Source organism: Pempheris klunzingeri, chromosome 18, assembly GCF_042242105.1.
Source record: "Pempheris klunzingeri isolate RE-2024b chromosome 18, fPemKlu1.hap1, whole genome shotgun sequence".
Classification (NCBI taxonomy): domain Eukaryota; kingdom Metazoa; phylum Chordata; class Actinopteri; order Acropomatiformes; family Pempheridae; genus Pempheris; species Pempheris klunzingeri.
The window spans coordinates 8537162-8646676 of NC_092029.1; the positions used below are offsets into that span (position 1 = coordinate 8537162).

A 109515-nucleotide genomic window follows, 5' to 3' on the forward strand; every position below is an offset into this window, starting at 1 on the left:
GTTAGAAACCTAACATCCACCTCAATATTCCCATCAATAGCAGTGCACACATCACAATATAAATGACAGCTAAATCACATTCCCTGAGAACAATGCATGCAATGTGATACAATGTGCATAAATTATTTATGTATTTACTTATTTTTATGTCATTTGATAGGGATGATGCAGTTCAACATAGTTCCTATACAAAGCTTGGCACTGATGGGATGCACAGAGCTATTACTAATTTTCAGTTCTTGTCCCTAGTTGGGCTTTGATGTTGATATTGTGACATCCTTTTGCCTTCTTCATCTTGTCTATTATCACGTGCAGCTAGATTTTGAGTCTTCTGTGGGACAAGCATCAAAAACGCCGGATCCTACATTTACCATAATGCAATTCTCGTACTTTTCATTCTCTGCCTGGTAAAAAAAAAAGACATGTACTCAGAAATGTGTGCATCAAAAACTGATTTTCATTTTTGAGTGCACTGTGTATATGTCACCCATCTAGCTGGTTGTATAATATGAAGAATTGGCATGTTTTGATCCAGCAGCTGACCTTTCTGCTGCTGCAAAGAGTTTAACAAACTACAAAATCAATTAGACATAATTCTGCCCACGCACACTCGAATGTGCATTTGTGTCTACGTCCGATTCAAGAAAGCCAACCATTGATCTGGTGAACAACAGCAGGCATGTGTGTGTCATCCAAGAGGTAGAGCTGAGAGTGCCTGTGTGTGTGTGTGTGTGTTTGTGTATGTTTGTGATATAAAAGCTAACGATTGATCTAGTGAAGCCCCGGCAATGGCTGGTCAGGCCACCATATTGATCCACAGCAGGTAAAACAGTCACGATGTTACAGTGACAAAAGGTTAGAGTACGGTCTATGTCCATGTTATTGGAGTATTGTTCTCTCATATAGCCCCTGTTTTCCCCTTACAGTGCACATGTGCGTGCCCTCTTTTCCAAACCAGATGACCCAGCCCACCTGTTGTTACCACCAAGAGCTGAGCCGCGCACACACACACACACACACACACACACACAACACCTGCTGCTGCCTCCTCCTCCACACCAAAGGAATGAACAGAATTAGAACGATGTGTGTGCGGACACTAACTGGTATTTGAGGGCAAATGAAAGGCAACAAAGAGACTTACAAGAGTGAGTCACTAAATAAACCCCCCTCCCCCCACCCTGACAGCTTAGCCTTATCTTACAGCTAGTGTTATTACTTTCTATTCAGATTATGTTTTTGCATTGATTGTTAAATATCAACCCAGAGGTGTCTTGCTGGGGCCCTGTGTCAGAGAGATTCCCCGTCTAGGGTTTCATTTCAATACCAGCTTTAAGGCCCAAAGAAGTCCAGTAAAATCACACAAAACATTTCATTAATATTAAATGAATGAGAATTTATTTTCATTGCAGTACTTTTTTCTTCTTTCCAATCCCATTAATCATCTCATGACCCCTTAGATTTATGCTGTGACCCTTTCTGAGGGGCCCGATAACTACAAAAAGCAAAAGAGTAGTTCAAACTAGGTCCACCATGACCAGCTACAACAGTAAAATGCTGTTCACACAGTGATGCGTCAATATAATGAAGTCATATATATCAATATATCACTCACAGGGGCCAAGTACTTATATTTTTGATAGTACATTTTGCTGATAGTGTATTTCCACTGAAGTAAGATTTTGAATGCAGGGCTTTTACTTGAGTATAAACTTGAATGTTTTTACATTGTTGTATTGCTGCTTTCTCTGGAGTATAGGATAAAAAGCCACTGATGGCACAATCAGAAGAGTAAAAGGAAAAAAGAGAGGAAAAAAAGGTAATTGATCGTTTCAACATCCAAGCTGAATTATTTTCAAATGCAGTTGTAATGAGCACCCGAGGGGGGGCGCGGGTCCAAAGACACATCTGACGGATCCCGAGATGATATTAGCGAAAAGAAAGAAATCTCATGGAATACTGAACGCTTTCAACTCTTCCTCTGAAACTCATTCACATGAAACACTATGTCTACTATGAGGCCCTAATCTGCGTTAAGGAGGCACAAGTGCTGTACACAGCGTTTAATTCTAAAGGGGCAAAAACCAAAAAGGCTGATAAATCACTGGTTTAATAGGTGTGTATGAGAATGAAGAGTCAATTGTGAGTTTCAGACATATGTCTAAGAGAGAAATGTTACTTTTTCAAAACATTTTGTGCTGAAAGTGAGTAGGAGTTACCTGCTTTTGTGACGGATCATTTAAAAAAAATGTCAGTACAGTTGTTGGAGAAGTCATATATTGGAAAAGTGCTCTATTATACCTGCAAGTGGCAATAGAGCAACAGGTTTCAGTGTGGCCTTTGGTCACAAAGGGAACATTTTTATTTTAAAGCTCAGTAAAAGCTCATTTTTACTGAGCTGCCTTTTCACAAAATCTAAAAAAAAGTCATTCAAATGTGAAGATAAAAGAATGTGACTTAGGTCAAGTGTACGGTACACTTCAAAACTGAAGGGAAGAAATTATTAAATATTTACAGAAAATAATACAGTAGCTCACACTGTAGCTTACATGCACCATTATAACAAAAATGGTAATTATTTTGGCTGCTATTTGACTACAACATTGAAATGAACTTTGACACTGGGGAAGTTTGGCGGCTACTCTTTGTAGCAGCTAACCTTTAGCAGATATTTTAAAAGACAATGAAAAAGAACAGCTATGGGGACTGTGCTTAGACCTAATTATTGTTGTTAAGTTCAGCCAGAGTGAAATGGATTTTTACACTACCTTGGACTTTTCAGTTTGCTGGATGTTCAGTGATAACCTTTAGTCCTTCAAAGGCTTGGGAAATGCAGCGTTACCATAGAAACGAGCATGTAACTCCTTCGTTAAATCCTTTTTGGCCCCAGTTGATTGTGAGAAAAGCGCGATGGAGGCAACACTCAAATCCAGTAGCAAAAAGCGTGCAGCAGTGTTGTTAAGCTGGATCACCGCAGGTCTAAAAATACACTAAAACCTTCCCCACCCGGGAAAATGGATGAAAATCCAGTGAACAATTCTTTGTTTTTCTATTGTTCTTATTAGTTTCAAATTTCTTCTTGAAGGCTAAAGTTGGTCTCCAAGAAATTCTTGAGTCAAAGTTTTTAGCTGGTTGAATGCAGGGGAGGGTGAGACAGAAAAGAGAGAGGCCGACAGAGAGGAGCAGGGAGAAAGGGTTGACCTACCGAGAGCGACCCTGCCCCCTTCTGAGGGTCCAAAATAGAGAGATAGTGGAAGTGGAGGGAGGGAGGGAGGAAGGGGGAGATTTCAGATGGAGAGGAGGAGTGGAGAGAGAGAGAGGAAGAAAACGGGGTGCACAGGAGCAAAAGTTCAAGGAGAAAGAGGAATGATGAGGGAATAAAGTGAAGAGGTCAGGGTCTAAAAGTCTCCTGTGCTATGTGTCTCGGCATCACAGAGCTTATTAATCATGTTATAATGATGGAGGCAGCCAGAGGCAGCTAACAGCTGATGTTACATCAGTGTTTCCTCCTCTGAGTGGTCAAGTACTCCCTCCCTTACCTCACCTATACTAACCTGTTCACTAAATAATCAGCAACTCCTTTAATAATAACAGCAACAGTAGTTTTAACACAACAGGCAACCAAACATATTCACTGTGTGCCCCTGACAACAACTTAAAAATGAAAGTACTTGCAGCTTTAATCTTCTAAATCTCTTAGCCATTCTTATAGTTCCTTCAGGGGAAACATATTTCCTCCTTTGTGCCCCGCCTTGTCAAACAGAGGTCAAACTGAAGGCTTAAATAAGTGCATAAATATCAGCTTGAGTCCCATTTGGGTTCTTAAACCCTATCAGAGCCAGTTTTTGAGGCCCAGTTTAAACAAGGGTGCGTGTGCCTGCGTGAGGGAGCGGTGGGAAGGAGTAACCTGACCCCCAGTCTTGCCCTGGGAGCCTGCACTGCAGAGGCTATAATTAGAGATACAGACAGCAGCTGGTGTTATCATTGGACTGGACTGCTTTATATGTAGGGCGCACCGAGGGCTGTGTGGGGGGGAGTGACACATACACACACAAACACGCAACACACACACGCAAAATTCAGGTCCAGCTGAACTTTACATCCCTGCATCTCTAAAGGATAATATTTTATTTGCGGTATTGAATTGGTACAACTTGTTTCGCCATCAATAACTCAGCTACTAAGGATGAGGAATTTCAAATGGTGATGTGCCCTCAAACCAACATTTCTAGTTATTACATGATTTGTTGATATGACAAGACAACTTCCACAAGCTGTCAAAACAAAAAAATAAAAACTTCTCATCTCATCATAGGCTAATTTTTCATCACTTGAGTGAAATTAAAAATACATTTTCCAAGCTGTACTCCTGCCTCCCTGTCTTAATCTCTTGCCACATACTGATTATATATCAAAAAATAAAAAATTATTTATTTACAAAAGCCCTCTTTCTTCTCTTCTTTTCCTGTAAAACATTTTTGGTGATTCACCTTGAACTTGAGGGTGTATTTGAACTTTTATCCAATCAGATGTGATCTGGAGCGAGTGGCTACGCTGCCCTCCATATAAAACCACACTGTCAGCTTGTGGGTTGCTGCAGCAAGCAGAGTGAAATGTAAGATGGTGGTGTGTGTTTGGGTCTTTTTACTATTGGTTTGTATTTCCAAAGGAATGTGGTTGAGGTCTCATTTCTTCCAGAGACAGGATTGTTCTCCTCTGTATTTGGTAAAGTGCATCTTTATGTTAGCACACACTAAATGCAGCTAATATATTTCACATTATCAGCCCAACTTTCTGTTTGATAGGCAAATATATTTAAACTAGAGCCCTATCTGCTGTTTCCCTCTCATAGAAAGTTCAAAAACAATAAATATCAGCCCTCTAGAAAACAAACTAACGAAGAAACATTGGCACATATTTTCCACTCTGCATCTGATATTCATTCATCCTCAGTTGAATCTACTGATTACATGACTTCATCTCAGCCACCCAATAAATGTTCACTATTGACCTAATTTTAATTTAGATTTTTATTTAGTCTGTCATTTCATTTATTTTTTGTCAGATAGCAGCTATACGCACACACAAATGCATGCACCCATGAGAGTTGCTGTGATGAAACCAGCCATCCAAAGTAATTCTGATGAAACTAACAGCAATCAACAAGAACAACGCTCGTGTCTGCACCACGGTACACTGTGTGCTGTGTGAGTGTGTGTGTCTGTCTGACAGAGAGATACATTGATTCATGCTTCTTCCCTCCGTCTGTAACTCAAGATATTGAAGAGATAACACACAGAAACATCCTGGTGGTGAGATTTTGAAAGGTTTTCTCAGTCAACCCTTCTGGGCATCACACTCAGAATTGAAGGATATTTTTGGCTTTTTGAAATTCTCAGGGGACAAAGCATGAAGAACTTTAAGTTCTGGCTGTGGCAGCACGGACAGCAGCAGGTATTCAGCTCTGCTGGTGTCAGATCAGCACCTCTGACACTGAGCAAGGACAAGCACACACCAGTGGCTGCAGGGAAACGCACATGGAACCGATCAGGACCAAGAAGTCGATCCGGCACCCCAAGGAGACACATGCAGCACCATTTCAGCCCTCATGTAGACTCAAACCGCTAAGGCTCTGCATTGTGTGACTGTGACTTCCTTCTTCCTTTATATCTCTCAGCATGGTTAAGCTTGAGGAATCTGCTGATGCACAGGCCCTTGTACATATCTTTCACTACTTCTACAGTACATCCTCGAGTCCTACCTGTAAGACTCCAATTACTGCCGTGTCCAAAGGTCTGAGTGCACTACAGGTGCAGCTCCCGCTCTTGGAATCATTCACAAGGCTGGGGTCAAATTACATTTCAGACAGGTTTTGTCAGTATTGAATATCTGAGAACTTTTAGGTCTCTCATGCAGCGTCAACACAAAACACTGAGAAGCTACATTTATGCAGCGTGTGGCTGGATCAACCTCTCGGATGATCTTAGGCACTGTCCAAATGTGACCAAGTTTAAATCTAAACTTAAAGCCCACCTGTTCACTGCCACCTGCATCTATCTACCTATATTAATCCTTTAATTGTGTCAGTTTTACTTATTTTATGCAATTCTTAAAGCCCTTTGAACTGACACTGTGTATGAAATGTGCTCTAGAAAATAACCTGCCTCTCCTTTCCTTTTCCTATATAAAGAATGAGGCTGTTGTTATTCTATAGTTTTTGTACTGTAAACAAATCCCTTGAGAAGACCAAAACCAACAATCTATTAGTCCATCTCCCAATAGTAATTCCCTACCCTGTCTGTGGAGTGCGTTGCGTCCAACTAGAGACATAAATCGTTAAAAATGGGTCACAAATGTATACTTTCATGTTATAAAAAGGCTGAATAATTTTATGAAAACAGCTAGGCATAGGCATAAGCTCGCTGTAATATTCACTGACTACATTACTCCAAGAGCAGAAAACAGCGTATTTTGTTGTGACTGAGTCAGAGTAAGCCATGGTTCATTGTAATGAAGCAACATGTCACCCAATGCAACAGTATCTCATCGATGTGGTTTTACATATATTTTTCAGACAACAATAGAGCTCTATAACACAGAAGACTAAGATACTGTGTATCAGGCGTTGGCTGCACAGATAATACTTGTTACTGAGGTCAAATCATTATTGGTTTTGGTCTTTTCATGGAATTTATTGGCAACATCACCAAACCCATCCTTTAAATAATCTATAAAAACAGAGGTAAACACATGTAGCATTGTCTATCATACCCATTACAGCATCACGTATAGCAATAATTATCTAGTGAGATTGTTTCAAAGTGGCTGTGAAAGTGGCTGCTGTTACAGTGATGAGATCTTCAGCACTCAATTTAAGAGAAATATTATACAATAAGTTGTAAAAGACTAAAAATGCATGATTCGCTGAGAAATGCTTCTGGTTCCCACAGATACTTGTTTTGGACTTGCTTACAGCTGCGGCAAGGACACTGAGTCTGTGATTGAAAACACAAGTAACATGTCAACCATTCATCTCTGTCTCTCTATAACACTCTCTGCTTTTCATCACCGTCTGACTCCTTCACCCAACACGTGGTCTGCCTTCCTGTTTTCTCTCATTTCTTCCTCTCACCTTGTACCTTCCTCTTCTCTTTCGGCACTTCTCCCTGCCTCACTAACTTTATGTTCTCCCGTCACCCTCACCTCTTGGTCGTCTCTATCTCCCTCTTTCTTTCCCTTGGTCTCCTTTTCATCTGTTTTGCCCTCCTTTCCTCCCCTTTATCCAACCTAGTTACACCAAAACCCTCCCCACCCTCTCATCCATTTCTGAAATGTCTTCAATCTTATTTTTTCTTTTCACCTCCTGTCCTTATCTATCCCCATCTCTCTCTACACTGTCCTTCGCCATCTTTGTTTCCACACACACACACACACACACACACACACACACTTCTTATTAAATTAGTAATAATGTCACCATGCTCCCTCCCAGGAGGCCAGTGTTATTGACTTCATTATGCAAATGCTAACCAGCCCAAAGCTATACTATTGATGGGATATGACACACACACACAAATACACCCCTGCACACACACACAAGCGCACAAACAGCGTTTGTAGGCTGAACGTGCTGGACAGGAAAGATTTCTTGCTGTTTCAGATAATTATGTCAACCAGAGCTGATGTGCATATTAGCATCAAATCTGCTTAAGCGAATGGACCTGGGGCTTCTTTGGAGTGACATTGAATGCATACCAGAATAGAACAGATTAGACTAAAACAGAATACAGTAGAATAAGTAGAGTAAAGTAGAAGACGAATACCCACAACACACAAATACTACTCATTAGTGATTATGTTGCTTTGGACTTTTTGGTTCATTTGGTGTGATTTCATTCACACGTTTTCAGATTTCTGGCCATGCAAAAGCCTATTTTATGTAACTCTGTTTTTGTGCTGGCTCTTCACTTTGTTTTCAGCGCCAGCTTTAACAAACATATTTGGCTGTGAGCAACTCTTCACAAGAAAGCAGACTGATGGGGATGTAGGCCAGGTGGATGTACCCAACAAATACCTGAATGGCCCGTGTGCTCCTGGAGCAATTTTGGCTTTGCGGCTCGGCCAAGTGGTGAAATTCCTCTCATCTTAGCTCTGATTCTTTCTGCCATACTGGCACTCTTTGGTCGCTGTTGTCAAGCCATGCTGTGTCTTGATACAAGTTCACAGACCTGGAAATGTACTGGAGAGTATACAGTAAACACACATGCACACACATGCACACAAACACACACACTTTCAAGCACAGTGTTGGCAGAGGCAGGCCAGACAGATGGAAAGACAGCAGAGAGCAGGGAGGAAGTGGAAATTAAAGTCACAGTGTCAGGAAGAACAATTATAGCTCAGGGATTAATGTTACATGCACACTGACTGAACAGTAACTACAGCAAATTATTATGATATCAGTTATCATTTTCACAACATAATCTAATTTTTGCTGTGTTTATTATCTTGGTTTGTTGGTTGGTCGACCAATTTGGTCCAGATTAAAATATCTCAACAGTCACTGGATGGATTTACATTAGATTTTGCCTGAAACTGTGATGTGACTGGCTCCATTCCTCCTCAATCTACACACCTCAGACTTCTTCTTCATCTCAGGTTCCTGCCACCTTCAAAAGTTTACCGATGACTCCTCCATTGTTGGATGCATCAACAAAGACAACAAGGACTGATAAAATCACAATTTGCCTCTTTGGTTTTACAGATTGTACAATATACAATTCGGGCAAGACAATCATTACCGGAAAAAATCTTTTAACAGGTGTAGGAGACGTGTGTATATTTGTATCATGCTTGTTTTGCTTGTCTCACCTATTGCATGCGGTGTGACGACACATGGGTTGGACTGGCAGTAATCACTGATTTATTTATTCACCTGTTCACCTGCTTGAGGAGAGGAGACGGGGTGAGTTTGGGTTCTCATATTTCAGCATCCATGTTCATTTTTTAAATAAATTTAATTTGTTTTTGTTTTCTTTCTGTCTTGGAAATAATCAATACAGACACATACTAGAAGTGTTGATTGTCCCCTGTCTCAGCCTCCCAGCGGCTCGGAGAGGTAACAAAAAGGCACTACAAAAGGGCAGCAGAGCAGGAATCCCCCTAATTTACTTCACAGATCAACAAAATAACAGAATATTAAAATTGCTATGACAAAATTTGTGATACATGTGAATTATGAAATATACGCCTAAAGTGGGTTCAGTAGGACACCAAACAACCCCAGGCACTGCTAAAGGGGACCTGAGCCACATGTCCTCCTCTACACCATGGAGACAACGCAAATATTACCGGCACAGACAGCTGAGTATGAAATTCATTACATAACCGTAAATAATTTGGTCAAGAGGTGAAATATATAGAGACAAGTAAAGGGCCAAGAACTGAACCCTGAGGTACTTCTACTTTGTTAAATACTGATGTATAATTATTGTTATAGGAAACACACTGAGTTTTTTCACATAAGTTGGACTGTAGCCATCTGAGAACCAGGCCAAAGATGCCAAATTGGCTTTCGAGTAGTACACAGTTTTCTATGGTATCTAATGTTGCACTGACATCAATTAACAGAGGTACTGAGGTGAACTTTGAGTCAATACTAATTAAAATGTCATTTACCACTTTTGGTAAACAGTTTCTATGGTGCAACAACAATTACCTGAAGCTCGATATCAGCAAGACCAGAGAGCTGGTGGTGGACTAACAGAGGAACAGGAGCCCCCTGTCCCAGTTCTCATCCAGAGGACGTGGACTTATACAAGTACCTTGGGGTCCAAATCAATAAAAAACACAGACTGGACACACAACACTTACCCTCACCAATCTATAGTTGTCAGCGCACTGTGCTTTGCTGGGGTGGTGGCATCAAGGCTGGTGAGACCAGCAGACTTAACAACCAGGTGAGGAAGGCTTGGTGTGGTCGGGCTTGGATGAATGAAGGACAAGATCAAAGCCATCCTACATAACCTCACTCACCCTCTCCGTGATGAGCTGTCACAAATGGGCAGGTGGACCATCCCTCTCAGATGCAAAGCAGAGCGCTTCATTTGTGCCCGCTGTCATCAGTCTGTACAGTGGGAATCACAGACTACATCACCGTGACCTTCCAGCTTCACCCCCCTCAACCACACCACTGTGGTCATGTCATTTTGTCTCTAATTGCTCTTTCATAATATCTTTTTTACATATATTCTAATTATAGTTTTACATACCTCTTATTATTTACTTTTACTTTCTCTATTACAACAAAAAATAGAAGTGGCATAGACAAAATGACCAATGAGAGATACAACTTAAAGATGAAAAAAAATTGGGAAGAATTGAGAAGCAAAATGCTTTCTTTCCGCTTTCCATCTACCATTTGTTAATAGTTACACTGAGATGAATACAGTTTATTCATTTACAATTAAATGTATTTAAATAAATGATTTAAAAGTAGCTTATTCAAAACACATTGTGAAGTCAGTTAGAGGCAAAAGCTGAGATGGCAGCTAATGCTACTCCGCTAAGCTAGGCCAGTTATGACATTCCTATCAGTCTCTGCTCTAATTGTCATATTGCTATTGGCAAGTGTTAGCATAAGACACTAAAACTAGAACGATAAACATGGTACTTTTGGTTCAGACTCAGCTAACATGGCTGTAGACCTCTGATTAAACACTGTCACAAAAAAAACTTCTCATGGACAGGAAAGTAAACGAAGGGTCATAGGTACGGGAAAAAGGGTACAGAAAGTCTGACCAAAGCTGATTAAAGTTTGTGACAGTGATTTAAATAGCAAGGCTGAATAAAGACAGAGCCAAATGAAGAAAAACAGAAGAACCAGCATACCGACTGACTCACTGAGCTGCAACCTGAAAAGGACGACAGACCAATCTGTCAGTCCAATACCTCCGTTTCGGTCTCGCTGCTATTGGGCAGACAGACGTACAGCGTCTACCGTCCAACTAATTTCTACCTCCAAATTCTCTTTCAATCCATCTAAACATATAGATTACCAGTTTGAAGTTGATGCTTGTCTATACATTAGAGTTTGCTTTTTCCTTCAGCGTATAGAGCTTGAGTTTTTGGTGTGACTAATTTATTAAGTGACTGATTGTGTTAGAGGCTGACTAACTAACTGAACCACTCGCTGTGTTTTAATTTGCTTGTCTGAGGAACCGGCCGAGTGAATCACTGACTCACTGACTCGAGAGCAAATGATATAAAAGCAGCTATCGAAAACAGTTATTCAGGGAGATGATGCTTTTGCTTCAGACTGTCTGGTCAGAAGGCATTAGAAATGAGGAGCTGCGCACCAGACACCTCATGCATTTTTAACCAGTCAATATCCTCCTTTCTACATCTCTCTCCTTCACTCAGTTTTTCTCTGCTTCTCTCCATTCTTTGCTTCCATTTCTCTCTGCTGTTATTTTCCATGTACTGCGATTGTTTCTTTTTCTTTCTTTGCCTGTTGCGTTTTCTCCTTGAACTGCTATTAACTCGTCTGGTCTCTCTCATCTCACTCGGTCTGTTCTCTCAGTCCGTCTCCAGCCACAATATCTGTCTCATCTCAGTCTGTTGTCCTTCCGTTGCTCTTCCTCTCTGTTGCTCTTTGTTTTTATTTTGCTCCATCACTGTGCTCTCTCTGTCTTCATACTCCCCGTCTCGTCTCCTTCATTACATCATTTAAGGCTAGGGTTTGAAGTGCCCTGCCCCAAATTATCTGTCCCGGTTTACTTTGTCTTGATTAGAATAAGAACATAGTCTGTCTGAATGTCACAGAAAATACCCCAGAGTGAGTGTATAGACATGTAGACGTGCACACAGCACGTGGCAGCTACTTCTACAAAGACGCTAATTCAAAAAATATGAAAGGGCGTCTTCACCAAATTACGAAAAAAAAGAAAAACCTATTTTTCACTTTCCTCCACCGCTGCTGCTCTTACAATACCAACAAGGTGAATGAGATTTTGTTTGTGCTGCTCACAAGGTTGAAAAATAACATTTAAAAAAGAAAAAAAACATGGTACACAGGTACATGGAATGAGTTTAGCTCAACTAATTTGAAAAGCATAGAAACTATTCTTTGATTAGAAACAATATCCACATATTGAGTCAGCTGTAACACAACATTGCTCGTTGTGATTGAGATGGTTTAAATAGCTATAATCAATAAACAATAGCTACAGCTAAATTAGATAAAAGGTTTAAATAAATAAATTGTTTGCTAAAAGTATTTAACTGTTGAAACAGTTTGCTAAAAGTCATGGTTAAATGATGAGGATGTCCAGCACCGGCCACTCCAAGTGCTCGTAAGCTTTAAACATCAGTCTTATGAAAACATTACTACTTTAAAATTGTGTTAAGAATAAAAAAACCTTTTGAAATCAATTCAAATGAACATGTAAGTGTGGCTCTGTCTAATTCTTGAAAATGAGTCTACTACTACTACTACTTATCCATGTCTGCTCAAACACAGAAAAATCTAGTTTCCATTATACCAATGTGTCTATGATGGGTTTCATAACAGAGGGGGCAGAATATGAGGGGCAGGATCACTGATATCAGATATGATATCAATGCATTTTATTATTAAAAGCTGCTACTATTAATAATAATATCATTTAGGGGAGAGAAGTGTGTCATGATGTGGGAAATGAATGCATCATTTCCAGGCTACTTAATTCACTAAACGGTAGTTTTCTTTTACTTGATTACATGTATCTCAAAATGCAAAGGCAGTCTTTAATGATAAAGAAGAAATGTTTACTGTGGGAACTGTCTGAACTAACAAGGTGATTACTGCATAACAGCAGCAGAGAGGGAAAGAGCACTAAGAATAGCGTCGAGTGCCCAGAATTTGAACTAATCGACATTAATAATATGAACAAAATCTGTAGTATCGATCACCCACCCCTGTAATCCACAGACCAGTTCATTGGACCTTTTACTACTACAACCAAAGAAATAGTCCCTATATGAAAACACCTGACAGCGTGCTCTGATGGTTATGATTGTGAGGAAGTATACACTGAGAGTGGGAAAAGACATGCTGCTGTTGATTTTTGTTTAAATGTGATGATTTTGAAATACAACAAACTCCATTCACCACAGCGTTTTTTCTTCAGCAACCGTAAAAACATTTACTGAGCATTGAAGCTCAGTATGCATGTTTGCATTTGCAAGCACAAACACACTTATGTGTGCACACACGAGAAGACCACAAGCATAATCCACCATAAGGCTTGGACACACACACACACTTTAAGTCAGCCTATTAAGGACATACTTGTTTTCTCAGAGGAGAAACTCCTGAAAGGAAAAACTGCCCTGTGAATCATTGAATTCAAGGTAATATCCATTTGGGGATAATTTAGTGGTTACTACGGGGGAAGTCTCTGTCTAACAAACCAAAGATGGAGGACGTTTGATAGGAGTGTTCTTAGAGGGATTTCTGCTTTGACTTTAGTGTGTAAACAGTTCAAGGAAAGGCTGTCCTTGAGAATATTTCTCCAAAAGCTGCAGAATTAATTGTATTGAATAGAAATGGACCCGGGGCTGGATTCGATAACAGGACTTAAAGCTTGTTGTGATTTACATTCTACATTTAGACCCCACTCTTGATAAAAATGACAAACGCATTGAATTATATTGAGCTCCCGTGAGCTACCGCTGCAATATCCAAGTCTAATAGCACTTACAGTTCTGCCTCCGGGCACACACACGTGACTGAGTACATGCACTCGTATGAGCCCTTGCGTGCGCAACACACACACACACACACACACGCACACACACGCACACACACAAACACACGCACACATATATACACAGACTTGAGGCCAGCCTATTAAGAGGGAAAAACGCTTCCACAGACATGAAGCACAAATAAAACTGAATTAGTGTGATTCATGGCATAAATGTCCTTATCTATACTGCCAAGAAAACACACACAAACACACACAAACTGAGGCTACCTTTGTTTTTTACTGTAACCGGTAGAAGCAGTTTACCTATGATTTTTGCTTTGTATACTTGCTGAGGACTCACTTTTGTGTTGTAAGAGGATTAAAATGGATTTCTTAAGGACACTTCTACAGTAGTTATCATTAGTGATGCTGTGTTGTGTTTTCTGTCATATTTTCATAAACTTGTTTACCTTGAAAAAAAAAAAAAGGTAACCTGAGTAAAATGTCGAGGGCCATTCTTGAAATGAATGAGCTCTTTCACTCTGTGCAATTTACAAAGTCGAAGAAATAAATAAATCGCTTTTTGGTTTCCTTTAAGAAAAAAGAAAAGGCCTCTTAGTTACTGTTGCAAAGTATAAGCACAGAAAGCAGTGTAATCACCGTATGCTACAATAATTATAAGGGAAAGTAAAGCAGCCCTGTCTCCTTGAAATACATTTAAATACAACTGATTTGCAACGGTAAACATGCTTTGAGGGAGTTTTCTATTAAGGGAGACTCATTTTCATTTTCTGGTATATACTCTTACTTTGGGTTCCTACTAAAGAGCTCTGTTTCAGCTCGTCTCCTTAAGGCCCCCCATCCCAAAAAGCCCAGTCTCTTCTGATTAGTTCGCTCCAACAAGCCTGCGAGGGCACCGCCCACCAACTCTATGAAGGGAAACGCATTAGCCGTGCAACATGCAAACACCAAGTTCAACAAGCAGAGCTGCCAAATTAACAGCAAAACAACCTAAAACAGTGTGAAACTCACAGCCTCCAAGTCTGACGTCGGGTCACGGACAGTCGATATCGATCCATCAATCCAACATTCTAGTTTAGTTCATGTATTTCCTGTTTTATTGTGGTGTTTCAGGGTCCCTTGACTTCCTGCCCTGGTGTGTTTCCCGTTCCTGTGATTGATTGTTTCCACCTCTGCTCCCTTCCCTGGTGTATATATTGTCTGCGTCTTCCACTGTCCTGTGCCGCATCGTCTTGTGCCCTTGTGTCGAGCGTTACAGCATCCTAGTCAGCGTTTATACCTTGACAGTGTTTAGTCTAGTCAGTAAATGTGTTTTGGATTGTGTCTGTTGATCCCAACAATAAACTGCATCTTTTTACCATCTGTTCGCCTTATGTTGAGAATTTGAGTCTGTTTTCTTGTGTGTGCTTCTGGTCGTAACAGAGAGGGTTTTTGCAGCCAACAGCAGAACAGTTTGAACGTTTTGTTCGTACCTTTGACATCCTACGTTTACCTAGTTAGCATTAGCAACACAACAACAATGGCGGACAGCGAGGTGGATTCAGGTTTTCAGTGGGCGGAACAGTCAATCTTGGGGCCAAATCCAAACGGAGCGTTTTCACACACATTTACTGGAAGATGGAGCAGGAGGCTCTCTAGATATAGTGGGGAAACATTAAAAAGTTAATTTTGCATATGTCCCCTTTATCATAATGAGTAAATGTTAATTAATGTACCAGGAAAATCAGAAAGCTGTTGATACTTAACGAGTCAGTAAAATGCTCACTGATGTCGTGTTTTTTGTATTTCATTTTGTACATATTTCATTTGTTCTCTGTCAAAATATAATTCCTGGAAGACAGGGTTGTGGTAAAGATACCTTGGCTGTTGGATCACTCAGTAAAATGCTTGAAGGCAAATGAAATAATTCTATAGTTGTGAAATTGATGACAATCATTACAGAGCCTGAATGCATGGCTATTATTGTAGGTTAAATTTGTTATGACACTTTAAGTGGGGTGCCAATCAGATTGCTTTTACTATTTCAAGTGTGGAAATCAAAGATGTTTTTTTTTCCCTACCCTGAAAAGGTAAAGATGTGCTGCTTACATTAAAGATAAAGAAAATTACAACACCTGATATTATATTTCAACTTTTCCGTTTAACTCAGTTGATCACAGAATTGCTTATTAGTTACCAGAAATCAATTGACAATTATCTGCTGAAATAAAGGCTATGTGTGTGAATGTGAATTTACTTTGAAGTCATTCACATCCATATTAAGCATATTTCAAGTTGCACAGACACAAAATTCATTGTAAAGAGAAAGGAAAATGTGTTTTTCTATACGTTGATGGTTCAAATGTTCCGTAGAAAAAAAGGTGAATTGAAAAAGTGAATAGAATCTTTAGCGAACACTGAATTGTTTTCAAGGGCACATATGGTCAGATGATGTATATGTGCACATAATGAATTATGTCAAACCTTTGAATTCATTACAGCTTATATTGGATTTCCTTCACATCTGCACAACTGCAGGTCTCAGTTGCAGTGGATTTCTTGTCTGACAGCATCAGTGTGTTTGTATATTCTACTGGGGAGCATGATGAACTTTAAGTTGCTCGCTGCCGTGCTGACAGTGTCACAGCGTTAGAAAGAAGGCTGTGATGTTGACACCTGAGTGTTTGTGAACCGCCTTGGAAGTGCTGTACCAAGAGCTAAAAGCTGCTCTCTTGCTGCACAGGTCAGCCTCATAATAATGCTAAAATAGAATGAGTTAAATGAGTATATTGATGTCTCCTCCCTGTACACCACAGTAGAATATTATTTGCTGTACACGTTAAATACTAATACATTATGACTTATCTGCCTTTTCTTTGAGAGTGAATTCATGTTGTCACACCTATCCAAATACTGTTGGTGTTGATTTACAAAAGTGTTTGTGTCTGAGACATCTCCACCTCCTCACCTCACATGATGACAGGTGTCTGTATCTGAAAGCTGCTTCTTCATCTCGCTGACACTGAGCTGCAAACGCTTGAGCTTTTGAAAAGCAAACAACGCTCTTTCCCAGACTCCTTAAGAGTGCTTTCACAAGCTCACAGATACACAAACTTAAAAGCAATTAAGATGAACGCCAAAATGTTGAAATATTTTCAAAAGAAATGTGGGAGCTGCTGCGACAGGTGAATTCACACAGATCTTATTCGTATCAACTGTGCCATCACCATTTTATCAGGTCAAACAACCACCACATTCAAGTCAAACACTTTTAGTCTGAATGTTGGTTACTTCCATGAGCTGATATCACATGATTGACAGTAAAGACAGGTGGCAGTCTATCTACCCATGTAAAAATGGTTTGAGAAGTTTACTGTGCCCAACCAGCTAACACAGAATGCCAAAGTAATGGATTTCTCTTTATATTAAAGGATTAATTCCACATTCGCTTCCATATGGAGAGTTAGATGAGAAGATCAATACCTTTCTCGTGTCTGCACAGTAAATCTGAAGTGACCACCAAAGTGAAAAAACAACATTTCACTGCAATTTACAGTGACTTCCCTGGAGAATTGTAATCAACCATTAAAGCATTCAGATTTACTTTTCAGACATAGGATCAGGCCTCTCATCGAACTCTATGCAGGGAATTTACCAAAATGTTGAATAATGCTTTCAAAAAAGCTAATGTTTCTTTGAATTAATTGGATGAGCTGAAATCACATAATTAAGAAATCCAAAATTCAGCTAAACAATACGTCTCTCTCTGTTTTTAATATACACGTTCTTGTCTTGCGATCTCATTACGACAGGCCATTTTTTTGTTCAAGGGTGCAAGTCATGAAACTAATGTAAATCTATCAGGAAAGGAAAGCCAGAGGCAAGCAATCATGAAAGTGTGATAAAGTGGCTCTCTCAATGTACCCCTCCAACACGCTCGAAGTTGATTTGTCCTCAAGTATTGCTCTGTTTATGAACAGAGTGGCCAGTTATGCTGTTATTCCACAATCAGGCAGTCAGAACGTTATTTCACTTAAATGCTCTGAGCTCTTTTCTTCAAAAAGGCAATCTCTCTCTGATGAAGACAAGGTTTTCCACTCCGGAGAGCATTACTGTATTGAAGTGGCCACAGTCTGGGAGCACCGTCAGCTCTTTTCGCTATGTGCGACGTTTTTTTTTTTTCTTTTTAAAGCGACACTTAATTGATGCTTAAGTTTCAAGTTAAATTGTTCCAGTTTACAACATGTGGCAATGTGGAAGTGGTTGATTTTAGTGATGAACGCACAGAAAATGATCACCCGTCTCTGCAGCTCCTCTCAGGGCTTGTGTTTAGCTTGGGTGTTTTAGCTTCTTTCAGCTCACTGTTTTGGTTTTCCTGATCATAATTTAGCTGTTCCAGTTCAGTATCCCAGGAGAAGTTAGTGGATAGCTCATTTTATCGGGAGGTGATGGGGACGGTAATAGAGCTGCAAGGAGACTCTATGCTGGATGTGTAAATAAGCAACCATATGCTAACAAGTTCCCTATATCACCTTAAAAAAGTGGTATTATGTCAGTGTTGTGCTTACAGCTTGTTTCCAGCTAAAATATTGCAGGTTTAGGGAAATTTCACATCTCACATCTATAATATGAGAACATTTAAGTCAAACAAAATCTTCTCTTTTAGTCTAATATTCATATAATCTCACACCTCCATCACCTTTTTTCATTGATGCTAAGACAATCGGTCCTTAGTCACTTAAACGTAACTCTTTTTGTCCTATAATCTGTATTTATTTCTGTTTTTACTCCAAAACCTTTCAAAATTTAGGTTACCTTTTTTTTCTCACTAGTGCATTATCCTCTTAGGGAGTTTTGTGTCTTACTTTCCACAGCCTTCTCTCTTCCCTCCATCTCTTTCTTTCTCCTGCTTCCCCTCTGTCCACGTCAAATCCTACCTAAATTCTGTCTTCCCTCGACAATTTTACGAGGAGGTAAACAGTAGATACGAGCCTTCAGTGGTTCAGTCGCTGTAACTGATATTCTGCATTCATACGGGTTATTTTCAACAACCCAGGTCTGCAGTTAGATTGTTTTCAGATAGGACAAGGTGTAGGAGGTATAGCATGTCAGAGTGGCAGAAGGTCTGTGTGTTTCCCTTGTATTGGTGTGTGTGTGTGTGTGTGTGTGTGTGTGTGTGTGTGTGTGGGCTGAGATAGGCTGGCAGCAGCAGGCATCTGGTGACATCTGGTCCAGACAGATAAAGTAATAAACACGTTCTATCACACTATCTGGAAGGAGGTGAAGCCCATCTCTCATTTTCTCCCTCTCTATCTACCTGTCACTCCCGAGCTCTTTTTGTGTCACTCTCTCTCTCCGTCAAATCAAATTCAAATAAGCTTTAATGACACGGCAGGAAAGCAGCATATGTTGGCAGAGCAGCGTCGTTTTTGGGGTGAATTAAAAAGATTAAAAAACGAGATGAGAGCCTGCATCGACGGCTAATAGCAGCGAGTAAATGGTAACCAAATGAGTATCAACAATTCTATTAACATTATAATGTGCTATCCTTTATTTCTGCCTCTTTGTCCTCACTCCTTTGCCCCTTCACACGTTTGCCACAACCTGCTTCTCCGTCTCTCCTCTCCAGCCACATTTCCACCTCCTTCAGTGTTCTTCGCTCCGCCCGTCCACTCACCTGCTCCCACTTCTCTCCTCAGCCCTTCCCCACCCTCCTCCTCACCTGCAACTCACTCCCCCATCAGCCACTCACTTCTAACACCGGCCCGGTCGTTGAAGCTGCCATGTGCCTTATTGCCTTCCTGCTTCTGTAAATCTGTAAATCTGTACTCCAGCCAGTTTCTGCCTTCCTGACCCGCCTGTTTGACCTTCTGCCTGATTATTGGACTCTGGATTCCTGCCTGCTTCTTGTCGGACATGTTCGCCTCTTATGGTCTGCCGTCCCCGTTTGGACCCCTGCCTGCTCCACGGCTCCGTAAGCCTTTGTGCATCCACTTTTTATTATTAAATCATTAAACTGCATCAGCTCTGCCTCAGCTGTCTGTGTTCAGGCCTTATCCCCTGCACCCCCGCTGCTCTGTTCGCGGCAGCTGTGACGATGTTTCCTTCTTTTTCCCCCATTTCTTACGGTCTAGTTTGCTCTTTATTTTCAGATTCTCAGTTTTAATCTGTCACTTCAAGAGCGTTCAAAATTACCACTTTTATGCTCTTTTACTTTCAAGTCGACGTGGCCAAGAAGTCTTCATTTTAATTTTCTGCAGGGACTTAACATCTCTTAACATTTTGACAAATAGTCTGCTCAGGAAGACCATGCAAGCTCCAGAACAGCTATTGAGCGAACTTTGTGGTGAATTAATCTTTTTTCCCCACACTCGTATTGTATTTTATAGTTGTTTACTGCTCTTGTCTTTTTCATTTGTGGGTTGTGTGCCTTGTATGCACCACTAGTACAGCACTTACCATCCATTAACACAAATGACTTAACTAGTCAAAAAGATTCAAAGGTGTATTTGTCACCAACCTGCGTAACAAAATGCATTATGACATACTTGTTAAAAATGATTGGAAAAATGCATAAAATAGATAAAACAAACTTTAAAATATAAAACTGTATTCTGGTCTCAAGTCAGTCATACTTTTGGTTTTATGAAACAAGTGCTGATAACAAAACTTTAATATTATTCACTTATTTCCAGGGCTGCAATTGACATTATTTACATTTGAGTATTATCTGCAGATTATTTTCTTGATTAAACACTCAATCACTGTGTCTATAAAATATCTGAAAATAATGAGAAATGCTTGTTATAAGACTTTAAAGTCCAAGGGATTTAAATGTCTTTGTCTTTTGTTGTTGTGCCTCAGAAAATCAATCGCAATGATCGATTTTCTGCCGTCCAGAACCAATTATTTGATTTGTTTCAGTATCAATAACTTCATATTGTGTTATCAGCTTTGATACCTGCTCAGACTCTCCTGCAGATTTACGCACAGATGAGGTTTGTGATGTGTGAACCCGTGAGCACCAGGGGCCTCGCCCTCAGCTGAACCGAGGCCGAGGTCCCAGCGGTCACAGGCCCAACTGGCCCGGTCAGTAACTTCTGTGAAAGAGCAGCTGATGTGTGACAAAGAGAAAGTGAGAGGCTGAATTTTTCAGCAACAAAGGCCACAGAAATGACAAAGAAGGAGACAGAAAGAAAGAGGAGCAGGGAGAGAGAGAGAGAGAGAGAGAGAGAGAGGTGTGGTGAGGGATGTTGAAGTTGGAAAAAAGGGAGAAGTTGAGTGGAAATATGGGCGACTGGGGCGATGGATGACTAAGTAGGTAAGATGATAAATAGAAGAAGGGATGGATGGATGAATGGGTGGATGCTTTGACACATGGCCCCAGGGAATCAGCCATTATACACGCCACTGTCACTCAAGATTAGCGGCATAATTAAACTCCAGTCGCACCGAGTGTGGTTGAGGCGTGTGTGTGTGTGTGTGTGTGTGTGGGCACATTCATGTGTTTGTGTGTATCTGAATGTGTGTTGTCTTCCTGGGTGTGTGTGGGAGGGGTAGACTGTGACAGAGATTGATGGTGAGGGGAAAGCAGGCCATTATGTTGTATAGCTAAAGCAGTGATAGCCTCTACACCTCTGTGTCTGTTTAAACTGCTGGCCATTTTATAGGCGTGGCACAAGTAACCCCACGACACACGCAGATCCTCCACCTTTTTAACCGGGTGGGGGCTGCTTGTTTTCAGGAGTGTTTTTCTGGGGCGGGGGGCTTATCTTTAATTTGGCTGCAGCTCTGATGCCTTCACTGAAATACAGCCACTGTGGGAACAGAACTAAATTAAATGCCATTCACAAATGAGGCAATCGCCCTCTGAAGTGACAACCCAAGGCTCCTTCTGATAATTAATGGGTAGTTGTGACCAATTTTAATATAGTACATGAAATGTCTAAACACTCCTATTTAAAAAAAAAAATAAAGTTCACACTTAATAGCAGGTTATCAGGGTTAGGGTTTCACCCTTCAGTTAAGTGAATGGGAAATGAGGATAAAATGATTATCTTGACATCTCGGACGGGACTCCCCGCAGATGGAGGCAGAGTGTCATTCAGGATAATGGTTGAAGGCCATGTTCTTGAGCAGCTGCGCGCCGACCAGAGCTGCATCTCGCTCCGTCTGTGTTTGTGTGTCTCTGTGAGTGAAAAGAGCCCCGCCGCTCCCCTGCCGAGCGGAACATCAGCCGCATCAAGCCAGCCAGAGGCAGCCGCACCGGGGACGGAAGTAAGATCCCTCCGCCTTCAAAATAACAGTACAAGAGTCCAAAGAATCAGGAGTTTACAGGGGAAGAAAACCAGTGTAAGACTGTTTAAAATAAATCTAATGATTGGATATATATATATATATATTTAAGCTGGATAAAGATGGATAAATGCAGATCAGGACAATTACAATTTTAAGGAACAAATAGAGCCACAATCTCTCAGTATGGGCCACAGCATGTCTAACACTTTCACACCAGTTTGGTCCGCTTTAAACGGACCAGAGTCCAAACCAGCGAACTCTGGCGAACCAAAGACAGGAAGTGAACCAAAAAGAGGAAGTGAACCAAAGACAGGAAGTGAACCAAAGAGAGGAAGTGCATTCAGGTACATTCCTCTCATGTACAGAGCAACATGCTGGGTAGCTCGCTGCTCATAACTAATAAAGTTTTGTAGCTGTCAGAGTTACATCACCACCCACGAGTCCAATCACAACTTCCCACAATGCCCGCGCAGTTTGAATCCAACCTCCAGGAAAAACATACAAGTTCATGTCCCAGAGACGCCGGTGAGCCGTCAGTGAAGCAAGAGGAGGCAGCTCACCTCGGCATCCGATCGCTTGTCAAAGTCCACGTCTGTTCGGTACCCAGAAGGATCCTCTTTTGCCGTCGGGATCCGCCGTGGAATTCATGTGGATTAAATATATCACTATTGGAGTTTAACGAGGAGTTACTGACGACAGTGGAGCGACTGACTGGTCCCTGGTCTGGTGAGTACCGGATGTAAATACTGTACATATGATATAGTTACATTGTTGAACCACCTGGAGAGACACTGCGTGTGATTGATTTCCTGTTTAGGTTTTGTTGTTGAACATCCGTGGTAAAACCCGGAACGGATTGTGATTTGTATTGATAAACACTGGATTGGACTGGTGGGGGAGGGGAGGGAAATCGGGACGGCCTTACACTTGACTGGATGGAACTCAATCGCAATCGCCATTCACACATTCAGCCATGCACAGTGATTCCTGTTTTTGTTAATACACGTTTAAATGCTGAATTGCGTTGTGGTCTGTCTGTTTGTTTGAGCATTGCTGTCTTCTTTTGTGAGTTTGAATTCCTTCCCTGTCTGGGCCCGTTTTGTGTGGTTTGACCATTTGACTGTTTGTTCTTCTTATTTGTCAGACTTGACTGACTGGCACCAGTCGCACTATTAATCCGGTCAACCCCGCTACAGTTTGAACACCAAAGTAAAAACAGAAACCCCAAGACTGCATACATTTGGTGTTTCTCCATTGTTTGTTTTTGTGGTGAACGAACCGGCTGAAAGGGATGAGCTGGGTTTTCTTCTTCCTCTGACTTTTTTTCTTCCTTGTCAGTGTTGTAACTGTGTGACGTTGTCCCGGCGGTTTGGGCCGTGCAGTGTGAAAGTGAACCAAACCAAATGAAAGTGTGAAATTTTTCGGCATTCCCCGCCAAATCGAACCGAGTCCTCCGGACTATCCTGGTGTGAAAGCGCCCTTAGCAGAAGGTTGATGCATAACTTAAGTGTATGTGGGCCAGAGCAGATTGGTCAGCTTTGGATTAGAGATGAAAGGGCAGCAAGCAATCAACCAATCAATCAATCTTTATTTATATAGCGCCAATTCACAACAGCGTTATCTCAAGACGCTTTACATAAAGAGCAGGTCTAGACCAAACTCTTAAATTAGAGAGAGACCCAACGATTCAGGAATTCAAAATTAAGGATTCAAGAATTCCCACATGAGCAGCATCAGATATTATATTGAGCAACAGTGACAAGGAAAAACTCCCCTTTACGGGAAGAAACCTCGAACAGACCCAGGCTCAATGTGGGCGGCTTCTGTAGGGGTCCGTGTTGGGTTGAGGTTGGAGAGAGAGACAGAGAGGGAGACAGAGAGAGAGAGACAACACAAACAGCAACCAATGTACTAGCAGTGACTATAGCACTAACAATAGGAATGTGACTAAAAGATTAGCAGTATGATATTATTGAAAAACATGACGAGGCCAACGATCCGCAGCAGCAAAGTGCTCCAAAATGTTGAACCTGATCAGAGAACCTGAATAAAGCCTGAGGTGCACCTGTCCTAGAGGGACTGTTGTGGTGTTTGTATGATCAGAACATGTTTACTTAGCTAACTGGGTAGGCTTATCAGACACACTGACGCATGCTGTAAACCAGAGACACTGTAATACAATGGGACCCTGCCTGGATCCAATTGCACTGAATTAAGTTTAGTAGACCCAGCCTAACTTAGGTCTGAGATCAGGTCTTGGCCACAAGACCTTATAAATGGGTGAAAATTGTATCCAGTTGAAAATTTTCACCATTGATGCGCCCCACTAGTACTATCAAAACATACACTAACAAAATGTACAACTCTGCTGCTTTGATTTTTGCACTAGGGTCAAAAACCATGCACTGTATATAAGAAGTGGACAAAGCCAACGTGATGTCAATGGTTGGTTTATGGACTGAGGTTTTGAAGCCTCCAGTTTTGCTTTCCAGGCATCGCCATCTTGGATTTTTGAAACCAGAGGTCACAAAGACGGCCTCTGATTGGTTTGTCACAATGTAGTCCCGCCCTGAAAAAAAGAACATAATAAAATAAAAATACCACCAAAAGGTACACTTAGAAACCTGCACCCCTGATTTTTGCACTATAAAAAAAAAAAAGCACGCACACACACGGGCGCTTTTATTCTGAAAATCCTCGCCGGAATACCTACGTGGTTGCGGTGTGTTTGACTTGACAGATGGCAGGCGGGAGACGCTCTTCTCGGCTGTCTCTCTCGGTCCGTCGGTCCGTCCCGGTTCCCATTGTCTCCCCGGTTCACTCCTTCAAGACAACCCCGACACGACCCACTGAAACTTGGCCGCTCGTCCCGCTCTCACCGCCTCTCTGCGCGCTGCGTCCGAGGAGACTCACCTCGACCTGAAATTTCACCCCGTCCCCCTCCATCCGAAATGTGGACACTGCTTCTCTGTCTGTCTCTTCTTTGCCGCACGGAGGCTGTGAATTAAGCGACCAGCGGGTGATAAAACGGCGGAGGTGCCGTGGAGCTGACGGGGAGGACTAATAATCCAGCAGAGACGCCGAAATCTGTTGACATATCACAACATCCAAGCAACAATTTTACTCACCGTCTCCTGAGTGGATAAAACACCAAATTCAGGAAGGGAGAAAGCAAGAACTGGATTACAACGGCGGGTTTTTGGAGGTGAAAACGTGTTTATTTTCGGTGTGAATGAGCCTGAAAGGATGTTGCCGCTTCATGCCCGTTACTTCCCCTGAGAGGAGAGCCGGAGAGGGGAGCGGAGGCTGTGAAAAGAGGCAAGGACCACTTGCACTTGTTTTCTCCACCCTGAAACAAATTAGGCTGTTTTGAATGAGCCGAATCCAAGTGCACGGATTACTTCACAAAAGAGCATTTAATCTGGGTGAATATATCCAGTTTATCCTGTAGTCTTTTTTGAATATTGGTAGAAGTGGCTGCTGTATTGTGCTAATTCGGCGCACAAGGATGCGACCAATCGACGTGATTGACAGCTGGACTTTGTAGTCCTGCGGGGTCCAGCAGGTGATGACTGGACAAGTGGACCCTCTGTGGACTTAACTGGAGAGTGGGGTCATCAGTGTCAAGAGATCCACATTATTAGACATCTGAATTTAGTGAGCAATTAAAAATGCACCACGCCAGCTGATTTATCAGAACACAACTACTGCCTTCAGACGCAGAGGCTTGGGGAAGGGCTTTCTTGCACAGCCAAGCTCTGTGGATGCATCAAGAGCAATTTGTGGGCTTGAATCTTCCCCCAAGGCCCACCTTCCATCTTTGATCCCTGACCCCATGAGTGTTGGAAAACCAGGGGACCACATTTCAGGCTGTTTACCTGCCAGCAACCCCTCCGTTTGAATGAAGTAGTAGCCTTTTATTCCCCTGAGCACCAGAGAGTACAGGGGCTGCACTCTGCTCTGTGAGGCCGAGCAGCGAGCGCCTCCACCTGGGCTGCCAGCCAGCCAGCCAGACGGCCCTCAGGGGGCTTTTGGATTTTGAAAGTCCAGCTGGAGATTTGGGAGTTTTACCCAGTTTTTTTTTTTTGTTGTTTTTTGTGTCTCCACGTGGATCACTGGAGAGAGGGAGGAGGACACCATGGGGTGCTGTAGTGGCAGGTGTACCCTGGCCTTCATCTGTGGCATGCAGCTGGTAAGTGTTAAGATTACTATTGATCCAGTAAGGGGGCGGCTAAACGGGCAGATCAATCAGCAGAAAGGAAAGTATTTTTTTTCCCTAAAAGCTTGTAAGAGTTCAGCTAAAAACACGTCTAGAAACTAGACATGGAGCAGTGGATGGAGGGATGGATGAATGGAGGGACAAAGAGCGATGACTAACAGGTCACATCTGAGAAGTTAATAGGTGTGTAAAAGGTGTTAATACAAGGTAGGATCTGGTTTTTAAGCGCAGATTGACTGGATGAATGACTGTTCACGAGTCCATATAGAGCTTTGATGGATATATGGAGGCTGGGAGTGATAAATGGAGGCGGTGGAGGTAAAGGAGGGATGGATGGCAGATGGATAGATGCATGGGGCAGGTAGATGTGATTTATTGGAACAAACGTATGGAGGGGGGAGGAATGGAGCTCATATAAACTCATGGAATCAACTGCTGCCATTCCCTCTATGTCTGTCTCTCTTTGTATCTCATTCTCTGGGCAAGACAAAAGAGAGCGAGGGATGAGACTGTAGGCGTGTATGTGTGCATACATGTGGGGAGCACAAGTGATTTCATAAGGCCTTTTTTTTTTTTTGTTTTTTTTAAATCCCTCACATCAAAAGGAAAATCCCCTTTAAAACTCTAACAGTGATAAAACACAGCACAGTCAGTTGGCCCTTCTCGTTACCTCAAGCAAGAAATGGCTCGGTGATCCGTCAGGTTAAGGAATTTCTGGGACAGCTGCAGGACAGTGGATTTTTATTAGCGGAGAAATTGTCATGTGAAATATTTTCCCTCAGTGTTCAGCAATCACACAGTGAGAAATCCATCATTGGAGAAGGAGGTGAAAGTTTACAGTGTTGCTTGGTTTGGCACTTAGTGGATGAAGTGGAGCTTTTTTGTTAAAACATCCAAAAATGGAAACGACGTTGGTTAGAGAGGTGACAGTAAATGAAAACGGGCCCTAAAACCAAAACAACGAGCTGAAGAACACTAAAATGCTCTGTAGAGCTTGAGGGAACTGAGTGGTGGGATGATTAAAAACCCTTTTTTACATTAAATGTAGTCCTTTTTAAAAAAAATATCAATTAGTGCAGCTTTAAGGCAAAATATAAAGGTTTACAAAACAGTTTGACTTACTTTTTTTTTTACCATTTGTAAAAAAAAAAATAAAATCCATTTTGATTGTTATGAGTATAGAACCCCTCGCTTTGGCTAAATGTATCACTGCACATAGTATCGGGATGGGAATTGATAAGATTTTCTTGATACCAATGCCATCATTGATTCTGCTTATCGGTCCGATTCTCCAGGATCCTCTGGAGTCTCCCGGGGTAATCTGTACCTCAAACAAAAGCAGAGTAGGATGTTTTAGGCAGAGTGGTGCCACTCACCACAAAATAAATCCTGCTTTTGCTTAAACAGCATAGACTTATGATATGCAACAGCGTTAGAGGATCTTATGATGGGCTTTTTCTCTCGGTATAGAAGCTGAAGGCGTACTGTGATATAGAATGGGACATTGTATGTGCATGTGCACAGATGCATAAACATGAGCACAAGTGCTCGTGCTGAAGCATTCTCAGCTCATGTAGTCATGTACAATAAATATGCGCAAACTGAAGACTTATTGTCGTGCTGAATAGGACACTGTTACAGACACGATAGGCTGTGTGTGTTTGTATTCAGTACGGAAAGAGCAGGATTTATGAAAATCCCCTAATTTACAGGCTATCAATCTGTCCCTTCGTTGTGCGAGTGTGTGCTTGTATAATGTCTTTTGTGCTGTGAAATGGGACATTACCATGCACGTTTCCATTCGAAAAAGGAACAACGGTAAGTTAACATGTGTACAGTACAATGCCAATGATTGCCACATGTGCTGTGCGTACACGAAAGGCACCATTGTGCTGTAAATGAGGATGCTGTGTATATCCGTAGGTGAAAAAGAGGGAGGGTTTGTGTGTGTGTGTGTGTGTGGTTGTGAATGAGATGCTGTCACAGTGATAGTCATTGTGTCTAATGCGGTGGAACTAATGCTATGCCATAGTCAACAACATGTTTTGCTCTGTTAACTGTTGTAATAGCTAAGCCAGCTGATGGCACCGCTAGCTGAGCTGGAGGTCTGACTCTACTGTATGTTACACTTTGGCCATGCACAGTTGGCTCTGTTGCAGCCACTTAGACAGAAGTGGTGAAATCCATTTCTTCACAAAAAACCCCCACCAACTCTCCACAGTATGTAAGGATAAATATATTAAGATAGTTTCAGTTGTAGTTAGACACAGGAAACCGCACTGCCCACAATCCTCTTTGTTCAAAGCAACCTAATTGACCACTAATTAAAAGTCTTTTTCCTCTGCTTTGCTCTCTGCTTACCCCCTGCTGGAGGTAATTGTTTTTGCTACGTGAGCTTCCACCTAATAGTTGACCTCGCATAGGAGAAAACAATGCTGGTCGGTGTGTCTTATGTAGTGGAACTGATGTCTTATGCAAGTCTTAACAGCAGTTTTTCTCCTGCTTCATTAGCCAGGTTAATTGGCAGGATAGGTGATGTCACCATAGCTGAGCAGAGATCAATGATCCACGCTGAAGATATGTCTACTTCACAGCTCGTGTCACCACGTGTCAAGTATAATCGGTCCCAGCAGGTGAAATTCTGCCCACTTTTGATCAAAATTAAGATAAATATAGTGTGTTCCTGTGTGCCAGGCTTGTTACAGTTACAGTTACCACAATATCCATCCATCCATCCATTATCTATATCCGTCAGGGTCGCGGGGGAGCTGGAGCCAATCCCAGCTGACTCGGGGCGGGAGGCAGGGTGCACCCAGGACTGGCCGCCAGCCAATCACAGGGCCACACACAGAGACAGACAACCACTCACACTCACACCCACACCTACGGGCAATTTAGAGTCACCAATTAACCTAGCTTGCAGGTCTTTGGATTGTGGGAGGAAGCCGGAGTACAACCACAATACTGCTGGTTAATTTAAAATGATGATTTAATCTGTTAATCATTCAATCTATAAAATGTGAAAAAATACTCACAAAATTCCTGCAGCCCAAGGTTGTATCTTCAAATTGGTTATTTTGTCGGATAAACACTCAAACTCTTCCAGTTTATTATCACATAAGAGACAAACAAGAAGCAAATCCTCACAGTTTAGAAGCTGGAGCCTGACCTGGTTAGCTTAGCTTAGCACAAGAGGCTCTAAATAAGAGAGAACCTCTGGGGCTTTTTGCAACGGGGGGGATTATTGTGCTGCTGGTGTATGCGAGGGTGGTATGCCGACAGTCAGGGTAAAATCAATAGGTAATTTAAAAAGTATGAAATAGAATGACACTAGACAGCATAACAAACTTGAGAACATATTTATGTTTGTTCATACATAATACCCGGCTTTTCTCTCTCTTCAAAACCTCACGGCTAAGAGCTTTTACCTTCCTCATCGACATCAGGCACCAGATATTTCCCTTCTCTGAGAAATATTTCAGCACTCATCTAAAAATGCAGTCAGGAATATTTGGCCGGCCGATTGTTCAGGTTTAGTGGAGCGGACAGCTCCGCAGAGTCTTGTAGTTGCGACTAGATGACGTTTCACAAAATTCTGAAGGAGCGACGGGCTGCTGCTGACATATATGACAGAAATACCTCTACGGCTCACTAATTTATACATAACATCTTGTTTGTTTGATCAGTTGAAAACGACAGGTTTTACTGGAGGATTAGAGTCTTGTTGTCAGTGTGAGGTTGCTAGACAACCAGCAGAGAATCCAATAAATCACTGCGCCTGGCCAGGAAATAGTCCCACACGATGAAGCAAACAAGATACGATATTTATCCTACAGACACGAGTAGTGTGGATTTTCTTGTCTACAGTAACGCTCAACAAACAAGTGAATAAGATAAAATTGAAAGTTTTTCTTTTAAAATCCATTTTTTATCAATTCCATGTTTTGTTTTTTCCAAGTCTCAGTGAGTTGGAAAATAACTGACAATTTTCTTCATCATTGAGTTACTTTCAATTCAGCGTACAGGCTCTTCAACAGCAATATTATGCTGCAAAAGATGAAACTGTAAAAGGTTTGTCATAGTGCCGTGAGCAGCACAGAGAGGAGGATTATAAAGTTGGATGGTTCAAAACAGAACAGAGCAAAAGGATCAGATCAGATGGTGTTTTTAGAGACACCTTTTTCTCTCTCACACACACGCACACACACACACACACACACACACACACACACACGCCACATATGCCACTGGTGACTCACTTTCTGTGGAGATGGTTGTGGCCCTTGTTGCTATATCAGTCCACACACACCCACCAGCTGCTGTCACAAAGATGATGACTACATCATCCAATGGCGCGATCGGTAACAGGACGGCAACCTATGGCATCGCTCCATTGGCTGATTCAGTGGAGCTGCGCAGACAGTTGGTGGGTGTTTATGTTGATGGAACGTTAATTATGTTGTTGGTGTGCAAGTTAATTGAATAGAGTAAATGGAGTAGAATTATAGCTTTGCGGTTCGGCGTAGCGCACAATTACAGTGAGATAATAAGTGATGATCCAATAGAATAGATATGTAATTGAGCTTTCAAAAATAAATCGCCAAGGAATGGGATAAACTGGCAGGACGAAAACCATATTGGTAATTTCCCTGAAATAGACTTTCAGAAACATCTTCACTCAAGCCAAATCCCAAATTGTCGAAAGTGCACTTATCTTGTACAGGATGAAGTCTGTACTGTGACAAGATTGGACATATGCAGTGGCCATAGGCTGTCTGAGACTCGGTGTTTGTTTGTCTGTGGCAGTGCAATCCTGTGACATTTCCACCACTGAGGGACATGATGAATAATTTACCACTTGGAAGCTGCGACATGAATGCAGAAATTGTATCTCTGCATGTGAGCCGTGTGTGTTACCTGATTGCAAAACAGTGACCGCGTGCAGTCATTCAAACCCAGAAGTCAATACTCATCAGAGAAGCATTTTGGCAAGAAAAAAAGTTAAGTTAAATCAATGTTGACTGTTGGATTTTACAGGAATACCCTTAATAGTTTTTTTCTTTTTACTTTGGCAATGTAGGCAAAAATCAATTTCCACACCTTTTGGAAAAAAAAATAAAAAATTCTAACCATTGACTTGGTTTGCAAATTGGAATAAATTGTCTATTTAAATTCAGACATTGGGGTTTTGCAGAAAGGTTCTCCCACTCGGTCTGATTCTAGATAAGTCCCATGTAATTTTGTCAGCGATATTCAGTCACAGTTATTTTGCAGTATGCTGGGTGTGCATCATGCTGTTGGTTTTTCAGCATTGAAGCAAATCCACTTTGAGAGCGCTTTAAGTTGGAAAGCGAACGGAGCTCCTGCACTCTGGCAACAAACATAATCTTCAGACCTCCTTCCTCATCGCCACAACTCGGCGAGATAAAAAGGCTTTGCTGTCCTTTATGTACAACTGCGCTTTCAACAAGGGCCACACACAATCTCAGCTCTCAGTCTATAGATTTTCTGTCGCTTTTTCCTTTGTGCGGTCTCTAATTTGTCAGTCTCTTTCTCCCCAGGTCTCTGTCTTTTTATATATGTCCACTCCCTCTCTGTGTCTCTTGTCTCATTTCTTCATCTCTCCTCTGTCTTTCTCTTTCTTTTTCTCTTCCTGCTTGGAGGAATACAGCCATCCCACCTTGGCCACTGACTTCACTGGCAGCTCATTCAGCGTTTCAGTAGAGTCTGAACAAAAACAGGCATTCACCCACTGGTCCTCACCAGGACCAGTAGGTGAAGTACTCTTCCTTGGTGTTAAATCAGACCTTTTAAAGCTGGAAAATTACTCCAGGCTGCATTCACATTATTCAGATTGTTCTGTCTGATTAAGAGATATTGCACTTTTCTCCATTTCAACTGTGAATGACATAAAATGTCTTAAAGTGCTGGCTTTTTGAGAAATTTATGGGGAAGGTAGGTAAGGTTGGCAGAAAAAAAAGGGAATAGGCTGTGAGTGTATTTCAGGGCGATATGCTGTGATACACGTCATCGTTGGTGAGACAAATGGATCCGCTCTGTTCAAGCTAGCAGATATTTTTAATTACTCAGCTGGAACCTCTGCCTCCTCTACTTCAGGACACCAACACAAAGTGAAAGCATGTCTTCCTTTCTGAGGTCTCAGGTCTTCTTTGCAAATTAACCTCAAATTCTTCTATTCTCAAATGCTGAATGCCTGAATTAAAACGTGTAAGTAGCAGCACAAGCCTAGGTTCACACTGCTGTTGATAGCATAACACTGTGTGTGTAATCAGGGCAGTCTGTTGTCATAGTGAACACTCATCTCTAGGGAAGTGTCTGAAAACCCAGCATGATCAAAAATGCTTGTGTGTGCATATCCGCAAGTTTCTTTGCATTAGCTGGCTCCTCCGTTCCACTCAAAAATAAATAAAACCACTGATGAAATTCTTCAAGATTAACCACAAGCCCGTCCCAGATGTTCTTCTAATCTGATTTAACTGAAGCTGTCAAAGATGAAAAGTTTTAACATCTGGAGTCTTGTGATAAATAGTGAACAAATTATGCCGTATAAGAGGAAACTCTCGCCTGGTCTACTTGCTGTTTGGCTCCATATGTGTTGTGCTGAGGAAATCAGCCAAAAAAAAGTCTGTCAAAAACCTGGCAGTGAACAGCACATTATTCTGCACTACCTGGAGTCTTCAGCTGCAGTCAATACATTAAGGTTTGGAAAAATACCAAATTTTGCAATAGAACATGAGCAGTAAAGTGTATTTTACGCTAGGATGTGTTCAGGGGCTGAGCACAACGCTGCTAGAGCCTCCCAGCCAGGGTGGTAGACGACGACTGCTGCTGCTGCTGATGATGATGACAAGGTCTTTGACAAAACATCTGGAGGTGACAGAGCTTCTCCTCTCCCCAATTGATCTCTGATGGTTCAGAGTAACAGAAGTGTGTAGCTGTGTAGGTATTTGAGCTCACTCTTAGCTCCTGGTGTCATATTTAAGTCAATGAGTTGCTGGTGCTGAAGAGAGTTGTAGGTTTTTTCTCATATCGAGATTTTCTGACAGGCTGAAACATGTTCCTGGGTTGTCTGTCCATATTCTAAGCTAAATATTTATCTAGTATTTTACTGGATAGTGCACTTTTATGACTATTTCTCATGTGAAATCTTAGTCTTTCTCTTAGAAAGTGTATGTTGTAGTGTATGTATGTGTAAGCCATGCTAGCTGCTCTGGGAGGCTGTACCGAGGCACATCAGCGCTGTGAGCTGAATACTACAACCAACATGCTAATGTGTTCACAGTAACAACGCTAACAAACCAATGTGAAGCAGGTGAAATGTTTGCTGTCTCAGTTTGATGTGTTGGCACGCTAAGATTTGTTGATTAGCACTAAACGGAGAGCGCAAAGCCGAAACTGATGTCATATGTGTGTTACTAAATACAAGCTGATCAAAGTTATTACAGTTCATCCTGAGTAGGAACATGAATGTCTGAACCAAATGTCATGGCAGCCTGTTCAGTAGTTGGGTAGGCATTGTACTTGAATGTGAACCTCATGGTGAGGGAATCACCAAAGGATTCTTCCTCTGCGGACAATGAACGTCTTTTTAAAAAAATTCTTGCAGTTTAGATATATTATTTTAGTTGAAACAAAAGTGGTGGCCTGACCGACAGACTGACGTTGCGAGGCTCAGCATCGAACCGATGTTCAGCTTTTGTCTTTGTTTCTCATAAAATGCAATTTTCCACCCCATGTTTTTATTGTAGAAACAACACGAGTTCTCCTCACAGTTGAGATTGTGGCTTGTAAAAGTGTTTGGAGGCTCACGAAAAGGGTGCAAAACCACGATACTATATCAACTCATAATGTCATCATAAAACAGTCTGTGAAACTGTGGAAGAGCAGAATCGGTAAAAACTGAAATCTTTTTGTTGGAGTTGGAAAAGCTGACTCAATCTATATTCTTCCACAGCTCAGTGGAGGCTTTAAATTGAACCCTTACACAGTCGGATTATTTGTTCTATAGTCTCAGGGAGACTGACAAGCATAACGTGTGAAATCACATCCATTGTATAGACCACCACCACTGCTGTGCCTCTAAATGTTGCACTACATCGTACTGCAGCACACGATCCTATCTGACATCAGTCGATGTTAATTATCACTGAGTCGTGCAATACTCTTAGGGTGACTTTGTCCAGATGTGCTTCCAAACCACAGCCGCTCTCATCTCTGGTCACAAAGCAAACAAGTTTGGTTGAAAACCTGAAACAATTACTATGATAGAGTTGCAGTGCCCATTTAATTATCCTCTGTGTTACAGAGGCACACAAGGCAGATAGTGTGTCAAGCTTATAGGTTAATGTTATAGCCACACGTTTAAATTCTTTTAACTTTATTTTATGACAAAGCTTGTTATTTCGGTTAGCTAAGTATGGCTTAAATACTTCAGAGTATTCTTTACCATATGTAATAAGTGTTTTTAAATTTCAAAGTCATCCCCACTGCATCCCCCAAATCCTTCAAAGGCTTTCATCTCAACCTGCTGCCGTGGAGGGCACTGACAAAGCCACTGCAGCCAGTCACGTTCGGTTGCTTGTTTCCTCAGACCAATATGGTGACCAATTTCAATCTTCCTGCATCATATTCCCGTGTCCAATTTTCAACCACCTCTTTGAAAATCGCCGCCGGTTTCATATCGACACTTGGCAGCGGAGAGTGAGGGAAAAGTGAGGCGACGACACGCGGCAAAGGTCATGTACTGGATTTGAACGAGCGATACCACGGGTGCGTGTGCCAGCTGAACTGCAAGGATGTGTATCGATGGTGTTGGAAGCTGACCTTGTGTGTGACCACCACTGATGGATGAGCTGAGAGCTGGTGTTTGGCCAAATACTGCTGCCTCAATATTTACACACAGGCAAGAAGGCAGACAGACAGTTTCACACAAAGGGCGGACATACAGTCTACTTGCTTTTCTTCCTGTTGTATTTTAATACATTTCAGCCTGTTGTGGGGCTGACTTTCTGTTGCTTGCTTCTCCTGTATTGCTATTCAAAATGGCTGCTGGCAAAACGGACACCAGAGAGCTGCTGTATTTTGGTGTTTGTGTGATCATTTGGCTGTTTCAGCTGCTGTCTGTGGGATGATTGGGAGGTTCGTGAACAACCAAAAAAAAGGAGCATGAACAACCAAAAAGATATGAGATATGACGTGCTCTTTGACTTTCTTTGTGGCAATAGTGATCCTGTGCAAACTTATTGCCATCTGTGAAAGTACTCCACCCCGTCATGGAATAAAACAACCTGGCCATACTGTACTACACACGAGAGGTGCTTCTGTCTCTTGGCAAACATGCAAATTTCCAGGGGTCCCACATTTAAAACCCGTTCAGGGAGATACAATCGTCATGAGACTGACAGAGACTGAGAAAAAGAGGCCGGAGAGGGGGGGGCCCATCAGCAGCTAAGGAGAGCGAACAGGCCTCTGCTACCATCTATGATCCTGTACAGTGCAAGATCACTGAGTAATAGTGTTGCACGGTTTACCCATACTAGACAGGTGCAGCAATATCCAGCCGCTAAAAAAACAAAGTGCCGATACTTTAAGAATAACTGTGTGTTAATAAGAGCCGTATTTCAATGACAGCAGAGCAGTGTGTGTGTGTGTGTGTGTGTGTGTGAGAGAGAGAGAGAGAGAGAGAGAGACTGTGCTCGGCACTCTGCTCCCCCTCCTTTCAGGCAGAGTGGGTGTGTCCACCTCTCTCATATGCCCGTTACAGCTTTCATGGTGACAGAATGAGAGACATGGCTGAAAGTGGTTCCATCCATAAGTAAAACAATTACAGAATGTATGATTGTTTTGGTAAAGGGTTTCATGCACCATCTGTAATAAAACATATTAAAGGAAAAATCCTGTCAGATTGGGGAATCTTGGACAAAAACATGAAACGGATCTAATTTGTGTCAGTTCGGGAGTCCTTGATGTGATAAGTTTTAGAAGCACCGTTCTAGCTGACCATCCCTGGCTTGTTGACGAAGCAGACGCATGGAACAAAATGTGGTTTTATTTTGTGTGCACAGTGGACACCCCAAAGCCTGTCTGTTAAAGATGTTTAAACCCACTCAGACCAGGGGAGCTAACACATCCAACGTAGCAAAGCAGACATGTCGACCTGTTCAAGGAATTCAAAGAGCGACAGGTTAGTGAATGTGATAACATGATTACATGCCCTCAAATAAAAGTCGACTAACTAACTTTTGTTCACTGTCGGAGTTTGACACGCCAATAAAGAGCTATGATAACCGTCAGATTTAACTTTAGCCTTTTTAGCTAACTTAATGTGAATGTGAATCCAAATCTCGTCAATACTTATTTCTAATTATTTCTATTATTTCTGCTACTAGAAAATACACTCAGTAGTGCTCAGACTTCCACCAAGGAGGTGTATTGAGTCACCAGTGTTCAGTCAATTTGAGCATTAAACTAAGTTTTAGTTTAGTTTTAGTCATTTATGTTTATTATTTTCATGCTCAATACAATCTACGTTAATGTGCCGGTATGTGTTTTCTACTAGAGTGCTGAGCTTAATTATGGAAAATAAGGTTATGTGTGTTGCAGGACCCCAAAGGAAACCCGCTGATTGAATTGATGAAGCTGATTAAATCATCATGTTGTGTTAAATAATTAAGTGATAATTGGTTGCAAGTATAAAGTTAACTATCAAAGAAATCGCATGAACCGAAGTATATGAGACATCAAATTACTGTATACCATGTAAAAGCTTTAATGACACTATGACCTTGATCTAATTCAGAAATCCAGTTATTAATGTTAATGTTCTAATTAATTGTCAAAAACATACTTGTATGCATGGAAAAAAACAAACAAGAAAACACTTTGCAGCACAAATACGAATTTATCGAGCATGAAAATAATAAACATAATTGACATTAATTGTAAGTCTGGTACTTAATGGTGATGATTCTGAAACCCAGGATCATTAGCCTGCACACTACAGTAGTGCACGAAAGTAGACTGGACACAAATGACTCAATAGACCTCCTTTGTGGAGGTTTTTGCGCTACTGAGCACATTTTCTAGTCTTTTTAGTAAATCAGTATTGAGATCTTCAGGCAGGTATCGTATCAAAGTCATAATTTTGGCACTGTGACAACACTGCTAAGGAATAAGATGAATGAAGTCTAACCGCTGTCAAAAGTCTGCTTTAAAAACTCCAAGTCCTGAAAAATGTTCCTCACTGAGAAGTGGTTAAGACCAGAAATCCACGATCCGTTGGTAGAAATCGAAGGTTTTATCCACGTCTACACATACAGAAGTGAAGTCTCGGGGAGAAGCAGAGGGGTCGTTTTTTAAGTGGTGTAGGCAGCATAAAGTTTGGAAAACTGTCTGCTATGTGGACATGAAACTTCTATCTCTCGGCCTGAGGCTGCTCTACCTGCCTAAGGAGTTTGGAAATACTCTGATATGTTCAATTTATGTTGTGTATATACAGCAACTGCAAAACCACCCCTGGCTAATACTGACCATAACACTGTCCACTTGATCTCTACATACAGAGCAGCTCTCAAGAATAGCAAGCCCCTGGTTAAATCTGTCAGTGGAGTGTATGGGCAGATGATAGCACTGAAAGGCTGGGGACAAGAACTCTGAGGAAAAAAATGTAGACGGTACTGCAGAGGTCACTGCTGACTACATTCATAAATACATTCTGCACTGATATTGTGATCCCAAAAACGACAATAAAATAGACACAAATGAGAAGGCAAGTAACGCAAGGTGAATATTTACTCCACGTTTGAAAACAGCTTTACTTTATCAAGGAGGCCAAGGACTGTACCAATAGAGAGAACATGCATTTAAGAAGAACGACCAACTGCACTCAAGAGCTTTACAAAACTAGACACTGAGGCAAAACAACAGCACAAGGTGACACTTAACTACAAACCTACAAAACATGAACACTAGGAAACCACGGGACTCACAGAGCCCAATAGGAAAAAAAACATGTTTTTAAAAATGTCATTTATCTATTAATAAGGCCTCTGGACCAGATGGCATTTCTGCATTTGTATTAAACATACGTGTAGAGGAATTAACGCCTGCCTGGTGCCCCATCTCTCAGAGGTCTGTGGACTTTACCAGCAATGTGGTACAAAGGCAGTTTCCCCAAAAACTCTGTCCTAAGGAATATAAAGATTTCAGACCGGTGGCTTTGACCCCTGTGGTGATGAAACATATGGAGACAAATGAGGGAGCTACCGTCTGAGGTAGGCCCACAGTTAGACTCATCCCAGTTTGCATACAGACACCACAGAGGCACAGTCAACACATGGCCACTAAACATCTGGAGAATCCCAGCGTCTATGTCAGGCTACTGTTTGTTGTTTCATTTCTGCTTTTAACACCTTGCAGACCCACATTTTACTCAGCACACTGAATCAGCTCAGTGTCAACCCATCTTATCTTATCTTATATTATCTTATCTCTTATCTTATCTTATATTATCTTACCCCTCAAGGTGAAACACTCCCCCATTGTTCTCTGAGAACTTATATCTTGTTGATGTATTTTTGTTGCTATTGTTGTTGATGCAGCGAATCCTGATATTCCGCCCGCACAGTCGTTTTGATCTTATCACATCAAAGGAGTGCCTGAATTATAATGGCGAGTGACTGCAAAGCAATGCCTCGAGCTTCATTACACATAATTATGAGATGGAGAACTGACTGGTGTCAGATGAACCCTCCAGAAAGAAAACCAACAGTATTTTCAGAATGACACTGATATTTTGTTGAGCCTAATGGATCGCTGTGGGGGCTGGGAAAGAGTTGCTCAGCTCAGAAAAGAGTTCAAAGTTATCAACACTTCATATTTAGCTGAAAAAGCAAGAAAATCTAGGTTTTCAGGTGGGAGCAGTGAAAATGTGAAAATTCTGCTGTTTTTCTTGCTGTTTGCTACACAAATAAATTCCTACTGATGATCTAACCTTCCTCCCATCAGCAGTGCTAACCTTCACTCTGAGAAGCATCTTCTTAGACTGTACATAAAGTTTACACTAAGTCTACAGTAACAGAAACACTGTGAGAAACTAATCTGTTCTTACAGTATGTCCAATTTTATTCCATTCACCCGCTTTCTTTGTCTTTTAGTTTCTTATTCAGTGTCGCTATATTTTTCTCTCTGTATCAGTGTTGCCCTTGTTGCTTTGTAATTTTTCTCTTTGTGTCTCTCAATCTTTCTCTCGGGCTCCCTCTCTTTTCTCTCTTTCGCAGCTCTGCACAGCCTCTCCCGGGCCATTTGAGTTGCTCAGGGAGCTGTGAAAACGATGTCTGTGTGTCTGATATTCTGCATCCTGTAGGGAGTGCCTTTTACGTGTGTGTGCGTGTGTGTGTGTGTGTGTGTGTGCGTGTGTGCGCGCACACACATGCAGGGACAGCGGAGGTGGTGGAGCGTGTTAAGTCTAGCTGTAGAAGCCCCTCAACTGGGATAAGGAGCCGAGGGAGGAAGGAGGGAGGGAAAAATGGATGGTTGGATAGATATATTCATTGAGGATAGATGAATGTCTGTGTGTGGATCGATATTGGGATGGAGGGAATAAGATTTGGATGAATGAATGAAGAGAGGGCCGCGGGAGATGAGTTGGGGATACAGGGGAGGGGCAGACGATAACAAGAGAGGACAGATCGATGATGGATAGATACGCAAGATGTATGGATGAACAGATGATTAATGGATGAATGGGTCGTTAAACACTCAAAAGTTTTCAGTAATGACCATAGATGGCAGTCAGTGGAGAGAGCCAAACGTGTTGGGTGTTGACTTTGTGAAAATGGAGCAAATAATGTGTATGTGGTGTAGTCTGACAGGAGACAGCGCCAGTTAACCTTTTGGCTGGTGTTCCCCCCCTCAAATAGCGCTTCACGTATCGTTGCCATCTGTGGTTGAGGCATAAGTAAGGCGTCATGGAGATAACTGGTTGGTTCTCGGGGTAAGACTGAGGTTAAGAATCATAGCGGACAGCTGGTTGGGGTTAGAGAAATATTTTGGCTCAGGTGAAGGCAAGAGGAAACACAAGTTGATGGAGAAATGGACCTTAAAAGAACACTTGCTGATCACTATTGGCCAACAAGTCCTCTAGGTTAAAGAGCAAAATTCACTATCTCTCTGTATCATCTAGGACGACACATGGAAGCATTTTTCTGGTCTGACGTCATTCATTTGTGGCTTCTACAAATCACAACACTACGGTTAAGGTTTGGTTAAGTTTAGGCACAAAAAGCATTACGATAGATTTACGGAAACATTGTGGTTTGGGTTAAAACAGCTACCCTGTAAAAGTTAGGGAATCATTGTAGTTTGGGTTGGCGCTTAGGTAATGTTCTTCTTGGGAGGACAGTTTCCTTTTAGCTGTGCGAGCTGTTATTACAGCGCTGTCTCATAGACCACAGTGGCCTTTATAAATCCCAGGGAGGGTTTGGCTATGTTGGCTAGTTTTATAGTTGCAGTAGATACATTTCAGTTGGAACTGATTATTGAAAATTACATTTGCTGTCTTTGGCACTCAGCTGCGTCCCCCTCATTATCTGATTTTTCTCCAGACAGTCATTCTGAACAGAGCTGATGGGAGTCTTTCAGTGATACAAGAGCTGTAATAAGTTGGAGAATTAACTTTTATTGAGGAGTTAGTTTATTTCTGTTGCTATCATCTTTTTACAATATGCGCTTCTTCGTTAATTGCACTTGTATAATCAACTGAAAAGTAGTCCACTGACTGTCACTGCTATTGACTCTGGTCTGACTCATAGGTCTCCCTTTTGATACTGAGCCTTTCTTTTGCTTTGGTGTGACTGGATCACTGTCAGAGGGAGTGGACAGTGGCCAGAAAGTGACAAAGTTTAAGAACAGGCCAAGAAAAAAAGTTATTGTCAGAAAAAGTGACCAATCAATATGGTGTGTGACCTTTTAGTGATTTATCTACTAAAGATTTTCTGTCACTTGGTCAATACGGACTCCTCCTCAGGCTCAGACGTTCGATCCACACAAAGATCTGATTTTTAACTCTTACTCTACATTCATGGCTGTTTAGAAACTGCACACAGTCTGAACTTTTCTGTCTTGGCAGCCGTGAAAAGGCAGAAATATGTAATGAAACAGATCTTTCTGTTCTTGTGCAAATTAAGTATTAACCATTTCAGGAATTTAAGAGTTTACAATGAACAAATTTCATAATATTGACTGACAATTAGACACAATAAAATCACATCTCTTTTACTTTTCCTTACGTGTGACTTCAAATGGCATGTCCTTATTTGTAAAATGAGAGGTTATTAGTTTTGTGTCTCAAACAGTTTGTCTAAACAAAGATTCCAGAAGCTGTTTTCTTTAAGAGTTTTTTGTTATTTTTGGCACTTCTTTCTACTTCAATGCAGCAACACTGACAGATGGTACACTGCGTTTTGCCTGCAATCACATTTTTTTGTAATGTTTGTACATTAATGCTGTAAGTTACATCCTGGCCGATCACGGTTTCTGTGATATTTGGCAGGATAATTGAAAGATAAAGAAAAACAGATGCACTCAGCGCTGCATTTTGCTCCAAATCTCTACCATCAAAGAACCGCCAGATTTCACACAAAAACCGAGGCACATTCAACAAAATATCTTTTATTTACATGATACAACTGGCAAAAACTGACTTAAATGACAGATAAGGTCTGTCCAGCTTGGTCCATATCTGTGTCATTCTGGGCCAGAATGTCTAAAAATAAAAAACTGTCGCTAAAGCCTCAGTACATCTGGCCGGGAGTGTGTTTAGTTGGTACAACTGAACCGGTCATAATTAGGCCAAAAAGACCCTCAAGTGGGACTGTAGAATAAATTATAAAATGCTGAGCTTTTGGTTTGTTTTGGTCTTTTGGTCCCCTGAAATATCCACAGAAAGACACTTTTCTTTGAATCATACGGAAACCTTTCATGTGAAAACAGCTCTTTTTTACTCTACAGTTTTTCCTTTATTCTTTTGTAAGGTATAAAATCCAATTCCCCCCTGCACCTCCATCACCATCCAGCCAGGACATCGTCCTCTCCTTTTTAAACGTGCCTCTCTGCACTCTGTCGTCTCTGCCGTCTACTAGACCTTCCTCTGTGCTGTCTAATAGGTTGTATGCGCATCATGCGACACAAGGTAATCAGCCATACTGCAGGTTTAGCAGTTAAAGGAGCAGTTTGATATATTTGGAAATATACTAGATTTCCTTCTTTCTGAAAGTTAGAAGAGAATATCAACAGGACTCTAAGAACAAAGCTTGTGCCAGGAGGCGCTTAAAACATAAAAACGTAAAAACAAGTTGTGGCTTTATGAGTCTCTGCTGGTTCCCCTTGCTTCCAGACTTAATGCTACGCTGAGCCGGTCACTTGGTGGCTCCAGCTTCATATTTAACAGACAGACATGACAGTCTCATTAAACTCTCAAGTGTATTTCCCAAAATGATGAACTATTCCTTTGAGGTGTGCATTCTGACTGCTAAATTAACCCATCCTCACATCTTTTATATATTGAATTAACTGTTTTAATGGCTACAGCTATTTTTTCTGTGACTGACTGATGATATTGTTTGGTCTAGAATAGTGTAAAATGCCTCAAAAGATTCTGCTTCATCCAATTTACTCTCCAAACCCTCAAAATATGTACACAGTAATACAAATCCTCAGGTTAAGAGGGCTGAAACTGCGTGAATGTTCAACATTTTTGCTTGATAAATGACATAAACAAGCGTTGTAGATTAATTATATGTTGGTTACCTAACTGATTAATCAACCAGTCAGCACAGATCAAGTCTTTTTATTCAACTAACACAGCAAATCCACATGAATGATAAGTCTTCCTTACAGTTCCTTGTGTTTCATGCGTATGTAAATAGATATCAGGGATGTGGATGGCTCCCATTTTGACAAGCATTTGTATTTTGAAAACGCAAGATTAAGCACATAATGTTACAGCCCCGGTACTTGTTAGCCTCTGCGTTTGGGTAGCATGAGAAAATAGCGATACAAAAGCGAGTTTTGACAGCAGTTTTCTCATCTGCGATGGGTCACATTTTCACTGCTGCCTGCCAAGGTCTTCTGTCGCTTCTCCAAAAGCTGCCATTATTTTGATCTATAAATATATTTACTTTCGTTTTTTGTTGTCGTACACACATGCGCACACACACACACACACACACACACACACACACACGACTTAACAGACATTGTTATGCAATGCACAAATTCCTATCCACGCACTGCCAGGCATGTACACACAGACAATGAGCTGTAGTCTTGCTGTTTTTTGCTCTGATGTGTTGCAATATGAATCCAGAGAATCCGTTTCTCCTCACATGGTCCCCGAAGGCACCATTGAAGAAGAGTTTTGTTTCAGTTTTGAATCTCTTAAAGGACTAGAGACGGTTTTGGTTGATGTGTGAGAGCAGAAAGAGCTCAGCATTACACTTTGATCTTCACCTGTAATCATTTCTCCTCCACCACTCATCCCTGTCTCATGCCCTCTCCTTCTCTCCTCTCCTCTTCCTCCCCCCCTCATCCCTCTCAGTATGAATTGATTTAGTCTTATTACCTTACACACCTGCCCTCTGGTTTGGCTCCACTCTTATCTCTGTCTCTCACACGTACACATACATATACCAACTACTCCCCCCTCTGTTTTTTCCCTCCTACCTTTGTCATACTCACACATACACAAACACGCACAGACACAGTAATCAGATCCAGCAATCTCTTGTATTTTTGAATACGGCAGCTAAAGGAAGATACGGATACAGTCTCAGCTTTCAGCCCGGTTCCGTATCAGCATATTAGCCAAGCTGTAGTCACGTCTCACTAAAAATAGAAGCACAGTACGTTTTTGAATGTCAGAGACATGGTGGTGGCAGCAGTGTTCAGTGTGTGCATGTGATATACAGTATAAAGTATGGTCCAGCACACTGTGCCACAGTAGCATGCTATCAACACTGAGAAACATTGGCATTATCCAACACTTATCGGCGCCATACATTAAACATAATGAAATAAGCCTGTGGAACTAACAGAGTTGCAAAGTGGATTTTTTTTTATTATTATTCATGCTTTCAAGGTTCTGAATGTAAGACTTTCCGCACTGACACTGTTTGGTGACTGGCAGTTGGAGTACTTCTGAAGCTTGGATGGACATGAAACACTCCTGGTTGAATCATCTTTATAAAAGATGAGCAACTGTCTTTAGAAAATATCCAATTCTGGGGCTCCACATGGCTTCAGAGTTGAGACACTGACCATGACCCACGGTGTCCCTGGTACGAGTCCAGCTGGAGACCATTTCTGTCGTATCTTTACTGGCGCTACCTACTAAAGAGGAAAATATAAAGAAAATATTCTATTCTTTGATTAAAAAGGCAAAGGTACAAGCATACATATGTGTACATAAAAATGTAAGTAGAGAAGGTAACTGTGTTCGTTTATGTTCTTTTTCTTTTTTCAAACTGAAACAGTTATTTGTCAGACATCGTTATTCAAAATAAGAGCTGCAGAGACCCTACTTGCATCTACAGTTTCAGCAGAAACTGAACTTTATTACCGTCACAGCGGTGGGATTGATTGCATGACTGTATTATTAGACTGCAGTAGTGTTAGCCAGGTGGACTTGATAAATAAATAAAAAAGTGTAGATTTCTAGCCACCAGACCCACAATCCCATTAAACCAGCCTCAAGAGCAGAATTCAAAAGGCTTTTTCTCTTCAAGATGATAGAAGAGGTTGCCCTGCATAGTCTACAGATAATTTGATGTCCAACTTTTTAAAACCAAACCAAGTCCAAATTACGTCTATTTTCCTTGGCCTGTCAGTGATACCACCCACCGTACAATTAGCACCTAAAGATGTGACCTTTTAAAATCCATTCTGTTGTGGTAGAAACTGTATAGGCAAAAGCTTTGCCTGGAAAACACTAGAACACATAACCTCAGCAAACATTAACACAAAGCAAGTCTCTCCCCTGAATCCGACATAATCACTCACCGAGTCTGATGAAAGCAAGCCAATATCATTTGGCAATCTGTGGGCCTTTTGCAGTGCGGAAGACATGATTGATCGAAATAAAAGGGGACGATGCGTAATGCCGACAGTGTCAGCTGTCCAATCCCCAGAAAGGATTTTATGATTGATGGCAGGCAGTAGCATTTAGAAGTCTCGCACCTCTGCGCTGCACTCTCAGCACTCACAGTGATTGCATCTGAGAGTGTGTGTGTGTGTGTGTGTGTAGTTAGTGTGTATGAGAGATGTAGGAACATGAGTGGAGAAGTGTTTTTTTGTGTGTGATTCTGCATGTGTGGGGTTGATTACCATGTCTGGAGCCTCCCTGCTTGCATGTATTTGACTGTGTGTGTGTGTGTGTGTGTGTGTGTGTGTGTGTGTGTGTGTGTATGTGTGTATAGAGGTGATGGTGCAGTCTGTCATTGTGATTTTGTGTGTTACTGTAGAGCCCAGTGGTGATAATGTGGCACTAAAGGAGGGAGGGAGGGAGGCAGTGAAGGATAAGGGAGGATGTAGCAGAAAGGGATAGACGTAGAGAGGAGTAAGTCAGGGATTGAGGGATGCATAGGAAGGATAAGACAAATAAACGCAGACCAGACAAGGTCAGAGGAAGAAATGGAAGGTGTGCAGGATGGATAGCTGGTTAAATAAAGCTGCAGCAGATGGGGACAGAGAGACAAGGTGGCATGAAGAGGACAAAAGGATGGATAAGAACAGAAAGATGTAGAGAAGAGGGGGATTTGAGATATAGGCAGGTGTGGGTTTAATGGAGAGAGATGGAATAATGTTTGAGTAGAGATACAGAAAGATGGGTCACAGAAAAGATGGAGGAAGGAAGGGTGCACAGAGAAGAGTGAAGGGCACATTAAGGTGTGGCAAAAGGGAATAAACGGGTGAGATGGCGGAGGGGAAATGTGCTGACAGATAGGAAGCTTAAGCAATGTGGTTACTACAAGTGGTTTCCTTCTACTGAGACTGTCCTCCTAAGAAAAAACAAGCCATGCTTACAAATGTTATTTTATTAAAACCACGGCTTACAGCACTAAGTTAGAGGTGACACTCCAGGATAACAGTTAAAATATAAAGCATTTATTTTCATTTGTCTGAAAGTCATATCCCTCAAGTAGATGCTTTAACACGTAATCTAATGGCTCAGTGTGTCCACAGATTGATTCCGTAGTAAATACACAGTAAATATTTCCTTTATTGTACTCTGAAACAGACTGACTTGCTTGGTAAGCAAGCTTGCCATAACAAAGAAAGCAAAATAACCATGCAGTTCAGCCAAAGTTGATTGTAATAACACAACACAAGTTGCTGCTCATCATTTGACTGTAACTTAGATCAAGTTTTATTGAAAGTTTGTTCACATCCTAAGACCTGTCTAATTCTTAGACTTAATTTGTGAGAAACTGTTTTGAATATCTAATACTTCAAGGTCCAAATTCTCTATTTGTAGAGTCATTACAGCCATCTCCTTGAATAATGACAATGGCAAAATACCTGGTTTGTGTTTTTACAAACACTCAAAAAGTCAAATTTCTGATTATCAGAGTATTATCAGAGCTGTTAAAGCTGCACAGTGTGACCCTCAAACATTGTGAAGAATGAATCATCCTGAGGTCTGTGTGTTAGTGTGTGTTTGTGTTTGTGTGCACACATGTGCACAAATTCATGAGCAAGGCTTCAATGGACTGAGATGCAACACCTTCAGGCCGCATTCAGTCGTTGAAGAGAAATCTGGAACATGTTGGAAATCTCTAACTGAATCCAAATATTGGATCTAGATTTTCCTGCATGATGAAGCAGGTTGAAACCAGTCCATAGCTAGCCGATGAACCGCTGTAGCCGGCGAGCTAACTGCTAGCTGCTAACTTGCCAGCTGGCTGGACTAGCACCAGTCAATCCCAAACATTCCCAGGGATTCTGTCTATTTGTTCTTTTTTTCTCTCCCTGACATTTTGTCCAGTATTGCACGCTATCTAATTTGATAAAAAGTCATTGAGGAGGTAAGATAAAGTTCTTGGATCAAACAAGCTTGCTAATGGATCAGTAAGCAAACTCTTTAGCTTGTTAACTTAGCTCAGCCACAAACATTGCTCTTTTGTGAAATGGTTGACATTCTGAGAGAGGAGGTTAAATAAAAGTGAATGGCGTAGCACAGCTAAAAAGCTATGATAGCATCCTCCATTTTGCTCTCTCCGGCTCATCGTCCCTTTAAAACTCACAGCTTGCTTTGGTCGACAGTGCACATTTTGTGGATGAAAGTTAACCAAAGTGATATTCATCATGAAAAATTTGCATAGATTTACTTTGCCCCTTTTTGAATGAATCCATTAACTGCAGCGAATCCATTGAAATGGACTGAAAACACCATTGAATCTCATCATTTTAAATGTTGATGTGACCAGGCCTTCATCCAACAACTCTTATATTCATCCTGGCTCCATTACTGGTTAAACAGGGTGTGATGTTGTTACTATGATAGCATCATGAACATAGTGATCATACTGTTTTAATAATGCTTTATATTGTATGTATTTCTGCAATAGTTTGGGGCTCTGTAAGCGGAAGTCCATCCATAATCACAGCACATCCTGTAGGTCCTTACAGTTGACCACTAGTAAGGGATGTTGTTGGAGAAACATTTTACCATCAGCTGGTTCTTTTAGTATTTACTCGAACAGCTTCAGTGTGGCAGGGATCATGCAGCTCCACTGAAATGAGTGAAGAAATTACATCTTTGAAATTACATCTTTGAAATTTTTCAAGCGCAAATGGAGAGTCCCACAATGTACCTTAAAATTAAATATCAATACCAAATTAGCTTTGCTACAGTTTCCATTGCTGCGCAGTTATCTTCCTAATATGGATCATTAGTGATTTGGGGATCATTTCAGCGCTGCACTGCAGAGTCTATCTGATGGTCTGGGACGAATATTGCACCAATATTTTACAGTTTAAGAAGACAAAATCCACCCATCATCACTGCATGTATATACATATCCCTGCAGCTGACAACTGTACTCATGAGAAGCTATCTGGATTCACATAAAGTAATCTGTGTATCCTGTGTGTGATTGGTGTACCTGAGTGATGCTCGCCTGTGATGTGCTTCTATATTGGCTGCAGCAGTTTGTGGGAAATACTAACCCAACAAACAATCTGCTGGAGAACTTATTATTACATTATTTCCTCTGATCTAATTATAGCTCTCAGATCCATGTTCCAGCCATAATCATACCATTTAGTCATAATGGTATCTCCAATTAATAAACATCCTGCTCTGTTGCTGAGTGGTATCACATTTAAGTGGTTTAACCTTATTATGATTATTAATAGAGGAAACTGAGCAGTTAGCAGGTGCAGTGATCAGTATGATGGCAAAGAGAGCAGTGAGATGTTAGCTCCAGATATGATGCCAAAATGCCCCCCAAAACTAAGGAATTTAAACTGAAACATGAGTACCATTTCTAACAATGATAATTGCATCAATTTTAAATCAGTCAAGTTCACCAGCACAGCATTCCCATAGTTCTTAGCCCAAATGGCCACTAAAACGAAGTGCTCACTACCTTTTCATGCCATTAGGTTAATGAAAAACAAGCATGTAGAGACACAAATACACACAAACAGACACACACTCATCTTTTCTCCCTTGCAGTGGAAGAAAACAGTAGAGACTGTGTAAAAGCTTTTGTTCAGTGCTGGCAGGTAGGTAATGCTGCAGCTGGGATTTTTGTTTTTAGGGGCTATAGAGAAACATCTTTAAGTAGAGTGACAGTTGGAGTGGCTGCTTGGCTTTGGAGAAGCTGGACACAGGCACAAATGCTCAAACACACACGCACACACACACACACACACACACACACACACACACACACACACACACACACACACACACACACACACACACTCATGATGGATTGGAGTGGTTGAGAAATCACATTACAGAGGAGCATGTTGTGGATCACACAAACAGTACTCAGTATTACACACAGTAACTTATTTACTGGCTTTAAGATAAAACAGAACTGAAATAATTAGTCATTTAATCAATTAGTCAATTGATAGAAAAGTACTTGCCAACAATATTGATTGATAATTGTTTATTTGTTTAAGAAATGTCTTTAAAAAAGTCATGAACTGGCTCTTTCCGCTGACTCAGGTGTACAAATCTATAAACAGTGATGTTTCACTATTTTGGAGGACTTTATTGGCCAAACAACTATTGATATAGATAAATCAATAATGAAAATAATCACTTCCCTGGTATAAAATATCAGTTTATTGATCTAAGTTCCTGTTCAGTCATTAGTGCTCTGGTTTCATCTTGCTATGACTCAGTAAGCACCTCTAGCTCTTTTTGTCCTACAAATGAGTCAGTATCTATGAAGCTATGCCAGCAACGATGCACAAAGCAAATCACAGGTAAATTAAGGATTTGTAGACATAACCCAGTTTGGAAACCAGGCCAAGTGTGCCAAGAAGTAGAGACCATGCTCAGCACATAACTGCAAATATGTTTGGCCCTATTGGAAAACGCCGTCTGTCTGGCCTGTAGTAGCAGGTAGTCTGCTGATGGAAACCTGCAGAGTCTTCCAGATTTACTGCATCATAAATGGCTTAAGTGCAATCGGCTTGTGAGCGTTTTTGTACAGTAAACACACAGACAGAGCCTGCATGTCCACATGCACTGGGAGCAAGTGGTGGCTGGATGTGCTCCACTGACAATGAATGGGTGATCAGCAGTGCCGTTTCAGTGATAGCACCCAGAGTAATATTATGGAAATATGGCCACATTTTCTGCTTCATAACAGTAAGCAGGAGGGAATAAAGCGGCCGGCGCCCATTGATGCTATGAGCGCTGTGAGGCACAATGAAGCTCATTTAAATAAGGTGACAAAGTTGGCCAGCAGTTCATTGTCAGCCGGGACACCACAGGTTCTTTTCATGTCTCCCATTCAGCCTGAGACACAAAGTTAATTTAGTCTTGGCCCTCGACCCAAACACAATAAACCACACTGATGCTATTGTCTCTTGACTTACTGGAGGAGCTGGAACATTTTGGGGAACAGCTTGTGTTCAGAAAGTCTACCTGGCTGTTTTCATGCTGTCACTTCTCACATACAATAAACTAACATGTGAATCACACCCTCTCAAGTTTCGTTTTATTTATTGTCCTCAAATTAATCGTTTTTATCAAATGTTATGCAGCGCACACACCTTTCTTGTATAAGTGTGTATAAACACGTGTAGACACCACAACCACCAATGATGTGGTTGATTTCATTCGGCTCCCATGAGGTTATTCTGAGGGAGGAAGAGGCCAACATCTACTTACTAATGCGTGTGTGTCTGTGCGTGTGTGTAATGTGTGTGTGTTTGTGTGTTTATGTGTTTGTGCAGCCTTAATGTTTCTTAGCCCGCTGGGCGTCCATCTGTGGGTTTGTCTGGTGTCATTTCCACTCTACATATCCTGCTACTCCTCACACGCAGACACACACACACACACACACACACAAGCACACACTTAAAATACCAAATACACTAAACACACACCACATGCACTACCATTACATCGTTCATGCACACGTAAAAAATCGGACAGAAACAGGCTCATACAATGAACCGCACACATTAAACATGCAGACATGAACACACACACACACACACACACACACACACACACACAAACACAAGAGCCCGTGGGTACGATAGAGGTGCCTCCTAATACATCCTATTTATCATGCAGCAGTTGAACCCCCCTCGTTCTAACCAACACACACACACACACACGCACACACTCACACACACACAGACAGACTTACACACACACATACACATGCATACACATTTTATCCTCATAAAAGCACTGCCTGCATAGATTGGCCATTAAGATATAAGAGAGTACGAACAGAAAACCACTGGTGGGCTGATAATTCATTTACAAACTGATGCTGGTGTGTGTGTGTGAGTGTGTGTGTGTGTGTGTGTGGTGAACAGTAGCACACAAACCGATAAAGAGAGTGAGGAAAGGACGGAGGCGCAGGGTGAGAGTAAAAAGAAGAGGAAGGAAAGATAATGGAAGCGGAGGCAAGAGGGAAAGAGGTGATAGAAATAGAAAAGGAAGAGGAGAGAAGGAAACGATCGAGGAGGAAGGGAGAAGCAAGACAAGACTAAAAGGAAGAAGAGTGAAAGAAGAGAAGGGTACGGAAAGACAAAAAGCAAGACAGAGGAGAGAGGTTTTTGATAAAGGAAAGAAAAAAGAATGAGAAGAGAGAAAGGGGGAGCCACTGGGAGGGTTGGAAGATAAAGAAGGAGGGAAAAGGCAATAAGCAGAGAGGGCCGGAGCCTTGAAGGAGCCAGGAGAGGAAAAAGCTAAAGAACAAAAACAGCTGCACAAATTGTATAGCTCCTGACATCTATTTGAAATAACTGCAGCTATACAATTCACCGCAAATTCTTTGAATGGAAAACCATGAGGCATAACAAGCTTTAACCCTTAACAGCTCCCACATGGAGATCTGAATAATGTATCAAAACTATAGCTTAGAACTCCTCCATCTTTTCTCTGTATCTTCTTCCTGACTGCAGCAGTGAAAAAAGACATCATCTGGGTAGTTTGGGTCCTAAATGATTCTCCTGGCTGTATTCTTGCAGCGCCTGTTGTAAATATCCTTTAGGTAGAGAAGAGCACCGCTCCATAAGGATGCTCTGGAAGGTGAAGGAGTAGAAATTCCTCAATATTTGTGTGGATACTTGGAATTTCCTCAAGCATCTGAGGTGAAACAGTCTCTGTCTTTCCTCTCTCACCTCTGAGTTAGTATTCAGCGCCCAGGTCAGGCCCTTGGGGATGTGGACACCAAGCTGTCCACTCTCTCCACCGTACCTCTTGATATTAAAGGATAGCTGTGGTATTTTTAAACCTGTACCTATTTTTACGTAGTTTGGGTTTGAAATGAGTCGAAGGTATGAATAGTTTTGGAACTGGTCCAGTAGATCGCCTCAGGTGGTAGCTGCAAAACGCCAACAATGGCTCTTCTGGGGCAGTCTTGCACGTCAAAGTGCGTCCACTAAAAGTGTTTGTTTTTGCCACGGACAGGCTTAGATTGTTATTCGAAGTGTCTGACAGTATTACAGAAAGGATCCCTGCAGAGATAGATCTGTAGAATTCTTGTTATTTAATTAGAAACAGCTGTTACATTGCTTGGTTCAAAGCCACCAGACTCCATTGACAAAAATAGTAATTTTACCTTGCATGCTGTGACTTTGGTGTTTTAAATCAATAGTTAAGATCTTAACTAATCCTTTAAAACGCCAGAGTCACACAATAACACAAAGAAACTTACAGACTGAGGCAGCAGTAGACCAGCTAGTGTTCTGCAAGGTAAAAATTAGAAAAAAACTACTTGATGTTGGTCTAATCTGTACATGGGATGTTCCTTATGTGTGTGCAGTATGAAGGGGCTGCAAAGTTGATTTTGTTGTGTGACCATGTGTTGTAAAATGACAAACAAATAAGATGAGGCAATGGTTATATATATTTGAGGTTTTGTTTGGAGCGGTGGTACGGCCTTACACATTGCTCCTTTAAAGCATGTGGGTACGACAGACCGAGTCAGACAGGTTGAATATCATTTTGAACACACGGCTGTATTTAGGCAGCACATAGTTTGAGAGTCTGTCCATGGAAACTATCCAGTTCTGCATCTTTCTGTCTATTCAAACCCTCCTGACGTCATGCTCAGGAAGGCAGATAGGTGTGAAAGGTCCACCTACCCATCTATTATCCTGCTGTTTTCGCTTGCTGGCTGCCGATGACGTCAAAGCAAGCACAAAAGTTGTTAAGCTCACCTACTAGAGACGCATCAAGCCTCCGTTGTCTTCTCCTCTCCTATGTGCTCTCGTCAAATTTGGTCCAGTTTAGATCAAAGTGGCAGAGCAGATAAAACACATCTAGACAAATCCAAGCATTTCACTCATTCTGCTTTCCTCTGATAATGTCAGCGTTTCTTTGGTCTGGCTGGATCAGACACAAAAAGGCAATCTGACAGACAGACAGAGGAAGAGAATTCTTTCAAAGGCAGCAGCGGGAAGACAACCAGATGGACAAGCTTTCCATCAAAGACATTAAATTTGGTACTACATAGTTTGATTAATAAGGCAGAAAAAGGGAGGGGGGAGGCGACCAGGCGAGGGAGACAAAGAAACAGAGAAAGAAGGAAGGGAAGAGGAAGAAAAAGACAGAGAGAGACCGGTGCATTTCTTCGGATGATGATCTGCGTCATATTAATCATAATCAGTCGGTCAATCATGGTAAATAACCATAAACAGCTTCTGCTGCAACCTGCAATTATTAATAATGACACATTCAGCTCAGTATAAGCCTAGGGCGCGCACACACACACACACACACACACACACACACACACAAACACACTCTGCACAAAAACACACACAGATGTTCTTGTTTGCGGCAGTCTAATGATATCTGATTGACAGTCTGCAGAGAGAGATTGTCCTCGAGCCTTGTGTGTGTGTGTGTGTGTGTGTGTGTGTTATCTGGCTCTTGTTCTGCGTGTATTTAATTGTGTGTATTTGAGTGCGTGTAGACTTGAACGCATGTGGGTGTATTATTGTGTGTGCACGATTCAGATGCCACTGCTATAAATAACTCTCCCTCTGTCTGTATTTTGGGATGGGGGCCATGAATTGTGCCACACAGATTGAGGTTATACTCAGATCTAATTTGATTGGGTGAAATAGGTGTTATATTCGTGGTCCTTATACTATATAGTGGGCTTTAAAGTCAAACTGAAATTGAAAGTATCAAAATGAAGTTCTATTTTTTTTACTTTTTGGCTCCGAGTGACAGTATTGGTTCAGACGGTGCTGTGATTGGTCCAAAATCTGTCTGGACAGGCACTAAAAATTGTTCGATATATTGCTTTAATTCCAACAGCCACACAGTTTATCAGCTGGTAGTAGCATGTGACACTGCAACATGTTGCGGAGGAATCAATTAATTCCAATGGAATTGCTATGACTTAGCTAGTTAATCTGGCTGCTGAGCATGCAGGACGACTCTTGGTCGTGAGTTTTGACAATCTGGTCATTTGCCATCACCACCACTGAACCCACAAAAGAGAGACAGACCTTTTTGTCTTTTTTTCTTTAATGAGTGACGAACACAGACACAGACCACTTTACAAGTGGAATACAAACTTATCATCACAGTGAGTCCTTGTTAAAGGTTGGTAAAGGACTGATACCTTGAATTGTAAATGGTGCACAATCAATGCTATGTGGGCTGAAAATGTAATCATTGTCAATCAAAAGCAACTTCTGGACAGTCTAAGAAAGAAAAGAAGACAAAAAAAAAGAAAGAAAATTAAAATGACAATTTTACAGAAACTGATTTCAAGCCAGACATTTTGTCATTGTTTACAGGCAAAGAGAGAGCGGCATCCAGCTGACAGAAAACAAAAGAGCAATGGCAGAAATAGATAGAGACAGAGGGGTGGACAGTCACAGACAGAGAGGGAAGATCTGTTGAAATACCAAACTGATTAGCTGGTGTTTCTGACATTTAAATGCCACGTTTACATAAAGAAAATTTTTCATAGGAATATTAATCACTGTATTTAATTCATGAGGAGATGTGAAATGGATCCATGGTGCTTGTGATAGGAGAAACGGACAGAGAGAATCACGTGCTATTAGTAATAATAGCACAAAAATACTCTATACTGAATTGTTAGTTTGTCTTTATTACCCATTAAAGATACAGATATCTAGATGACCTTCAAAACCCAGCAGTGTTCAACAAACCACGATAGGACGAGCAATACGTAAGAAATATCATTTATTTAATGGTTTTTATCCAAAGTACCGTGAAGTAGTAGGAATGCAAACGTTATCAGCATACAGTAGGTTTTGTCAGTGTAAAGTGAAACCACTGGCACCGTCATCCTTTAACTCAATGGTGCGAGCATGGCATAGCCCATTGAGCTAATAGGTGACCTCACGTTGTCTACCCTGAAACATCTTCATCTTCACTGCTGGGCTGAAACAACTCCTCAGCATGTGGCACCGAGGTGTTTCCAGTGAGCGAGAACCCGAATGTATTCTTGCACTGAAGCACTTTGTCAGTGACATTCCTGCCTCAGAGTAAAAACGACAGAAGGACCAGAAGAAGAGAAGCAGACACAGTATCAGCTAATTCACTCTGTGGCATTTCTGGTTAGGAGGCAGAAATAAGATTCACATTAAGTCTATCTGTCTGTCTTTCCAGTGACATTCCATTAAAGTACGTTGGACGTACGTGGGACCAAAATTGCCGTTAGAATTTGTTCAGGTGCTGGGGCTTATTATTGCAAATTAGGCGAGAAGCTGGATTTTGCCTGTGGGCCAGCAGCTGCTGATCACAGTTCTAAGTACCCTGTCTAGAGCTGTAGTATAGAGATGAGTGACCATAATGACAGCCTACGAGTGCTCCTCTACAGCACAGCTTTCATTAACACACTGCCATCTTGATCCATCTCAGTTGTTCCACATGACACATCAGGGTACTTACAGGGTGTTGCTAACTGGGTAACACTGCCTCCATCCTCTCTCTCCATCTGTTGACAGCCATGGCAGCAAGATATATAAAAAAAAAGACTGACAGGCCAACAAAAGTGCAAAACAGATGAACCAAATGCGTATAATCTGGACAGGGATCTGTGAGCCCTGACAAGTGTTGGGTTCCACTGATTTGTTGGGCCAATATTTTTCATACCAGATATTGGCCACTCACACAGTGTACTGTAATTATGACTGATCCCTGCCAGCTACGCGAAGACCGTTATCATTAATTATCATAGTTATTACATAATTTGGTGGAGAAACCGCCTAAAGTCATTGGTCTTGAATGAAAGTGCTTTTGGTTTCTACTGTTCACTCATTTTGACTGACACATAATTTATGAATATCACTGTTAAACAAACCATACAACTCTTGACTTATCGAACTAATCAGCTCTGATAATTAGTGTGTTATTTTCGTTTTTGTGAGAATTCAGAAGCTAAACTGAGAACTTTACCGAAGTAACCACAGCAAGAACTCCCCATATCACATCGCAATATACAATATGATGTCTCATTCTCTTTGTACCAGCCTTTCTTTTATGTATTTAATAGATGAAATCCAGTTCCAGTTCAAGACCACCAGAGGAGTTCATCAAAGCCTCAGTCACCAGTAGAAACATTGGTACTTTCTAATGGAAGGAAGTACAGTAGCCCAAAGAGAACCAACCACAGTGACAATTGCATCCCCATAGTGTCCTCCAGTAGTCTAATGTTGTTTCTGAAACCTTTTTGGTGGCGATTTTGACCAGCATGTGGAGCTTGATGTCTTCCTATTTGTTTCCTGTTGAACCTTTGTTGGAGATTTCTGTTTTTGTTAGAGCCTTTTTGTCTTAGCTGTCAAGTTGCAAAGCTCTTGACCAGGACCTCTTAAAGGTCTCATGTAACTCTGATCTGTTTAGACTTCCCATTAAATTCAAAATCAAGTTTAAGATTCTTGTGATCTACTGCAGCCTTGTATCACCAGTGTGTCAGGGACTGCTAAACATTGGAACTTTCTTACTTTGAACATTTTAGGAAATACCCTTATTCTGTTTCTGGTAGAAAGCTAGATGAGGAAATCAATACAAATCTCATATCTGTCCTTTAATAAAATGCTACAGCCAGCAGCCTGTTAGGTTGGCTGAGCACAAAGGCTGGAAGTACTGTTGAATCCCTGATTTTTTTTTTGTTTGTTTTGATGGATATGGAGACAGATTTTTGCTCAGGCCTAGAAACATTGGTACATCAGTTTTCAAACAAGCATATTAGTTGATCTCACTCTCACCTCATGTAAAGCTGCAGTGCCACATGATGAAACGCTAGCACCGAGCTAAATACGAGGCCATATCTCCTGGAGGATCTTGATAATCTCCTTCACCTCCCTACGAAGCCCATAAGATCAGGAAATTTGAAAGGTGAACGTTGGGGCTAATGAGGAGCTTAACACAACTCTCTGCAAAGTTCAGCTGACTCCTGCATAGGTAACACATCAGCTGTATGAGTCAAAGGTATGTTAACAGTGCCTATTCCCATGAAAGCACTATTGTAAGGTTCATCACTACAGCCTTAAGTATACCAGCCTAATGGCCATCTGCTGATGTTAACCCAAGTGGAACTCAGTTGCGTGAAGTCTTTCTATTACTGAGCGACTACGGGCATTATGGCTTTTACAGATATGACGCAAGAGTCGTGATGACGATGAGTAGGCCTGAGTGGGGAAATTGGGTATATAATGGAGAGATTTTCACCTATGATCATCGTTGTCTCTTTCCATCTCTGCCCCTCTCCTTCTCTCTCTTTCCTTCTCCATTTGCTCCCACTCCTTCGCTGTCCCTTCCTCTTTTTTTTCCCTTCTGCATCCTTTTATCTTTTCCCCTCTCACTTTGCTTGTCCCATCTTCCCCGCCGTCACTCCTCTCTCTCCGAGCCCTAAGTAGCCACAAATGGTCCCTAATAGCCTCCAATGGAGATGAATTGATCGTTGTGCGAACCGAATCGATAGGAGATTGCTTTTTGCTGTACACAGTGGGATACAGCGCAGGCAGGCAGCCTTAATTAAGTTAACAGTAAACCAAGATTGCTTCTGAGTTTTATTAGGAGAATAAAGTTTACAATGAGTACAGAGATGGAAAAAAATTATAGTTTCAGTATGAAAGCTGGGAAGATTAGAAAAAGGGGTATATATTTACTTCTCTGTGTCTTTGGTTGGCTGCTACTCAGTCGTGATTCTCTCCTAAAGTGCTGGAAATGTTCTCTCTTCCTCTGCTTGTCTTTCTATCCTCTCCATCCCTGCTACTTTCCATAATACCTCCCCTCCTCTACCAACTCTTTCTCCTGCTTCTTCTCACTCTCTATCCCATCTGACCTCATCTCCTTCCCCCATCCCTCCCCCTTTCTCTCCCCCCTCTCTCCTCCCTCCCTCTCTCTCTCTCTCTCTCTCTCTCTCTCTCGTCTATAATGGGATGAGCAGCAAAATTTGATCAGCAGTTTTTTAAAGGTCACAGAACCAAGCGAAAACTCTCAGCCAAAGCGCCCAGGGAACGAGGGAGGGAAGGATGAGATTGAGGAAGGGAGGAGGCCAGAGAGGGAGATAGCGGTCCTGCAGAGTGGAGGATGCAGGGAGGGGACGGAAGGAGAGCTGGAGAGGGAAACGCCGCATGAAGAGAAGGCGGAAGGTGGAGAAGGTAGCGCAGTAATGGAGGGAGGAGACGGAGGGAGAAGGGGGGAGGAGGCGGATGAGGTAATTTGTTGTTGTATGACACATCAGATCTGGTAACAGATGAATGCATATTAATTATGTAGGAGAGGAGAGGAGAGGAAAGAGGGCATGGAGCGATGAGGAGAACGGGAAAGAGGGAAGAGGTAGGGAGGAAATGAGAAGATGAGAGAAGATTAGCAGAGAGACGAAATAGTGGGCGGGAGAGGGAAGAAGGTAAGGATGTAGAATTGAGGAGTGGAAGATGATTTTTTTTTTTTTTTTCTCTCACCCACTGCCTCTCTCTCATCTCTTCCTCTTACTTCACTAGCTGTCGGATCTTAATCACCCCTCCATCTCTTCAGGCCCTATCATCAGATGTGTCTGTGTCCCTCACTGTCTTATTCCCTCTCCCCTCTCCCCTGACCTCTTCTGTTCTCTCTTCTCGTCTTCTCTTTAAGATTAAAGACACTTTTATCGCTCTGCAGTGTCTCATAATGGTCACACAGTGCAGCTGTCTCCCTGTCTGGAGAAATAATAATTCTTTGATATCAGTCTATCATTCATTATCAAATACACCAAAATCTGTCCCAAACTCACTGAAGACTCTCTCTCTCTCTCTGCTTTCTCCTTTCGCTACTGTCCCTTTCATCACCCTCAATCTATTCCCCAAGTATTTAAGTGTGAGTGTCTTTCTCAACCATTTCAGTGGCATGTCTGTGATCTGTGTGCATTCATGTGTGCGTGCTCATTTTCAACTTTTATTCATTCATCTCCCCCAAAAAAACACTTACAGACAGACTCCAGGTAAAACATGACCAGTTTAAGTTCATTGAATTACACCAAATATACTAGGGCTGTAAATTCTTAGGAAAATGTTGAATTGTAATTTTCTGGCCAATATTGTGATTTCGATTGTTACGCCCCACCATTGGTTGGCCCTATGGGGCAAACAAACAAATCAGTGACCCAACACTTGACTCAAACACCAGGATTTATTAAATCAACTACAAAACAGTTGAAAGATCAAAACAGTTGAAAGATAAAAACAGTTGAATAGATAAAAAGCTCATAAAGGCAGCAGGAGCTGCAAAATGGAGCCTGAAGCCGTCATCCACTTCCCTTCCTGGACCAGCTTCACCTCATTCAGGGATTCAGGACTAATCAAATGTAGAAGACCTGTGCAGAGCTGTAGAGAGGAGAGGAAAAGGGACAAACAGCACAGGGAACGCATACAGCCGTAACATGATTTAAATTTTGATTATTTTCCTGGAGGGTATCTCCAGCTCTGCTGTATTTTAAACAGTTATAATCACAAATCTATTGTGTTTCTACATGAACAGAAGATAAAATGTGAAATAATGCAGTTGCTTGTTTTTGAGATCATTCCTCGACTATAAAAAGTCAATTTCAGCTGGTATTCTACAGAAAATTGACCAATTCAGCTCACATTTATTAAGCTATTACATCAGTGGTGTAGCTACGGCTGGTTAGCTGCTTAAGCTAATATTAACGTTAGCTCTACCAACTGACAGGAGAAGCTGCTTCCAGGCCTTGAATCCTGGAGCCCCTGGTTCATTTTTAAGGTGATAGCTTAACATGACATGAGGTGGTAAAATAAAAAAAAAAAAAGTTAAACTGGAGATTTTGATAACTACGTCTGCCAGCTGTCATTTACAGCAAACAAACTTTGCAAACATTTACATTAAAATGAGAATAAGACTAAAGATCACGTTGACCAGACAACAGCCGATTCGTTCTTGTTGTTTGGCCACAGAACGTTAATTCGCGACAGCAGGGTAGATTTGCTGCCGTCAGTTGTCTTTATAGCTGGTGAAAAACTGTTGCTGACTAAACTTTTCATCACCTCCTGCAGCTTGTTAAAAAAACTTTTATTATGTAATCCACTTTTGTGAGTAAAACCACAGCTCTGTGGATAATAAAATTAGACTCTATCAAATCATGATTTTTGCACAAACGCGATTAGTCATTCAGCCCGAGTCAAAATCGATGGCATCAAGCAGATAATTGCTGTTTTGTCGTTTTACAGTCTGTTCATATTTTCTTTAAATGGAGCACAGAATTGTCGGTGCCACATTATATGGGGAGGAGACTGTATACAGTGTGAATGGACAGCATCGAGCGTCAGACTATGATAACAAGACAGTAGGTGGAATAAACATTCTTGGTCCCTGAGGGATTTTGTGCAGACTTAAGACAGATTGACAGAAGGCTGCAAATCAACTTGTTTTCTATGTTTTCTGAAGCATCCTGTGCACACACATGCTTACTGTGCTCTACAGTCAATGCATTCACAAGCACATTAAACATATTCATAGCAGACGTGCCAGTATTTATTTAGCTCTATAGATAGTTATGGGCAGCGATATCAGCTTTATCAGAGGACAAAGCTCTTCAGTCAATACTTCTCAACAACTCTAAATAACTGTCTCTGCAGAATCAACACATATTAAGACTAATGTGTTGTGTCCACAGGTGGGTTTACAGTATACACTGATATTAACCAGCTGAACGCAAACATGCCCCTGCCCTTGTGCTCGAAACAGCAGCACTGAAATGAACATCTCTGCCGGCGGCATCAAAGCCTGTCGCAGCGGATCCCAAAGGACCCGGCCATCCAGCTTGAAGCTCCACCAGTAAAGCGCTGAAGCTTTCATCAGCTGCACATATCACAAAACTGCCATATCTGCTAACATAGCTGCTGCTAGCGACTGTGCTGTCTGCAGCCCTCCATCTCACTCCTCCCCAGAGCCACAGTTGTTGAAAGGCCAGGCAACTTCACACCTTATCTGAAGTTTCTGTCGTTTGACACATGCAAAGGTTGCAGGGATTGTGGCAGTGGGGGGTATGCGCATGCTTCGTCTTTTGTCTGTCAGGAGAGCTCAGTGACTTAATTACAAAGAGTGACGCAGTGACGCAGCTGAAGTTAGTTGTTCTGCAGCTGAGCCATGTAATGAGAATTTCACATCAAAAGCCGAGTGTGGTGCAAATGAACAGATGGTCTGGTTTTGAATATCTCTCTTTATATGCCACCACATTAGCCCAAGTTAGAACACCAGTTTTTTTTCTTTGTTCACTGACCCTTAAGGATGTGTGCTTTAATAACCAAGAGAAATCAATATGGTTGTTGCCTATAGTGTAAAAATCTTATCCCTGCTATCAAATTTTCTCTCCACCACTTGTGTTTGTGTGTGATTTATTGTGTGTTTTTTGGGGAGTGTGTGCGTCCCAGCTGGAGTGAAGACTGTTTATATTATTGGTGATGAAAGAGGGGCCCCCAGGGGCCTCAGTAATGGGCTGGGAGGCCTCTGACTTCTTATAATGGCCTCTCTATGTGTGTGTGTGTGTGTGTGTTTGTAAGAGAGGCACAATTGCAGCACTATGTAATTGTCAATAGGAGGACACACTTTTACAGAATAAAATGAAGTCGATACACAAAGACACAGAGACAGAGAGATGGAGCCTGTCCTGAACATAAAGGCACGGACACAAAGAAAACACAATGTCTCTCTCTCTGTCTCACGCACACACACGCACACACACACTCACACACACACTCACATTGTGGTGCCAGCTGAGCCCACTGTGTCCAATAACAGCAGGTGCTGTCAAGTGCAAGCACAGCAGACCTGCCCTGACATGGAAACACACACACACGCACACACAAACACACACGGTTGGATGCACATATGTCAGCACACCACAAACTCATTCATACACTTTTCCTCTTCGTGTAACACTCACATCCAATAAACATTCGCATAGTTAAAACTAATGTCAGAGAAGTGTGGTTTATACAAGGTTACAGTTTATGTGTTTGTCCCTGTTTTTTTTTGTGTGTGTGTGTGTGTGTATACCTGCTATTTGGCTGTGAAAGGCTGTAGTGTTGCCATATGGTGTCACATTGGGGCACTCTAAACTCAGCCATCCAGAAGTGTGTGTGTGTGTGTGTGTGTGTGTGTGAGAGAGAGAGAGAGAGAGAGAGAGAGAATAAAGCACTTATTTGATATGTAAGCTGTTGGTGTTTAAACACTTCTAGTTGATAGTGTAGAACAGTAAATGTCTGTCTCTTTTTGGGGCTAAACGAAGTTAATAATGGAATATGTTTCTATGTCTTTTTTCCTCCTTTTTCTTTCTTATTTTCTTTCTTTTCTTTATGTTCCGTCTCCTTTGTCTCTTGCTTCCTCTTCAGCCTTATGTCTCTCCCTCTCTCTCTCCCTGTGTGTGTGTTAATATATTTAGCAGAGCCATATCGTACGCTGTGCTGACTTCATTAACTATCTCAGCATGAGGCTCCAGTGACTGAATGATAATAAACCTACACACACACACACACACGCTCAGCGCTGGGAGCCAGTATTGCATAGATAACTGATTACAGTTTACTTCATTATGATGAAAGTGCTAATTGTAAATACATCCTCTTTAACCCTGCAGACCTTTTAGCGAATCCATCATTTAGGAGTGGACTCGATCATCATTTAAATTCTAATCACAATCAAGTTTCTGAAAATCCCACACAGACTGAATATGAGGAGAATATGATACACAACATATTTGGGTCCATAACAAAACACAAAAAGAAACAAATGTTTAATCGGCTTTGATCCTGAAGTCCTGGAAACATTGAAGTACTACTAAAATTTTCATTTTGATCAACAATGGAGCCGTTGACAATTTAAAAATGACATCTTAGTCAGGCTGTAATTAACAACCTATAATTTTCATTATTGAGTAATCTCCTTGATTAATTGATGAATCATTTTTCCAAGTCAGAAAATAACAAAAGAATAAAGATTTAGTTAGAAAATCAAACATGAGAGAGAAAAGCAGCAAATCCTCACATTTAAGCAAGTAAAACCACCGAGATGTTTGGCATCTTTGCTTGAAAAATAACAGTGTGTCCGTTATCAGAGGAGTTGCCAATGAAATTTTTTGTCGATTGATTTCAGCTCTACATCATTTTAATGTTTTACATGCTGAGATGTTTTTGAATCAGACTTTCATCATCAGGGTTCGTGCAGGTTCATATCAGCTTTTACTCTTTATAACATTCACCGACTGTAAATACTTTTTTATATCACCTACTTCCTCTGAGTGTTTTCTTTCTGTGGCAGCCCACGACTGTTAAATGTTTTGTAGAACGCATGACTTGCTGTTGTTGAGTTGTTGTTTCTCGTCACTAATCTCCTCCTCTTCCTCCCGCTCCTCCTCCTCCGCCCACCTCTCAGGTCAGTGTGTTGGAGCGTCAGGTGATAGACTTCCTGGGCTACCAGTGGGCTCCCATCCTGACCAACTTCCTCCACATCATCGTCGTCATCCTGGGCCTGTTTGGAACGATCCAGTTCAGGCCGAGATATGTCACTGGGGTGGGTTTTACACACACACACACACACACACACACACACTCTCACTCAGTGGGAAAACATTTTTGCCCTAGATTTAACAACAGCCTCTCATTAGCTCACACTTAGCTCTCTTTGCATTAAACAACAAGGACTGAATAATATTGAAATGTGTTGCTTTTGTTGAATTGGAGTGACAGTTTAAATGTTTTTAAATGTTTTTTTTTTCTGTCTCGCTGGAAGTTACTTTGTAATTTGTAGGACTTCGCAGCACTATCATCCAGGAAAATTGCACCATAATCACATCTTTAACTGCAGTGTGTGTGTACGGAAGAATGCTAACTATAAACAGATCCTCTTCAAACATAGAGAATTCACAGTTAAACATCAAAGCGGTATGTATGTAACAAGAAATATGCCCCCGCCTTCATCATTATTAAAAAAAATGCCTATCAGTATATCCAGGATTAAAGGAAATGTCAATTTGATGATATATCATGAATATATTAAATAAAAGGTTAGAACAATGATGTGAAGTGGGTGTAAGGATAGATTGCCAAGTAGAATCATTTTCTTCTCTTGTTCTGTGTCTGGTAGCTGTCGATAAAATCGTTTATGTTTCAGAAAACTTTCCCACAGCGGCTGTAAGCCTCCACATGGTCCTCCCACACATCATACAAACCCCACCAACCCCTCCCAAAGACCTTTACATGCACACACACACACACACACATACACAGAAAATTAAGTGAGAAGATTCAGATAATGAAAGCTTGATCTGAGCTCATAAATTCATTCCTCCCTGCTCATAACTTCCTTTTTACACACATACACGCTCGCAGTCCTGCTATCTATTTCCTCTCACTGCCTGGTTTGATTCAGGTGATTGGTTGGTTGTTTTTGTGTCTCTGCATCTCAACAACATCAAAAGTGAAGCCTCCCTCTGTCTTTTCTCCCCATCTCACTCGTTCCAAATGCTAGACATGAACATAGTTTTTTAATTCCCCAACAAAGGCCTGTCAGGTCATGTCTTCCTCTCACTTTACTCTCCCTCATCTCTCCGTTCTCTCTGCAGTACGCCGCCTGGCTGGTTGTCTGGATGACCTGGAATGTTTTCATCATCTGTTTTTACCTGGAGGTTGGCGAACTGTCCAGAGTAAGAAAACACTTCTTTGGATTATTATTCCTGCATCTTTGTTACGTCTTCTATTGTACATGTTCAAGGTTACCAACTACTCACAAACAGTAAGGCTATAGTATTACATCATTGTTGCATGTGGGATTTTTGGATCTCTAAGGCCCCTTTTTTACGACTCCAAGTGTCCCGTGTCAAACTTAAAATGCAAGAAAAAGGCAGTGAACTTATTCCATAAAATGAGAAAAACCAAACTGAACTGATCCTACTAACAAGTATTGTCTTTTTAGCCAAATCCTAATACTGTATATCTAACTCTGTGCCATAGACGTCCACCTAAAAAACACAAAGAGCCACATTGTTCCCACGTTGCCATGAATATAGGCACTGTCATTTATTTTCGGTTTATCCCATATTAACCAATCTGCTACCATGTATAGTCTCTAGCATGGCCAATGTGTATTAATCTGTAGTTTAAAATAGTCCCCAAAAATAGACTGAATATGAGGTGAATATGTTACACAACAATGAGTAATGGCTGATTCTCCAAAACAAAACATGAGAAGAACCACATTCTTAAATGGCCATGACCCTGACGACCGATGAATCATCGAAAACAGGAAAGTAATATTACATTTTCAGTTTGACTAAGTCGTTGACAATTTAAAAATGACATCTTAGTAGGATTGCAATTAACACCGCCTGATTTATCCAACTATCTAATCAAATATGAGAAAAAAAAAGCATAAAATCTTCACATTTTAGGAAGTGAACCCATCAAATCTTTGGCATCTTTGCCTGAAAAATGACAGAACATTTTTTGCTTATTAATACTCAGTAGCATGTCCAGTGTGTATTAATGTGCAGTTGAAAATAGTCCCCCAAAATTGACTAATCATGTTTGAATAACATAAAAACTACAGTAGCTGTTTTAGCTTTTTTGAAAAAATATGTTATATATATATATTTTTTGACCCATTGTTTAAGGTTTACATCTTCAGTATGAACCAGTAGGTTTAGGGTTGGAATCTGCAGGCAGGTTAGAGAAGACTGAAAGTATAGAGCATAATAAACAGCATAATATACAACATAATGTTGATTTTGGTCTTTTAATGGGACATCTAGCCACAAATTTGGATCTTCCTTAACCAGATCACAAATTTATTGCATTCATGCTAGATGCAAATCAGGGTTTTTCCCTACTGCAGTCCGGCAGAGGGTGGTAATGTACTTGAAGTTGTTTGGCAGGTGTCAAAAAATGGCACCTAGTGTTGCTAAGAAGTCTCCATAAAATAACGAAAACCCATGGATGAGTCCCCTGACAGAACAATGAGCGAGACAAAACTTTTGTCCTTACATGCACTCACTTGTTTAAACAGATCACGGACTACACTGTTGTCTTCTTGATATGCTCTCTGCAAACACAGAATCCTGTAAGATAAAGGACTGAGGAATGAGGTCCCTTACGTTGACCGCAAGCTCCGAAATAGCTGAAACAGCTTTTTCCCCCGTCTCTTCTGACAGGACGGGGTCACATAAATTCAGTGTGTGAATTCAGCCGCCATAATCACAGGGGCAAGACCCTGTCGCTGGGTACTTCCACAGGCTGCTAACCGACACAGTTACACTTGAGAGGAGTAAAGATCAGGTATGCAGCTTGGATAGACGGATCCATTTACACCTTTTTAGCATCTAGTGAGAATGTGAAAACATCCTGAGGTGATTTATGCTATCCAATACCTGTCTGATTCACACAAGTCACATTAAGTGGCTCATTGTGAATGGGGAATAATTCTCACCAACTGATTCGTAATGACATATACGATGAAAGCATGTTTGCAGTGCTAGTGCACACATATAGATATAAGATGGAGGTTGAGGTTGTTTAAATGTTTTCACACTGTTAAAAAGTTTAGCCTTTCTGCATTAAAATTCTGTTGATTTTAAATACAGATTAGACAATTAATTAGGGCCAATCAGTGCCTCCATAAACAGAAGAAATCAGTTGATGGGAGTGCTGTTTATGGCTGATTGCACTCTGTGGTGTGGCCTTGGGAAAAAAGTAGTTTTCTCACCACAATTTGCTCTAAATTGCTCATTCTGTTGGGAAGTTATGTAACATGTCTGCTGCCAGTTCAATAAATCGCAAAAAAAAACTACATTTGTGGCAGAGCATATCATCAATCCTAATCCTCATTTCATTGGTATTTCCATCTTTTCGATCATAATTATTGTTAGTTTGGACCAAAGTGTAATTGCAGCATATTCTCCTGATAGTTTTCGCATTCCCCGTTGGTACTCACTCATTGTTCAATCACTCATCCCCAGTCAGTCTGCTCTCTCCACACACACACACACACACACACACACACACACACACAGTGAGCCTTGTTAAGTTTTGTTGCCATCCAAACTATGGCCAGAAGTTTTACAGTGAGTCAACAGTTGTATCAAATCGCTCCACCTTCTGTCTAGAAACCTGCAGCTTCATTGATCTCCTATTTTAATGATATTTACACCTCTCACTTTCCCCGCGGCCTAGTTTCTAACAGTTACACCAACCACTGCTGTTTGAGTTTTGTCTGAAAATACAAGCCTGTCTGCCATTTTAGGAGGCTAGAGAGCAGGTTAGAAACATCTGGAAAAGCTCCATAATAATGGTTCAAAGGTTAATTAAGTAGAATAAATTCATTATATCACCAAATGTATCATTTATATTCTATAATAAAATGATATGAGTCTAATATTTCTCTTCATTATATTAGAAACAAGCGCTTTATTAAAAAGCTTGCGTGCTCCTGACCGAAATCATCACATCTGGTTTCTAACGAGGGTGAGGCAGCCAGTTAATTAGGGACACCTTTATCAATTACCTTCTGACCAATCAGAGAAGCACACTCGGAACCAGACGCTGAACAGCTTGTTTTTTATGACCAGAACAGTTTGCGTGCGCTTCGCTCAAGGGCACATCAACCTTGACCTAGTTACTATGGGGGGAGGGGAGCGGCTCTCCCCCCTGCCCGGATTCACCAGCTGTTGTATGAGATACAAATCCATCACCTACCGTTCCATGGCTTGTTTACTGACCTCAGGGCTATTATTACACTGGACCACATGTAAAACAAGTATGGCTGTGATTATTGCCAATCACATCAGAACAAAGAAACTCCCCAACAGTTGATGGAACCAGGTTTATGCTGTGTTGGGAGGACTGCGTGATGTCGAACAAAAAGCCTGCTGAAACAAAATGCATCTTTTTATCATGGCTGTGTTGATTTCGTCAACAAAACCGATGAAGAAAGATATTCAACAACTTTTTTTCACACAAAAATTAGACAGAAACTAAAAAGTAAGTGACCTCTGAAAACAAGAAATATTTATTTTACATTTTTTCTCCAAACGAAATTAAACAATAATGTGAAAAACAGACCAAATAATAAATTAACCTACAACGATTTGCATTCATCCGCGGAATCGGACATCGGACAATCGATCAAGTTTCTGACTAGTTAAATAGTATAATCTGCCACCTAAATATGTCTCGTCTTCAAAGGTTGATTAGCTGCTTGATCGGTTACACTAATAGTCAGCATCTTACATCAGTCTGGTTATGTCTCTGTCTGCAATGTTGACTAATGTTAGAGGAGGTAAACATGCAGCTGAATTACATGCAACTAAGTAAATGTGTAAATAAGGCGAGAAGTGAAAACGTGAAGCTATGCATAATATGAAGCTGTGCATGTGGATGTAGAGTTGTAATATGTACTCTCAGCCAGCGAGCTTTCATGTTAACAGAGTGTTGCTAAGAGTGAGTGAATAATGTGCAACAAAATTTTCTCCAGATGTTTACTAATGTATAATATATAATATAAGATAAAAAGTTAATACTCTCCAATGTTTTAGCTACTGGTCTCAAGATAAACACAGATAGCAAACAGTATTTTAGTGAAAGGACACCAGTACCTACTCTATCTCTACACATATAAGATGGGACAAGCCTCAGAATTCTCAGTAGACACAAAAAAATACATAAAAAGAAACAAACTAGACTGAAATATCATTTGATGATTAGAACTAAATAATCAAATGAATAAAATTTGACTAAACCTAAAATACATTTTCATCGAAATCAAAATTGGTTGCCAACATCAACGCTGCATCATGGACCGCAGAGATACCTGAAGAGGTGACAGCAACAGATTTGGGTCACAAAAGATCAAAAAGACATCAATAGAATAGATAAAATGGATAGAAATCAAAGAGCAGGAATAGTAGATACCATAGTGGCGCATTTTCCTGCTCAGCCTCGCCTCTTTTTTTATGTATCCAACTCAGGGAGCAAACCGGATCGGAATAACTCGATGGTATTTGACGAGGGTAATGATGGTGCTTCAAGAATGCTGTAATGTAAACGAAAATCTCTTAATCTGCCTCTGTCGCTTTCTGATGCCTCCTCTTTCTTGGTCTCTCTTTCTCCCCCCCCCCCACCTCCTGCACCTCACTCTCTTCATCTCCACGTAATTCATCCCTCCTCTCCCTCTGCTCACCCTATAATCAAGTCTTTTTCATGTTGTTTTGCAAAGTGCCATGTGAAGCTGTCCCATGATCCTCTTCCGTCTTGCCCCTCTTCACCTTCTCGCCTCCTTTTCATTCACTCTCTTCCTCTACATTTTCAATGTCAAGACTTGAGGAAATGTCTCCCTGTCAAGGAGGCACTTCTATTTATGGTCAATAGCAATTCATAGTGCAGGGCTTTGTGTATTGGCCAGAACCGAGTGCCAATTTAATACATTACTTTATACACTCAGGCCATTACTTTGGGGTCACAGGACCAAAGTGATTGCGACAGACTCCATTTTTCTTCATTACAGAGATCTGACATCTTTCTGTTTATGAAAGAAGCAGAGAATCGGCCTTGCTTTGATTTATGATTAATTTCCAGTGGCAGCACCCTGTTTTACCCATGAATAGACCTGATATGTGCATCCCCAGCCTCAGCAGTGCACGTTTATTAGAACGCTGATGAGACTGTCATGGAGGTAAGTGAATACTTAGAGGCTGGGCTTCTAAATAAATTAAATTACATTTTCCACACAATTCGAGGGTGTATTAAAGAAAATATTGCAGACAAAGAGAAAAGATTCATTCAGTTCCTTTCGTGATGACAGACACGCTTGATGTACAATCTGTCGATTTAAATGTACAGAACACGCCTCAGAGACTTTTTGATGTTCAGCAGGTGAACTGCAAATATCCCGGGTGTTGTAGTGTGCGGAGGCCAGAAAGATTATGGCTGTGAGGTTATGAAATTTGCCGAACGCCAATGACCAATTTCTTCTTGATAAGGAAAGCAAACCCCAGGAAGTGAGCGGAAAGGTGGGAGGGACAGCGAGGAGGGGAGATGCGTCAGAGTTTGTCAGCTCAGTTTGAAATCCTGAAGTCAGGCCAGATGGACAGACACTGGGGGAACAGACAGATCGTCACGACTGAGATAATGGTAAAGTGGCTTGGATGAGACATCATTAGCGTCAAAGTCACCAGGACATGGTGAGGAGCATGTTGCATGTCAGTGATGCGTCAGTGACATTGTCCTACGCATACAGTAGGGCTGTAACTCAAAGCTGGATGTAACTTTTTTAAATCTGCACTTATTTTGAGCTTGACATTGGAAACAGCAGTTGACAAAACAACCTCAACTTAAAGTCCACTTACTCACCTGTTCTGGAGCTTTCGACCATATCGCACAGTTCTCATCAGCAGACTCAGTTTGCTCAGTTGCAATGGAAGTATGTGTTCAAACTCTGGTGTTGACCAGTAAAAGATGAACCTTGCTGCTTTGGCCAATCAAATACATGCAAGCACTCATTTCTGGTAGATTACTTTGTGAAGTAACCACTGTATTTTTGCTGTTAACCTCGTAATTGTGGCAACAAAATATAGAATAGTTAGCTTGACAGAGCATTCTTGACTTTGGTAAGAAATTAAAGGTAGATTCCAGTGAATTAATATTGCACCTGCATAAAGTTTGGAGTCCCATGAGGGACAGACTTAAGAAAGAGTAGCCCTTGCTGAGAAAACCCAGTTGACATTATCAGGGTTATTTTTTTCTAATTTTTTAAAGCTCCACCCAGAAACACAGAAGACTTTTTACAACTGTTTTCAATGGTTGAGTGGAACTTATCATGATAAGTAACCTGAACATCATGTGGGAAATCTCTGGAGTGCCCCTTTAACAAAAGCATCTGATATGTGCAATTAAGCTCATTAATGGTGGCGGCAGTGTGTCCACAATCAACAGCAATGGTGGGAGGTTGTGAATAGAATTTATTGTGGATATATTTTTAATCTTCAGGTACACACAAAGTATGCAGGCAGGTATGTGAACAACGCCACTCATGTAATAGCTGCTTGTCTTGTCAGATGGTGGAACAGCATCCTTTCACATACCCCCCATTCCCCACCTCTCCAATGTGGCTTCGTTCCACAATTTTTGTGACTTTCTGAAAACCACCGTCCACAAAAATCACACCCACTTCACACAGGAATTTGGCCAGGTGTGTGGAGGTTAGAAAGCTGACTGGATTTGAACTCCTGTCTTTGCTCTTCATTCCTAACACAACCGCTTTATTTTTTGCTGTGTACAGCTCACAGGCTTTCAGCTCCACCTTCAAGTGTGACTATTCATAGCAGCTGTCAACACTTTTGTCTTCAGATGTGTTCGGACTACAAATTGTAGTCTGTAGCTGTAAACCTGTTTGGTATTGAGAGACAAAAAAATCATTTTTGAATAAAAGAATACTGATTGTTTACTTTTCTTGCAACCAGCTGATAAATAGCTTTATCGGCAGTCTTGTTTTGACATGTTTGCTTTCTCAACTGTTTGTGTTTGATGGAACTTTCTATCAATGTGTATCTTTGCCTTCCATAAGGCCCCCGTAGAGCCCCAGAGGCAAGATAAGGTGTACAACCTGTCCTGACAGTAATTTGAGTTTAAGCCTGAGATTCATACCCTATATCAGTCTGTCACACTCCCATCCTTCCTGTCACTCGCTGCTGCACTATCTAATATAGCAGCAATGCCATAAAATTAATCTTTAAAAAGATTTCTGATGTGGCATCCCTGACAGATTTGGAGAGGAGCCTGTGGAGAGAGAACTGTCACCATGTTGCAAATGCACACACACTCTCGCATATTCAACTCTCTCTCTCTGACTCACACATACACACACTCATATAGACAGCTAACTGTCAGTAGTCCACTGTGTCATATAAAAGATGCAGCCACCCTCTGGGCGTCAGATGACACACAGATATAGACACATAGATACACACATACACCGCGCTCAGCTGTCAGTCATTTACTGAGGGTGTGCGGTGCTATGTGGGAGGGTTATCCCACATGCTTTTTTGCATGCTGTAAGTGTGAAAGCGTGTGTCTCTAAGTGTGTGTCTGTGTGTGCGTGCGTCGGTGTCCGTTTGCTCTGCCGGTAGTTGGAGAACCTGTCATTCATTATATCAGTCAGAAGAAAACATGAGGGACTCACACTCGCATACATGCACACACCGAATCCAAACAGTGTCGAAACAGTTCCATTTTGAATCCCATATCCATCCAGGCGTCTAATTTCAAACAAACGATAGAGCGGTGAGAGAGGGAGGGAGGGCGGAGTGACCGCAGGGAAAGTGGTAAGATGAGAGATAAAAGTGAAAGGTAGAGAGAAGAGAAAGGGGGGAGAAAGAGAAACTAAAGAAGACTGAAAGATTGGGGCTAGAGAAGCGAGGCATCAGGGGCGGACAGAGAGACGGAGAGGTTTAGACAGGCGAAGGTATGATGGGAGCTATAGAGGCTGACGCGTGATGGGACGAAGCCACATGTGAATCAGTGTCCCTTACATGAGAGGAAAGGGAGAAGAGAGGGGTTGACGGGACAAGGGAAAAATACGAAGCAGAAACGCAGAGAAAGTTAGAGCCACAAAAGCTCTGAGGAAAGCTACAGTAGAATCGCTTATCTAACAGAAAAAAAATCTCCCTTTTATATCAGTTTCACATCAGCATCAATAGCTGCTGTTGTCAGTGCAGGGCGCGCTTGTTAGTGCAGGATATATTGTAGAAGCAATATGACAGCAATTCAAATTGAAAACCACCCACTTCATCCCAGAAGAAAGTAAAAAAAAAAAAAAAAGAAAACCAGATTGCTGGGGCTAGTTTGAATGCTAATAGTGACTTGATTTTACTCCCCTCAGTCTCCATTCTGTATACCGCCGATTGAGACGATGAATGAGAGGATCCCACACATTTAATCATAGATGTTCTAGTTAAAACAGCCATCCTGATTCACTGAGTTAATGCTTCAACCCTGGCTGTGTTTGATCAATGGATCAATGGATGCATTTGTTGAAATCATGGCATGAAATTGCCTTTTTTTCATCAGCACGTCTCTAGTGGTACATTCCACCAGCCATTTTTATCATTTGAGCCTTGAGCTATTATTACTGGTGATTCAATTTGATTATTCATTGTTACTGTATAGTTTCATGTGCAACGACAAGAGTTTGTTTTTACTTGGTAAAATAGAAGCTGATTGAACAAAGATTGGCTCTATGCCGCAGTAGATAATGGATTTGATTGACTTGCCTGCTGCAGTCAGACTTGTTCCAGGGTTTGGATGGTGGCTAGTGTTAATTTCAAGCCTTGATTGTAATGGATTTGCCCTGGCTGTGTTAGCAGTGATGTTTGTTTTATTCTACAGGCTAGACGACACTGTTGTGGAATAAAGGAAAGGAAAATATAAGATCAACATGGCAATTATATTGTTATTACAACCAATAAGAATGAGGGCTAAAACTGCAAAAATATAGCCCCAGTTGTAATAAACTAAAGTTACAACTTTGCCTCATTAACTTGATCTTGCAACACGCTCTTTTTATCCTTCCAGTATGGAAGTCCTGTCTTTCTTTAAACCTGCATTAATACATGTTTTGGGGAGCTGAACAGTCTGTAAACATTATTCTGACATTTTTACCACCAAGTTGATATGGTGACATAAACATTCATTTGGAAATGTGTTTCTGGTCAATCCATCACTGTAAGTTCAATAATTACTGTCCTATTCCCCACCAACTCCAGAGTGAAATGTCTGGCTCTGTGATAAGTAAATGCTGCAATATGTTCACTAGCTACTCGTCTATCTTTTGATGTTGGGCAAGTAGCTCACAGTCAGAGTGTTTTGGCTGGAAACACCTGCCTGGAATGAACTAAAACAGTGACACTGCAAAACCAAAACAGCGAGCTAAAAGACACTAAAATGCTTCTTTGAACTGAGGGGAACTGCAGAGTTGGGTGATAATTCTCTATGTGTTCATCAGTGATCCATTGTTAATGTAAAAATATTCATTGCACCATCTTAAGCATGAAGCTTCTTTTTTCATATATACAGATATTCCTTTTTCATTTCTTTTTCAAAGTAAGTAATTAAAACGTAAGCTGATTTACAAGAGCTCTGACTTATTGCATAGGGTGTGGCTAGTGGGGTTTCAAAAAACCATTGAAACCTTGAATTAGCAACCCCCATCCTTCGTGCAATTGTGGATCCCACCTGGGGTATGGGTAGTAGCGCCATTATTGGCCCACTAATCTGAAAGAGCGAAGGGGTTAAAATGGTTATGTTGAGGCATTTGTTTAGAGATGGTAATGGGTTTGAAGTGGTGAAGGTCAGGGTCAGGATCTGGAACGGACCCACCACCCAGCCCTCAGCGCACACACACACACACACACACACACACAATTCCTCAACACCCCCTGCCAATCTGATAGGAGGAGTAGTGCTTCAGGCATTATGGGTTAAGGCCTCATCTAACACCCACGGGAAATCACAGCAAAACAATGTAGGGAGATGCACCGTGACGGATGATATTGGTGAGAAATAACACAGGCAGAGTGACATACAGAGACAGAGACAGCAAAGAGATAGTAAATGATAGAAAAGGGGATAGAGCCACAAATAGAGGTTCAGTTAAATCGAGTGAAAAATTGACTTTAGAGAGAATAAAGCTAATATTGTCCCCTCCCTGATTTTCTGCCCTTTAGTTTGATGAGCTGCTGATGGTTCTGGATGCCTGAATATCTGTCTGTCTGTCAGAATGACCGTTTTATTTACTGTCTGTGTGCTTCACTACACGACGGCTGGAGTTCCTATTGTTGTATGTTCAGAGTATGTGAAAAGGTGTTAGATTATGTGCGAGTCCATATGTGTTAGAAGGTGTGTGTGTGTGTGTGTGTGTGTGTGTTTGTGTCCAGGGCGCAGATGCTGAAGCACTCATGGGGAAAAACTGGCACTCCCTCCCTTATGCCCTCCATCCATCCATCCATCCATCCATCCATCCAGAGTATATGTGGGTCTGTAGCCAAAAAAAATAAATAAATCTTAGTCCTTTATAGTTGCCTTGAACATTGTTACTTACAATCTGTATTTTTTAAATTGACTTCATACGAGTGAATTAACACATTTGGTAACATCCAGTCTAGACAGTGAGTCTAGATGCTGGACTGTTAACTGAACTTGTAGATGTCCTGAAAAACAGTATAAATAGATCAGAAAAAACAAGTTCTGTTTACGTTACATCTGCTTTGATCAGAACTGGACACCATGTTGCTGAATTATTTATTATGAAATGCGCCTGCCGTGCTTTGGAGAATATTTTGTTGGAAACATAAAATTTTTTGCCACAATTTACTGAAATGGCATTACTTCTCCCTTGTTGACCATCAGACCATCATAGGAAATACCATTTTCACTGGTCGTTTCCCCCCGCCATCCCTACATCTCTTGGGAGTGGAAGACAAAGGAAAATAGAAATGTGAGATATTGAGGGAGAGGGGGGGGAGAGAGTAGAAGACAGAAAGAGAAGAGGAGAGGAAAAACAGATGTGGCTCAATGAAGCGGCACTAGCCCACAGTCAGAGACAAAGACCTGAGAGCACGAGTGCATGATCCTATACAAGCACACTGGAAATTATAGACTGTGAGTGTGTGTGTGAGAGGGAGAGAGAGGGGGTAACACGAGGGAGAGGTGAGAATCATAGAGCGAGGGGAGGAAAGATGTGGAGAGCCAAACGGTCAGAAATGGCACATAGGACGGAACTCACGCACGCAGAGTTAGGAATACAACTATTGACTATATTGTAGTCAATATTTTTTGTTTTAGGTTGCAAGCTAAACAGCTCATTCGTCACCAGACAGATTAATGTCTCAAGATTATTTGGGAGCTATGGCTTCATCATCCTGGTGGTTAAGTACTGCAATACTAAATAAATTCCACCATATAAAATCAATACATCAATGCCATCGCACAGCTGCAGTTTAATTGTTTGGCATTCCACTGGTGAGTATGGAATAATTTGGGTTTTACCTCCAAATCCTTTGTGCAGGTTGTGAGACTGTTTATATAAAAAGCACTTTCTCCAAACACTGACACTCTACTTACTTTGAGAAAATAAGCTTGATTTCAAATGTGATTTTTTTTTAATATTACATTTTTTCCATCTGTGGTGGTAGAGGCTTGTTGTGGTGGCTCACTGCTGCTTTATGAATAAAAAGGAGATAATGCAGTTATTATTATTAGTACCAGTCTGGTTCCAAGCCATATTACAGACCGCGTAACCTCAATGAACTCTTGCTTGTCAGAGATTGTCAGAGAAAATGAATGAATGGAAAAAAGAAAAGTGTACCTTTCCTCTCCACGGTGGGTCTCCTATGTTGTTATTTACAATATGTTTCATTTTGATCTGGCTAAGTGAAACCACATATGTAAAATGACACCACATTGACATAGCTTCAGGTACGATAAAATTGAAAGATTTAAAAAAGAAAAAAGACGGTTAGCTTAGCATTATGTGATATTGCGTTACTTAACACGATGAGTGCATCTGCATTTGACCAAGCTGTTATTTTGCTAGTTAGTTTAGTTAGTTCGTTTGACTAGTTAGCTATCAAGCTGTAGCCAGACGACATTAGTTAGCTTAGCTTAGATACTGGAATGGAGAAACAGCTTGCCTGTCTCCATCCAAAGACAGGTTCCACCTAATGACATTTCCTAAACTTATTAATTAACATGTTATATTTTGTTTGTTTAAGCTGTACAAACAAATTTGTGTAAACGCACAAAGTTGTTTTTTTACCTTTGGACAGAGACAGGCTAGATGTTTCCCTTTACTTCCAGTCTTTAAGCTAAGCTAGCTCAAATTTCTGGGCTACAGTTTGATAGTTACCAGACAAACATAAGAGCTTTGTTTTCCCCAGTTGAATCAAATTGTTTTACTCTTATATTTCACAAGTGGTTAGTACAACTAACTAGCCAAACTAACTAGCCACAACAACAGCTTGGCCGAGTGTGGACGCACGCACGCTTTGCGTTATGTCTCTTGTCACCGCCTTCACAAAGTGAGAGAAGACTGCAGGATTAGTAACATCCCGTGTTCGGCTTGGCCTTGATGACATTTATCCAAATTCAGCTTTTCACTGGTAATTACGTTTGTTTGTGTGTGTTTGTTCGAGAGGCTCATTAGAAAATCACTGATAGAGACCGTACTGAAATAATTATTGCCCAACCCCATTTAACAGAGAGAGGAGGAGAGAATGAATGCAGTGAAAGAAGAGCAAGAAAAAAACTAGGCGAAGGAAGCAAAGGAGAATTAAAAAAAAAAAAAAAAGGGGGAGAAAGATTTGGAGCAAGGCAGTGACAGTAAGAGACAGACAAAGGGAAAGTGATGTCAGAGGGGAGCGAGAGAGAGATTTTACTCATTAAAAAGAGCAGCACAACAAGGGGAGATGGCATTAATCAGAGCTCTGTGCTAATGAGGCATTTACTCATTACGCTGAAATAGAGAGAGGCTAAGAAAGAAAAGGAGCGGGGGAAAAGGAGGCGGGGGCAAGAAAAGGAGACCACGGTATGAATTGATAGAGAACAGGAACAAATTAAGTAAGAGAGAGAACAATAGGGCGGGAGGTGACGGAGTCAAGTATGGAAGTGGAGGGAAGATATAAGAGGCATATAAAGACAAAGTGAAGCATGCTGTGTAGAAACAGACAAAGCTGACTGATGTAAGAACTGAGTGCCTTTAGCTCTATTTAAAGATCTACCATTTGTGCTCTTAACTAGAATAAGTCACATTAAACTCTACAGGTGGAAAAGTCTTTCCTGTTGAAAATTTGCGAGCTTTCCCATCTTTATGCGTCTGTATACCTCCTCATTCAGTTATATTGTGGTTGTTAAACATTATAGTCTCAATGAAAATGTACTTCAAATGGGATTTTGCCTCACCGGGGATATTTTTCAGTAGTCCGATTCTCTATTGGTTGGAATTTTTAGATCAATACTACAGCAAGATAACCACTGACGGCACACTCTCAAGGAACAGAAAGTAAAATGGATTTTGATAGACAGCAAATAAAATCAAAGCTTTATACAGGGTATTTTGGCAAAAATGTATCAGAACAGAGAAAATTAACAAATTAAGTAAAAGTAATTTTGGCTCTCATCGTGCTTTTAGAGAGCATTAAGGCTTTTTATCGGAGTAAGTGCAAGACCAAACACGTGTGTATATAATGTGTGTGTATTGGTGTGTATCTGTGGTTTGCCTGGCTGTCTGTGGAATGATATATGTCTCCGCTCGCTAAGTGGGGTCGTTAATATGTGCATTATTTAAACCAAGACGACTATCATAACTGATTTATTGTGCATCCTTCAGGCTTTTAGAATTAAAAGGATTGAAGAGGAGTCAAAGCAGATAGTCTACATTGCAGCTGCAGGGGCTATTTCCATGTGGTCTTTCTCTGCTGCTGCGAAGTGGAACTGAAACAACGAGGGACAGAAAATGTTTATTCATTTGCTCGTTGTCAGTTGTGTTGTTCTTTGCAGATTCTGGCTGTAATTTTAGGTTATCGCTGCCAGTGATGGGACTGCTCATGCTGCTTTGGACAAGCTGAATACATACAGAGAAGAAAATGCCTCCATATCTGTAGAACAACAAGACTAAGAGTCTGCAGCAACACTACTGGCTCTGTGAGGCTTTAGTTAGACACAGCAGTGCTTTGAGCTAAATGCTAATGTCAGCATACTAACATCCTCATAATTACATTTTTAGCATGCTGTTGTCTAGCTGATGATGTTTATCACGTCCGCATCTTAGCTTAGCATGTTAGCATGCTAACATGTGCCACTGCTACCGTTGGTTTGCAAAGTACTGAATGGTTTAAGGCCAAAATACGTGTCTGATCTGCTGCTTTGCTACGAACTGTCCAGACCTCTCCGCTCGTCTGGGACAAGCCTGCAGCATTCAGTTTTTATGCACCACATATCTGGAACAAACGCCCACAAAACATGCTGGTCTGCTCCAACCTGTCGTTCTTTTAAGTCAAGGCTAAAGACCTCTCTGTTTCATTTAATCAAATACTTTATTCTTTCCTTGCACTGCGCTTTAACTTTTATTCTTGTATTTTTATACCTATCTAATTGTATTTTAGCTTGAATAGTTCAGTCTTTGATAGGCCGCATCGTCTTAGAACGAGCTAGATGAGAAGTTGGGGGATCACCAGAGAAAGCTGGATTTATTTTCAGGACTATAAATGTCTGTGCAAAATTTCACAGCAAAAGCATTTGTTATTTTATATATGCTGCTAGTGTGGCTGTAAACCCCTTGATGCCCCGTTCACATTAATGCGCCCTTCAATTTTTAATGACGTCCATAGTTGTAGGATTGTCCTGCTTAAGGAGAAATGAACGAGGAGACTGGAGAAACTGTGCTGCCTTAAACTGAAACTTTGTAGTGACTGACCCTCCCATGACTCCCACAACACAAAGCCTCTCCTCGCTCTCTTAGACTGAAAGCAACACACGAGAGCTTTTGATGCATGAAGAGACACCAAATCGAAAACAAGCGTCGCTCAACTTCTCCCTCCTTCTGCTCTCTTCCTTTCTCTCTCTGGCCTCTTAACATCAGTCTTCTCTCTCTCCCTCCCTTGTTGTCCTCATCATAACCCTGCCTGCGTATGATTCAGATCTAATCTGAGTGATCCCAGATCATTGGAATTATAAACCTCAGATCTATTTTTAGCTCCCGTCAAACCCTCTCCTCTTCTCTTTCTATCTATCTCTTAGACCTCGGTATGACAAACAGTGTGGTTTTAATTAAGCCTTGGTAAAAACCTGCCCTGACATTCAGCCTGCTGCTGCCTTGTTCCTGATCTGCCTTATGTCTGAAGATGTAATTCAACTCTCTCTCCCTCTGTCTCTCTCTCTCTGTCTCTTCGATTCTTTCTCGCCAGGACTCTGACCTTGTCCTGACGTTCAACCTGTCCATGCATCGCTCCTGGTGGATGGAGAACGGCCCGGGGTGCAGGGTGACACCCATCACCCCACCTCCCTCCTGGGCACCCGAGGACCACCGATATATATCTATATCTGGCTGTCTGATGGATTTTCAGTTCATAGAGGTGGCTCACTCCTCACTGCAGATACTCCTGGCTGTAAGTACTTGAGCTCAGAAGTACTTTCTAGTACGCACCGCAATTTCGAAATGAAGTACCTGCATGTAGGATACATACTGTTACATCTTTAAATAATCGGACCTGTTGTTCACAGTAGGTGCTACTGTAGATATGCACTTCTAATCAAACATTTATCTTCATATTCGGAATTTCAGTTTAAAAAATTGTAACATTTTGCAAAATACATACTTATGCCTCAAGTGTGTAGAAATGAGAGTCTGGATTTGTTGAGCCTAGTCAGCTTGAGGACTAGCAGCAGGGGAAACAGCTTGGATCTGTCCAATAATGGTTGGAAGGCACAGGTTTGGAGCTTCAGCAACTTTGTAGAGAGAGAAAGACACTGAATTTATTTCATAATTGTGGCACTTGGAGCATTTTACACTAGATATGAAGAAGTGGAAATTTACCATTTTCTACTGCAGTTAAAAAAAATGTTTATTTTTAAGTTTCTTGTATGAGTTGGACACACAAGATATGTGTTAATTAGTCAGTTTGTGCATGGAGGCATACTTTTTAAAACTTTGGACAGATCCAGGTTAACTGTTTCCCCCTGCCTCCAGGATTTACATTGACTGGTTTTGGCCAATTTAGAACAGTGAACCAAGCTATGAATACAACAATGAATTATCATCACCTTATAAAATTGTTATGATGAGCGAGTTAGGAAACAGCTTCCTATTATCACATTTAGTAGACAGGAAGCAGCACTAGGATTCAGTTGAGTCTGAGTCTCTGGATGTGTTATATTCACTCTCATTATCATGGTTATTTAGTTTAACTCCTGGGGGAAATATCAGCCTTTTAAGCTGCTGAATTTTCACCTGCTAGTCATCAACTTCTGGTGTTGAGCAGGTATTTATTGGGGTTTTATTGCCGACAATAGGCGACTTTTTGACGATTCGATCTAAGGAGCCTGATTCGGCTGCCAATCTCACAGTCGATTTGCGGCAGTGGCATGAAAATGTGGTCATGAAACAAGGATCATTCCAACCGGGCTGTATGGGGGTGCTGATGGGTCAGATGAATGTCTGATTTTACCTAGAATTGCTTGAGAAATGAGTACTGCTGGTCTTTGAGTATCCATGTCTGTGGCAGATGACTTCCCCAGTTCACCACAACATCAACATGAAAAAGTAATGCAGAGCAAGTGCTCTACCTATGATATTCTGCATCATAGCAACTGGAGCACCTCCGAAGCACTCTGGAGTTTTCAGCTGGGAAAAAAACACTTTGGTTGACAGGGGCGACGTGTTCTGTTTGTCTGTCCTCCTCCTTCACTCCATTCAGTTCGCACGATGCAGGCGTGACCACTCTCTCTCTCTCTTTAAAAAAAAAAAGAAAAAATCTGATATAAAATGCACCCAAAATAGGCAAACAAGTGTTTTGTGGAAGCATTTTAATTGGGTTTGTCCTCATGAGCGAGTATTTTCACATCACACATACCGATTTTATCCATAAAAAATGATGTTGATATTCTCATCTTGCTCTCAGAAAGAAAGCCAACAATCTCCCCCAAATATTGAACAATTCCTTTTAGTTTTTCTAAAATTTTAACCTTAATTAAGTTAAATCTACTATGCAAGTCTCTGTGCTCAGTGTTCAGGGAAGAAATAAATATGCAAAAGTTAAATTCTGTGCTTTTTGTGATGTGCTTTACTGACACAGTGCTTTGAAATGACTGCAATTATTCAATTGATGCTCTACACAGTTACACACAGCAATACATTAAGCTTAATGTATTCTAAAATGTATTACAACCATGCCAACGTCTTTGTCTGTTGCAGTACGTTAGGGAATTGTGGGTTATTGTGCAACTTTGTGGTATCCGTTTTAGCGAAAAATAAAGCATCTAGGCTCCATTAAGTTGATAACTTCATACCCTCATTAACATAGAATGGCCTGGATAAGCCGCTTTAGAGGATCTCAGTTTCTTATGTCTCTCTCTCTTGTCTTGTTTCATTGTTACAAAAACGATTTCCTCCTCTCTGTTTCCCTCTGCCTGTCTCTCACCCTCGCCCTCTGTATTTTTTCCTCTCCCGCACTGTCAAACCGTGATAATTAGCTGGATCAGAAGAGACAACAGAGAGGGAGAAATAAAGAGCGAGAATGAGGGAGGCCTGTCACTTTTCATCCCAGTCTCCTCTGTACTGTGGCTCTGGTTTTTTTCGTGCACACGTGAATGCAGACACAACAAACAAACTGACGCTATAATGTGGCTGCATGCATCATTACACCAACAGGAAGAGAGAGAGAGAGAGAGAGAGAGAGTTTGGGAGTTTCAGTGTGTCTACGTCTTTTCCTTTTCTGCACCTTCCTCCCTCACTTAGCATGACTGCCTCCCTCTCTCACGCGCTCTCCTCATGCACTCTCTGTCAATCGATAGTGGTACTTATAGTGTGGCTGAGTGCCAAGCCACCACACAGCTGTACCACTGTCTCGCTGTAATTGGTGTGTGGAAACACTGTCATGCTCCATGAGCACACGCTCAACAGTCTGACTGGTTCACTGGCTGACTGACTGGCTGGCTGCTTCACTGTAATTGGTGGAAACACTGTCAGGGTCCTTAATAACATACGTTCAACCAGTCGACTGGCTGACTAAGTGAGGGGTTAGGGTTTGTTCGGGTTGGACTCTAAACCCACTCTCTGCATGTTTACTGATTAGCTGGCTGGTTAACTGCTACTTGGCACTGGAAAAAAAAAGGGCTGACATCCAGAAATCAAGGCACATTTTGATTGACAGGAGAAGAAAAATCTCAAATGAGGATGCGTCAGGACAGTTTGTGGAAGTCAGAATAGCCAATGAGGTATTTCAGCTGTCAAACTCTTCAACAGACCATGTTTTTGTTTGGTATGTGATGGACTGGTTTGCCTGTCTAATTGGCTCACTGACTGTCTGATTTTGTCTTGATTTATAGTTTTGGGTTCATCCGTCATAGAAATTCACCGCACACCAAATCTTGTAAAGTTAATCCTTATTCCTATATGAGATACGAATGTGTGTCTCATGCGAAAATTACATTTCACACCCAGCGTCTTCAGGCGTTGTCCCATGTTTCACATATTTCTAATTATTTACATAATTTACTGCCTTGTAATGTTACAAGATGATTGGTTTGCTGCCAGGCTGTTACAGTGAATTACTGTTATTTTTGTTAACTGGCTGATTAGTTTTCCAAACTGCAACACACAAAGGGGTTTCAGAGCAATTTGGTGCACAGTATGATGATCAGAGCTGAAACGGAGCATAGGGCTTCTCCAGGGAGATCCAGGGAGTCCTTAGTGACATGTGGGCTAACACCATCCCCGCCAGACTGTTACACAGTGGGGGAATGCACAACTTGACTTCTGTGATTACAGAGGATTTTTGTTCACTGTTTTCTTTTCAGTTTTATTCTACCTGCTAATAGTGCAGACAAAGTGATAATTAAACGATATTTATTATTTCATAACAAAAACATCTACGATGAGGCTTCCTACTGTCTCCGTGGTCTAGAGTGCATGCCTGCAAGCAATTTCAGTGATTAGCATAACTTCAGCCAGAGTGGAGGAACTAATCAGTGGAATCACCTACTGTTGCTTTTGATTGGAAAGACAACCTGCATACGCTCAGCCCTCCGCTGCACACGCAGTGGAATAACATTCTGTCTGAAACTTTACGGGTTCATGTGATGAAAATTATCTTTAGCTATGCTGCTTGTTTGCATGTTACACTCATTAGCAACACTGAAACTGATTACTGAGAGAATGTGTACAGATTACAATCGCTTTAGACCAGGGGTGTCAAGCTCAATCAAAGAAGGGCCCAAAATTTAAAACACGGTCTAAGTCGTGGGCCAAACGGGCTCAACATTTAGTGAAGACTCTAATAGTGACTCTTTTATTATAGTATATAATATAATAATATAATATATATTTTATCCAGAAATGTGAATTTAAACAGCCAAACTTCAACAACTTTTCCTCAATAAAATAAATAGAATTTTAAATAACTTTTTTCTTTTTTGTACTTATCCTGCTGTAGTGCCGTCTTATATTTATATTCTTTAATTATGGCCACATTAGCTCCACTAACAAGACACACGGGTAAAATTCTGCCCCCCACCTGCTTTGAAAGTCTCTGTTTTCAAAGTCCACTTTTCGTTTAACCATTTATTTTGGGGGGGGGCTAGCTTAAGTGTCGCTATAACATCGCTGATCGATGCATTGATCCGCTGATTGGTGTGTCATTATACCTGCAGGAGGAGGGGCTGCTACACGGGTCCTGACTAGCGCGGCAGCTGTTCAGTGCATTGTGGGATTTGTAGTATTAGAGGTGGGAGTGCTGTTTACCGACGGGCCATTCTTAATAGTCACATGAAATTATCTTGCGGGCCGTATATAATTGTATCGCGGCCTGGATGTGGCCCGCGGGCCTTGAGTTTGACATATATGCTTTAGACTAAATACCCGCAATAACAATATCACCACCCACGGTCAAACGTGTTTCGCTCCAAATTGGCTCATATCCATGACATATTTCTGGTGTAAAATCAGAAATGTTGAGATAGCTCGGTCAAAATGGCCCATAACCAACAGGCAGCGTGAACTTTGAAGTCAGTCATGGGCCCTTATTCGGTCTCCACCCTTTCAAAGTATGTTGAAGATAATTCTGTCTGCACCAAATATATGAAATGAATATGAATACCAGGGTAATCTATGGTATTTAATGGTATGGTACTGTATTCTATGGTAATCTATGGTATTTAATGGTATGGTACTGTATTCTATGGTAATCTATGGTATTCTACAGAAATCTATGGTAGTCTATGGTAATTCTTAGTACTGTAGGGTATGCTATGGTATTGTATGGTGTTTATGCTGATCTATGTTTTTCTTTGGTCTTTATTTGTATGGTATGTTATTCTATGGTAATATGTGGTATTGGTACGGTATTCTATGGTATGGTGCGGTTTCCCATGGTAATCTATGCCATGGTCGGTAATCTATGGTATTTTAGGCGAAGCAGCTGCACCCCCACTATACAGTAAGATATAGCTAATATTCTTTAGGGTTACTTTTTTAGGGTTTAGGGTTACTTATTTATATAGTTTATTGTTGATTAGAAACTGAAATGTGCATAATGTTGAATCACAAACACAACAAAATCTTGGTTTTGAATAGAAATATGTACTGTTGAGTTAAGTAACTTTGCAATTTGTCTTGGCAAAGTATGAAATATATGCATTACATACACTCTGAGACAACATTTAATTGGTCACTCACTGCTGAAACTAGAACAGAATACAATGAAAAACCAGTGTTTTATGGTACAATATAAATTGAGCTTTATTCTGATTTATTGATTATTATTGATTATTGAAGGCTTTGTATTGTAGGAAATGGCATTTTCAGGTGTTAATCAAATCAAAATTTTCCTGCTATACCTCCCCTTGCCCATCACTAATCATTTACCCCGACTTTTAACTATAACAAGGCCCCCATGGTCACCCACCCACAGCACATGGATCACGGATGTATTAGATCAAGCCACAGAAGTTTAGATTCTCCCTGAAAGGTTCACTGAGAAACACAGACACCTTTTCTGGACTATGTAAAGACCTTAACAGTTGTTCCAGAGGATGGGGATTACTGAAGCCAATGAAGGGTCTGCATACAAACACACTTAGACATGCACACTCACACACAGACACTTCTCCTTGTTCAGGAACCCTGTTGGCTAAATTTGGGGGTTTGCATCAGATTTCATGCTTTATTTTGACAAAACTTGACGTTCATGTGTGGCCTTGTAGCTAAGTGACTGTCAAACCTGCCCTCTGTTGGGACACAGTTCTTCATGATGACCGGGGTTTGTGTCCTACAGCGGCATGAAAGACTTAATTGCTATAAAATTCAGCTTTTGCCTGATGGTTCAGGCAAATTCTGTACACATCACCTTTACACAATGGCAATTGTGTCCTTGATTATACCATACGCCATCTGTGCAACATACATGAATATGGACTATATATGTGTATTGCCGCATGCAGCTATATGGTTGTTTGTTTTGTTTTTGTGTCCTCTACTTTCCCATTGCCTGTTTTGTATTTGATGGTCTCCTATTACCATCCCACCCCCCGTCTCTGCTGCGGGGAGAGGATGCATATGTACGATTGTTTATGTTATGTTGAAAAATGTATTAAACTACATAAAACACAAAAACACAGCCCAACACATTTTAAATACATCAAAGGATAACCATGAACCAAAAACCAAAAAAGAAACATCCAATTATAAGAGTTTAGAGGAAAAAATCACAGTGACCAGGTTTCCATGTTCATTATAGGGGAAAGAAAGTGGGTCATTAGCATTTGAAGTGCTGTTTTTAGTTTAGTTTTTATTGACTGAACTGAATGTGATATTGTCAACTTGTATTCATGAAAAGCAGAACTGGGACCAGATTAGGCTTCAAAGTTGTTGTTATTCAAAGATCAGGGAAGAGAAAGGACAATGCATGAGAAGTGAATGTCAGTCATCCAAGGCAACCGCTGTGCTCTAAAGCACTAATCCCACATTTGCTGAATAAGTCAAACCTCCCCTTTTTGTTTGTTTTTTCCCCAAATTAAGACAGGTAAGAGCTCACTAAATTGAATTATGAAATAAATAATAATAAATCACAAGCATGTGCAAATTTAGATGAAAGTGCTTAGACATAATTATTGATTGTGCTATAACAGTGATTTTCCAATGCAGCTTTAACTGGCTGACAAAATATTTTCTTCACAAATAATTTACAGAGCGCATGGGGGAAAAAAAACTGGAGCAAAACATTTGTTTGAGTTTAAGCAGGCATCCTCTGCACATGACAGATTTAATCCGAGGACTGTGCCACCTTCATCACAGCACAATTTATCTGCAGTAGAACGATGCAGCTGTAATGGATTCTCTCATTAGAAATAAATACATTTTCATGATAGAGTAATGCATCCAACATAAATGAGATTACCACACAGGCAGACAGCAACTCTCCAATTAACATTCCTCATAAACAATGTGAGGATTGTGTTGAATGGTAAGATATAGGAAATGGGAAAAAAAATATTATAGAAGGTCATCAACCTGTGAGCTGATTCAGTTTTTAAAAAACCTAGAGGGAGATTGTGCAGTGGTGTCAGCACTTTGCACTGCAATTGTTTTGGCAAAATGCAACCTCACCTTCCTCCTTGGTGGAGGACAAACTGCGTCACTGGGTGACTGACCTATAACCGCCTTCCCCATGGCATCTGTCCTTGCTTTTCTAAAAGGTCTCCTCCCATGATGCCTCCCCTGAATTTTTGGTCTCCGGCTATGCAGAACGCATACTGAAGGTTTTCCCTCCTTTATCAAACACCAGCTGTTTGACATTCAGCTAATTTCTCCCTGAGCTCCTTTCAAAACCTCCAGGTGTTATCAGAATCTCTGCTCAGGGAGCATTTGGGACTTGATTATTGTAGGAGAGAATGATGATTCAGTTATCTCTTTTAGCTTAACGGCATTACCTTGCCACATGGCAAATGTAGCCCTACACTTTTATGGGATTCTTGATCATTTGGGGCCCTGATGATAAAGCATTCACTGTATTAAGTCCAGTAATGTCCATATGTTCTTAAAGTGTGTGCTACGTCAATTCTCTGGTGTGGAGAAAACTGCAGTAATTACATTGATTTATCTTCTATTAAAGTACAAATACTCATTGTACATTAGGATTTCATTTCTGTGCCTGAAGGACTCGGTTACCCACAATAAACCTTTGAATTCTCAAAGTGCAATTTCTACTTTGTTGTGTTGCTCTGGGGATGTCATTATTATGACCTGTCTGAGGTTGGTCAGTCCACCGCTTTGGTCCAGACTGAAATATCTGAACAACTATTGGACAGATTGCCATGAAATTTGTTACACACATTCATGGTCTCCAGATGATCTGTCTTAATTGCTTTGGTGATACTGTGACTTACATCATAGCACCACCGTGAGGTTGATGGTTGTGATTTTGAGGGAACTGTTTGATGCATTGCTATGAAATTTGGTGCAGACATTCATGCCCCCCTCGGGATGAATTTTCTTAACTTTTGTGATACCATAACTTCCCATGTAGAGTCATGATCAAGTCAAAAATTCAACTTGTTTAACAGTATTTTTGGTTTATGTCTAAATACATTCCCATCAGCATCACTTTGTGCTTAATGCTAATTAGCAAATGCGCTCTGAACATGAAAGGCCAGCAAAGACTGTACTCCCTATGGAGGCTTAATGTCTTTGATGTTGACCGTTAAGTAATGGTGCTATTTTAGAGATCTTTCAGTGAGTCAGTTAACCTTTTCACTAGGATCATGTTAGGCCAAACTGAATGTCCAAAACAAAACAAAAATACTGGGTAACATAGTTGAAGCTGGAATGCAGGACATTGTATATAAATGAACGCCTGTTAAATTCAAGCCTTGATTAAATGAGTTAACACAGTGCTGATTAATCTCTGTATTTTCCCGTTTCTTAATCTGGTGTCTGCTATGACACTGGCACATGGGTAGTGTGTATGGTATGGAGTATGGAGGAAAAACCCTAAAAAGTGTCCAAGAAAAGTTTCTGACACTCCAGAAAAAAACCCATGAAAGATAAATAAACGAATTAAACTCATAAAATTGGCCAGACCAGCCTCTCTTCCAGGCATTTGATCTTCTCCCTTCAGGTCGAAGGACAAAGTGCAATAGATTTCTTTGTCCCTAGTGCAATACACATGCTGAAGTTGCACAAAAGGTAATTGTTACCTTGCACCTACGCACCTTTGCTTACACTTAGCACCATAGCACTTTATCTTATCCAATAGTATAAAAATACATCTTTTTATAGATTTTATTGTTGTACTGTTATGTGTGTGCTGTAAGCCGAATCTCCCCCAGCGGAACGATAAAGAACTGAACTGAGCTGAACTGAACTGAACTGAGGATGCTAGCAGCCTAAACTGAGATAGAAAACTAAAACTGAAAGGACACTGTGAAAGTAGAGAATGTATCTGCAGTGCAGGACGCCCATTTGCAGTCATTATCATTTCAAACATTTGTTCAGAACATTGTGTTCAAGCTCTGAAGAGGAAAAATGTCAGTGATTCACTGTGGAGAGGCAAGATCATGCACCTACACCATCACTCTTCCCTGCCTTAATGCCACTAGGGTTTGTTGACTTGTTGTTTCGTAGCTAACTTCATTGTTTACCATGGCAACAAGCACCTGCTTTACTGTAAGTTTAAGGAAAAGGGAGACAGACTGTTCTCCTGCCTCCTGGGATAGCGTGTCGCTGTGCTCTGAACGAGGCATGCACCTCTGTGTGGTGCTGAAGTCATTGCTTGTCAGTCTGATCAGGGAAGGGGCCCTGTCCATGCTGAAGTAGTGCTTTTTCTATTTCCATTTCCACTCGTCACACCAAACATCCCTCAGTTTTGCTGCGGTGACGAGGTAACACTAATCCACTGGCAAAATGAGGAAGGGAGCCAGTGTCTGTCGGAGAAGTCTGGGAGCAGCTCACTTCAATTGAGTCCCTCCAAATGCAGACATAAGCTGCAAACCAGGGAAGATGTGTTTACAACAGCAAGCAAGAACAGCAGAGGAACTGAAATACTTCATTTTATGTACTGTCATATCTATATGTTTATCTTTATATCTTATACCTCTCACACGGGCAGGTAAACTGTGATCAGTCCCCATTATTAATAGGTAATTATTCATTACCTCCTCAAAAACAGTTTGTAACTTGCTTAGGACACATTTTGTTCATAAAATCTAAGTGTGAAGAAGTGGTTGCACAGCTGCAGTTGTTACATTTGAAATAGTTGAAATGCTGAAAGAAGATGAAGTGGCATTCGAACTGGTGAATCTAGTGAAAGGAGCCAAAACGGCAGTGAAAATGGAGTTGAAGAGGTTGAAGTTTAATTGTGAGCACTGAATGAAGGTGAAGGGTTTAATTTGATCCTAAGTGTTGGCGTGAGAGTGAGTTGAAGATTCCGTTTAGGAGGAGCTGAAATCATCAAAGTGTGATGCATTTTGGCTGAAGTATAATCACTGAGAGCAGATAGACTTGACATGTAAGCGCTGATGAAAGCAATTGAGATAAAAAAAACTGTAAAGGCTAACACTGTAAAGAAAATATAAGCAATGAACGACTGGTTTTAATGATATTATATGTCATATATGATAAGTAATCAGCACACTCTGAACATAACCCTTTGTTTTCACTTCCCCTCATTTGCTTTCTCATTTCACTCAGTGGCGATACAGCAGTCTGAATGCTGTGAGCTTCAATCTGTGAGTCACTGTGAATAAAATATCTGAGAGTGGAAAATAAATAAAAAAAAGATCCCTTCAAGGAGAGTTTCAGTTTCATCTGAATACAGCGCTGCGGGCTAAGGGAGTGGATGGTTGTTTTTGATCCTAATCTTAGTCATATCAACATCTGTTCCAGCAGATTTTATTATGTATTTCAGATATGATGTGTTTTTTGAGAACTTTTTAACCCAGCAAAACTCAGAATGCTAGTCTGCAGTTAACAGGATAGTCCAAATATAACTTCAGGCACCGAACCTACTCAGGCCCGGAGCTCCAACAATAAACAAGATAAGGCGTATATACGTCACAGCCACACTGCCAATATTGGTGCACCCACAGCTATCTTAGTTTGGTTTCTTCACATCGGGAGAAGATAAAATCAGATTTATTGTAAACAGGATATTATGTTTACATGCAGCAACACCAAAACGGAATACATGAATATCCAGAATATTAACAGGATATTGATGTGCAAAGAAACACGTTCTGTCACAGCCGATCAAGTGTTCCCCACCGCAGCTCTCTGCGCTCTGTTCAGTGCTGCTAACAAAACTGCACCCAAAAGTCATTTTCAGAGGCAATGAGCCTGCAGAAGACAGAACAGGCTCCGGTTCAGCCTTCACCGCATGTGACAGAAAACTCCCCAAACTCTTGAAAGTCTTTTTAAACAACATTTTGACTTTGTAACATTAATACCGTCCTTTAAGCGAATGCTAATAATAAATCATTTTAGCTGGAGTGGCAGGGGGCAGGAGAGGCAGTATGTGGCTTGAGGTCGTCTTAATCTTTCAGAGTAAAGGTGTTCTGCTAAACTGCTGTCAGCGGTTTATCACTGTTTTTGACCAGCGGTAATTTGTCAAGGCATTTCTGATACATAAAGACTCCTGTGTTCTCCAAATTGATTTTCTCATCACTGTTGATCCCCATGCTGATACCGGCAGCATTGTCTACTTCCAGTATCTGGCTCAGCTTAAAGTAAATGCATCCCCCACTGAACAAAGCACATATTTATATGACTCATCAACTTGTCAGAGATGGAGGAGAGTCTGGAGAGACGGGAGAAAATGAGAGGAAAGGGAGGGAAACGGTGGATATGGTGGAGGAAGAGAGAAGCAGGGAGGAAATAGTGAGAGAGGGAGAGAGTAGGAGAAAAGGAGGGAGGTGAGAGGTGCTTCGGGAGCTGAACATTATTTAGACTAAATGAGGTCAAGACCTTGAGATATACTCTGAATCTCAAATGTACTTGCCAACGTCTGCAGCTCGCTATGTGTTCACCTGCTCGCGAGAGGCTGAGTGCGCGTATGTGTGCTGGCATGTGTCCACGCAGTCAATAGAACACCAACCAGGTCAATGTCAGTGTACGTCCACTTAAAGCCTCATTTGAAGAATAAAGCCCGTTTCTATTCAGGGGAATGTGTTAGTTTAATTCCTCACTCAAACACACATACCTCCATCACTGTCTGTCTGTATTTTCCTCTCTGACCACGTTTCTGCTTCTCTTTATCGCTCTTTCCTCCTCTATCAGTACAGGGTAATAAGGTCACTAAAAAGCCAACCTTACATTGAACGCACCTCCCCGCGTCTTTGCTCCAATCAGCCACCTCCTGCAGGTCGCCTTGGAAACAAACAGCCAATGGGAGAGCAAATCAGAGAGCAAAGGTGTTTTGCTAGTGTTCACTGCTATATCACTGTCTAAACACTACACACACACACACACACACACACATTTAATGCTTTTTTGTAACAATCACAGCACACAAAAACACAGCCCCTTTTTGATAGTTCAATCTGCAGCCGTTATTGTTTCCAGGTCTGTGAATGGCTTCGAATGGAGGTGAGACCATGAGGGGGAACAATGTGAGGCGCATCTCTACATTTAGCTACAAGCCCGACACAACAAAGACCTGTCAGAGTGGATGGTGGTGTGGTTTCATTTTGAGGAAAGCAACAAAGACAGGGCTATCTACCTTGACATGGTAATACCAAAGCAGTAGAGGGAGCTGGAAATTCAATTTCAGTGATCGCAATCTCACTAATGTTAACCCTCAGTGGCATAAGGGAGACACAGTTGTGAATTTTTTTTTCCGTAGTTGTAAGGTTTGAAGATGTGTACTAAAACATTGCCAGTAAAGCTCTGAAACCATGAAACTTTCGGCTAACCTTGTGAATGTCATTGAAGATGCCAGACATTCAGTGTGTGTGTGTGTGTGTGTGTGTGTGTGTGTGTGTGTGTGTGTGTATCCATTGATTCAACTGCTCTATTTTGGAGCAAAATACCACAGCGCTGTTCTGCTCCACTTACCAACACCTGTTTCCTCTGTCTGTTCCAACAATTTGTTCGATGTCCATGCTCTATCTATCTATCTATCTATCTCTCTATCTATCTCTCTATCTCTCTATCTATCTATCTATCTATCTATCTATCTATCTATCTATCTAATCCCTTCTCTGTTTCTGCTGCTCTCTTTGTCTCTAGTTGATGGGGTTTATCTACGCCTGCTACGTGGTCAAGCTCATTTCAGAAGAAGAGGACAGCTGTAAGTACACAGTCGCACACACAACACACTTTTCTCAATCACTTGACCATTTGCTATGCAGTGACAACAGAGTCGGTTTCACCCTCAGGATTCATGTTCATTTTTGAAACAATGGGTCTGTGATTTTCCGACAGAGGTGGGGAGAAGCAGTCGTCTCATTACTAACACACAGAAATGACAACTGTTGCTAGCAGACTTTATCAGATGTAGATGTAAGCTGATATTAGTTTCAAGATTTTTCATCTTCAGATGGCTTTTTAATGTTTCCTGCTTAAAACAAGAACTTATTATAAATATACGCTTTACGGCTACACATGCATTAAAAGTATGAGGCATCCTCACCAGTTTATGATCCATGTAGGACACATGGAAGGAAGGTAATTGGACTGTTCCTATATTGTAGTGAAGAGCTAGTTAGTCCCAGTACTGTACGTATAATAAGGAAAAAGGTCAAATCAGACTGGTATTTCATTCTAACATAACCTGCCTATGCTGCTTAGCTTACATAAGTAAAGTAAAGGTCTGTTCTCACTTTTAACATTACAAGAGAAAAGGCTGTAAGGATGAGGACTAACTAATGTGTCTGACAAACTTCTATCTCAGGTAACTTTAGCTGGAGTGTAAACATCCCCAAATCCAATAAAGAGCAGGACAGAGCTGCTAACGTTCGCCTAAACACTGATAGCATCCACGATTAGCTTCCTAGCAGTGCAGAAAAACAGCTCAGTGGATGTGCTTGTTGAGAAGAAGGCTTTTTTTCATAACGTAAACCTATAACCCCACAAACTAATGTAGTTACTGCATGTAATGATTTGCTCCCTGGTCGATTGGTTACTACTGTGGATACTAAGCTATGTAGCAGGACATGCTAACAGTTGCAGTTGATTTTAGACCCAATAAACAATTCAATTCAATTCAATTTATTTTATTTTGTATAGCCCAATATCACAACAGAGTTGTCTCACAGTGCTTTACAAAGTTCACTGAAATAAACAAGAAGTGTAAGCGAACAAACAATCTAATAAAGAGTCCAGCAGTCGATGAGGCCGATGGATCAGTCCGATGGATCAGTCCGATGGATCAGTCCGAGGCATCACCTGCCCTTTATGACCCTCCTTCTTCGGGAAGGAAAAACCTCCGGGAGCACCACAGTGAAGGAGAGATCCAGCTCCCAAGGACGGACAGGCTGTAGCCTTGGACAGACACACATCTATTGGCTGGTGGAGAACCACATCAGCATAAACAGACTGTTCAATCCATTCCTTATGCTTTTTGCTCTTAGAAGATAAATATCACTCTTACTACAGCTGATTGAACATATGTAGACATCCAAAGCTTGGCAGATCTGCCGTGTTTAGTTATGATTGCTAAGCTATGATTGGACACTTGCTGTTTGGGGGAGGGGTTTAGTGAGCTGTCAATATATTTAGTAAAGTAGGTTTTTGTGGTTTAAATGTTGCTTAATGTGGCTGATGCTTCTTAGTTCAGGAATATTTCATACTTGCCAGTCAAACTTGTGAATCAGCGTAATCTGTTCCTCCCGTTTTCTCTCCTTCCATCCTTCCTTGCTTTTCCTCTTGTTTATTCTCTCCGTAGCGAAACAGGAGGTTTGAATGAAGCCGTCTTGGACTGACAGCCGTTACAGACACTTAGACAAAATTCAAAGTGAAATTTGTAGCCTCCAGCTTTTGCAGCCAGGCTCATTCATTTACAGTAACGCAGAGAGAAGGAGACGAGGGGGAGTGTGAAGGATGAGGAGAGCTACATGTGGGTAGATTCATGCTAGATCAAAGTCTTTCATTCATTGGCCTCTCTCACATACTTACCACTTAAAACCATCATCACCAAGCAACTGTCACAGGGAAAATGGAAAAGGGCGAGGAAGTAAAAGACCAACAAAAGATGTTCACCCATCCATTCATGCATAATTTGTCTTTATTCAATCTTCTATCAAGACATCAATTCATCAATACAACCATGTTGATTGGGAAGTGTGGATTTTTACAGTATAAGGCAACACTGACTACCATTTAGTAAGCAATTTTGACATGTTAATGAATTGCATTCAAAGTCTGATACCAGCAACAGACGAGGAAAATAAGTCAAATCAACATGTTAATTGTGTGATTGTTGCATTTTGAATGCAGTGCGTGTGTGTGTGAGCATTAACTTGAATGAGCCCATTTACCTGAGGCCATCGGTTTAGTTATTCCATTAAAGCCGTTCTGCCAGAGGATCAATACCCAAACATGTCTTATTCAACACTGAATTGAGGTTGATGCTATTTGCTAACACATAAATATTGATAGGTGATAAATGCAGTTTATTTCAGTAGAAATGGTTTGAAACGCTGAGAGACCAGATTTCCTGCTTTTCTTCTTCCCTGAAGCAGAATGGTGATTGAGATTGACGGACGAAAATGCTTTCCGTCTTTTATAAAACTCTGTATTTAACAAGATCACAGATAAATATTGAATATTTATATTATTTATATATTGAATTGTTAAAGCTAAAGACTGATGTTACTGTATATTTGTCCCTCTTTTATGGAGATTAATTGAGTTTCAGGGGGTTATTTCCAAACGAGAATATGTTAACACTGCATTTTAATAAGCTGTGTGATGACAGGAAACCTAAAATGCCACTTGTTCCATGTCTAAATAATTAATGTCCAACAGTTATTATTTGGCCTTTGCTTAACTGTTGTATTTTGGCCTTTGGCTCTCGATGCTGCACATTCCTGCTTGTTTTGCACCCAGAGAGAGATTTTACTGGAACTGAACAGCAATTTCAGATGAGATAGAGCTATAGAGTACAATTCTGCTTAGGCCATTTACTTGTTGAAGCATTTTTATCTTCACTGCAGCAACTGATATCAAACATAAAATGATAACCTTTATTAATGAATTTCTTGTTTAAAGGTCATGAAAACCTATTTTGTCAATCAGCTTCCAAGTATTACTGATGAACGAAGACGAAGTCCCGCCCCTTACAGTGACCAACCATGGGACCTAATTTCAGAAAAAAGTATGTATAGTAGTCAACAGCGAAAGACAAATTATTTTTTGATCGCGTTTGATCGAGCCATGAATGAGACATGAGATGTTTGTTGCTCTAAAAGACAATTTTGCAAGTCAAAACAGTTGCAAGTTGCTATTATACCATTTAAAGAAAAGACTTGCATAATGCAAAATGCATAATAGGACAGACGACTCACCCAAATGCTGCATGCGTGATGTCACACAAGCAGGTAGATAAATCTACTCATTCTTATGCTTCCCGCCTGCTGAAAGGACCAGGAGTCGCTGAATGAAACACGTCAGGTTAGATAGCATTACATTTGCATGGAACACAGCTAAGTTAGCTAGCTATGTATTTTAATCTCTACATCATCTTTACAACAAACTTGTTTGACTTGCAAACTTATCTTTTAAATTGACAAACAACATACTAGCAATTCATGGCCCAATTCAAATAGGATCAAAAAAATGATTTGTGTTTTGCTGTTGCCCACCGAACATATTTTTCTCCACCGGAAGGGGCAGGACTTTGTCTCTCAATGATGGTTATGTGATTTCCAGCACTGTCAATCAAATCACACCGTGATGAAGCAGGATAGCTGTGCTTTTGAGTGCTAAACTCATAATAAATAATAGCAAAGAAGATTTTTCCCAAACTTTAACTTAGTCATGAATATTTAATGTCATAAAGTTTTGTGGTGCTTTAACAAATTCAAAAATTTCACCGCAATGTATCAACACATTCACATTCACACCAGGGGCAATTTAGAGCTTCCACTTCACCTAAATTCCATGGGAGGAAACAAGGGCACGCGCTTGGGGAAAACATGGTAACTGCACTCAAATGGGGGATAATACTGTTTGATTTTCACATGTTATCTCAAGGGACAAATCTTTTCAGATGGAATTAGGATTCAAATTGAGGTTTCAGGCCACTATTAAGGCATAATGAATATGTACGCAGTGGCAGCACCGTGTCACATGCATCATTTTCATGTGACAGGAAGATCATTTTCTCCAGAATAATTTTAGGATTCATTGTAATCTTCATGTTGCCAAGTCTTGACTCCTGAATGTGACTGTGGAAAGCTCTGTGCGGTAATGCAGTCTGGGAGACTAAACAATAATCAGGGAGCTTTGTTGGGAAATGTCCCTCAGGTGAAGAAGCTAATACCCACTGAGGACCGATGAAGATTTTGACTCGCAGAGAAAGCTTATTACACTGATAATTATTCTGTGCATGTGTGTGTGTGTGTGTGTGTGTGTGTTTTAAGTGTGTGCATAGCTGTGTGTATGTGGTTGAGTCTGTGTGTGGGAGATAGATCATTATAGTCTGCCGTATCTGTCTCACAGCTACTTGAATGTCTCAGACAGAATCTAATCAAACATCTTTGTATGAATTCTCTTTGTGTAAGTGGAAGCAAACATTCACAATTGGAAAATAACCAAATACCACAATAATTTAAAATAATCTGACCAAAAAAAATGAGGAAATGTGTTTGCTGCCTGTGTCTCGTAAGCGTTTTGCCGATCGGGCTGCAGTTTCTGGCTTGTGGAGAGAATTGTTCGTGTTCCGACGTGCTCGTTGGACCTTGGCCTTATGAATAACATATATGAATTTTTAAATTGGGACGCTACAGCTTGATAGGCAGCACGCTGACAGGGTTGGCGGCTCCATTTCCTCTTGTGTTCAAAGGGTCGAGCATGGCAGAAACTCTGCTGAGACTATTTGACTGCAGCATGAATCAGCAGGAAACCCTTACCGTTCACATCAGTCCATTCCTCCACAAAAGGATCCTCACAAAGGAGTGCATCAAGCACAGGCAATGGCTCTGGACTGTATGACTGAACAACCACAATGAGCAGAATGATCATAAAATATCACGGTGTTGCAGCAGTGCAGGAAAACTGCTGACAGGAAAAGACGATGATCTGTTGTCCCGTTGTGCGGTGGATTCAAAATGTCACATGAATGCATTAAAAGGATTAAGGGAGATGTGTGGAAATTTGCAGCTAAGATGTGGTGACTTATAATGATTTTTTTTTCCTTTTTTTACATAATGGAATCAAAAGAACAAGAAGGGCATGTGAGGACAGACAGATACATTAACCCATGGACCTGAAGACGAATCATTTTAATACAAGATTTTTACACAGATAACAATGTTTCTCAAGTCTAATGATTCTTTGAAGTCATAGTTATACAATTTGTTAAGAAAACGGTGTAACGTTTTGGGAAATATAGAATATTTCACAAAATCTCTTAAACGGGAAAGTTACAACATTATATGCAGTGTACTCATCATGATATCTAAAGATACAAATAAATAACAGCTTCATGTATATTTATGAATGGAATTTATGGTGTTTCCTAACAGGCACACACAAACTAATGAGTATAATCACTGCATTTATTGGAAATCAAATTGATGTTTTGCGTTGGCTTCCACATGACGTTTGGACTGAGTGTATTTCCCTCTCTATTGCAGGCTTAAGGTACACTTACACGTACTTTCATCTCCACAGTGACACCCAAATTCCGCATTGTACTTGATGTTGTGAAATCTCACCAAATAAATAAGAAAGTATGCTGCTGATCAAGGCAAGGAAGTACCCTTTTATGAGCTCTACAACATCAAAGTGAAGCAATATCATGGCTTTCTCTCTTCAGAAGTCCAGGCTCTCTGCCTCAGTCTGAGGAAACCACCTGCTGGCAGCTCCTCAGCCCGGGAATATGTGGAGCTATCCTAGATAATTTAAGAGTTAAGAGTATTCTCAAGGCATAAATATATCGCTGCTTAAGTCTTCCTCCTAAAAATAGAATTAGATTTGCATCACAGGATTTTCATACAGTTGAGTCCAAATTTTCCCTCAAAGCTGTTTTAAGCCAACTACCCTGATTAGCTCTAAAAGCAGCGGTGGAGGTGGTGGCTGTAATACTAAATGTGCTTTTGGGACCACTGTAGGTGTAGGACGCCTCATGCAATGAATCATCAGTGGTGGGAGGTTCCCAGCTGATAACCACAACCACATACTTTCTCTAATTGATGTTTTCTGTTTTGTGTGCAGTTGATTTTATAGGAGGGTTCGACTCATATGGCTACCAGGGGCCTCAGAAGACCTCCCACCTTCAACTACAGCCCATGTACATGTAAGTATAGGTATACAAATCTATCTTCAAATTCAACCTTGTTGAAATACCTCATGACTTTTTATCACATGGCCAGAACATTAGTTATAATGTGTTAAATAGTGAAATCAGAAATGCTGTTTTCATTCCTCAAACACACCCCAGATCCTCAGGGGGTTCTCACCCTCTTAAATCCAACCCCACCAGCAACAGCATGCTGTGTTTAGGGACTAGTTTTCATCTGTGTTTGATATCTTGAGTTCTGCAGTGAGGATGATATAAGCACATTCCCGCTGTGTCAGCGTGAGGGCTTATCATATATCAACCCAAGGCCTCATCACCATTGTAGGGCTTTTATCACTCCTGTCACATGTGGCAAATAAAGGTGTGGTACGTGGGTGGAAAACACTGCATCCTTGATGTCATTCTTGCTGAAGCTGTGTTTCATAATTAGCCATTTTACCCACATTGACTGAAAAGGGAATCCTCCTGAGCGTTATTGTTGTGTTATGTGTTGTGTTATTATGTTGTTTTGGATGCTTTTATTTTGCGGATTCTAATTTATTCAGTAATTTCCGGAGACTCAAGTCACAGAATTCTGTTTTATCGAGACCTTCAGCTATTCTTAGGCTGGAGAGCCGATAGGATAACACAAAATAAGTCTGAGTCCAGGCTCAGACAGCCCTGTATCAATCTCGCCATCTCACTTTGTCCTGTGGAAAGAGCCAAGCAATACAGCAAGAGCTACACCTATGTAACAAATAACGATACGAAATAAGGGTGATTCCACTGATGTGCAGCAGACAGGTGATCAATAACTGTTTTTATTAGAGAAAAGAACCAGAGCGAATTAGAGACAGAGAAGAGACTGAGAAAGAGAAATTGGGATCAAGATGGGCGAGAGACATGTAGATAGATAGAGAGAGAGAGTGATGGATGAAAGGCAGGACTAAACAAAGAAGAAAGGCAATAAAGGGCCATTCTGTAGTTTTATATCTCCCTGTGGAAGTCATAACACAGTCATAAATCATCAACCCCCAAGATAATGGCAACACAAACACACTCTATCATCTATGCGCACGCACACACACACACACACACACACACACACACACACACACACACACACACACACTCACACACTTGCACAAAGACATGCACTCAAACACTGCGTAGTATACTGTGCATCCAGATGAACACAATAAATGTGCTGATAGACATCTTGTGCTTCATATAGACCGACACACACACACACACATGTATATGCACACACACTTACACAAACATCATCAATATGCTATCATTGTTCCCCAGCTGTTGTCCCCTCACTCTGGTGTTTATTGGCTCTGGCCAGAGGGACCAATAAAAAGGCGTCAGCTGTACCACCCCAAAGGAAATCTCTCTCACCCTTGCAAGACACACACACACCCAACCCAACCCAACCACCCACACACACATAACCTTGTACTTCTATCTTTGTGAGGACCCTCATTAGCATAATGCATTCCCCAGCCCCTTACCCTCATTAAATTTCGATGTAGAAAATGAATTTAAAAACGTCTTCAGGAAGCCAGGGTGACGAAATTAGAAGTAGATTGTTATCGGTGCTGCAGCAGTAGTAGTTTCATCTAAGAAGTGTATATGCAGTTCTGTTAGGCATTTACCTAAAATGAGAAGCTGTTAGAATAGTATAATTACCTGAAGATTGCTAACATGAGCTAACATTAGCCACCAGAAGCTACTGGTCATACCAGACCAAGAAGCTTCAGGCATAAACCCCTTAGTGAGCGTTTTACCACCTATGGACCGACTTTTTAAACTTTTCATTTAATTTCAGAGGGAACACTGTGTACTTCTCTCACAGGTTGCAGTTTAAAGCATCATTTACACTGAAAGTTGGCAAACTAACAAATAATTAATGTTTTTTCTTGCTTTTGTTGTTTTTTTGTTGTTCTGTGGGGGCTAGAATCAAAGCCATTACACCCGTGCGGATATTATTATCTTTCATAAAATACACAAGACAAGTGCTTCTGATGTTTTCATCAAGCAGCATTATGCTGTTTGGCTTATTTGCCAAAGGGAGTCACTTTATCAAGGGTAGTACTGAGCAAATGCACCGCTGAGCATTTCATCAAAAACCTCTTTATCTTTGCTATTCTCAATTATACCTCAGATTCCTCAAGTAGCTTTAAAGTTACATGAAATCATTCTGACAATGCTACATATACTGTGTGCTCTTTTATGTGGTTATTCTCAGTCATTACCGCTGCTCAGCATGTCTTCTGTTCATGACTTGTGGCAGTTTAAGAGTTTCACATAAACATTTACCTCTAAATCTATACTAAAGCAATAAAAGGGATTCAGTCAATGTTTTGTGTAAACCTCTCTCCCTCCCTCTTCTCCTCTTCATACAGGTCGAAGTAAACCCAGGAGCTACTCCAGGAGCGCTGCCTTACCAATCACCACTGCTTAACATCCTGCTTTTACTACTCTGACTGTCTTTTAGTAAACAACAACCGAGACACAGCCGGTAGACAGGATATAAAAGACAGTAAGACATTCTGAGTTTCAGCCTACAACCCCCCCCCCAGTACTCGGTCACATTGCTTCCCTGGTCTGCCTGTGTGCTGTTTTTAATGGAGTTATGTCTGTTCCTGATGAAACACTGGCCTCGTGTGGTTGAACACATAATCTGCAGGACATGTGTGCCACACTAGTACAAACTGCTCTGCTAACAACTGCATTTTTTTTTTTTTTTTTTTTGTCTCTGAGGGACGCAATCAGGAGCCAATGGCCTGCTTCCTTTTGTGCTGTTTGGATGTAAAAAAGCCACGATTCATTGGTGAATTACCGACGCCTTTCTTCAGGCTTCCAAGGAGAGCTCGTGCAGTTCTGCTCTTAGAGAGATGTTAACACGGAGCCCCGTTTCTTCAAGCTACTTCAGAAATCCGTCACTCTCTCAAATGTTGCAGCATCAAACAGCTCTCAGGTGCAGATATGCCTGACCAAAGAGTTAAAAAACAAACCCAGAGACACATCCACATGCACACAATAGAGTCTTTGCTCTTCGTTCCTGACAGATTAGACACTGGACCAAGCGTCTACTAAGGAGACTACCGATATAGGAATGTCAGACATCTTTTTTTTTTTTTTCTAAGATTACCTTTTTGGTTCTTATTACAAGCAGTAACAGCATAGATGAAGGCTTGATACAAGCCACGGGCTGGACTCAAGTACATCCTGCACATTTTACTCTGTTGTTTCCTCAAAATCGCAGAATGTTAAGCAACAGTGTGATGTGTGCATTGACGAGCTTTCATTCCATATGTGCATGTGTACAGGAAAGGGACAAGTTCACACACACACACACACACACAGGCATTAAGTAATGCATTTGTGAATTCACACATGCATGCACGCACACACAACACACACTCGCGCACAGACACAAAACACATGTATTACCATTTAACTTTTTTACTACTAATGTGAATCTTAATGTTTACAGTAGAAATTCAGTCTGCCTGACAGAAAGACTGAACACCTGACAGGCAGACTGGGAGACAGACGAGACGTTTTAGCTACAGCATCCCAAAGGCCGTGGGGTGTTTTCTGCCATACGGAATGGTTGTTCCAGATGTGTCTTTTGGCCTCCCGCTGTCTAAATATTTTGTCTTCCATCCGAGACAGACCGGTAGAGGTAGATGGAGACAGAACACGACAAAGAAAACAACCAGAGAAGAGGGATTGAGGTCAGGCAACAGTTTCCCTTCCACCTCCGTCCTTTTGTAGCTCTCAATGCCAAGCTTCTGTTGTCACTAGTCCATCTGCTTCAGCAGGCAAGTTTCTCCCTTTTTCCTATAAAAAAAAAAAAACAACAAGCTGGAAGCCAGATCAAGTGCCCGAGCAGCCTAATCTTCAGCATCCACCTCTTTCTAATAATAGAACTAGTCAACAAGCAGCCAAATTCTTCCACAGGCAACGCTTACATAGAAAGAAAAGACACACCCTTCACAGAGATGACAATCACAGTCAGAGTGGCCTGAATCTCATCGTCGATTGGCATTTTTTGTACCATAAAAAATGGGACCGAAAGCTGAAAAATGGCTGTCATCATGTTGGAGCAGAGAGGAATATAAGTTAGATTATTTGATCAATTATTTATCATTTTGATTTGTTGATTGCATATTCAAACTGCTAGCGGACGACAAAGATTGGTTAAAATAGGAGAAAATGAAATAGCAGGCTGAATCTTCGATGACATTTAAAGCATTCACCCTCGCCTGCAGGCTAACGAGGACAAACACACCAGAGAGACGTCAGAGACTTAGCAGCCCCCACCCCCCTCCTCACCTCACTACTCGAATATTAATGTTGAAAGTGCCAACTATCTCACCACATGGACATCTGTAGCGCCTGGTTTCTCACAGCCACAGACTGGGACCAAAAATAATGGGTCTCAGGTTCACTTTTCTTGGGTTCCCATTAAGACAAACAGCGACGCTATCACAAATCAAAAAAATTCACATAGCATTCCAGATGGCTGGCAGGTTTTCTCTTTTATTCTGCTCACAAAATATCAACTGATTCCCTCCGAAAATGTGACTAAACATGTTGCGTTTGTGTCGCAGTCACCGGACCAAAAGTTTGAGGCCTTTTTTCCGTCAACCAAGGAACATTTCTGGGTGGAAACACAGGCTTCTCTCGACATACGGACGGACTAACAGACTATTTCCTTCTACAAATTGAACTCAAAGTCCACCTTCCACCCCTCCGTCTGCCAGTTTATCTTCAGCAGTTCATGTTTTGTAACAAAGCTCTGTGGGTTACGTTCAGAGTCGCTGCCCCGTGAGGCTCTGCTGACAGTCACGCTGACAGAAGCAACATTTTGTGTGTTTGCATGAGTTGTTTCCAAACTGTTGCGTATTTAATCTCATGCTGCGTGTGACTAACTAGCTACTTAAAATGGGAACTGTTTGGTTTGTTGAATGCTCCTCAGCTCTCTTCAAAGAGTCCTAAATGTGAACTTTGTGATTTTTTCTATAAATAACACAGTCTGAAATGTCTGCCGAGTAAAGGAGAAAAATAGCTACTACAATGTAAAACAATGAAATGTAACTTTGAACTTCTAGACGTTTTTTAATCACATGTGGCCGTGTTTACTGTTTTTTCTAGTCGACTACTAATGTATGATGTTGTGTACAAGTGGGACTACTATGTTTTATTTCTTCTAATTGTACAGCGTATTTGAAATGAGAGAGTATGAGGAGAATCGGGGGGGAAAGAGAATTAGTTGCACTATAGTCTGTAATTCTTTCATCAACCATTCTGTCAGCGCTGGAAATTCACTTTCACTTCAGCACATAATTAACTTTACAATATTTGTTTCTATTTGAATTATCAACCAACACCACACGTTGCTTTTAAATAAATAAAGCGACTGCAGATGAAGTGCAAAATTCAAGTCAGGAACTAACGCTGTGAAAGGGTCACATATCCATTATTTAGAAGCTTAATTGAAAAAGATAGTTGGTCGTGTCATTAGCAAATGAAGTATTTGAACAGAAAGTGAATTTATTTGTTAATCTATTTGCCTTTAATGGAGTCTGTCAATTGAATATTACCCTGCACTGTGGAGCCAGTTTCAACCCGAGCTCCTTTCCAGCAGATAAAACAACCGACTGAAGCAATTATTCATAAAATCAGAAAGGATTTCAGATATATAATGTGACCCAAGTGTGTGTGTGTGTGCGTGTGCGTGTGTGTGTGTGTGTGTGTTAGACTTTGTACCACAGTACATTGTACTTTTCTTTGTCACGGTGAACTGAACAACACTTAACCCAGAACCTGCAAAGCCACAACGTCCACACAAACTGAAGCATCAAAGGAAATTAATGAACAGCAATAACAACATTAATAATATATTTCAAAGTAATAATAAAGACAGAATCTAGTTTATGTTTTATCTTCATCTTCACAGTTACTTGATCACATTTAGACTTTTGAGCAGTCAATAGAGCTTTTGTCTGCCAATCTAAGCCATTTATTTTGTTCAATGGAGTCAATACACATTCAGGCAGGCCATTGTCTCTCAAACTGAGAAATTTAAAGATGTATAAAGACTATAAAGTTCGTCATTATTGTAACACGATAACAAGTAAATGTACGAATAATAGAGAATAGAGACAACATTTTCACAAAATTTGAAAAGAGGTTTTGATGTGATTAGCAAAAGGCATCATTTTATTTAAACCCTTTGTGACAAATATTTTGTAACAAAATACAATTCAACAATTCAAAGCCCCTGAAAAGGTATTCTCAAATCTCGAGTATTTCTCTACAACATTAAATATTTAAGGCTAAATAAGTAACAATCCAAAAGTATATATTTAGGTATTATTTGTTACGAGTTTATCACTCATAAGTTCAGCTAGTGTTTCGAGAGGATTTGGTGTGGTTGTGGTTTGACCAGATTCGATTGACAGCGTTCTGGAAATAACCTGTGTTTTGATTCAAATGTTGTTAAATCCTGATTGGTACACAGCCGTCATGACATCACCTGCGTTAAGTACTTTAACTGGCGCTTGTACATTTTGTTAAAGCTGTAAAGCTTCAAAGACAACTGTAAAGGCAAAACATTGAGACCAATACAGGACCCAGTACTGAACCCTGAGGTACTCCACAGTTCAACTCAGCTTACATAAAGCCTCTGTTATATAAGTGAGTAGCAGACATGTTTATCTAAGAAAATAAACAAAAATGTTTGATATTTTGAAAAATCACTTCACTTCTATTGATTTGAAGGAATTAGGGCTGTCAAGGCTGAGACAATGATGTCATTAGAGGAACATTTAGAAAGTGCAATAACACATAATCATAAAACAAAGTGATTATTCACAGTTTTGGTACATCAATACAAGATGGCTGCCAGTGAAAACCGTAATATCCAGACTCTCTCTGTGGCTCTGGGTTGATCTGTTAATGTTCACCACTGACTAGAAACATCTATGTTGGTTTAACTCCTTCTCTTTTTATGATGGTTTTCTCACAGGTGACTGACTGTACATAAACTAGACAGTTGGGAATAAAGTAGACAGTGGAGAAGGAATGTTTATATTGTGTCCTTTCTTGTCTGGCACCTCTTAGACATGTTTGTACTTTCTCTGAACTCATATTATATACATTTGCGACGTTATGCATGTCAGTGACAAAACTATTCACAGTCTGAGTTGTTTCTTTAGGGATTGAGGGTTTTTCTCGTCCCACAAATGTTTCAGTTCTGAAGAAAGTCCACTTTCTAAAGTGAGTGAAATTAAGTTAAACTGGTTGAGTCTTAAAGACAGCAACAACATTCAAAACACCAATTCTTAACGTACACACACGCACGTCATTTCTAGGAAGAACTCTCATTCCTTTGCGGATGAAAAGACACCAGTAATCAGTGAGTAGAGTGGGTGGTGTTCTTACCATCATCTAATGCTCAAAGGTAAATTCAGTGTGTAAATCCCTGAGAATAATGGTGTTGAACTAAAACATGAAACGTCTACCCAATTAAGACTAAACACCTCTTGAGTCGGAAAAGAAAACCCCTCTTTATGTAGATGCATTAGAAGTTATCATAAACACTCAAGATTGGAGGACTTTAAATATTTGTGAGCCTGCAGAGCACCCCCACTGTTTGACCTGTTCAGTGCGAAACAACACACTCCAGAAAATGTCTGATGGGTTTCTTGCTCTATGTAATACGCTGAGACTCGCACTTTAACAGCATTGGCATTCTCCACTAAAACCAATTGGGCACAGCCAGGACAAGCAAACTAATTACCGCGTGTCTTGCGCCCTATGGCATTAATGAGGAATTGTAACAGAGCTAACAACCCATTTTACAGGCGCCCCAGTTAGGTTTATTTGAAAGTTATGCCAACAGCGCTGAATTAAAAATGTGTCCTTCCAAATTACTTCCATTCTTTTGTGTGCAAGTGTCATTTTCCTTGTTGAAATGAGATGAATTCTGGTTAAGGGGGATTTTATGAAGGCGAGAAATGTGTGTGTGGTGTGATGAAAAGCAATAGCTCTTCAACCACTTAGAAACGATATGTGGCCAGCTATTACTACACTACTGCCCCCACTAATAATGATATAATGGTGATAATGATAGTGGCACACTGTGATTCCTTTATCAGTGTGTTTTCTGATAGATGAAGACTGCTTAAGCTGACAGTCAGTGTCTTGTCTCGTGTCTCAGAGGCAGTGGCAGGGCAGACATTTCACACATGTGATTCATTAAAGAAATTAGTTCCTTTTAGTTGAGCTCGTTTCAGGGTGATGATGTCGTGCATGCTGGCTCACTAACATAGCGCACTGGGACACCTTGAGCCAAATTTGTTTCACTCGTCCTTTTTCTGCAGTGGTGAGTCAAAACATCCGCCATGAACAAGTTTTATTGGCAAGAGGAAGCAACAGCAGCAGTAGCTGTGAATCTCATGTCTGGATGTGAGACGAGCGCCATCTACAGGCAGAGAAAATCAGAGTCTCTCTTTACCCTCAAGGTCCACTTACTAGCTCTCTCTGCAGCTTTCAGCCACATCTCTCAGTCTTCTTGGAGTTTTCTCACAGAGATGTCACTCTAGTCAGGTCACGTGACGACAGCTGAACCATCTCCATACGCTGATGAGATGTAGAAAGCGCCTGGAAAAGTTGGTAAGTGGACCGTGACTTAAGATTGTTTTGTCAAATTCATACTCTACATTTTAAGTGTGTGTTAAGTGTGAACTTTTCTGCTGAAGGAGAAGTTCTGTCTGTCCTCACCACATTTTATTTCTAATTAAACCAAATTTGATGTGTATTACTACTCGGTTCTGTCATTGCTTCTGAGTCGTAATCGTAATGTCATAAAGCTGCAGTTTAGGGGTTTAACAGCTTGTGAGCTCCAAGTTACAGACCGTTACCATTGTCACATATCTGTCTCAACTCATCCATAATAACAGACATCTCAAGCATTAATAATACATATTATGTAGCCTATTTTGCATCTTAGACATCTGCCTCCATTTGAAGCCGATAAACCTACAAAAATATGTCATTCCTCACACTCAACACAGTGTGCAGTTTTCCTTTGCTGTTATACTGTGTGGTAATTTGATTAACACAATGTAAGTCGGGGCTTGAAATAAGATTTAGACACAGGAACTCTTCAAGAGGAGGACCTTAACATTAGGAGATAGAGCAAGATGCAGTCGACACGCCAAACAAATGTTCAGTTGACACACAGTAAAGATGAAGGCTGTGGGGTCACAGGTGCAAAATGCAAAGTTCACTGACGTTTGAGGTATTTGTACTTGAGTTTTTTTATGCAGCTTTATTCTTCTACTCTACTACATGTCAGAGGCAAATCTTGTACTTGTATCTTGTACTCAAATACATATGTTGGACTGCTTTAGTTACTTTTACTATATTAGAATATATTAGAAAAAAATACAACTTAAAAAACTACACTATATCTGTTTTTTAAATGGAAGAGCTAGATAAGCAAATAGGTGCCTATATATCTAATAATACTGCACTGTTGCACAGACAACATTGCAGAGGACATTAGAAACGCATCATGATTTTAAGAGCAATTATCAATCACATAGTGCTGTGTTGCTGTAGATTAAACTACCCATCAGTGTAAAATAAAAATATCACAACCTTAATTATCTTTTGGATGCAGGCGGTTTACCTGTAGAGCAGTATTTTTACAGTGTAGTATTAGTACTGTAGTATTAGTATTATGGTAGTAGTCCTGCAGTATTGGTACTCTGGTATT

The 109515-nt window shown here is 41.0% G+C and overlaps 2 protein-coding genes across 3 annotated transcripts in view; one reads left to right on the forward strand and one right to left on the reverse strand.

The window, feature by feature from the left end:
- Positions 1-3213, reverse strand: part of LOC139218035 (triadin-like) — a 13398-nt gene extending 10185 nt beyond the window's left edge. For both annotated transcript variants that reach the window (XM_070849571.1, XM_070849570.1), the window contains exon 1: positions 2769-3213. The gene's annotated coding sequence lies outside the window, so the exon portion shown is untranslated. The remainder of the gene's footprint in view (positions 1-2768) is intronic.
- Positions 3214-26166: 22953 nt separating this feature from the next.
- Positions 26167-99732, forward strand: nkain2 (sodium/potassium transporting ATPase interacting 2). The gene is made up of 6 exons (XM_070849582.1): positions 26167-26220; positions 63896-64033; positions 65085-65165; positions 80466-80666; positions 93497-93557; positions 99647-99732. Exons 1-6 carry the CDS (start codon positions 26167-26169, stop codon positions 99730-99732), a joined length of 621 nt encoding a protein of 206 aa, XP_070705683.1.
- Positions 99733-109515: the final 9783 nt, after the last annotated feature.

Bases quoted from the DNA above. Each gene is read 5' to 3' on its own strand.
- nkain2 (XM_070849582.1), top strand. From the start codon at position 26,167: ATGGGGTGCTGTAGTGGCAGGTGTACCCTGGCCTTCATCTGTGGCATG. The intron at 80,667-93,496 runs GTAAGTACTTGA...CTTTGTCTCTAG, and splicing joins CACTGCAGATACTCCTGGCT to TTGATGGGGTTTATCTACGC. The intron at 93,558-99,646 runs GTAAGTACACAG...TTTTGTGTGCAG, and splicing joins TTCAGAAGAAGAGGACAGCT to TTGATTTTATAGGAGGGTTC.